This window comes from Numenius arquata, chromosome 2 (genome assembly GCF_964106895.1).
Source record: "Numenius arquata chromosome 2, bNumArq3.hap1.1, whole genome shotgun sequence".
Taxonomy (NCBI): Eukaryota; Metazoa; Chordata; class Aves; order Charadriiformes; family Scolopacidae; genus Numenius; species Numenius arquata.
The window spans coordinates 66,183,620-66,313,798 of NC_133577.1; the positions used below are offsets into that span (position 1 = coordinate 66,183,620).

Below are 130,179 nucleotides of genomic sequence, written 5' to 3' on the forward strand. Positions count from 1 at the left end.
TGATTTAGGGCTCAGATTTGTTTTGGAGACCTCACAAACACGTGCAGATAGTTGTAGGTGGAGCCTTCTGAAAAACAGGTAACAAAACTCAAAACTATTACAGCTCAGGGGCCCTCAAATACTTCCAAATCTGGTGGTACCTTTTTTGTGAAGAAGTTTGAGTATTGATGAAATTCTGGTTGTGGACCATACCCACACCTTTCTTCTACAGGGAGGAGAGAAAACGTGATCAGTGGGATGCTTTGAAGGTCTTGTAGAAAGCACTAGGTGTTGCTAGCACAGTGGCCCAGACTATGGCATTAAAAGTACTGCAGCAGCAAATGCTGCAATAAACCCAAATTGTTTGCACTAAGCTTGATTCTCCTGTTGCATTTTTCCATTCCTTTGCTACTGCTGTCAACAGATTAATTTCGCTGGACCGGCACTAGCATGAGCAAGAGAGAATCGGGACAGAGCCTGTCGGTGTGTGTAATGCAGCTCTGTAGACCTCAGTAACACCTTCCTCTCTCTCACAGTCCAGCAGAGCCACTTTCTTGTTTGGCCACTGAGTACCCGGCACTCACTGCAGAATACTTTTTACTGGGTTTCTCTTTTCCCTCTCCTTCCCCTCCTTTTTTAATATAGAAGAGTATGAATTCGGCAGCAAAAAGCCACTGGTACATTTGGGTTGATCTAATCTCTGCAGCAGCTTCCTGCCAGATCCCTCCACCTGAAAGATTGTGCTAGGTTCATGATCAGAATCACTGCTGTCAAGAGCCGGTGATTTTCCTTTGGGCTGATCCCTCTGGGCAAGCTGTGGTATACTTTTTGTCCTTCATTAGGTTGTCACTGACATGCTCCTTCTAGCCTGCACCCTGTCAAGGATCAGTCTGTGTGCGAGGGTGTCTATTCACGGTACTACAGCTACACCGAGTCTGTATGTCTTGCTTGTGTGTGGGAGGGCTGTGGGAGCAGACAATACAGTAGATCAGATGAGGTGTAGACATGCTTTAAAGTGCTTGTCATCCTTCAAGACCAACCTTCAAAGGAAAAAAAAAAAAGCTCAATATTTTGAAGTGAAGTCCGAAGGGCTCAGCTACACAGTAGAAATTAGAGCAACCTGTTCCATGACAACCTGGAATACAGTGGTTTGGTGTCTCTCCAGCTAAACCTGACAGAAGATGTTGTAGCCAGCAGGCTAGCAGACAGTGAGGCTTAGCTACGTTTGCTTCTCTGTCCAAAGCTCAAGGCCAGCAGTATCCTTTGCTGGGAAATCAGGGAAAGGCAGACAACTTGCCCTGAGAGACTGCTGTGCCTCAGGTACCTTGGCACTTCAGTTAACTCACTTCCATCCTTCATCCAGCAGGAAGAAGGGAGTCTCATGGAAGCTTCCTTATTTCTTCTTTACATTCTTGTAGCTCTCCCAATCAATTATTAAAGCAGCAAACCTCTCTTGGAGGAACTTCATAGACATTGTTATAAATATTTTATCTAAAAAAATTATTTCATCAAGTACCTTAAGGTTTTTGTTGTTGTCACTTCATGTTAAATGTCAAGTAAAATCTAATTTATTTATTTTAACACACAGAGAGACTTTCAGTGGCTCACTGCACTCTGGGAAAAAACAAACAAATAAATACTGCCATTCCTCTCAGACAGCGAAGTCACCGCTGAGAAGGGAAGGCAGTGTTAGTGCCTCATGGATACCACCCCTTTGAGTGAAAATAAAATGGCATAAATGCTATGTTGACTGGACAATGGCAGATGCCACACGTATACTTTCCCAGGAAGCTACGGGCAGGTTGGATGAGAACCTGGCTTCTGTGAGGTGGCAGGGTGTCACCTTGCAGGGAGCCAGCTGTGCCTCAGAGTTGTCTGGAGGGTGAGGGGCTGAGTCCTGGCTGGGAGCGAGGACCTTTCCCTGGGTCCAGCTTTGAGATGTGGACCATCCCCACTGCCCTAGGGGGCTGGCTAGAAGAAAGCTTCTCTGGCCCAGAGGAAGACTGGCCTTCTACTCAGGATTTTCTGACAATTTTTCTGTCTTCTACTTCCACAGTCCTCCCTGAGGCTGTGCCTGTTGGCCCCTGGTCAGTACATCTGCTATTGCATATAGTGGCAGCCTAGTGCCCCGCTCCAGACAGCAAAGCAAACAACTTAGACAGACCTGTTGGAGCACCTGGGTGCATGGGTCAGACTCAGAAATAAGGGGACTGGGGAAGCGAGCAGGCTTCTGCCCTGGAGGGCTGCACCCCAGCCCCTCTCTGCTTCCCTAACTCCAGTTGGGCTTATGCCCACATCAAATATGTGAACCCTCTCATCTGAACAGTTCAGCAGAGCCAACAGACATCCGAAGAATACTGAGGGGAACCAGTCCCTGATGCACCGTGGTTTTTGCCACTGGAAATAGCCCCAGAGATGAGCATACTGGCGCCATCCTGCCTCTGTCTTCACTGTCCCCCTTTCCCCGACATTTTGCACATCCCCACCACCACCACCACCAACTCCTGCCACTCCTCACCCAATGGCTGCATCATCAGCACCCAGTGCTCAAGCCTCAGCCTTGCATGGGAAGGAAGAGCATTTCTTTCTTTTCCTCTTAAAATAAAATAAAAATAAAGGCCCTAAAAGGCATTCTGTCCTGTTTTAAAATCCTAAAGTTGATCTTCTTAAGCCTTGAAGGGAGACAGAGTGAGTGAGACCAAAGCCTTTAAGCTAATTAATACCTTCCCCTCCCTACTGCTCAAAGAGATTTTTTTTTTTCTAAAAATACATCCATAGCCCATTTTAATGCCATCTTTCTTCACATCAATGTCCCAAATAAAGCAGAGGGCTGAGCTGTCATCTCTATCTCAGGATCTTCCCCTCCCCTCACTTTGAAGCTGGAATAGGGAGGGAGAGAGGAGAAGAGGCTTGGAGTCTGATATCTGGGCAGCTTTCCTATAGGAAGGGCTGATGGAGGCAAGAGTATAGCCAGGCAAGAGATACAGATGGGATCTCACACGGGTGGTCTCCAAAAGGCCCCTTCCCTCTAGCCCCTGGGAGGAAGAGCCCAACTGAAGAGAACATCTACCCCAGAAAGCGAACGTAACACCTGGCTTTGCTTTCAGAATATAAAAAAGCAGGTGGGCAGGAAACACAAAACCAGCTAGAAGGAGGAAAGCAGAGGTGGGTCCGTTTTATGCTAGAGAAGACAATCTTTATGTGTGTGTGTGTTGAGGTTGGAGGGCACCTCTTGGTGCCATCTCTTTGGAAAAGTACTCATCCATTCCAGAAAGATCCTTGAGCTTAATCCCTCCCTTCTGCTCCCTCAGAACTGCTTGGTGTTTCCTTTAGTAAGCATGCGCCATACATACGCTACCATACAGGTGTATTTACATGTGATGAGATCTGCTAGGTCTCAGCAGAGGTCTCTGGTACAATGCTCCAAAATAATAACAACAGAAAGAGTTTTGGTGTTCAGAGTGAGGCCATCTTTGCGTTGTACTGCAGCTCAGGACAGTCTCTCCTCCTCTCGAGCTCTCTTTCACTCGTGCGCTCCCTCGCTTGGAACCGGCTGCTGCAAGGAGATAATATTTGAAGAGCAATGAGGAGAAAGCATGGCAAGTGGTACAAGTTCTCAGCTCCAGCTTAGCAGGCAGCAGCAGTGGTGGCAGGAGGAACTCCACCCCCAGGAGTGCCCCAAGGTCGGTTCTTGGCATGGGTGAGTCCATTTCTCTCCGAGGCTGGAGAAGTTTTGGGGTGGGTACAAACCTATGGCCAGGTAAATGCAAGGTGAGGAAGGAGGTCGAGGAGTAGCAAACGGAAGACACAGTGCCTAGAAAGCAGCAGGTCATCAAGCCTCTCAGGAACAGGGCAGCAAAGTGCTACATGGGGACGGCACGAGCATGGGAGGCCAGCTGGGCTGGCAGGGTGTGAAGATGTGTGAGCATGTAGGTTGGCAGTTTCTACAGATGGCTCCTCACAATTAGCATCATCTTGAGGGGAGACAGGGTAAGAGTTAGGTTGGTCGGCTTTTTTTTTTTTTTCTTCTTCTTTTACTAAAAAATAAATCACAAACTAGATCTCTGTAGGCAGAAAGGGTCCCTGGGAGGTGGTGGAGAAGGGAAGCAGGGAAGTCTGTGCTGTTTTGGTGCTGGTGGTGTGGCTACACGAGGCTGCGTGAGCCACTGGAGTACCTGCGCCTCTGAAGCAGGGAGCTAGGGGGGCAATACTGGTGGGGATGATTGTAGGGAGGTGGTGGAGGTGGAAGGGGAGGCTGATGGACCAGCTTCATGGGGGTCCCAGGGAGCCCAGTGCCCACACCACGCCAGGGGGTGGAGGTGCAGGAATCGGAGGTGACGTAGCGTGTCAGAGTCTGGTTGAGGGCCGGCTCCATTCGAGCGAGGCACGGCTTGTCCAAGACAATGACTTTGACAATCTGCTGGCACTGTACAAGTGTCCCCGCCGAGGCGGGGTGCGAGGGCACCAGTGCTGTCTCCAGCCGCTCCCGTGGCATGTTAAGACGCATGCTGGGCTGCATTCCACTCTCGGGCCCCAGGGCGGAGTTGTGCTGGTACGTTTGAAGCCTGTTGTGAATTGACACCTAGTTTAGAAACAGCCAAAGAAGCATTAAATGTTACAAGACTTTTCCCATCCGCTGCTACTGGCTGCCCTGAAGCCCCACCACCAGTCAGCCTCACATGCATTAAACCCCCCACCCTCCCACCTCAAAAAAACAGAACAGGCAAAACCCCGGCTGACTGCCCCCCGCAAGTAGCCCCATCGTCCCCATCTAGGCCTAAGTGCCCCTGTCCTTTCCATCACATCAAAGGCGGCAGGGCCGGCGTTCCCAAATGCAGTGCAACTTTGATTATCCAAACAGCACAGGGAACGTAAATCAACTCTAGGAGTGGAGGCGTCCATGAATTCTCATGGTAATGAACAGACCTTGGAGGTCATGCCCTTGTCCCCACCAGCAAAAAGGAGAAGGGAACCAGACAGAAAAGTTTCAGATAATCGAGGTTGTACATTTCAGCAAAACGACAGCAGCTGAATCTGAGATAGAGAGAGACAGAGAGACTCAAGCCTTTCCCAGCTCCCTGCCTTTCTGAGTAGGAAGGTACACCACATGACTGGATAATCTGTTTACAAAGGAAAAAGCAGAAATCTGACATACTCTAGCAAAAGGCAGCTCCCTCTGATCCATTTGATGGTTTGTCAGTGAAAGGAAATGATTTTCATAAAAAAGAAAAAAGAAAGAAAAAATGCCCGTCTAGCTCATACAATGATAAAAGAAATTCATGATGAAATGGCAGCAGATTAGATAATCTCAAAGAAATGGAAATGCTCCTCTGCTGGCAGAGTATTACTTGGGCAGCTGAAAGGGGGGAGGGAAGCAGGAGGTCATCAGGGTCCCCACAGAGAGATGCTGATAACGGAGTCAAATAAGGGAGCTCACTTAAGGGAGCCAGTTTAAAAGGAGGAGCTGGCCTGGACTGGAGGTCCCTAGGTGGGTACACGCAGCAGGAAAATGATGCTTCCTGAATGGTGGATGAAGCTATAGTTCCTCCTGGCAAGGATATGGTCTGATGGAGACCCCAAACCAGAGCAAAGTTGCCGGTTCAAAACTGAATGTCAGTCAAGTGACAAACCCTGGGTAGGAAACAAGTGCTTGCAGGTTGGCATGGCACTTCCAGCTAGGCAGGGATATAAATAGGCAGATGGGACAGTGGGGGTGACCTGATGGTCTGGCATGTTGGGCGGCAGTGCCAGCAACTGGGAAGGAGAAGCTGTGGAGTGGCCAAGCTTCCCACCATGCTGGAACGAGGATGAGCTGTCCGTCCCTACTCAAGCATGGAGGTTGCTCAGACTCACTGCACAGCAGGACATAATAATGTGTCAATATTTATTCAGGCAGTGGAACATTCCATAGGAAAAAATGGTTTCCGGGACATGAAGTGCTAATGACATTAGGATACACGGAAGCCATTCTCCACAAGGAAACATTCCTCCCAACAGGAATAGGAAATTGGCTGGGAGGGGCACCTTCCCAAGGAAGGGGTTGTCTGCAGGGAAATGGGGTGCTCTTCAGGGAAAAGAAGCAGCACTCACTCCCCACAGAGAAGCTGAACTCTTCAAGTAAATATACTATGACAAGAGGGGAAAGAACTACCCTGGAAAAGGGCAAATTCAGGGCAATGGAGATATTCCAGACAGGGAGAGAGTAGGAAGCAGTAGATAAGAATTTCAGTGTGAAGATCGCATTTTCCTGTTTCCTCACAGGCAGTGTGAGTATGGGTGTCTGTGAAGAAACAGGCAACCCACTGGATGCTAGACATCCCTGCAAAGATAGATGTACACAGGACAGCCAAGCTCCCTACCTAGGAAGGTGAAGCTCTAAGGAAAGTCTCTGGATTCGATGGCCATGCTTAATCCCCTTCAAGAGGGGATGGAGAGACAGAGTTGCAGAGATTGTGCAGGAAAGCTGGGCTGCGGGGAATTTGCATGTGATGCTGCATGGAGTTAGCATGTCAGAGAAGTCTTTAGTGGGGTTCTCAGTCTCCCCATAAGCAGTGGGGTGGGTTAGTCTACAGCGTTTGGGAGCTTGGTCCATGAGGGATGTTACAGTTATAAAAACGGATTGAAAATGCTTTGAAGTTTAGTTTGGATTTGAAAGTTGTATTACCCGTCCTAGCAGTAACTTTTAATTGTATCTCTGGAAATTGGTAAAATTGTCAGTCTGGCTGGGGAGGCATTGATTAAAACCTGAGAAAAGAAACAACAGAGAATGTGAGAAGAGCTGAAGTGAGAGAGAATTACTTACCTCAGCTGCTCTGCACTCTACTTACCTCCACTGTGCTGTCCGAGACCTTCTCCCCCAAATCCTTCTTGCCTTTGAAATAAAACAAAAGATCTCACTCGTGAGGTCTGTACCTCTAGTCAAGAGCTGGCTCTTATACTGTGGACTGGAAAGCTAAAGGGAGAGGTGCAGGACCAGACAAGACTCTTGACTGCAAGAACAAATCCAGACCTTCTTGCAACATGATAGCTGCTTAGTGGGCCCCTTTGGGGCCTATCCTTAGGTCCCGATATCAGAACCATTCTAGTGAGTTGGTAGCCACTCACCTTTGCACTTGATTTTTGCTGGCATAGAAGCCAAGGTATGAATGGACACAAAGCCTTTGATACAAAGAGGCTGGTCCAAAGTGTTGATGAAGAGGCTGGAGGAAGTTGGTAGCGCAGTTACTGTGTTGCATCAGTTCAGGGAAGAAAAAGTGGAGCGGTTTCTCCAGCAGTTACCTGTGCTCCATCAGTAACGTCTCTTTGCTAGATGTTACGGCTACAGACTGGGTAATGAGATTTTAATGGCTTTTCTAGGGTATTTGAAGAATGCATATGTTCTCATATTTCCACTATTTGCCCAAGGCTAAAGGATACAAACCTGAACATCTCATTTTGCAGTTATCCTCACAGGAATCAATGAGAACACATTTGCAAAGACACCACTGCTTGACCAAGAGAAGTTGGGTGCTCTCTTACCTGTTGGAGAGCCTTGCTTAGACTGCAGTTCCATCTGGGCTCCATTGGTCCTTAATGAAAGAGTCTTTGCCCCTTGCTGTTTCTCCAGCTCCCCTGTAAGAAGGAAGTGAATAAAGAGAGGGATGAAGAGGACACCAGCATATTGAAGGAACAATATGGGAAGTCAGCAAGGAGAATTAATGCAAGAAAATGACAAGAGAATGTCAAAGAGGGAGGAAGAGAGGAACAGCCAAGAAAAAAAAAAAGAAAGTGGAGACAGTGGAGGAGAACTTGACATGTGGAGGAACTTATGTATCTCCACATGACCTTCTATGCATGACCTGCATTTATACAGAATAGGTTATTGCTGCACAGGAGGGGATGCTGAGATACTTTGGCTATTCAGTTTATATATGGAAAGACCATCAAAGGCTACATGGACATCTAATCTGTGTAAGACAGGCCACAGAGGAACACAGTGCAGACTGCTTGTCCCCCCGGACATTCCTGGAATGAAGGGTAACTCTCCTAAAGGTTACCAGACCTGTCTTGTACTTCCCAGCTATCTACAGCTCACATTTGCATAGTCAAAGGAGTATGGGATGGAGAAGAGTCTTCCGGGTCTGACAGTCTAAGCTTCACTATTCCAGGCCACTGTATCATACATTCTGTCTCATAAGCATCGTAAGTACAGAAGTTCTTCCATTTCTCCTGCTGGCGGGTAGTCACAGAGCCTGACTCTGTTTTTTACCCTATTGGTGAGGACAAGAACAATCCTGTGCAGACTTCCTCTTCCCCCCTGTTCCTGAAGAACTCATTTCCTTTACCCCTTCTCCCTTTTAGACACATGCAGTGTGATGGCATTCGAGTGTGAATTGCTTTAGAGGCCCTTACATTCAATTCGTATCTGCTCCAGCTCTGTCACTTCTGCTATTGACTCTTTCAGATCTTCCACAAACTTCTGCATTTCCTCAGCACCCAGAGCACAGAAGTGTAGTACCTGTTTCTTCTCTGAGCCTGAAACTGGGGTCACCAGTGTGATGCCATGGGGGTAATCTGTAAAGAAGATGTGTTGACAAAACAAAGAGGCTTTAGGCATTCTTGCTGAAGTAGCTGGCTGCTTCGGTACTTCTGCAGGACAGAGGGTTTCCAATGTCAGCCCGAAGGAATGGCACACCTAGAGTTTGTCACACTGCAAACTGTGGGAACCTGCAGCATTCCAGCCCTCCAAAGGAACAGAATGGCCAAGCTGCAGCAGCAAGTCAAGTGCCACCAGCACCACAGTGCTGCCAAAACCAGAAAACACTAGCTCTTAGTTACACTTAGTACAACATTGGCTCTAGGAACCTGAGCACAGAGGTAGGACTCTAAAGCCCTTCTGAATCTGCAGAGGAGTAACCAGTACATATGAGGCCAACAACACTTTTTCTCCTGTGGGAGATGCAGCAGGAGAGGTTGGCTCCCGGAGTCAAAGCCAGAACATCCATAGTGGCAGGACTTCTCCCCAGTCTCTACTTGCATCAGCAGAGAACATAGCAGAGGTGTTAGCACAGCATGGGTGGGGAGCTCATTGTGTTGTGCAGGGAATGGTACAGAGAAAGATGTTGGTTTGTAGATCTCCGCTTAATATTCCCCAACAGGCAAAACACACGGGAATGTAAATGAAAGGACATGCCCAGAGGGTGAAAATATAAAAAAAGGCCTTGCGTTTTAAAGATCAAGTTGGGTGTAGGGAGGTGGTGACTGGAGATTCATCCAAAAGAAGCAGCAGAATGAGAGTGTGCAGAGAACTTGCTACGCTTGTGACTTGACTTTCTCTACCTTTTGCTCAATGGTCTGTGGTTTCACTTCCTTATCTCCTTCCCTCTCACCTTTGTCTACATTTAATTTCCCTCTTCCCCATTCCTGCTTTCTTCTCCGCCACTGCTCCTGCATCTGCAGTCAAAGTCAAAGGACCAACCTGCTATTTGCTGCCAGCCATCAGCTCCCACTGTTTGTGTCCCAGGCCCCTTTTCCCACCCTGTGTCTATCTCATTTGTTCAGATCACAAGCTCTTTAGGACATCTGCTTTTCTGTCTCTGCAGGGGATACACAACAGGATGCCTTTGCCAGAAGATCCTTGGGCACTCAAAGGATTGTCACGATACCCCTGAAAGCTGATTCCAGCTCTGATGGTGTCCCCTGGAGATGCTCCGTTATGAATGACTCTTTTGTACATACAGGGATGTGAAAGCCTCTGCATGCTGCAGAGGGTTGGGTGCTGAGAGAGTGACTCTTGCTGCCAGTAGGGTAGAGGGAGGATGTAAAAAACTTACTATAGTCATAGTGCTGCTACAGTCTTCCTTCCTTGCAGCACGTTCTGCAGGTGCTCACAAAAACCCCAGTGGGCATCAGCCATGCTTGCCTGGGACTGCTGTGCAGCCCCTCTGCCTGTGCCAGCAGGAAGCCTGCCTGGTTTTGGAACTCCTCCACCACACAACCAGCCTCAATCATGACACATCATGGCTCTATTCCCAGACCATCAAGGTCAGGCTGACTAGGGCTGGCCTCTCGCCATCCTTTGGTGGGTGCTGTTCCAAGGGCTCTGCTTCTGTCTTGGGAAGCTTTCAGCACAGCACAGCACAGCATGGCACAGTGCGGGAGGTGGCAGCAGCACCTGAGCCTTTATCAATGTCAAAGGTAGAGGTGGGAGTTGTGACTTTGGGCATGAGGGGAGAGGGGCTAAAGCTGGCAGCAGCAGTTTTATCAATGAGGTTCTTCACCTACAGTTGGTTCCTGAGAGCTCAGTGAGATATATTTGGGGATTGATTCCCTCATTCTTCCCCACTAGTGCTCTCCCTGCTGCCATGACAAGCCAGATCCTTCAATGACCTTCTGCAGGTGCTCAGACCTAGTGAGAGGAGCTTCTTCTCATCACATTGTACCTGCACAGTGATCTCCTCAGCACCAAGCCTCAGTTTTCTCTCCTCCACTTTTCACCCTGAGGGAATCTCTCTTCTGATGCAAACTCACATTGGGTGACACAGCCTTCTCCCTCCTTCTCTTTTTCCCTGCCAAATACCTCCAGGCAACCAAGGAGCAATGGACTTACATTCATTCTCAAAGAGATGGAACTGCATCCCTAGCAGGCCAACCGACTTGCAAAATGTGTACGTTGAGGAGCTTTTCTTCTTGGGGCAAAGCTTGAGGATCTGTTGGAGGAAGAGACGCATCATTGGGCAGGGTAGTTGGGAACAGTGAGGCAAGAACAATGTGAACTGCTCAAAACAAAAAAGCTTTTTGCAAGCTCTGTTAATTGTACATGGGAGTAACACTTGGTGACTGACAGGCATTTTGCCCAGAAAGCTGCCTGGCATGCTGCACTTGTAACAACACTTCTGAAATTCTGTATGCATAGCCCTGGGGCCCACTCAGCTCTCTGTCTCCCAGGGGTGCTGGCTTTTTGATGCCCACATTTCTGACTTTGCAAGGGTAATTCTCTTCACCGAGGGCCAGATCAAAAGGCAAAGGGAAGCCTGTCAGAAATACCTTAGAGCTGGAAACAAGCTGGAAACATATGTGAATTCTGCGCTACCCTCACTCCTTCAGCGTTAGTTCTTATGGATCTGATTTATCCCATGGAGTAGAGGGATAGCAAGGAGCAGAACTTCTCCCCATGTTCACAATTGTACAAATGGGTGCAGAGGAACAGGTGGGGAAAGCTCTCTTGTCCTGTGCTCTAACAAAAGGGTTTAGTTTTAGCCTTACATTTGCAACATCCACAGTTTCATTTTGCCATTAAATTCAGCAGAACTTCCATCTTGTTTGGCCTCCTCCTAGTCTCAGTGTATCTCTGCACTCCCTTGTACCGTCTGAACTCAGTTGCGAGGTTGCTGGGGCAGAACACTTTTAAAAGTACTATACCCATTTGGGGCTCCAGTAAGTAATAGCTACTCTCCTGCAGCCTTTGCAGTGTTAAAGGCAATGGTTGTAAAGTGTCTGGCAGGAAAGATTTAAAGTGCATGGGAGGGCTCTGTCTACTATAGTACAAACAGACAAAGAAATGAACTTCCCTTTCATGAAATGAACCTCCCTGCCGGCAAAGGCATGAGAGAGAGCAATGACATTGCTTGGATGGCTGTGGAATGTGACAGTTTGCTTTTTCAAGGGTTAGAGGAGTTTTAGATTTGGTAGGTTTTTCAACAGTGAAGGATCCACAAATGTGTCCTACAATAATGATGGACCAGGAGATGGTCTGTCCTTAGGACAGGGGAAATGGATGTTGTGGACTGGTTTTAGATTTCTTCATCAAAATCAGGGTGAGTTTTATCACTGCAGTGCTTAATTGTCAGAGTGCACTCACCACCAGCAGGTCATTGAAGAGAAAAACTTCCCTCTGGTGAGCTGCCTGCTTCTGCACTTTGTTCACATCAGTCACCTCGTACAAGCGGCTGCAGCAGACCAGCCGGCGATGGGGCACGGACAGAACCTGCAGAAGACCCACAAGAGCATGCAGAGGCTGAGGGAGGTGCAACTGTGGGTCTCCCCCACCCTCAGCCTGCACAACCCTGCCCAGTGACAGTAGCACAAGCCAATTCTACCCACTCTGCCCACTCAAATCGTCTCACCACTACTCCTCACCATCATTTTTCCTTCTGGTGCAACAGCAGAGAGAGCTATGCCTTTGTGATCTGAATAAATCAGAGGAGTGGAACAGGCTACAGGCAACCCTCTTGCTCACATGAGCTGTCTTCATGTACCTCTGGCTTCCAGTCACTGAATGACTGCTCATCCTCTCACTCCACTGGACACCTTGCAGGTTTCTTGGGTTTTGAGAAATTATTCTGCTCATTTTGGGTAAACAGTTTGCATGATTTTGCATTACAGATTGGTTACTGCTAAAGAAGCTGTCTCTGCATGTCGGGGTCTCAACCCCAGCCATCCTTAAGGAACTCATTAGAGACAGATGGGTGAAATTGTTTTCTATCACTTTGCCTTCCAATTTGTACACCCTCATAAGGCCTGAGAGTTTGAAACACTGCAGAGCTATCACTGGAGTATTGGCAGGCAAGACCTGCATTGGCAGGCAGGACCTGCAATGAGATTCTTGGGCAAACAATTACCGCACCAGATACTGTAAATTCTGGCCAAGGAGATCCTCCAAAATTAGGAAAGAATGAGATAGCAAGGAAGAAAGTGTTTGGAAAAAAAAAGAGTGAATTCATCAATACAAGCAAATAAAGTATTACAGAAGAGGAGTAGGGGCAGGAAAAAGGCAGAAAAGAGGGCAGTGAGGGAGGTAGGGGTGAGGGGGGTGAGTGGATGTCAGCAGGGTTATGGGTGCTTACCGTTTTCATTCCAACTATGGACTTCTCCACTTTGGTGACATAAGTTACATGGTCCTCATTGGATTTCAGCTCTTTCTGCTGGATTCTCTCATAGATCCCCACCACCAGCTCCCGTGGGATGTCAGCACCGTCATCTACCCCTGCCAAACACAGAAGATGTTGGGCAGGCTAGGCAGGGAGAAAAGGAAAGGGAACAACCAGTGGCCCTTGACAGGTAACTACTGTCTCTGCACTGTGCAATGCTGGGAAGACTGAAAGGAAAGAGCAATACTTTGCTTTAGGCTGTCTTCTTTCTTGCTCTAACACATCTAATGCACCAGCAGAAATGACTGACATCTCTAAGGCCAATGCAGAAGATTTCATTATTCCATTGCTCTGCATGGTGGCTCCTTTCCATGTGTTCCCTAAGGTTTTATAGCCACAATTTCACATTCATATATCTTGGGCCACTCAGCAGCAACCCCTGCATTGATTTCATATCATCAGAAGTACTAGATGTGGAGGAGATCTATGATGGGATTCAGCTGCTCCCCCTGCCAATGCAAGCGTCAGCTCTCTTGTTTGCTTGGTGGCCTGCACCATTTTCCTTCTGTGAGGGAGGAAGGAGTCTCCTAGGAGTAATAATTCCCTGTTATTCTATCTGTGATATCTTTGTCTTGGCCCTGTCCCTTTCCTCTTTTACGTCTCCTTAGATAACTCTTCAAATTTTGCTGTCTGATCCTTGCAGAGCCTTGCAGAAAAGTTTTCTTTCCCCCTTTCTTGATCCAAACACCAAAAATTAAACTGCCAGTCTTTCCTCTGAACTAAATTCCTTCAGTCATTTTATATTGATTTTCTCTGCTTTCCCTCCAGCTCCCTGGTCTGACATGTACTACCCTGAGTCATGCAGGTGAGGAACTGCTGAGGAACGGAGAGGCATTTTCATCTCCTGGCTCCCTCATCCACATCCTTGCAGATATAGCCTGAATAATCTGTCTTTTTTCAAACACAGGCTGGTGAAGCGACTGACCTGGGCACTGGCTGGCAGGTGAGTCTGGAATGAACTGTCTCCCCTTACCTGTAATGGGATGACATTCACTTGCTCTAGTGAGTTGTGGTGTGTTACATGCTAGAGGTGAGTGATCCTTGCGGTGGCTGAATTCATTGTGAAGTGGCAGATTTTCAAGTAACTCTAAGTGTAAGTTAACATAAAAAACCCCTTTGAGTTAGTGCTACCAGCTGTAATACCAAAGGGAATGATGGCAGATATCAGCCCCATTCAGTATCTCAGGAAATAACTTGAAAGAGGGCCTCAGTGTCACATTATACCAGTCTGAAGTGGATGACAAATTGGGGAAGGTGTGGGAGGCTGAGACGACACTTTCTAAACAGCAGCCACGACAAAGAAACAAGTCAAAGGAACCCACAGAAGTTAAAAATCTAGACAGGGATTTACAATGGAAAAACTTTGAGGGAGCTTCATCGGAATTGCATATGTGCAGCAAGAGACACTTGGAGGTTGTTGGACCTAGGATGACCTAGGAGTAAACATGCCTGGAAAATTAGACAAGAATTTGTCTAGACACGATGTCAAAAAGGCCAAACAATACTAAGCTGCATTAGCAGATCTGAAAATAAGCAGCAGGCAGTGGCTCTATATATGAGTATGTTGTGACCACATCTGAAAAAGTGCTTTTAGCAACCTATTACCAAGATGGGAAGGACTGACCTTGAAAAACAGAAGAAAATTGATTTGGGGAACTAATGTATCAGAAATTGTGAAGAAGTAATGTATGCATGAACTCTGTCAGGCCTACAGTTACTATAAGTAATTGCAAGCAATTAAGAAGGGGAAGATTTAGCCTGAATAGAAGGAAAATGTGTTCATACATTCAAAGCAGCAAGGAGGGGAAGGGCTTGTTTAGCACAATCCAGCAGGGTCTAAGAAGGATGGAACTGAACAATAGGAAAATGTAATACAATGGACTGCTTCCAAGCAGTGAGATCTATTAAAAGATTAAACCATTTCTCAGGGAAAATGGCTGGTTACTGAGAAGGTTGGACAGCTTTCTGCAGAAGACAGAGCCTAGATTTTCCCCTTCCCCAGTATTCTAGAAGACACCTCAAAGGGCCCTCCATGTGTAGCTCACAGGGAGCAGCAGTAGGCCTGGAGAAAGGCAGCTCCACTAGGTTTTTGTTGCCTTCACCTAGGCAGAATTTAGAGCAGCAAGAGGGGAAAAAAATGAAAGCAAGACCCTCACCTCTCAGATTGCGAATGAAGTCCTCCAGCATCATCTTCCTGTCAGGCTTGATGTTGGGGCTGTACATGTCCGTATTGAGGAGGATGATTGCAAAGGCCAAGATGAAGATGGTGTCCGGGTTGTGAAACTGCTGGACCACATCTGGGTTACACATGCAGTACCTCTGGCTGCAGCAGGAGGGATGCACACACTTAACATGGAAGTCCTCTGCTCCAGGGTGGCAATGGCTTAATCACAAGTGGATCAAATTCCTCCTTTCACTCCACCTCTCACACAAATGAGAAGGACCCGACTGCTCTCTGAAGGCAAATTTACCCACCAATGGCTGAAGTAGATGACTGAAACTTCAGCCTTCTTGTCTTAAGGAACCAAAAGAGCAAGTGAGACTAGAGAGGACTACTCAGGTTGGTGTCACTATGAAAGGGTAATATAGGAGGTGTCTACTCCAGCCTGCCTTGCTAAGGGCAAAGCACTCCTCTGGATACATCAGGGGAGAAACCCAGCACCCCTGCAAGCCCCAGTGCTGCTCTTCCTCTGAGTCACCAATGAACAGGGAGTCCCTTGCTGGCAGACATGTCAGATCTGGCCTCACTCTGGGCCTTTGTGCCCTTCATGCCACTGAATATCTGACAAGGACATGGCTCTGCTGCAGCAGTGGCACAGAGGATTCTGTGCTTCAGAAGCCCCTCCATGATCACTTTCTTTGGAAGGGAGGTCCCCGGCCACTCACTCCATGGCTGCTTCATGTTTTCTGCCTTGGGTGTGCTCTATGCTTCCACCTGGTTTCAGCAGTGGGGCTGCAGGGCTCATTCTCTTACCTGAAAGCCTCAATTAGCCGCTCGACCTTCTGCGCCTCCCCCTGCACGCGGATGTGGGCCTGGAATTTCCGCAGGGCTTCGTCCAGCTCCATGCCTGAGAAGTCCATCTCATCCACCACACAGCTGTGGGAGGGGAACACAGCCTTCATCAGCATCTCCTCCCACCGAGGACTCCAGGCAGGCACCTGAGGTGCCAAGGCTCGGTACCCAAGGAAAATACCATGGGAGAGGCCCTGAGACGTCACTACAGCTGCCCAGATGGTACTTAAAATGGGCAGTAATTTCAGATAAGTGACTCCTGCATTCTACAGCAGATGGGAAATTCTTGTGCCTAACCATATGTATATATGCATGTGTGTGTATATACACCATGATATATATATCTCATGCCATACCATATACAGCATATATACAGCATTTACGTATACATATACAAAGAAAGTGTACATATATGTATTGACATTTATCTGAATCTAAATAGATACAGATATCTAGACATCTATATTGACATAGATAGTTAGACACCTATATCAATATCAATATAGATATAGATCCATCTATTTCTGCCTTTCCTATCATCTGGCAATCATTTACACATTGTCCATTCCTCTCTCTCTCTCAGCACATACACTTGTTCACTACCCACTTATCCATCCTTCTCTTAATCTCTATTCACTGTGCTGTTCCTGCATTTGTCCTCTCCTCATCTTTCATTCTGTCCAGTACACACCCCCATTTGCAACATATACCTTCTTCACCACTCTTCACTCCCACCCAACTGCTGCAGCAACAATGTTCATTAGGTCTTTAAAGACCAGAGCCAGCTCAGAGAAAATACGAAATGGTAGCTGTTGTACAGAAATAACATTGCAACATCAGCTGGCTTGTAACATCAAGGTTGGGTAAAACTCTGCCCATGCAGTCAAACACCTCGACTCCCCAACAATCAATTCTGTCCAAACCAATATTCATTTTATACATTTCTACCAATTCCACACAATCTTTTCCATTTCCACCATATCCCAGTACCATCCTTCCCTGTTATCTGCTGGAAATCCTTCACCTCATACGTCTGGTACTGCTTTTGCTTTTACAGTGATGCATCACATACTGGTAATTCATAGACAATTTAGATACCAAAAGAAGGGGATGAAACATCTCTTGTTTCCCACTAAAATATTCTCAGCTTATAAAGGTCCTACTGTCAGTGTCTAAAACATTCTACTACAGTTCTTGCTGTTTGGATTAGTCAAATAATCTAGTCGTTCTTATTCTTACTGCATGATATTATGGTAATTTTTAATGACAACACCTTTCCCATGTGTCTTCAGCACATTTTGTTAAGAGTATTCCTACCTTTTGTGTACAGGTCATTAGTGCAAGTATTAATCAAAAGACTAGACTCGGAAAACTCTGCTCATAACCTCCCTTAGGCTCAGCTTCCCATTCCAGCAGAGTATGTAGGCACTAATGTCTGCATCAACCAGTTCTCTCCTCATTTACAATTCCTCTCCTAATTTCTCTCTCTTCTACTCTCAACTAACAATTTCTCATGTCAAATGCTTTGCTGAAATCTAAAATTACCTTCTGCATGTCCCTTGTCTAGAAAACCAGTTATTTTAACAAAGAAAGACATTGAATTAATCTACTCTCCCCTGGCTTTGGTATGTACCATTTACCATCCTGTCTGCCATTCTTTTCCATAAATAAATTCTCAGAGCTGACATTCTGACAGACCAAGAAATCTGCAGGTACCAAAATCCCATTTTCCTTAAGCCTTCCTTAAATACAAAGTTACTAATTTGCTAATCTTTGCTCATATGGCACCACCTGAACACTGTAAGTGTATTAAAAATTCAAGGACTTCATATTTTCTGCTTTTATATATACCTTGGATGCTAATTCTATCTCCCTCCACCCCCTGCCCTTTATCTTATCCTCTGTGTTGTGTTTGGTTTGCTTTCTCATGTTGTAAAGGATAAAGTGACCCCAAATTTAGGGTTAGGAGGAAATTTTCCCCAATACAGGTTGTCTGGGACTATGTGAGGAGTAGTACAGGGAAAACAGGGTGGGGAAGATTAGTTCTCATCTGGATCCTTCCATTTCCTAGGATTATCTGGAAATTTTACCAAACAAACCTCTGCTAGTAAAGGGATGTGCTGTCATCAGTTTCTTCTTCTTCCTTTCTGTGATAAACTGAAGATGTGTCTGTTGGTCTTTTCTATAGTGCTGCAGCTTGCTGTAGGCTGTTGGGAAGTGGTTTGTGAGCTAGGTTGTTGAATGACACGTGCAGCCTTGCTAGAACAAAAATCTATTGCATGATGTCTCAAATGGGTGAGGGACAGGGGTCAAAACACTCAGAGATGTCTCTCCATCACCCTATTGATTCAAGAGTTGAGGTATCATGGCTTAACTGGAGGGACACCCACAGAATAACTTACCAAGAGCTCTGGCTGAACATGGAGTGTTCAATATCTTCTAAGGTTGGAGTCCTTACAAACTCAGCTAGGAAACATGCACTCTTTCCCTGGACAAACTCCATATAATCAAAATGTAGGAACAACTGGTGAGGAGCAAGGACAGAGAATCAATGGGGTGGTGCTCATAGGAAATTTTACATGAAATCTTTCTTTTTCCTCTCCAACAGGTAGACAGCAGAAACACTCACAAATGGTTTCTGGCAACAGCAAAAGCTTCCTCCACTGCCTCTTTCCTTTGTTATTTTTATTTTTCTCATACTCAGATGTCCCTCGGGTTGACATCAAGGCATTCTGCTTCTTGGAACTTATCTTTGATAGTAAGAAAAGTTTTTATCTGGTTAGTCGTTATTGTGTTCACAGCTGCAACCACCTCTGCAGTTGGACTTTTGTTATTATTTTTTAATCCTTTCCAACGTGTGATGTTTCTCAGCATTGACCCCAATGATTTTGCTGTTATTGTCTGTTTCCAGACGTGTGAAAGCAGAGTCCTTGCATACACCAGTGAGACCCGCTGAGGTCACCCTAGCAACCCCAATCCACCAGCACTAAATCATGTATCTTTCGCTCCCTCCCTCATTGACCAATCCTTCCCTCGCCACACAGGCTGCTCTAACACGTCCTCCCTTTTCTGTACAAATCTCAAATAATAAAGTCAATGCCCTTGATACAGAAAGCATCAAGCCTTTATTAAGAGAAGTAGGACAAGGCAGCTGTTTATAGCTCTTTTCAAACTCAAACAGGCATTGCTACATGAGTTATGCTCAGTTTCTCCTTTGAGAGTTTCTTTCACGGAGTGACAGATGCAGGTTTGCTTTGTAAATTCTAAGATAAACTCCTGGGAGTCCCTTCCATTTTGCTCTCAGCCCAAAGAAGGGTGCCCCCCATCCTGCTTCCTGAGAAAAGTTGACCAGGCAGAAAGGACAGGTTAGGAAGAAAGTTTGACTCAAGCAAAGTCAGCCTGAGCTTGTGTTTGATTTATCTGACAAAGCTTGTGCCAAAGGTCTGAAGAATAGCTCCTAGAGGAGCCATGAGGTATGCTCCTGCTGCTAGATGGACAGTAGAAAGAATGGTGGATGATAGTTGTCTGGTATCTTTTGTAAGCACATTTGACACAGCAAAATCCATTCAAAGAGTCAAATAGCATTGTGCCATGGGGCTGCCATGTTTCCGCTCCTCTTCTGGGTGGCTACAAGTTTTGCTGCCTTGCCTGACCTCAGATTCCTGTGCAGACTCCTATTAACTTTCTGAATGCACTGTGGTGCCTATGTCAGAGTACCTCCAAAATGCAATGAAACTATTCTTTGTGAAACCAGAGCACAGAAGTCTTTCCTTTCCAAGGCAGAGACCCTGGAAGCTGACACAGGATATCTTGGCAAGTCTACTGCAAAAAGTGCATTGATCTTGTCAGCCTACGGAGCAGCAATATAAAAGGCAGTGTAACCACATGCATGAGGGAGGTGTCTATTCCCAGAACTGGATTTGCCAATGTAGGAGATAACGCTTGAGCTGAGAGCGGATGTCTCTCTGCATTGAAGGAATAAACCAGCAGCTTACGTGCATGTGGCAACACCAGTGCTGAGTTCATTTTTCCACAAACAACAGGATGCCTGTGAGATGCCAATTCCAGGACCACCAGGAGGCACAAAGGGTAACGAAGCAGGGTCAAAGTAATCACCTTACAAAATCTCCTCCGGTTTCAACTCCTTCCTCCCCACAGACTTGCAACAAGCCATGTGAAGTAAGCTCACAGGGCATCCAGAGATGCATTTAGCCCAGTATACCCAAAAGGATAGGGCTTTGGATGTTTGGATCATGTTGCTGAAGTGAGCAGGAAAAGTGCTGACACCCTGCCTCATAAGGTGGTGGAGTTTGGGGGCTCTTGTGTCACCTGTATACATGGGGAGTTTGATCTGTCCTGAGACCCTCAGTGGACAGGCACCTCACAATGAATTGCACAGAGAATTGCATGCCAGGTGCCAGGTGATGGGACCAAAGGGTGGGCTCCTAGATAGATCATTTTGTTCAGCTGTTACCTCAGTGGTGGCCATGCCACCTCCTAGGCTGTCGGGCATAGATCCCCCCAAAAGGGAGTGGACATAGTGGCATCAGAGCTGCAAGGATTTAGCACAGGGCTAAGCATGGCAAAAAAGCCTTGTGGTGAAAGGGTTCAGTGAAGGCAGGAAGCAGCTGTATCGTGTGGGGCTGGAATCTGCTCACCCAAGCGTAATGACCTATTTTCCAGCTTTTCCGCTCAGGTGACAATGCAACAAGAGCTGGGCTGCAACTAAAAGTGTCTGTAATGAACCTGCAGCCCACGCTCAGGGAGGGAGCAAGGGGGGAGGCAGCCAGGTGGAAAGTTTAAAACCATGAGGCACAAAGATATTAATAAAAAACATCCCTCTTCTCAGCTTCCCTAACCCTACGAGCATTCTGAAGATGAACCAGACTTAAGGTGAACAGCAGAGGAAGAGCTCAGCTCCCTGTGAGGAGGTTGCCCTGCACGTGTTAATTGAGGTTCACAGAAAGAACAGTGAGCAGGACCCACTGATTCCTGGTGGGCATGGGCATGTGTCTCAATCCTGGTTTCCATGTCCACCTTGTGCAAGGGTAGTCTCTACAATGGAGACCATGGCCCACAACAGTCTTCCCTTTTTCAAAGATGCTGCACTTACATGTACTACCTGTTTTTTTCGAGGGCTGGGTCGCGCCTACTTGCCCTCTCAGGGTTGTCGGTAGCTCACATGGCTACTCACTTGGGCATCCACTCCTTGCTAAGCAAGAAATTTCCTAGTGTACTATGAGCTGCCTCCCAAGGTAGAGAGCTGTTCCCATTTCAGGCACATTGGCCATGGAGGGGAGGGTTCTGCCCAGCCTTCACTTTCCCCTCCAGGGGACATTGGAAACCCTTATCCTCCAAGGAACAAGGGAAACTGCTATTTCCCTGGGCACCTAGGCAGGTTCAAGCTGCACCTTCAGCCTTTGCAAGCCTGGTACGGGAAAGCTGCTCTTGTTCACAAGTTTGATCTCTGCCACAGCTCTGCTTGCAACAGGAGATCAGAACTGCCTAACACATTCTTCCCTCTGTCCTGTTTCCATCACTTCATTATCTATTGCTCCACAGCACAAGCTGCAGTGCTGTGCTGCTCAAACCCTCCTGTAGTGCAAGTCCCTTATTGATCCTCTGTAATGCCCTCAGTGAGAACGGGAACGAGGGCTAGTTTGGGCTAACCTGTCAAGTTCACTCTGCCAGTCTAAGAGGACTCTAACACTTCTTTGAGAGACAGTCTCTTTGCTGGGCTCCCAGCACTGCACCTGCACTCCTAAGAGCAGCTTTTCTCTCCCTGACTTCCCATGAGAGAAAGAGAAGACTATACATGCTTGTCAGACAGGAGAGCTGCTCACCCACAGGGAGAGTGTGTCTAACAGCAACTTACAGTCTAACACTGACCAGCCTCCGACTCAGCACAATGTCTCCTCTGCTTGAATCCCTGCCTCTTTCTCCTCTGACAGCAAATGCACCAGGACAGCCACTTCTGCACTTCCAAGTCCCACGACCTGAACACAAACTATCCAGTACCAGCAGCACAGCCAACTCCATTCATGGCCTCACTCACATGATCTTGTTCATGAATGAACTATAAAAGGAAGCAATTCCTGAGTCAGAAACAGGTGGAGGGGAAGAATGCACTAAAGTGTAGGGAAGTATGAATGAAGGAGAACAAAAGCAACAAATAGAGACAGAATGAAAAGTGCACAAAAAGAAGTAAACAATACGTCTGAGCATGTAATACAAAAGAAAGGAATGAAGAAAGGCTGCAAGAATGATGATATGTCTCATTTTAAAAATATGTGTTAATGCCTTGGGCCTGACTTTTCAAAGTAACAAAATGACTTTTCTGCAGTAATTGCCAAGTAGACTTGATAAAAACTGCTCAGTACCATATCAATGCTTTAATAGCCCAGGCCACCTCTCTACAGCTGTATTCCCTGGACCAGTAGACATTGAAACCCTGGGGTAGGTCCCCAGTGACTTCTCCCAGCTGGCTGCAGGGCAGGTTGCGGAAGCAGATTCTCAGGAGAAGAGCCTGGATCTTACTGCAGGATGCTGGATCACAGTGAGTGGTTGTTAATACGGGATGCTCAAAATTGGTTACAGATGGGATTTATCTGTATGATGATTTTATGTTACATCCCCTGTAACATAAAATGCCTGAAAGCTATACGTCCAGCCTAAACTAGCACATTGAGAAAAAAAACACTCTTGAGGGACCTGTGTGTCTCCATTTACTAAAAAAATTCATAAATTGATAGAAGACACTAAACTTGGTAGTAGCTAACAATAGGGGTGATAAATCCTGCTTTTAAAGACTGAAGACTTTTTTGCAAGAGAAAATGACATACTGCATCTCCCTACAGATATGCTTGAACAGTTTAGTGTTATCAAAGGATGTATGCCCAGTATAGTCAGATACTGTTGAAAATCCCCTGCTCTCTCCCTTGTTCCTCTGGCTAGCGTGTATAATTACTTGTGAGTTATCCAGACACCTTTTCTGGGTTCCAAGAAAATCAGTTAAAGTTTGAAAGATAAAGTAGGAGGATGGAAGTGAGAATATAATTTCATGGCTCTTAGGCACTGGGCATGCAGGTGTGGGAAGGCAAAGTAGCATACTAAAGTGCTCAAGCCTCATACTATGCTTACCCTCACTCACCCCCCTGCCCAGGTACATAAGAGGCTTTGCAACCAGCATGGCACTTCTCTGGAGTTTTGCATTTGCTAGGTTGGCAGTGAAGAGGGATCATCCTCACAGTGCCAAACGCCATTGTGCACTCCTGAGCTCTTTTGCCTGACGCCAGGAATAGGCAGTGGTTGGCTTGATTGTCAGCCAGGACAGCTTCAATACCTTTGTAAGACAAGAGAAGTTTGCAGAGTATAGGCTTATGGCTGAGTCTGGAGTTTATAACCTGGGCAGCTCTGCCCCCCCTCCAAATACACAAGGGAGTCTGACACTTTTGCAGATGTTTTAAAAGCTGTCGTATTATTTATTCATGCAGTTGGGTTAATTCAACCTGGCTGCAATAGAAACAATGCTTACAATACACAATTCTAACACAAGTTTTCATATCGAGCGAAAGCTAAACTAACACAGCAAGTGGCATCAATAATTGAAATTGCTTTGGGGAGGGAGAAGATGGGCTAGGAAGGCTCCAGGGCCAGGTCTGGAACATGAAAGATGAGAGACAACTCCCCCTGCAGACTTCCTCATTGCAGGTGGTCAGTGCCTGTCCAGCAACTACTGCCTGCTCATGGCCACCCTGCCTGGGCATTTGAGCTTGCCAGGACCAGCAGTGCCTGTTCCTCTGTCCACTTGGACCACAAAAATATCTGTGGCATGGGGCAAATTGTGCAGAAGCTACCGCAGGAGCTATCCTGCCTGCCACAGGCTCTCCAGGGAATACCCCATACCCTAACGTTGGCTTGCTAAGTGTGGGTATATACAGGGGCTGCGAGACAGCCCTTGCAAAGTCCATGCTCCCAACCTGTGCCAGTGTTCCTGAGCTAATTTGATTGGAGTTGGATGGGGAATGAGAACCAGACTATGTCTTAGACAGTTCTAGAATGCTAAAAGGTCTTTGAGCTACCTCTTGCTCCCACACAAACAGTTCAGAAGTTATGACTAGCCCTTGACCTACAGTGCACTGGAAATGCCAGAACACTATACTACACTGCCAGCCCTCTTCTTCCTGAAGCACGGACAGAAAAAATATCCAGGATGATAATCCTGGGTCAGAATTTCTCCTGTCAATGCCTTGTTTCCATGGATGTCACACCGCTGGGTGTGCAGCTGTTGCCCAGCCAGCTCTCACAAGCAGTTGATGAAAATTTGCTTGCAAATACCACCATCAATTGCTATCCCCAAGCTCCGAACCTTGCTTTCTACATCTGTATATAGGATGGCAGGGTCATTCTTTCATCAAACATTTGGAGCGCTACATTGAGAGGTGCAGTGGAAACTGAGAGTAATAAGCATGATGGAGTAGGGCCACCTGCTTTAATGCCCCTCCTGCAACATGCAGAGACAAGACAGACAACTGCAACATAGCAGCTCCTGGGCATTGAGTCTGGGAGGCAGACACCAAGCTTTGCAATAGGGACTGTTCCCAGGAGCTGCTGACACAGAGTTTGTAGTCACGTGAGGCAGAAGAACATGGTCATTTGCAGGGATGATGCCAAATTTAGGACTACAAGGAAGTGCCAGCTTACTGCTATTGCAATATTTCCCTGTCTGTGCAGAGGCTAGGTTTGGACTTCAGCAGAGTATCTGTCAGGGGAAGCAGCCCACACATTGCTTGCTGGAGAAAAAGAGGCAATTACTTTTAATTGTAGCTCTCAGCATGAAGAGACTAGAGAGAACATGTGTCTTGTTGCTGGCCAAATCAATACCCATACAGTATATTAAAAAAAGAGCTGGACCAAAGGTCAGGTACCTGCAGCAATAAGCAGCAATTGCAGCAGGAACGAATTTTCAAATTTTGGCCCAGATTTGGCTCTTGAACTGGCATCCTCCAGTCTTTCCCTGGGGTAGAAGTGGTGTATGTATTGGACTTAGGCGTTCCATTTGGTTTGGTTCAAGAGAAACCACTGCAAAATTAAAGGTAGATAGAAAACATTTTGGAGAATGGGAGAATACAATAAAGGATCCAGTGCAAAGGGCTTCCTGCCTAGTGGAAAGGCCGCTCTTACTAAAAGCTGTGCTTCTGCCTAATAAAAGAAAGACCCAGCTGAGTGCTGGTCATCCCTTGAAACAGGTCTCTGAACAAGCTTGCTGCCCCCTGACTACACACATCGCAGACCTCACACTCACACTCTGGTGCAAAATTGTCCTGCTTTCACTGTAGCAGTTCTCAGGGTGGGAGAGGTGGTGTCCCCTGTTCCTGATGTCCCTTTTTTATTATACAGAGCGCTGTGCTTTCTCCTTTTCCCTCACCTGAAGTAGATCAGGACCAAGCAGGAAATGAAAGCTCATCTCAGTTTCCCAGGCCTATTTTTGCAAGAAAGCCTGTCATCTTTTCTTCCCAACACTTCAGACCCTGATCCTGTGACGCCGGGAGCTCACAAGTTAGCAATGATTACAATGTGGAAGGCAGAGCAACAGGCAGGTGCCGAGGCAGTATAGGTCTCAGGTATTCACAGGATTTTGCAGCCCAAATTGGAAGAGGAGAAAGGTGTAGGCTGAGACATGCATGGCTTGAGCAACCAGGAGAAGGTCACGGTGAGAGAATTGAAGGGAACAATCCAGCAAAGGCAGCCACTGAACAGAAGCAGGGAGGAAACCTGAGATCTTGTTCAGAAAAGGGGCAGCTCAGCCCATTGGAGTTTTTGGAGTGGCGATGTTCCTCAGTGCTCTGTGACTGCAGCGGTAATGATAAACCATTAGTAGCATGCTTCCTCATGCAGGCTTCTTTATTACCACAAACAGGACCAACTCCTTTCTTATTATCCCCATAGTGCAGTTGGACAAACTGAAAAGGTCACCCATCTCAAAACTCAACAGAAACAAAACCAGGTGTGGAGCCAGCATTCACTGCTCCCCTGCGGGTCTCACAGCAAGGAGCAGATATTTTTCCTCCTCTGGCTCTCTTAGTACTTCCCAGAAAGCATCAAAGGTGCTTTATCTGGATGGGGTGAGACTCCAGTCACAGAGTTTCCCAGCCACAAAACCTCCCAGCATCACTAGTCCCACCACATGACAGTGATGAGCTCCTGCTAGATGCTTGCAGGCCCTCTGAGGAGAGACTGAAATGAAAGGGCTGCTGATATTAAGGGGGAAAAACATTGCTGGGAAATGGATTGAGAGGTGTCAGATAGAGAGTGGGAATGGTGAAGCTCCTGCAGAGTGGGGATGGAAAGGCATGGAGGATGGGTTGCTGGTGCAGCAAAGGGCAGAGTTGGCTGGCAACCCCTTTACAGTGCAGGGAGGAAGGGAAGAGGTTTCCACACTTACTCCAGGACGTCCCTGTTGAACTGCTTCTTGCTGTTGCCCAGGAACTCCCCAATCATCTGGCGGCTGAGGCCCTTCCGCTGGAGCAGGAAGTGTGCCACACCAATGGGGGTGTCTGGGATGAAGCCTCGGGAGATCAGGAACTGGATCCCTTTGTCTGGGTTTCTGAAAGGGAAGGACAGAGACATGGTGAGTTTGCATGATCTCTTTGAGGCATTATTGCCTCTGCCTGACCTCATGGCTTGCAGTAATGCAGCCCTCATTATGTGCATGGGCTCCTGTGAGTGGCAGGGATGAGACTGGTGGGGGGCAGGGAAAAGTGACTTGGGAGAGTCCCCCCCAGTTGCCTCTGAGGACAAACAGATGTCATGGGACCTGCTGTATCACTTGTAGCACCTGCTGTCACCTGGTGATCACAAGTGCCATCCAACTGCTACAAAGGATCCTGTTACACAATACCAGCCTCATCAGTGACTCTCTTCTGCCATCCCTCTGCACCAGAGTCAAAGGTTCTTCTATCCCCCCTGCCGCGGCTTGGTTTGTTTAGCGTCTCTGTGAGGACATGATTAGGCTATGTGTCCCACACAGACGGCAGAGGAAATATCAGCACGTTCAGCTGCTCCAAATGCAACCCACAGAGAGCTGTTCCCAAGGACCAGGGGTGAGAGCTGGGCATGTGACCTTTTGCTTTAGGGGAGCTGGGGTTGCACCTTCTGTAGGGCAGATAAAGGCAAAAATGTGGAGAGACTTAGGAGACATTGCTGACATGGACCATAGGCAAATGAGGCTCAAGACAAAGTGGGATAACCAAAGGTGGGAACCTTTTCTGTAAAAAAAACCCAAACCATTCTCTTTTTCATACATTGTTTACTACTCAGTGCTGAGTGACACTTTCTACCTTCCTCACCTGAGCCTGATGCTGGCTGCCTGAACAGAAATCCCATACTCGGGTTTGCTCAGCTCTTCCTCCACTTCCCCCACCCTTAGCTGTGTTGTTCTTCCCTTCCCTATTGATTTGCCCCCTCAGGAAGAAATCTCTTGTGTGTGGGTGGATGAGAGCATGCACCTGGAGAATGCCTCGTCAGAGCCGGGAGAGAGCTCCGTGCAGCTCCCAGACAGAGGGCTTTTCTCCCTCGGTGGCTGTGAGTGCCTCTCTGAGAGCAGTACTGATGCTGAGTGGGCCTGGTTGTGGGAGTGATTTTCTGCTTGTTAGTGTGTCAGTGTCTGTGCCCCCATATGCAGCTCTTGGGGGGGTTGGGAGGAGGGTAGTGTGTGTCTCAACAAGCACACGTTTGTGCGTGTCTATGTCCTGTACACGCAGATTTCTCTTGCACCATACGTGTTCATCACTGCCTGCACATTTTGGCTTTCTCCTCACGTCTCCTATGAGCACACATGCTTCTATGTATCCTGGGAGTGGCTGTGAGGCTCTGTGTGGTGCCTGTCCCGCAGTACAGGCAGGAATGAGTGTGTGTGTATTGTGCAGGAGGTTTTCTTCCTGTATTTCAGCCTGCCCCACTGAAAGGTGTCTGTCATGATGCACTCTTGCTGAGGGGAATTAATGCGATGCCAGGAAGATTTCCACATTCCTTTGGTTCTCCGAGCTGCTGAGTGGGGAGAGGTAAGAGGGTAGTTTCTTCATGAAAGGATTCTGTACTCCCATCATTAACCCAAATTCAGGGACTCATTCTTCAAGGAATGAGTTTGCTCAGGCAGTTTGGTGGGGTGAGGAAAGGATAGCATGAGATCTCAGAGCACGTGAATGCATGATATGCACAGGCACAGACTGTGACACTGTCAGGTGGTGAAGGATGTGGGTGAGCAACATATGTCTAGCTTTAGGGGGATCAGCATTCAGGAGAATGGTCTGCTCCTTACAGGCGCCTCATGGGTATACAAAAAGTAGATGGGCTTGAAATAGTTCTGCTTACTCTGCAATGGAACAAAGATAATATCCTGGGCAGTGTGACCATCCCCAGGGAGAGCAGCTAGGAGAGCAAGTCAGCCCATTACATTTATGAACAGGAGAGCTGCAAGGTCTGATATTAGAAAACCCAGGCCTTCTTCAGGGAAAAACAACAGTGCATCTTCTGTATTATCACACAGATCTCCTGGTTCACCTTTGAAGAACACAGGTAAAGTTCTCTGCTGAGTGCAAAGGTCATATGGGTAGGGCTAAAGTCAAGTTAAGCAACAGAGATTCATAAAATGCATCTCCACCTGCACCCTTTGGTATTTGGCAAGGGACTGGATGGTGTTCACAGCACAAGGATGATCTCAGCTACAGTGGTGTGACTCCAAAGCCACTGGACTAAATTCAGATTCACTCCAGAGGATCTGGGAGCTGAATGTGGCCAGAAGAATGCAGCTCACACACTCGCAAGGATGTGCAGATTTCAGTAGGGATGGCGATGCAAGAGGATGTAGGATAACACAATCCAGCTGTGACAGCCCTCCTGTGCTGCCTAGACTATAACTCAAATATACATGCATACACTATTCTTTTGCTAACAGCAGCCTTTCATCAGTTTTTCCCTGAATTGGATTTGCTCCACACAAAATCCTGATAGCAATATAGCATCTCTGCCACTGAACGCCTGCAGATGTATCCCATGTACTGCAGCATGCGGCTTTTACCCAGACAACTCCAATTCCATCTCTCCTGAGCCTGGTACCTGATATTTTCTTTAGTGTTGCAGGGGTGTTAAGCATGGCCAGCAAATGCTGCGGGATTCCTCACGTCCTGCTGGCTTTCCCTCTGCCCACGCAGCCAGCTGCCCACACACACTGAGTTATTACAGCAGCACTGCATAATGAAGCACTCTCGGTTCCAGGGATTCCACCCCCTCACTGTGGAACGGGGATAGGGAAAGTGCCACAGCAGCATGGCATCAATGTGCTCCCAGGGGACTGCTCTGAGCCAGAGTGCTGCCTGCTGAAAAGGCAATGCAAGGCCGGACAGACTATGGCAGATGGTGCTAGCAACTGGAGACTTTAGACTTTTGGTCCAGGGGAACGGTTAGCAAAAAGGATGCGCACACACACATGCATGCCCTCAGCTCCACGTCCTGTGGGATGGTGCCCACATCGCAAATCATACAATAGTAAACTGGTTTCTTGCTGGAATTTGACAGGGAAACTAACAACCAAATAAGATCAGAAAGCTGAATGGCCTTCCCAGCCCCTTGGATGGGGGTGCGCTACAGAGTCACAAGGGGAGCCATGTGTCCTTTAGATCCTGCTCAGAGAATAAAACAAGGGCTTCCCTCCCCAAAGCTAACAGGTGATGGAATCATAGAATGGTTTGGGTTGGAAGGGACCTTAAAGATCATCTAGTTACAACTCCCCTGCCATGGGTAGGACACCTTCCACTAGACCAGGTTGCTCAAGGCCCATCCAACCTGACCTTGAACACCTCCAGGGATGGGGCACCCACAACTTCTCTGGGCAACCTTGTTCCAGTGCCTTACCACTGTCCTAGTGAAGAATTTTTTTTAATACCTAATCTAAATCTACCCTCTTTCAATTTAAAACAATTACCCCTTGTCCTACCACTACATGCGCTTGTAAAAAGTCCCTCTCCAGCTTTCCTGTAGGCCCCCTTTAGGTACTGAAAGGCCACAACACTGTTTCCCCAGAACCTTCCCTTCTCCAGGCTGAACAACCCCAACTCTCTCAGCCTGTCTTCATAGGAGAGGTGCTCCAGCCCTCTGATCATCATCATGGCCCTCTTCTGGACTTGCTCCAATAAGTCCATGTCCTTCTTATGTTAGGGGCCCCAGAGCTGGATGCAGGACTCCAGGTGGGGTCTCATGAGAGTGGAGCAGAGGGGCAGAATCACTTCCCTCAACCTGCTGTTAATGTTTCTTTTGGTGCAGCCCAGGGTACAGTTGGCTTTCTGGGTTGCAAGTGCAGAGTGCCTGTGCATGTTGAGCTTCTCATCAACCAACTCTCCCAAGTCCTTCTCCCCAGGGCTGCTCTCAATCTGTTCTCTGCCCAGCCTGTATTTGTGCTTGGGGTTGACTCGACCCACGTGCAGGACCTTGCACTTAGCCTTGTTGAACTTCATGAGGCTCACACAGGTCCACTTCTCAAGTTGTCAAGGTCTCTCTGGATGGCATCCCTTTCCTCCAGTGTGTCGACTGCACCACACAGCTTGATGTCATCAGCAAACTTGCTGAGGGTGCACTCTATCCCACTGTCCATGTCTCCAATAAAGATGTTTAACAGCACCAGTCCCAATACCAATCCCTGAGGAATGCCACTTGTCACTGATCCCCACTTGGATATTGAGCCGTTGACTGCAACTCTTTCAGTGTGACCATCCAGCCAATTCCTTATCCACTGAGTGATTCATCCATCAAATCCTTGTCTCTCCAATTTAGAGACAAGGATGTCATGCAGAACAGTGTGAAATGCTTTGCACAAGTCCACCTAGATGACAACTGTTGGTCTTCCCTTATCAACAAACACTGTAATGTGGTAGACACCGCATCGGTAGACAAATTTGTCAGATGCGATTTACCCTTAGTGAAGCCGTGTTGGCTGTCACCAGTCACCTCCTTTTTTCCCATGTGCGTTAGCATGGTTTCCAGGAGGATCTGCTCCATGATCTTGCCAGGCACACAAGTGAGACTGACTGGCCTGTAGATTCCTGGGTCTTCCTTTTTTCCATTTCAAAAAATGGGGGTTACGTTTCCCCTCTTCCAGTCAGCGGGAACTTCACCAGACTGCCACATCTTCTCAAACACGATGGATAATAGCTTAGCAACTTCATCTGCCAGTTCCTTCACGACCCATGGATGTCCCATCAGGTCCCATGGACTTGTGTACCTTCAGGTCCCTTAGATGATTTTGAACTTGATCTTTTTCTACAGTGAGGGGTTCTTCATTCTTCCAATCCCTATCTTTGCCTTCTGTGACTTGGGCGGTGTGGCTAGAGTACTTGCCAGTGAAAACCAAGGCAAAAAAGTCATTGAGTACCTCAGCATTCTCCATATCCTGGGTAACCAGGTCTCCCATTTCCTTCTGGGGAGGGCCCACATTTTCCCAAGTTTTCCTTTTATCACTGATGTACCTGTAAAAGCTTTTCTTGTTACCCTTGATATCCCTAGCCAGATTATTTCTCTCTGGGCTTTAGCTTTCCTAACCCGATCCCTGGCTACTCAAACAATTTCTCCGTATTCCTCTCAGGCCACCTGTCCTTGCTTCCACCCTCTGTAGGTTTCCTTTCTGTGTTTGAGTTTGCCCAGGAGCTCCTTGTTCACCCATGCAGGCCTCCTGGCATTTTAGCCTGACTTCCTCTTTGTTGGGATACAGGGATGTTGGAAGCTTGGAGGAGGTGATCCTTGAATATTAACCAGCTTTCTTGGGCCCCTCTTCCCTCCAGAGCTTTATCCCACGGTACTCTAGCAAGCTTTGGCCTCAAGAGGCCAAAATCTGTTCTCCTGAAGTCCAGGGTAGTGAGCTTGCTGTGCATCGTCGTCACTGCCTATGGATCTTGAACTCCACCATTTCATGGTCACTGCTTCCAAGGCTGCCCTTAAGCTTCACATTTCCCACCAGCCCCTCCTTGTTGGTGAGAACAAGGTCCAGCATGACACCTCGGTTCATTGGCTCCTCTGTCACCTGGAGAAGGAAGTTATCATCAATGCATTCCAGGAATCTCCTGGATTGCTTATGCCCTGCTGTGTTGTCTCTCCAACAGATATCGGGGTGGTTGAAGGTCCCATGGGTTCCAGGGCTTGTGAACGTGAGGCTGCTCCTATCTGTCTATAGAGGGCCTCATCTGCTCGATCTTCCTGGCTGGGTGGCCTGTAGCAGACCCTCACTGTAACATCACCTGTCCCTGCCCTCCCTTTAATCCTGACCCAGAAGCTCTTGGTCTGCTCCTCATCCATCGCCAGGCAGAGCTCCATGTACTCCAGATGGTCATTGACACAGAGGGTGACACCCTCTCCTCATCTCCCCTGCCTGTCCTTCCATTCTAACACTCACTGGAACACAAGGGAGTAGGGGAGGTCTGGCTAGGAAGTTGTGTTTTGGAGCTCCACATTAAGTCTTCTATCCCACAGGGACCTGCCAGATGCAGTGAACCCAGATCACTGAAGGGAGGATGGCAGAGCTGCTTCCCCAAAACAGACTTGGTACTGCTAATATGTAACATGAATGTGTGCTAGGCAGACTGGAGGGAGGAGCAGAGGGTGAGAAAATCGTTTTCACTCCTGCTTTATCTTCACATCCGTGCTCATGTCAACTGTGCAGGAACGAAAGGAAAACACATTGGGTAGAGGGACTCCTACCAAGCACGGCTGAGAATACTGAAACACTTAGTAGCAGAGATATACGAGCCCTACATCCCCCTCCAGAAGTACATCTATCCCAACACTAACATCAGAACATATATGCAGACCTGGAACTATCTCTATCGTAATCAACCCCACCTGTGTGTGGTGCCTACCTTCTCTTGTTCCAGCCTGCTTGTGTTCATCAGGCAAATCTGTGTGTGCCCAGAGCCTGACTTTGATATATACACATGGACCCACCTGTTCACAACCTGATCTTGGAGGCAGTAAAATGTTCTTTTCAGTTCTGTAAGAGTCCCAAATCTGTTTGCTCTAACATAATTTCAGTTCTAGACGTGCTCTGAGCCCAGCCCTAAAAATCTCTATTCCAGGTTCCTGCCTCTGGAGTTCACAGCCTCCATGCTGCAAATATATAAATCCTGTGCATTGCCCCTTTGTCTGTGCAAAACTTCTGCCTAGGACAATCTTTAGTCCTCACTCTCACCAATGTGTGGCAAAACATTCTTCTAGTATGGGTGCATTACATCCCCAGCATCTTTGTATGGGGACTCAAATGGAAACCAAGACAGCATAAGATGAGAGTGTGACGATGGAGCAAAACCCAGTATTTCTTATGGCTTACCTTGATGAGAAAAGTCTCACTGAAAGGCAACGAGCGAATCTAAAGCTTCTTATAGCAGCTGAGCTGCTTTCCGCCAATCCAGAATAGACTATATGTGACCCCTTCAGTTAACCTCTTCTGACAGTAATCTCTGGGCTGCTCTGCTTCTGCTTTCACACCTACAGCCTTTTCATAGGAAATCAGACTCAGATGTATGAGAGACTGAGACGACTAAACCTATTCAGGTGAAAATCTACCTGAATACCAAAAGGAAAACGACAGCCAGAGCACTCATACCGGGTTAGCCAAGCTCAGCTCTACCTCTCTTTACTTGGGAACGCCCCATGTTAAGTAACCAGGGTTGGGTTTACATCCCCAGCTATGCTTGTTCCTTTGCAACAGAGTGGAGCAGGAACACAGATCCCAGGCTCAGCTGGTGGATGCCAAATGGACAGCAACTGGGACTGAAGGTTCAGAATTCAGGAGAGCATGGGCACTACTACTGGGGCACTGGGCTTGTTCCTCTGTTGGGCAGAATATCGGGACAGCATTTGGGTGACTTTAGGGAAAAAGCTTCTGGACAGCCAATCTGTGGTCTGCATTGCATACCCATATGGTCATGCCCTTGAATATGAAAGAACTTCCCCAGAGATGGGTCTAGACCAAGACCCTGCCATCACCTATTCCTGTGAGGCATGAAATAGGCTGGGAAACAGGAAAGAGGAAGAGTCACTTACATATTAAAGAGGTTCAGCCCAATGCGGTAGAGGCGCTTCCTCATGGTGTCTGTGGAAAGCGTAGGAGACTTGCAGCTAGCTGGATTCTCGCAGTGGTACCTTGGGAGGCTGAGGATCATGGCCTGCAGTGCTTCTTTTGAGGACACCTCAGAGGCTGACTTGGCTGAAGTGGAGGTACTGCTGCTGCTCAGCTGCTCTGAGTTGTCTGCATTCTCAGACTCGGAGCCTTTGCTTTGCCCCATCTCGTTGCTAGCATCAAACTGGAGCTTCTGCACTGTCATCTGCCCAGACTCAGCACTGCTGTCTCCTGTGCCATTAGTACTGACATTCACCTCGGTGAGAGTGTGGCTGTTCTGGAGAGCTCCAGACTCAGGTGAGCTCTCTGGGGCAGCCGGTGGTTCACTGGCTTCTCCCTCCCCTTCTCCTGGGCTTTCTTCAGCCTTGGTAGCTTGAGAGAGCCCAGCCTGGCCATTGCTGCTGAGGCAGTTTGCCATGGACACCGAGGTAGACGATGAGACAGAGATGTTCTTGTTGTCAATCTGGACTGTGACATCTCGAAAAGCCATCATAAGAGTGCTGCTGCTCTTGGGTAGGGTGTCTGGCAGGAGCCCTTCCTCCTTCTCCTTGTCCTGCAGCTCAGCTTCTAAGTCTTGGTTTGGCTGCATTGAGCTGGCACTGAAGGTCTCCCTTATCTGGTATGAGCCCCCATCTTGCAGTGAGCACATGGTCTTCAGGCTCCAGGTGCTGAGGGCGTCATCAATAGACTTGGCCAGTGACTGAACTTGTTCCGTGAAGGAGTCCTCCAGCTCGGTCAGTGCTCCACTGATGGTGGCTGGCAAAGATGGGGACCTCACCAATGGGATGCCCACAAAGTTGTACCCCTCCACCAGGGCTTTCTCAGCAGAGAAGCTCTCTGAGTTCTGGACCCGGACTTTCCTCAAAGAGATGCGACGTGGCATGCGACTCTCCAGCAGTGAGTTGCGGATCTTCTCAAAGTTCTTGCTGAGCTGGTACTGCCGGAAGGCAGTCTGGATGGTGCAGGCTGCCCTGCGAGATACCAGGTGACCTCCGTATTTGTGCTCTAACATTTCGATCTGAAAGACATACAAACACAAGAGGTTATTTTTTGCTAATTGACTTCTGATGGCTTTCTGTTACATGAGTTCCTACACTGATTAGCCTGTAATGACTGTCAGAAGAACTTCTAACACTGAATTAGCTTTTTCCTGCACTGCCAGTGCCCTTGATTTCAACAGAAGGCCCACCCTTAGGGCATGGCTGGCTAAAGCATCAGTACTGTGAGCTTCCTCACAGCTGTAACATGATCATGCCTCTTCCTAGAGTGTAAGCCATACAAGCTGGAACCTGGAGGTGCCCTTCCCTTGCAGACCCACTTCTGATGGCCTTTAGGGCACACTCATCACTGCAAATACAGTGTTTCAGCAATGTGTCTTCCCGGTCAGCATCATCCCTTGTCTCAGAGTGTTACTAATGCTCCTCCCCTCCTTAGTTACCTTAGGAAATACTCTCAGGGAAAGGAGAAACCATTCAGAAAAAGGAAAGAAAAGTTAATTTTTAAATGTAGAAAATGCTGACTTGGTCATGGGTGCTAGTGAGAAATATCAGCTTCCACAGAAGTTAGTGAAGGCTAGGTTTGTTCAGTTCTTTTAAAAAACACTCTGAATCCCAAAGTGTCTTCCTTTCTGATACCGGAGTTTTTCAGGTGTCAGCCAGCAGTGAACTGAAAACTACCCAAGAGAAGAAAAACTCTCAGTTCTGAAAGGTAAAAAATTCTGATTTAAAATGTTGAGTCAAGATATTAAGAGCAAGTAGAAGGAGGACTTACTCCTTCCTGAGCTGGTAACAACAAACATACATGTAAATACACACACATACAGCTAAGTGGCATCTCAACATGCTTCAACAAAGCAAGTGTGTATGGTAATTTCTCTTCCATAGTCTAGTATTTATACTTCCCTCACTCTTCCTCTGCAGCTGGACCTTCACTAACATGTATGGGAGAATGTCAGATAACTTGATTCCAGTGAGTGACTGACAGAGGACAAGAGGGACAGCGTGAAGACAATGGTGGATGATGGGATTGAAGAAAAAAGAAGGATGAACTCAAATTGCCTTCACTGGGGTTTTGCCGGAACTATGAGCTAAACTCTGCATTGTCGGCACTTCACAGTACAGAGCGCAGGTGCAGACTGTAGCGTTTATATTTGTGTGTGCACATGTGGAAAAGCCAAAAAAAAGGCGAAGTGCAGGACTGGGGGTGCTGGTAAAATCAGTCCTGAATTAACAGCACTACATCATTCATGTGGTGAGCATGAGCTCATTAGCAGATCCAAAGGATGAGTTTAACTGACTGGATCCTTATCCCCAGACAGATACCACTTTCCCCTCACCATACCTTTCTGGCCCAGTACTCACAGGATGAAGGACTGAGCTCACAAAAGATCTGAGTTTAAGTACAAACTGTTTTTGTAGCCAAAGCGAGACTGAGGCGTGAGCCTCAGCTCGCAGTCATGTCATGCCATCTGCTTCCGTCTTCTTTTCCTTTTTTTGTAACACCATGTAAGTTGCAGATAAAACCATCAGTGAGTGATCTAGGTACAAGTGAAGCCCTGGAAAGATAGCTGTGAGATGTGTAAATCACCTCTAGCATCTTTCCAGTACTAATTCCTCTGAAAGTAGGTGAAGACGATATGACCTTGGGAGATGACAGGAAGAAAGGAACAACATGACCCCAGCCATTCTGTACCCAGCAGTGGTATCTTGGATGCTGGGTAAGTACTGAAGGATTTGCCCACTGGCACCCCATCACCCCAGGGAGCAACAGATTTAGGGATCCTGCTGCACACTGGATGAGAGGCTGCTATTTCCCGAAGGGAGCAGGAGGGAGCACATCCTTTCATATGAGCCAGCAGTGCGCGCTGGCAGCGCAGAAAGCCAACCGCATCCTGGGCTGCATCAAAAGAAGCGTGGCCAGCAGGTCACGGGAGGTGATTCTACCCCTCTACTCTGCTCTCGTGAGACCCCACCTGGAGTACTGCGTCCAGCTTTGGAGTCCTCAACACAGGAAGGACATGGACCTGTTGGAATGGGTTCAGCAGAGGGCCACTAAAATGATCAGAGGGCTGGAGCACCTTCAGGCTGAGAAAGCTGGGGTTATTCAGCCTGAAGAAGAGAACACTCTGGGGACACCTTATAACGGCCTTCCAGTACCTGAAGGGGGCCTACAGGAAGGCTGGGGAGGGACTCTTTATCAGGGAATGTAGTGACAGGACGAGGGGTAATGGTTTTAAACTGAGAGAGGGTAGATTTAGATATGATATTAGGAAAAAATTCTTCACTAGGATGGTGGTAAGGCACTGGAACAGGCTGCCCAGAGAAGTTGCGGATGCCCCATCCCTGGAGGTGTTCAAGGTCAGGTTGGATGGGGCTTTGAGCAACCTGGTCTAGTGGAAGGTGTCCCTGCCCATGGCAGGGGGGTTGGAACTCAGTGATCTTTAAGGTCGCTTCCAACTCTAACCATTCCATGATTCTATGATTCCATATTTCCCTCACTGGAAATGAAGCAGGGACTCTTTGCCTTGTGCTCAAACATAGGGTAGGCTTCAGTTTTCTGTCTGCCTTGTCCTGTCCTTGAATTCACATCTGTCCAAAGCAAACATCAAAGACCAGCATGGAGAAATAATAGCAATTTGTTTAGCAATGGAGTTGGCCACTGCAGTTACAGAGGCAGCTGGCTCAGAGTTCTGCCTACCCCTAATTTAAAAAACATTGGCCTAATACTTGCCCTGCTGCCCTCCCAGAAAAGGTCTGCAGAATTGGTGCTAAAAATCACCCACACAATGACCAGGGATCCAGGTTCATTTACCACAAGACCTCTCAGTAGGCATTTTGGATAAACAAAGTCCCTGCTTATCGCCAGAGTTTGATGTGGCAGGAAAGAGGAATACAAGCACAAGAAGAGATTCTGGGTAGCAAGCAGAAGGGTTTTGCTGGGTGTCTTTGTCCTTCTTTCCAAAATGACCATCTTAAATCCCACCATAAAACCAGCACTCCTGTCACATCTCTTCAAAGTTGGACTCACTGGAAATGGACTGAGTTATCCCTTGGCCCTTCCCCTCAGGAGGAAGGCTCAGGCAGATAAATGCAAATTAAACCAATAACCTGCACAGGCCCAACCCAGACAGTTATTACTGACAACTGACCATGAGCACTTAATATAACGGTCTGGTTAATCAAAATGTAGAGCTAATTGTGCTGGGAGGAAAAGAGGAACAAATGGGAGGGACAGACACAGCTATCTGAGGGACAGAATAATAGTAAGATGCAAAATAAGGCAGAAGCAAGAGCCTTATAATTACCCGAGGTTTCCAAGGAGGTAACAGCCGTTCTGAAAACATGACATTCATATGCTCTGATCTTATTACAGGCCAAGACAAGATGTCATTGCTGATCTGAAGTAAAAGGCCAGTTTATCTCGTGCAAGGACAGTTCCCAAAAAGGCAAACTTTAATAACTACTACGAGGAGAGATCCTTCTAAAAGTCTAAAAGAACAGTGCAGGCTGTCAGTACCTTGATAAAACATCACCAGCTTTTCTCAGCCCATTATCTCAGTCCTCCCAAAGGGCTAAGGCACTAAGAAGCAGAAGAAGATGTAAAGTGAGAGGACTCCCAACGTAGTCTGTTATCCAGTTCATACCAGGTGTGCAAGGGCGAGTTCTGCATGTGATCCACTGCCACCCATCCCTGTCCAATGCCAGGGGAGTCCTACAGTGTCTTGTGGCTGGGATAACAAGGACCAAGGACTGGTCCAAACAATGCTTGAGAAGACTGGTGAAGTCAGAAGCAGCACCCCCATGGAGAAGTGCCCTCCCCACCCTTGCTTGGTAGGAGTCGGTCTCTGTCTCTCTCCTTGATGAACCCCAGCCATTTACTGTTTACTGATGTCTCAGACATTCACATTTGCTATCAGGTCAAGCTAACTGACACTCCAGAGGAATTAAGGATTTCACACAGCTGTTGGCCTGTTTTCTTGCTCTCAAGAGGAGGAAAGGGCATCCATTAGCACCACAGCAGTCACAGGTAATGGAGATGTATGTCTGGCTTGCTGGAGGAACCTTGTCTTCCTATTTGAGAGGCGAGAAAGGCCAGACATGATTGGCCTTCTCTCACTCCTAATAAACCCTATGAATCACAAGTAATTGCCTACTTAAAGCTACTCTTCTCTGGGGAATGATCCAACAGCCGGCGCTAAAGGAAGGGAAAAGTGGTAGGGGGGTCGGGGGGATTTCAAAGAATAATTAGCTTAATACATCTCTGGACCTCAATATGAACACTCAGTCTGAGCAATTCAGGCCTTGTGGCTGAATTAGAAATGGCTGGGAAATATCCATTGCCATGAGGGATTGCACATGAAGGCAGCTTTAACAAGGTCAGCCTAAGGCAAACCATAGTGCCAGGCCTGAAAATGGCCAAACATTTGAGGTGCACACCTCATGGCTTTGCTGCCCATAGGCATAAATTCCTAAATATGCCAAGAGAGAATGGGCCTGATCTCATTCTCAGCACTGGTTTCCACCCAGGTTGCAACTGAGAATGGTGACATGCCACCACGTTAGCAAGAAAAGAATCAGGCTCAGTGACAGAATCCGAGTCACTCCAGTCAATGCATGCATTGTAAAAAATAAAAAAAAAAAAAGACACACAGAGCATACACCTTCCATATCACTCATTCTTAATGCCTCTCCCTCCCACCAACCTTTCACAATGGAAGGATATTGCATTAAGGGCCATGGGACTTTTATGGGACTTTTTCCTTCATACATGGGACATCTGCCACCCTTCAGCACAGTAGAAGAATACATACAACTGAAAGCACACTCCTCTCTTCTGTGATCCCCTCCATTTTCCCAATATACAGTACAGCCTCAGCGTAGGGGAACTTCAGCACTTGAGGTTCCTTTCCAGCCTTCCAGCATAGTGTACATGTGCTTTGCACACTGTCAGCATGCTCTGTTTCATGGGATAGAGAGCAAAGAGAGCCATGACAGCACTCACCAACCCTCCAGTATGATGCTGAGGGCAATGACTGGTAGACAACCTGCAACTCTAAGCCCTGCAGAGGAGGCTGTGTGCTACCCTCCTTCCTTACTCAGTCCTCTCCTGAAAGCTAAATGTGACTTCAACTGCACTGTGAGGCTAAAGATGTCCTCTTCCACCTGTTTTTCTTACTGTAAGTTCTATTAATGTATTACAATTTGTGCTATGACTAGGGAACTACCGGGCCAGTGCTGTGAGGGTCCTATCACCCTTATTCCTATTCAAGAAAACTACCTGACCGTAAGCTGACAGGAATATCAACGAAAACACATATTAGAGTGCAAGACTGGAAGAATTAATAATCTCCACTCACTGAAAATCACCCTTCCAGAGCTGGAGCCAATCCACTGAGGGCATCCATCAGGCTGGAGGAGCACACATACCGTAAAGCCCCCTTTTCTGTGAGAAAAGTGGTTTCCCCTTTGAGATAGTCTAGGTCCCTGCAAGGTCAATACTGCAAGGCACCAGAATTTAATGAACGAGAAGCTAACATGTGTCTCTGTCTCACATGCAGCCGGGGCAGGTCTGGCCTCTGCTGCAAGAACAGTGATAGGACAACATGACCTTAAAGCTAAAATAACACAGGACAGACACTCCCCAGGACAGATCGGAGCTGCTCTAGGACATTGAGGAGGCTAAGCCCATATATAGCAGCCCAGATCTGGCCCACCCTGAGGATATGTCACATTAGTTTGTGAAGCCAGTTAATTAGTCTCTCTTATTTCTTTTCCTGGTGTGAAGCAGGAATTCTGTCTGAGTTGAGTATGCAGTATTTTGAGAAAGACAGAGCTAAAGAACCAAGGTCTCTTTTCTGCTCAGGAATTTATTGGGCCATTGATCTGATATTTATGTTTAAGGACATCAGCTATGCCTTGAGGGAAGTGGCAGAGAGATGTCCCAGGAGCAGCAGCTTCTTCTATATAAACCTCATTAGCTGAGACCCTTCATCTGCAATAGTACGGCTCCCACTGAATTCTCCCACTGAACGTAATCTGGGCACTGTCACTAGCGCTTGCTTCTCCTCCTCATCTCACATACTGCAGGGCCTGGATATCAAACAGCCTCTGGATGAGATGCCATCCCTGGGAAAAGTCAGAAACGATTCTTTAGGTTTTGTTTGGCACAACAGCTTTCCTGGGCTGTAATCTGCAGAGACGCGGCGGGGAGGGGAATGGAAGAAGGGACACGTTTCATTGCTTTTGAGTAAGGAGGCCAGCTGCTATTAGCCCTGGTCCCACTGTCCCCTGCTGTGATCCCATCAGGAGATATAGCTAGAGATGGGTAGACTTGTGCTCTGGAGCTAGGCTGTAGCCTCAGGCACAGGAGGCAAGGCTTGCAACTTCAAGAACTGAATCATTTTCTCTCAGCCTGTTAAACCTGCCTGTGTCTTCAGCATCCATCGTTAGATTGAAGGCAGGGGTGGTAGCAATACAAAAATATCATGCTAGACACTGTGCAGGACACTCATTGAATAAACCCCACTTCTCATGAAAACACATACTTTGAAGATGCTAATGTGGTAGCACACTGGGGACTTGCCCAGTGTGATCCAAGAGGACAAGATGGCTCTTGGAGACCATCCCATGATGGAGGTCTTTTGGGACAGTCAGTTGCTGGGAGCCTTACAAGCACTGTACGCTTGTGAGCAAGGCAGTATCTCTGGATGCTGTAGCTCTTGGCTGCCTGCAACCTGTTTCTAAGCCTACAGTCACAACTGGGTACCTGGGTCCGTTTTGGACCACAGAACCCAGGCAATGAGGAGCAGAGCCCAGCAGGTTTGGGTGAAAGGGTGTCACAGTCAGAGGCGGGGGAAGCTGCTTCCTCCATCAGCCCCATGTAGCCAAAGGGCCAGGCCTGTTCAGGCAGGGCAAAAGCTCAAGGTGAACAAAAGGCTAAAGTATTTGCTGAAAGACATCCCACCACAGTGCGAGTGCGGTCCCACCCACCCCGTCCCCTTCTCCCACAGCCTGAGGAGGAAGTCTCTGTACCTGTTTATTCTTTAGGTCAAGGGAGAGCTCATAATCGGAGGCAGCTGCATGGGAACACGAGGCCGTCCCTTTGCTGCGCTGCACTCTCACTGGGGAGCCCGTGTGGTGGAGGCTCGCCTTCTGCACCAGAGGGGAACACCCCGCTGCCTGCTCTTCTTGGAGCTCCGCATGCTGGGCTTTTAGCGTCAGGGTGTCGGACCTGCCTTCCTGGCCACTCTGTCTGCCGGCCTCCTTCGGATCCTCCGTTTCACACCCGGCTTTCTTGCTTGTGGAACCGCTGGGATCGTCACTGTGAACAAAATGCAATGTTTTGCTTTTTTTATTTGTTTTTATTATATTTTATTTATGATTATGTTTCTTGTTGTTTGCTATACTCATTCACTGAGCTGCATTTTAAATGTTTAGAGAGCCTGGGCTGTGAGGAGTCTCTCACAGTGATGGATCAGGACTTCAGGTTGGTGCAGCCAACGCTCTGATACCTCCTGAGAGCAGGCACCTCTGCCGCACACACTGTATAAACCAGTCCTGTGACTCCTAGAGCTGCCTGGCTGTCTCTGCTCAAGGTGCTGTAGTTGGAGGTGAGGGGCCAAGGAGGGTGTCATGGCTTACAGACAACTCTCCTGCTCCTTGGAGTAGCTGGCAGCTGGCAGTCACCCCTGTGCCCTTGCTGCCTATTGCTCAGCATCCCCCTGTGCATCCCAGAGTCCCATCTGGCATGGAGCCTGGATCCCAGGGTTCAGTTTTCCCCTGCCTAAAGGCATGTGGGAAATGATGCAGGGGCAGCTGAATGTTGCAGAGTTTCCAGAGAAACTCTTGGAGACCCGAGAGTATAAAGATGCAACAGAGCCAGCCAGCCCTGAGACCCTGACTCTTTAAAGCATGTCTGCAATACAGCTGTAGCAGACTGCAGAACTTCCATGAAAGAAGCCGTTTCTTTCTGACCCACAGATTGCTGTGCCACTGAGATCTTGCGGAGAAAGGAAAACACCCCTTTCTCTCACCAGCCACAGCAGTAAGTGTGTGAAACCAGGGCCTGGCAACAGTGCACTCTAAGAGAGCTGACACCTAGCTAGACCGGATGGGATTAGCGCGTGTCTGATGCCTTGAAGTGCTGAGGAAGTCTGTCATTAACCTCTCTTGCTGAATATTTTCAAGAATCATCCAATTTCAAACAAGATTTTGGTATTCTGGGGGACTGTTTGAACCATGAGAGTATCTGTTTGTTGTTACATTAGCCTCCTTCCAGTGCCTACAGAGGAATAATTTATGATTTCCAAGAGTGTGCAGGCCAGTCCACATGGACTTTGGCTTCTACTGTACCATGTATATCAGATACAGCTCCACTGATTTCCAGAGGATGAGTATTTAGCTGAGAGCAACATCTAGTTTGAAAATAATTACCACAGAACCAATGCGTTTAATTCCATTGAAACCAAGGATGTGTACCGCCTCCCATATTTAAACACTATTAAATTATTTAATTCACTTCTGAATCATATTTCTTTCTCTTGGATTTGCTCCACATACGACCAGTTCTGCTGTCATCTAGATAACAAATCATTTTATGATTGGTGTTGATGTCAGAGCAAAATCAGGGAAATTAGATATGATTTTCTGTAGTGCCCAAATTACTCAGAGGCATTTAAGTCTCATTTTCAAAAGTGCTTTAAGCACTTAAGAGCCCAAATCTTCTAACTGTAAATAGACTTTGCCTCCTAAGCCTCGGAACACTTTCGCATACTTACTAGTACTTTAAAATGAAGTTTATTCTCTCCAATGGCAGCTCTTCTGTTCAGTAGATTTAACAATCAAATTTAGAAATATTCCCACAGTTTCTACAAAAGGTCCAAATCTGATGAGCCAGAGATGGTACCACAACTTCAGAATTAAGAAAAACAAAGGATTTAAAGGTAGAAAGTTTCTCCTTTTATACACATGCATGTAGTCACCAGTTAGACTGAAAAAATAGATTCACAGAAGAAACTAGACTCTTACATAAAGGCTATATAATCAACTTTTCCAAAGCACATTAAAATGACATATCTGCATACTCATCAATCAGCTAACACCACCACTAAAATGAGGCATAAAACTGTCCTTTTAGGTTGTGCACCTTACAAAACCTTTCCTTGTTCTATTCTTGATACTATGCAATGGAACACTTTTTTTTTCTACACCTAAATACGTACATGTAAAGTATGTACTCATTTTTAACTCTTTCTATTCTACGTCCATCCACATTGCAAGAAACATTAACAAAAGTCTTTTCTCTTACAGCTCTCACTGAAACGTTTTTATTGGCAGCCTCTGTTTTATCCATTCTCATTTTAAGCAGCAGAGCAGTGATTTTTATCCTCAGCTCAAGGGATAATCAAGTGAACATAAAGTTGATCATGTTTTCATTGAAGTGTGTGCCAAAAGCCTAACAAGTATTTCAGTGGGAACCGGACTGTACCCTACAAAGCAATTTCAGCTAGACTCATAAGCTCTGATTCAGCAAGCCACATATCCCAAATTGCTCTGCTGAGTCAAGGCCACAGTGCACAGTGTGTTACGCAGACTTTCTTTAGGGCAGTTCAGGGCCTGAGGCAGCAGACTAGAGAGATAGTTGACTTCCCCTGGAGCATGAACGGACTCTAAATGCCAGCAAATATTCCCTGACGTGATGGTCCTCTAAACACTTGCACATATGCTTAACTCTATTTTTCTGAGGGCCTCCGCTGAATGCTCATGGTAGAACGTGAAGTGTGTGCATAAGAGTTTGCAGCATTCGGGCCCATTGCTCTGCAAGGCTGTACATCACCTCTAGTATATGCTACCTATTTGGTTTTCTGTCGCATACAGTTTAGACTCTGAGTGAGTAACATTCATAGTGACAGGATACCCTGCATGCACTGCTAATACAGGACTAAAAACCAGCAGGCTTTGTAGAATCACAGAATAACCTAGGCTGGGAGGGAAGGCTGGAGGTCTGTATTCCAACTCCCTGCTCAAAGCAGGACCATTTTCAAAGACAGATAGGTTGACCTGGGCTTTCTCCAGTCAACTCTTGGATGCCTCCAGACATGAAGACTCCCCAGGCTCTCTGGAAAGCCTTGTCAGGGCCCTTAGTGCACTAATAGACCTTAATGGTCTGACCCGCCTCACCGGGGGCCCCCACAAATATCCCCTGCACAGTTGTCCCTTTTCAGCCCATCCCAGGGCCATCAGTGCCTCCCCCAGCAACGCTGTAAGAGTGCTGGTCTCCAGCTTCGCCGCAGCCTTCCCCTTTCCACGGTCAGGGACCCACTTGATCTGGACTCTGACCTGCAGACTGACTCCCCAGCTTGACCTTGGACCTGCCTCATCACCATGGACATACCCATTGATCACCAGGCTCTGTCTGACTCTCGCTGGACCTGATTCTTACCCTGGACAATGAGGCAGAGGGCTTTGGACCAACCCAAAATGCTCAGAGCTGAGCATTTTGGTTAAATGCCTTTCACCTCATTAGGCATTTAGGACATTCCTCAAGACACAGGAAGGCCCTAAGACTGCAAGCACTAAGTGCACACATTCAGTCACAGTTGTGTGAGAAGCACCACCAAGCTCAGTGCTCCCGCTCACAGTGCATAACTGAAGCCCCTAAAGACACTGTGCTAGGCTAAGGATGTAAGCTAACCTCACGTACACATATAACTTTGCCTTCCTCCTCCATGCATGCTCTCAGCCTAGTGAATACACCCATACAGAATGTATTGTGCTTATGCGTGGAATTTTCTGAGGGTCAAAACTCGGTCAAATCAAAATCAGATTCCACTGAAGCACTCAAAGGCATTTTTCAGCGAGACGTTTTTATGCTAAATATAAACTTTTTAACCCCCTGCTGTTTTGGCTGCTGTGCTGTTCAGAAAGCAATAGCAAATAGTCTTGCTGAAGTGGGAATAGTTTCTACATGTTCCTTTTGTGAAAAAATAAAATAAAATAAAAATGGCTGAACTACTTTTACTTAGTGGGGAAAAAAAATCTCCCCCTCAAAAAAAGACAAACCTACTTCACCTTTGAGGAAGAGACCAAACCTGGCAAATTTCAGTTTCAGCTGGTAAACTTCAGTGACTTATAAGCAATGGAAAAAAGGGGTAAAGACAGAGCTTGCTTAGCAGCCTGAATGTTAGCATTACAGCCCAATGGTTCCACTTACCATCCTGTACTTCTCCTGGGTTTACTCCCACCTTGAACCTGTTTTGAGGAAGTGTTGTGAAGAGGCCTATTCTCTGTTGTCCAGTAGCAGCAATGGATGAAGCCCTCATATGAGTGACAAAACACGCTGCTAAAGATTGATACTGATGCTGCAGTGAAATATAAGCTAAAATCTTAACAATCCTGATGGGTTTTTTTCCCTCTGTCCTGAGTGACACAGTTGATTTGCATTGGTGGAGCACAATTTTTGTTAGTAAGTCAAGGCTCAGTAACTATTGTAATCATAGTAACAAAAAACCCCAACAGTAAGAAAAGTAAGTAGGGCAAGGATAGACATCACGGCATGGAAGATATCTGGGAAAAATTGTTATTAAGTATATTATGGGGATCCACCTACTTTCCATTGGCCAGTGAGCAATCAACCTCCCTGGCTCCAACCAACCTGGAGCGGGTCCAGAGAAGGGCAACGAAGCTGGTGAGGGGTCTGGAGCACAAGTCTTACGAGGAGAGGCTGAGGGAGCTGGGGTTGTTCAGTCTGGGGAAGAGGAGACTGAGGGGAGACCTTATTGTTCTGTACAAGTACCTGAAAGGAGGCTGTAGAGAGACGGGGGTCGGTCTCTTCTCCCAAGTCACAGATGATAGGACAAGGGGTAATGGCTTCAAGTTGCGCCAGGGGAAGTTCAGGTTGGATATTAGGAAACATTTCTTTACTGAAAGGGTTATCAGGCATTGGAATGGGCTGCCCAGGGAGGTGGTGGAGTCACCATCCCTGGGAGGTATTTAAGAAACGTGTAGACATGGTTCTTCAGGGCATGCTCTAGTGTCCAAGATTACTGGTTTGTGGTGGGGTGCTGTGTGGGTGGGTGATGGTTTTTGGTTTGGTTGTTGTTGTTGTGTGTTCAGGTGGTGGGTGGTGGTTTTGTTTGTGGTGGTTTTTTTTTTTGGTTTTTTTTTTTTTTACTGTTGGTTGGACTCGATGATCTCTGAGGTCCCTTCCAACCACTACGATTCTGATTCTGATTCTGATTCTGATTCTGGCTGTGGGATGAAGGAAGGGAATGGAGCTACTGCACATTCTGTTTCTTGGATGAGCGAATTTTTCCAACCACTTGTAATAATTAAAAGTCCCATGCAGAGTCTGAGGTGAGAATCCCAATGTCCTGGCCAAAATCCAACTAGGTTAATTTAGTATCCCAGCACCACCCCTGCAGTTTCAGCTGTAATCAGTGTTTTTTACTTGCTGTCCTAAAGTATCATATACCACCATCTTTCACAGTTTTTACAGCTACTTTTGCACGATAAATGAAGCAATTTTCTGCTAGTCATGCAATCAGGTAGGGAAGGTTTGTAATGTCTTTGAATTCTGTTTGATTGAAAGTTGTAATATTAATGTAAATCACTTGCAATCAAATAAAAAAAAAAGAAAGCTACAAATTCAGCTCTTCTGTTCTTCCTAGATGTTCCTACATGACTTTTATGACCCATAGCAACTAGCTTAGTCATTATTACAAAGAGATTTCATCTGCTGTAGAAAACATCTCACGTTTCAGGTATCTCCTGCTACTTTTGCACTGCTGACTTGTATATGGCTGCTGCAGACAGAAACCAGTTTTGTTAACAAAGATGGTGACTACAGACAATCTGACTTGGGGCTTATGTGAAATACTATAGCTAGTCTTGCATTTCAAAACAGGGTTATCGGGGTTCTGGGCTGAATCCTAGTGTTTGTTTCAAGAAAACAGGATGGTGAAAAAGCTCTCACTGAGACAGTTCAGCTGGACACCCAGAAACATTTTTATCTAGCACGGGTAAGCAAGACTTCTGAAATTTAGCTTCCATGTGCAGATTTCTCAGGAAGATTTTCTATAAGGAGTACACTGAGGGAAGGATGTAGGGACATGATAAAGGAAAAATGGTATTATGTAGAGGGTTTTTTATTACTTCTTTTTTTTTTCCCTTCCTGGTATTTTGGAAACCTAAAGCCCAAGTCAGCAATACTAAATTATCAAACCAGAGAAGCCCATCCCCACCCATTCCTAGTAGTATCAGCTCCCCTTGTCTGTAGAGAGCTGTTGTATCATACTCTATCCTAGGAGAGATTTGACTGCTTTTCAGTTCCTACAGCATCAGGACGGCACACTTTCTTGCATACTCCTCACCACCTCCTTGCTGCTGGAAACACACATTTCCAGCTTAGTAAGCATTTGTGCTTCTAAATGTCAGCTGAGGAGTTGAACCATGGTTATCTGATGGATCTTAACTGTCAGGCTTAAATATTCCCATACCTGATGACTTGAGAAAGACCATGTAGCCCCTTCCCCTCAAATATTTCAAGACAATTTCAAGCTAGACCTGTAGGCAGGAACACAGAAGTTGGATGCTCCACACATTAGATTCCATTGTCTCGCTGTCAAATACCAGAATCAGTTCATGGTCTGAGAGTGACTTTCGTAGCTCTCAGGAAGGTGTTTACAGGCTACCTGAGTGACTAAACAGGGCTCTAGGGCCAGGAGAGCTACTCTTCTCAAGGACAGTAATGTTAGTCCTGTAAGAAATTAAAACTGAGCTTTCTTACTGATCGCTCCAAGACACAAAGCTCATCTCTTTGCTCCTTCTCTCCTGCAAGAAGAGAAATTATTGCAGATAAATAAGAATAATAACAGAGTAACAAAAATAGCAATGGTTCTTCTGGACAAAGATACTAAGGAGGCCTATTTCACCTCCTCTTTGTGTACCTATGTTACTTCAGGAGAAGAACACATTGCTGTTTCTTTTGTATAACTTACTAAACACCTTCTTCACGGTATTCAAGGTCAGTGTGCAGGATTGTGACCTGTAACTGAGGGAAAGACTACATGGACTAGTTGTGAAGGACCACAAAAATTTATGAATCCATTTCACAGAGCTCCTTATAAGGTTCAGTTGGTTATTGTATATAAGCTGCTCTAAAGTGCTGTAAGCAATTAGTATTATCACGGCCTGAGAACCATAAGAGACTTCAAAGCTTCAGAGATGTCAGAATAAAAAACCCTTAGAAAGTACCATATGGAGAATTAGACAAAGAGGTCAGTAGCTAACGCCAAGAGAAGAGAGTCCAGACCCCAAGTCTGCAAGAACCTGTCCTCCCTCTGTCTAGAGATTTCAGCATTTCTGCTGTCCTCTCTCTGCTCACAAAAAAAAAAAAAATATATCAATTGCTGAGCTAGCAGGGTCCAAAGTGCCTTTTCAGTTTATTTCATTTCAGTGTTCCCTGAGGACACTCATAACATATGGTGAATGGGTTGATCAGAATTCAATGAAAAAAAGTGGCTGAGACAGGCTTGGTAATTTATGGGATCTTTTCAAGGTTCAGAGATTTCTGACATGCTGGGGGTCTGAGTGCAAAAGAATTGCTTCTAATTTGCTTTTACGTTCAGGTTTTAGGGTGACTTGGAGGCAATGCTCTCTGGAAGCATGCTGAAAATGACGGAAGGCAAAGTCTCTCCTGCCAGAGAGACAGGGAACTTGGAGCTTGATCTTGGCAAATCATCCTCTGCCAGGCGAGCTACAGCTTTCTCAGACAGTCTCCCCCAACACAGACAAATATAGGAACAAGACTCTGATTTTGTCTACATTCACGTAACACCTTGCAAAGCAGTGGCACCAAGCCATCTTCTCACACTAGTTTTACCCAAGAGGAATTAATGATAATTAGCCAAGCTCATTACCCATCCCAGAATATATTACTTGTTTCATAAAAAGGCTGGCACACACACACCTGTAAAATAGATTTGACAGTACAGTACAGTGAATATATTGGAAATCAATTAAATTTAACATCCTTTAGCGCAGACTGAACCAGGCAACATCTTTTCAACATTGCTTAAAGTGTTTTCGGTGAGATGTATACTAAGCAGACAGAAAATGTAATAATACTAGCAAATGCCTCATGTCCCGCAGGGTCCAACACACCAAAGTCAGGGCCTCCATTTCAGATTTGGTACTTAAATATCGTCCCCATGTGCTGTGTAATCCCCACACTGTTGTGTTGTTGTACCTTTTGCTACAGAACAACACTACAGGAGCTAAACTTTTCTGATGCACCCCATGTCCTTGTGGTGCAAAGATGATTGTCCAGGTGTCAGTCTGGGCTGGCTGCTTGTCTGAGGGCAAGGCTCCCCATGACTAACTTCAGCCAACTGAGGACAACAATCTCTGCTTTTTAATGGAGACAGACAGGGTCCTCCAGAGAGTGACTTGGAACAACTAAAAAAGCTCTCACTGTATGAGAAGTAGTGTTTACGGTGCAAGGCTGGCTGTGCTGGGTGGTGTGTTTGTCACACAGTTTTTTCCTTAGAGTTCCTACGTGTGTCTGGGTGACACCTCAGAATAAGACTTGGGCCATCTCTGGGGCATACCCCTCTTTCCTCCTCTCTCCCCAGCCATGCATCCTATTTCACCAGCTGCAGGAGCACAGCTTAGGAAGTAGAGCCCCTTTCTCAGCTGCCCACCGCCCTCGGTGCTTGACACCCCAGGCTGGTTGCTGTGCTGCCCCTACAGGTTAGACTAGGAGAAGGTCCCACAGCCTGTCACAGCAGAGGGGGTTACTTATGGCTGTGTCAAATGGGGCACCTGTGCTTATCACTGAGGTGTGAAAAGCATCAAGTGGACAGTGAAGGCATAGGGGGGGCCCGCTCTGCAGGGTTTAATTACTTTTACTTTAACCCCAGACTTCTCTTGCCTCTGCAATGTTTGGTAAACACGACCTTTTAGAGAAGGAAAAAACAGATGGCATCCTGCATTAGTGTAACTGCCCGCTCAGCACCCCGGGAAAGAGAAACTTGGCTTCTCAGCAGCAGTCTTTCTGCCACTTCAACTCAGATCTCTTGGCTCCTCATCCCTGAGGCAGGTTTGAACAGCACCGAATTCGCTGACAAAAGCCTGCCGGTGCAATCATGCAGAAGATAGAATTTCACTGCTAAAATGAGATGAATTCAGGGCTGGGAGGCAGCAGGACCTCTACAAGGCAAGGAAATTTTGCATATATCCTCAGCCCGTTGCTCTCCTATTCCAGCTACCTGTGAGCTGTGTTGGGGACACAAATCGTGGCATTTATAGACCTAAACAAAGGCTTCTGTGGTCTTCTTTTTCCACTTGTTGTGACAGACCCTGGGTTGGACTGCATCTCTGAGTTCCTTCCTAAGGGATCAGGGTAACTGATTACTGAGTGCCAACCCACTGTCCATGATATTTGAAAAGCCATGGCAGTCAGGTGAAGTCTCTGGTGACTGGAAAAAGGGAAACATTGCACCCATTTTGAAAAAGGGTAGAAAGGAGGACCCTGGGAATTACTGACCTGCCAGCCTCACTTCTGCGCCTGGGAAGATGATGGAACAGATCCTCCTAGAAGCTCTGCTAAGACACACAGAGGACAGAGAGGTGATTCGAGAGAGCCAGCATGGCAAGTCCTGTCTGATCAACATAGTGGCCTTCTATGATGGAGCGTTTACATGAGCAGACAAGGGAAGAGCTACGGATGTCATCTATCTGGACTTCTGTGAGACCTTTGACACAGTCCCCCACAACATCCTTCTGTCTAAATTGGAAAGGTATGGATTTGATGGGTGGACTGTTCAGGGGATGAAGACTTGGTTGGATGGTCACATCCAGAGGGTACTGGTCAATGGTTCAATGTCCAAAGGAAGATCGGTGACAAGTGGTGTCCCTCAGGGGTCCACATTTGGACCAGTGCTGTTTAATATCTTCATTAATGACATAGACAGTGGAATTGATTGCACACTCAGCAAGTTTGCAGACGACCCCAAGCTGAGAGGTGGGGTTGACACACCTGAGGGACCTGGACCAGCTTGAGAAGTGGGCCTATGTGAACTTCATGAGGTCTAGCAAAGTCAAGTGCAAAGTTCTGCACCTGGGTCAGGGCAACCCCCAGTATCGATACAGGCTGGGGGATGAAGGGATTGAGAGAAACCCTGAGGAGAAAGACTTGGGTGTGTTGGATGAAAAGCTGGACATGAGACGACAATGTGAGCTCACAGCCCAGAAAGCCAACCATATCCTGGGCTGCATCAAAAGAAGTGTGGCCAGCAGGTTGAGGGAGGTGGTTCTGCCCCTCTACTCCACTCCAGTGAAACTCAACCTGGAGTACTGCATTCAACTCTGGAGCTCTCAGCATAGGAAAAGCATGGACCTGTTGGAGCATGTCCAGAGGAGGGCCACAAAAATGATCAAAGGGCTGAAGCACATCTCCTATGAAAAAAGGCTGAAAGAATTGTCTAACCTGGAGAAAAGAAGGCTCTGAGGAGACCTTATTGTGACCTTTCAGTACGTAAAGGGAGCTTGTAAGAAAGATGGGGACAAACTTTTTAGCAGGGCCTGTTGCGACAGAACAAGGGGTAATGGTTTTAAACTAAAAGAGGATAGATTTAGACTAGATATAAGAAAACAATTCTTTACCCTGAGGGTGATAAAACACTGGAACAGGTTGCCTAGAGAGGTGGTAGATGCCCCATCCCTGGAAACATTCAAGGTCAGGTTGGATGCGGCTCTGAGAAACATGATCTAGTTGAAGATGTCCTTGCTTGTTGCAGGGGGGTTGGACTAGATGACCTTTAAGGTCCTTTCCAACCCAAACTATTCTATGACTTTATGAAGGCAGTGAGTGAGCTGCTTCTTTGTGTAACCCAGATAAATGTTGTTTCTGTTCTCAAGTATCTCAGCTATTTTGTCTCTTGTGATCACCGCAACCCAGTAGAAGGCCATTGCTTGTGTCAAACCAAGGAGAAGGAAGCTCAGTCCTTATCACCATAAGGAGTAACACAGCTTCAAATCACCATCCTCAATACAGTTCAAACACCATTCACCAGCTTTAGGAAATCAGATATGATCCAGATTTTAACTTTGCCAGTGTGTTCAGATCTAGGGTTTTTGGGTTGTCCTATGGCTGAAGATGAAGACAGAAACAGCATGGTTAGTGTTCCTTCCTCCTTTCCCCCATCCAGTGACCACCTCCCCAGCCTTGTGCAGCAGGCACAAAGCTCTACATTTCCAAGTTCTAACCTATTTTGTCACTGCTGCTTCACTCGCACTCTGATCCACTTCATGTCACTTCTCTTCCCTGAGACGTTATTCCCTTTTCTATCTTTCTTCCTTCCCATTTGGAAAACAGGATGACTTAGCAGCTTCGACATTTGGTCATAAAAGCTCAGATTCCCCTAGGGTCACTTAAACTTTTCTTCCCTATGAGTAATGAAGATGATTCCCATCCCTATACTTTGTACTCAGACAAGGACTTCTTGGGGCAAGATCATTACGAAAAACAGGAGTTTTGGCATGACAGAACCGATCCTACTGTGCTGTTTAACAGAAATATGGTTGGTGCTAAATGGCATTATGCCAGTGGACTGCACCAAAGTCAATGGAGGATCTAGCCGAATATGCTATATTTTAAGACAATTTGTAACATCCTTATCAGATCCAATTATGGTGTAAAAGCCCAGCATAATTCATTTCACAATGCAATTCTGCACCATCCATTTTTGTGCATCTTGACCTACCACTCTCACATTAGTGTATTCTGGGAAATTACAGGCATCTGTTATATTTCGCCAGTCACCTCAGAAGACTTGTGCAAAAGAGAACCAGCAATGTGGACATAAGGTAGTCTATCCCCATCTTCCCTCTTTCCCCAGAAGATGGATTGAGAGAGATTGCAGTCAATCCCCATACACAGGCAATAATAACAGCATCATAACCTGTTTACAGGAAAGCAGCAACATACCAGTGTGGGACATGACAAAGGTTACATATGGCTTTAGTCACTAGGCAAATACAGTTCCTGGTGGGATGATAGTAAAATCTGTGTGTGGAAAGAACCAAGGTGCCAACCAGAGATGGTTAAACGTTACTAGAACACACTTTCTGGTGTGGCCAGAGTTAGGTTATGCAGTCTCAAAAGAAAAATCTCACTGAACTCAGCTTCTGTTTATGTCTTGATGCTTTTCCTCAGGATGATGTTTTCTGACAGAAGATGGAGCATTCTCCAGCTCTTCTGCAGTTTTTGAAAAAGCCAGGTGACAGTCCCAAAAATCTCACAACTTTTTTACACCCTCTTCCTCTGCTATCTAGCTTTTTCCAGAGCCCATATAGAGTGGCCTGAGCAGCTGTACAACATGCTCCTCTTCAGCATCTCAGACTCTTCAGTTCTTCCTGAAGCATATGAAAGCCTGCCAGGGCCAAATGCAGAAGAAGGATCTCTGGAGCACAGACATGTTTTTCCAAAGGGAGAGCTTATTGTATTTGAGCACAGAGCTTGCCCCATGGGGATGGTCAGAGGTGAGTTAATGTTCCAGAGCACAGAAAAGATAAAAGGCCTTTGGATTGACATCACACTGCAAGAAAGTGTGTAATAAAAGGCCACAGGCTCATTGCTGTCACTGCCAAATAATACTGTAATGAACAGGAATATTCCAGCCAAGGGACATGCTCGTTTATCTCATGTTCATATGTTCTTGTTCCCTTCAGTTTCTTCTTTCATTTACACTATTTTTTAACTTCCTGTTTTTCCTGCTCCTTCTCTGCTGTCATTCTCCTTCTCTACAGAGCATATTTGCCATCCATTTTCCTTACAGTAGCACTGTTATCTTTGTTGGGGTGAGTCTGTCTCCCTTTCTTTCTCAATGGCTCATTTTCCCGTGCTAGATACAGGACTATTTCCAAAGCTGTCATAGCCTCTTCTCATGCATCTCTGTGGCATTATCATACAGAAAACACAGGATACAGCAGGTGTTTATGTTGCATTCCACTGGTACCAAAATGTTGTCATGTTATGGACAGGGAATTCTTTGAAATACAGGGGAGAGAACATGAGAATCATCTGCAAGCCATAAGTGAATCACCTAGTATTAAAGTAACTAACTGATCTCAGTAGCCATTGAAAGTGGCTCCCACAACTGTAAGGTTGGCTGTGATTGATTCTCTTTACTGCTGCTGTAGCCCAAGAAATGACAAGCACTGTCACATGTGGGAGAAAAGTACCAGAATCTAAGTCCAAATTCGTCCAGGGCTGGACCCATGTAAGCAACCGAAGTACCACGGGAAAAGGAAGAACTGGAAGAACATGTGGCCAGTCAAGGCTGGATACAGCTTCAGGCTCTCAGAAAACATATGTCTGATGGATATCTCTGCAGTTTCAAAAAAGGATATTTCAGATGGGTTTTCTTTGGCCTCTCTCTCCTGCCATCTTGCTCCTTCCTGAAAAAAGGTGTTGATAGAGGCAAAGCAAGCAACCAATATGACAGGGAGACTCCAGTTTCTGCCAGAGATTTTTTTTTTTCTTGCTGAATACCCCATCTATTCCTTACTTTACTTCCCCACCCTCATGTTCTCCAAACTTGCCTGGAAGTGGCTGCACCAGCTGTTGGAGGGAAGGAGCAGGAGCCTGTGCGGGACATAGTGCCAAAATGTCCTGGTAGATCTCCTTTACAGGACTGAGATGCTGCATCTGAAACTCACCTCCTGTTTCTTTGGATGCTTCCAGAAAGAGACATTCCGCCCAGGTCATAGTACCAGAAGAATTGCCAACTATACCTCCCTGTAAGAGATTCCCAAGGTTGTTGGTAACTATGATGTTAAGGATGTTCTCTAAAACATTTTTTTGCTTACAGCTGTGTTTCTCTATTTCCCCCAAATCTACATGCACCAAGTACCTTTGTGGTTCTGGACTTAGGCTCCTGCAAAGCAATTAAAGCTGCTAGTCCTGACTGTACAAAACACCCATAAAAAGTGAGGAATCTACTCACTCCCAAGTTGAGGAAGAGTTCAAATTTGGGTCTAGACATTACTCCTCACCCACGTCTCTGTGCCAGACTAAAATCAAAATGCTGACAACTGTGAGCCTGGGGAATATTTATGTGAACTTTGCTGACCCATCCCTGCCTGTTTGCAGCATCTTCACAACCTCCAATCGTAATATCTTGAACAGGATTATTAAGTCTACAGGGAGGAAAGAATAAGAAGTAGATGACCTGTTAAGAAGCAGCAAAAATCCTCTCTTCATGCCTGTGACCTCAATAAGGAAAAGAAATGAGAAAAGAAGCACAAACAAGATGTGCTAACAAAGCAAAAATGCTGCTCAAACTTCTGTGTGTTTTCAGAAAAAAGTGCTGTGGAGAACTTTACCACAAATGAAAGAAGTCAGACTGAAGAGCTGTGTATATGAAGTCATTTTTCCTCAGAGCACACAAGGCACAGACCATGAGTGCAGAGGCTTGCGTTGCACTGGCATGTCCAGGTGCTCTATGCCAGACCTGGAGCGTTCTCAATTAAGAATCCGAGGAGAATTCAGCATCCATGGTACACTAATTGTAGGAGCTTGCACTTGACACCACCAGCTGGGGGGCCAATTAGTCAGAGTTCTTAGGATGTTTTGTGTCGTAGGTTATAGATCTGATTTGATATAGACTAGAATCATTATCATGTTTCACACCTGGGCCAAAGTCACCGAGTATACCTCCGAGCCGAGAGGAAGCACTAACCTCCAGATTGTATATTCAATATCCTGCCAGCAATCCTAAACCAGAAAGGCTAATTTCCCATTTCACGAACTGGATATGTGTTCTTTCTGTCAGGCAACGTCAATTTTTTACAAGTTCAGACAAAATGTTGGGTAGCTCAATTGTTTTTCTGTAATGCTTAAATAGTGATTGGATACTGCTGGAAAATCATCATTCCCCACCCGTTTTTTATCAAGATGCTTCAGTGGTATCTAAAAGGAGAATCGACTTGGAGAGTGGCTCAGTTCTTATCAGCTTCATGGGCCTCAGTCTTAAGGGGTATTGCATTCACAATCCAAACAAAGTCTCGTGGATTTCTCAGGAGGATCTAACTGTTAGAGGACCTAGAGTGACCCAAGGGCAAAGTGAGAGCTGTACTGGGAGGAAAGATACTCCTGGGCTACAGCAGTGGGAAGCCAAAGAGAGACATGATGCTGTGACTGTGCAGTGGATAATACTCATGGGTCTTTCGTGCCAATGCCTTCCATGATGACTTCATAGGACAAAGGACAAACACATGTTCAATGAACACCAAGAGTTCAGGTAAAGAGACATGAAGAGTCAGAGACAGCAGATCTCCAGAAGTAAATGAAGTCAGATTTTGTTTTTTAACTATGTGTTTCTTAGGGTCTAGCATACTCTGATGCAGCTCAGAGAGCTGGGAAGAAAGATGTTTGAAGGCCTGATTTCAAAGAACCATCCAAAATCTGTCCATCCACTTTTCACCCTCCCACATGTGAAAACAGAGCGACGAGCAAAAAGGACTCATTCCAGACATATTTCCGTTTGATTACTTTGGTAAATCAGAAGTGGGGCAAGAGGGAATTTCACCAGAACTGCAAGGAAGGCTGGCTTGGAGATGTAGCCAATGACTTACATGTCTCCTTACCATTAATTGGTGCTGTGATGCCAAGCAGTAACCAATCTGTGACAGTGACTATTCCAGCAGGCACTTTAGAAATGAGTACACAGCTGTTTGAAGTCTAAACTATATTGAGTTACAATTTAATTGGTCTGTAATCACGAAGTAAACACTTGCCAGTTGTACTAATCATGTTTCAGCCCTGATCTAGGCAGCAGTCTCCCTACTGGAAAGGGAGGAAATATTATAGGAAAATATGAGCAGATCTTTCCCAACTTTTCCATGGATGTTTCAGACCCTAGCCCTTCTGCTCAGTACACATCCAAGTCCTTCCAGAAGACTCTGTTTAGATCCCCAACCTCTCCTCTTCCTGGGAGGACTCTTGGTCTCCTTGGCCTTAAAAGCAGGCCAGGTCTCATCTGCCCTTCTTCCAGATAGGAAGGACCTTCTCTCTCCCACAAATGTAGGCGGAACACCTCCCCTTCCCAAAGAGCTATCTGGCATCTGATCCTGCCCTTCACACAAATGTACCCAGATCCCATCCGGTCTCCTTTGTGACATGATCCTTCAGCCCTCCAGTGATATCCCCATGTCCATTGCCAAAGTGGACCTGCCCCAGGTGCTTAAAGTTTTATGTAGAACTTTTCCCATCACTGGGGCAGAGGTGATTTTCTGCTGATTTCCTATTCAGCACCTCAGGCAAGCCAGAGGCAGGCTCCGAAAAGCCTATGAAAGGCAACTGAATGAATATACTGTTCCCTCCGATTGTGACTCCATCATTTCCTCTCATTACTCTAATAGAAACAAATCTTTCTCATCTCAGCCCTATTACCTCGCACAAAGGAAAATGGTATGTAATCCTGTTAGAGCTGGGCTGCTGCTGGACACATTTTAAGGTCATTGTTCTGGGATGCCAGTCTCCACTGTGAGAGACTGGGAGAAGTGGGAAATGCAATTACTAGGCTATTCAAATCCCTAGAATGAAATGCTGCTGTTAACAGGCAGAAGCCAGCAAGAAAAAGAGCAGTTGCTTTATGAAATTATAGGGTTTGGCTAAATCAGAGGCTAATCAGCACCTCAATAAAGGAGCGAGGTTAGCTCCTACTGCCATCCATAGAGTCTCCTCATTCCCCTCAACCTGATCTTTGGCATCCCCAGTGAAAGCTCAACCTGCAAGATGGGTTATGGTCATGAAACCATTGGTGTACAAGTCCAGTGGTGGTCCATGTCCAGGATTTACACTGTACTTTGAAATGGGGAAGCCCTAAGAGTTCAGCAACAGGAATCTGTCTGCTGCTGCCATCACCTCATACTGTACTTTGGCTCTGAGCTTCTTGGGGGCAGATTCAGCAATCAAATCTGTCTTCTAATACTCATGGCCTATGGCACCAGTCTTGCTGATTGCTGGTGCAACCCAGCTAAGCAGCCAGGTGGGAAATTTGCATTGCTAAACTCATGGAGCTGTAACCCCCCACAAGGAATTCATATGCTGGAGGAGAGAAGGGAGCTAGCGCTGCTTGTGGCAGTCAGTGAAGCAAAGCAGAACAATACGAGTGGGAATGATCACAACCGCCTCATCGAGCTGGCTTCTGTTGAGTGGTTAGACACTGACATTTTCCTAATCATTCCCACCCGAGTGAAGCCAAGGCATTTTTAGCTGGACGGGTAGTAAAGAAAGAGTCAGAAGTCTTGCAGGACGAACATTAGGGAAGACCACGCAAGAACAACAATGACCATCACAAACCACAAGCAGAGACAAACTTTTGTCCCAGACTGTTCCTGCCAGCCAACCTCCTACTGTTATGCCCTCTGTTTCCTTCTCCTTCTGCCCCACACTTGAGGTGTATGGCCGCTCTTGTTGGTCTCTTATGCAGTCATACTTCCTACTGCTTTCAGCCCCTCTTTATCTTCACTTTCCCTGCTGTGTTACCCTCCTGCTGCCAATGTTCCCTCAGTCTCCCAAAGGATTTCTGTCCCACAAGATAAGGTTGGGTTCCTGCTGAAAGCAGGACTAGGACTATTCTTGCAGGTCCCAGAAGGAAGTTATGTGGGCTGAGGCAAGGTTCCTGGTAGAGAAGGAGAAAGCAGCCGATCACCACTGGAGTCTCCAAGTCCCTTGAAGAGACGAGAGTCACTTCCCTGTTTATGCTCTTTATTAGTCCCTATTCTCTTTAATCGGCTTAGACTGATGAGCCGAGGCAGCAGTAGGGATCAGCCGGGCTGTTTAATTAAAGGATTGCAGCTCAGCCCTGCAGTTTGGGGGTTTGTGTAAATGAGCTGCAAGTACATTATTTAATCTGCTGCACAGAGAGGAGTTGGGGCATTAATGAAGCAAACTCTAATTAAAACTAGACGGCTGATGGTTATTAGTGGCATCAGTTCTGACAGGATTTATCTCATTTAGGGAAATGCCTGATCATGGAGGGGGAAAAGAAAGAATAAACCCAAGTTGGTTTATCAAATTCACCACAGCATCACTTGTGTCTGGCTGTCCATTCAGCAGGGCTCAGAAAGCTGCACAGGGAGCCCCTGTGTCCCAGGCTCTCCCACCAGGAGCCCTGATGAGATTATGCAGGGATATGCCTTGCTCACCCGGGAATTGATTGCCTATTCAGGCTGACCCACATATTTTAGTCTTGATTGACTTTTGTTCTGCCTTGGTTCAATGGGGAGCCTGTTCATGATTTGAGCAGGGTGATAGGCTCTGTAAATGATCTGATGAGCTTCTCCCAGCAGTGTATTGTGCCATTCCAGAGCAGCATAGCTATCAGCTATGGACACCAGTTCCACAGTGACCCTGTGTTTTTCCCTCTGCCATTTTTTTGCCCTCCTCACTGCATTGTGTATGTAACTTCAGATATGAAGGAAGCCCATGGCTGACTGCAGGACCTGGAATAGGCTAGGAAATGTTTTCCAGCCAGCATGAATTTGACCAGTGAGTTTAATAGTCCTGCCTGTGCTCTGCCTTTCTTCTGGCACAGTGTGTGAAGTAGGGATGCTATTCTTGCCTGAGACAGCCACATAGAGAGATCACATATAAAAGTTTCTCTGTTTCAAAAATCAAAAAATCTGCATGCCTGTTTCTCACCTTCAAAAAGCCATGGTGGTTTCAACCATCTCTATCTCTACATAGAATATTTTCTCACACAGAGACAGATTCAGGACTGCTATTGGGGTCTGGGGGACAATAGAAACGGAGAGGACGAGTGAAAGCCTTGGGGAAAAAAGCAAGGAAAGCAAGAGTCCTGCAGAGTGGGACAAGCTACGAAAAACATAAAATGGACAGGCATAGATCAGTGTGAGAAGCTCCTTAACTGGAAGCCCAGATGCAACATGCTGTAGGGGGGGTCACTGTCATTCATCCCCACTTCTGACTTTCCTGGCTCAGACTCCTCTTTAGATGCAACTTGTCAAAGTTGTTAAATTACTGGAACAAATGATTGCTTCCACTTCAATTTATCTGCCAAACCCCAGGTGAGAAATTTGGTGTTTCCCAGCACAAGGACGGCAGGCAAACTCAGGCTCAAAGGATGGGTAGGGCCTTTGGGAGTCACTGGGACAAAAGGAAGGCCTGAAGCATGAGCATGACAAAAATGACACTAGAGTGTCTTCACGGTAGGAGTCACAGCCTTGTAGGACACAGAAATGTTAGAAACTAAGGGAACTGATCAGAAATGAGATGGAGGCTTGGACAAAAAGGGGACAAGGTCAAGGATAAGGGTATGAAGACAGAACACTATGGCAAAATTGAGCCTTGGTTCAGACAATACAGAGCACATAACCGAAACTCTCTCTCTCTCTCCAAAAATGCAAGGGAGACATTGCTGTCCCTCCCACAGAAACTTCTGCTGTCTCCTCCTCTTCCTTGCCAGCATCTCCCCATCTGCCACAGAGGTGCAACTGCAGACGTCCCACAGAGCTGTCATGCAAATTTTACCAATGATTGAAAGCCCTTAGCACAGACATCATGGGGGTTAACCCTTCCATCTTTATACACAAGTGGGCAGGGGGGGTCCTGCTTCTTTACCCTGTCTCCAAGTGTGGCTGAACCCTACTTTTTGACATACACACACACACACCCCTGTTCTCTGCACAGTTGTCCAGCACTCACATTTTTCCTTGGAAGGAAATCAGAAACCACAGCTTGCTCCAGTGAGCAGAACAAATAAGAGAAATATCATTCAAAAAATGCTGTAGTCTCACTACTGCAATTCAGCTGCCTAATTCTGTCCAGAGCCCTCCCTAGTAACTCAGGCTTCTTATACAGATGCCAAAGGTTAGATGTAAAAGTCTAGCAGTGTGATGAGTGAAACCTTCAAAGAGAAACCTGTTTGCTGCTGACCGAAGGGTGATGAGGCATGAGGAAAAGGAGTAGGTTTGTGAGACGGAGGTGTAAGAAGTTGAGGGAGGAGAAGGACATGGCAAGAACAGAGGGATAAGGCCGAGCATGGAAGCTATATGCAATATGTACATCTCAAGTATTTTTGAAGCTCCTTGGACCCCTTGGTCTTGGCACTGATATCATTCACCGATGAAGGAGAGCTATGACAATTGCTGGCGTACCCACACCTGGCTGCTCTGGATACAAGTTGGTAATAGTCAATAGTACCTGTCTATAATTGTCCTTCATTGGTAAGCTCAGAGCATTTCAACACATGTAAAACTGCACACCCTCCCACCCTGTCTCAGGGTGAGAGACAGAACCCTGAGTTTGTTTGGTGACTTTTGCTGTAGCTTAAAGATTATGGGTCTACACTGGTGTGTGTCCAGGAACCTAATAATGTGGGATAACTAATTTGAAGGACAAGAGTGAAGCATGTGTATGTTGGTGTCAAAGTGATGCAGAAGGGTAAGAAAGGGTATAAGTGTGAATATGGGTTGATGGAAGTAGATGTTTGAAGAGAGGTTAAAAGTATGGTTTTGGAGGTGCACAGGTGTGTGTGAGTGGAGGCCAGAACAGGTTTGTGAGCAGTGGTACAACAGTATGAACAGTAATCTCTGGGAGGGAAAAGAGAGAGACAGCAGTGCTGGGGACATGGGACATAAGGGAGGATGTAGGAGGATGGGCGTGTATAATACGTGAGTTTTGTCTGGGGCAGGAAGATTAATGATGGATGAAAAGGAAGTAGGGGATGGAAAAGAAAAGGTCTTGCTGGCAGCAATTTCCCACCTTGGTGAGGAGTCCGGAGATGAAGGCTTCTGCTCTGCATCAGCTGCTGGGCAACAGAACTGGTGTAAAACAGTTTCATTCCTGTAAGAAAAACAAACAAAAAAACCATAGCCGGTCAGTGTTCAGCTCACTCAGCATAATATTCAAGGGAAAATGCCTTTCCCAGGGATGTTCCAAGGGGACAGTGACTCCCAGTGATGCTGAAACAGAAATCTCATTACTACATGAATGTTTTGCACTCCAAGGTGGCGGGGAGCAGGAGAGAAGGGAGCTGACAGTTCTGTTCCCCTACCTCACCTGTCCTGCTGTTCATGTCAAGCTGAAGAGAATGGGGAAAAGGCACCCAAATAAAAAGCTTTCCTTCTATCAGTATCTGTCTCATGAACCCATACAACTCATGAAAAACAGTTTTGCCTGTCTCTAACTTTTATTTCTTTTAGGACAGAAACATCTCCTTATATGTGTTTCCTTAGGTATGTTTCCTATACGTTGTAATGCAAAGAAGTTGATTTTTGTTGACAGTGCCAAATTAACTCTGCAGAATTTCTTCTGAAACCTCTCTAGAGCACAGAGATGGCCTCAGCACATCAGCATTGGGCATTACCAGATATAGTAGCAGAAACTTACAGGACAAGCACAAGTAGGGGAGCTGAGATCATGATGAGAGGAAGAGATCACAGCAAAGAAAAGTAAAACCATAAGAAGTAACAAACCTGAGCAAAACATGAGAACAAAAAGCTAAAAATGCATTTATTAGAGAAAAAAGGCAAAAGAATTCATCGGAAGGAAGAAATTCTAGACTAAACTTCCAAAACTGCTCACTAGTCTTGAGTGACTTGTTCTTGGGTCCCTTGCCTGGAAACATTTGTAAGGAGCCTGTTTTTCAGGGGCTTTGGGCACTTATCACGGCGTTGGAACCCAGTAAGAGCTGCTCAGCATCTCTAAAAATGAGATCCTTTTATGATACCTGCAGGGAGGCCCTTGAGGTGTCACAGGCAGCACAAATCAACAGCCAATTTTAAACACAATGACCTTCATCAATGAAAAGGAGTCACTAAAAAGAGACACAGTGTCGAGGGGGGAAGGTAATAGGGGAATGGAAAAGAAAATTAAAAGAGGAGAAGAAAAGCAGGGCAGATAAAGCAAGCTGAATCCTCAGATGGTATAAAATCACTCTGTCTCCAAGTCAATGGAGCAGCACTTAGAGCTCTGTTCTCAGTGCTACTGCAGAGACCCAGGGCTCAAATGGGGTCATCTCCTTTTAAAAATATTTTTGCAGCTTCTAACCCAGACATAAGCTGTAAAGTTAAGTCTCCTGGCTTGTCATGGAGTTTCAGATTCTTCCAAAGGCCCTGCCACAGTTTCCTTCACTCTGAAATGTGAAGCTTATCACCTTTGTCTTTCTCAAAATCTGTCAGACATGGCCACAAAGATAACTAAATTACAGACAATGATAATACTGTTCTCAGCCACCTCCTTCAGGCCTCCCAGCTAGCTTAATATAACAGACTGCTTAGTTCTTCTGCTTCCTTGGCTTCCAATGCATTCTCAAAAGGAATCTTTCCTTAGAAACAACAGGATTGACAGGAGCAACACAGCAGGGGAAAGTTGAAAGCGTTAGCTTTTACCTCACTGACCTCTGCCGATGCCCTCCGTCCCTGCCTATGACATGCAACCTGCTGGAAAAGAGAGGACATGTTTGTGTGACATATCAAATTCATCTCCTGGTCTTCCATTTCTGTAACTACCCAGCTCACATACCTTCTCTCCTGCCAGCCTGGTTAATGCTGGTTCTCACTATGCTGTTTCTTATTTAAACTTGTCATGTGGCAAATACCTATCTGACTGGTGTGTCCATAAATTACTTGTGTTGTCTTTTTACTAAAGCAAGTGGTGGGAACACATTTGAGTCTATGTTCAAGCAGGCTCACACAAATACTCCAGCTCCTACATCTTGTCACTCTGGTTCCAGCTAGAATCTGTCAGGAATTTTCTGTTAAAATTTTGATTTTGCATAAAAACACTGATTCATCAAATTCGTCTGGTGAAATCATCTTGGGTTTGACAAGATTCTTCAAATTACCTGGATTTCCTGGCAGGCTGTTGGAGGGCCATGCCTCCATATCCCACATCTCTAGTGCAGTCACACCATACAGGTAGCCCCTTGGAGAAGAGCCATCAGGTTTTCCACCCAGCTTTTTGTTCTTCCCAACTCCCAAAGCATCAATACTGGGAGCTGGCTAGCTCAAGAGGTGTGGAGCACCTGCACCAAGGCAGTCAGCTCTGCAGAGCAGCCCTGGAGTCACAGACATTGTCAGCTGCAGTGTGGAAATGCACAAGGCACTCAGCTGATTCAGCAACAGCTGGCATTCATTCGGAAGAGCCTGATTGGTTTCAGAAGTATTATATATTGGCATTTCTTACTGAATTTCATCTCTACAGGTACCATTGGGGAAAAAAGGGGCCTACTTCCAGATAAAAGTAATAACATATTTTGAAATAATAGAATCATAGAATCATTTAGGTTCGAAGGGACCCTTAAGATAATTGAGTCCCACCGTTAACCTAACGCTGCCAAGTCCACCACTAAACCATGTCCCTAAGCACCACATCTGCACATCTTTTAAATACCTCCAATGATGGTGACTCAACCATTTCCCTGGGCAGCCTGTTCCAATGCTTGATAACCCTTTCAGTGAAGAAATTTTTCCTGATATCCAATCTAAACTTCCCCTGGCACAACTTGAGGCCATTTCCTCTTGTCCTATCACCTGTTACTTGGGAGAAGAGACCAACCCCCACCTCGCTATAACCTCCTTTCAGGTAGTTGGAGAGAGTGATAAGGTCTCCCCTCAGCCTCATTTTCTCTGGACTAAACAACCCCAGCTGCCTCAGCCGCTTCTCTAGAAGCCGCTTCTTCTTGTTCTCTAGACCCTTCACCAACTTCTAAATGGAATCTTCCAAAAAATGGACACCCCAAATTTCAGCCATTTACAATCTCAACACTTCCCTAAATGAACTACACTGTCCTCTGCTTTTATTCGAACAGCAGATGCACCACTCCAATTCCTAATTACTCTTGAAGAAAGCAAACGGAGAGGAAAAACACAGGGAAAGAGAGGAAGGAACAAGGAACAAAAAAAATGAGAAACAGAAGCTTGTATATAAATTAAATGTCTTGCTAGTTAATTATGAGGATAGAAACACAGAGAAAAGTAAAGGGGAAACAGGGAAAGTAAGAATGGTGCGAAGTTACAGGACTTTAAGCTCAGTCTCCTGTGGGTGTTTTAAGAAAAAACATCTCACAGATACTCTTCAGAGAATCAGTATGCTCTGAGCACTGCAGCTGCACAGTCAGCTGTTGAGTCTAATATTCATGATTTCTCATGTGTGTTTCACACTAACCTTTGTAATGTTCTGCTCAAACCAGAGTCTTGTTGAACCTGAGAGATCCCAAGATCTCTGAAGTAGTTGTGCACCTTATATACTGCTACCAGGTGTTGATCATGCCCACAGGCAGAAATCTGCCTGTAGGCCATTTGGGATCCTTGAATTCCCCTCTCGGGGCCATGACTCCCATGGAGAAGCCACCAGGGAGGTGATGAAGAGTAGGCACTCCCTGATAGAACTAAATATATGAGGTGTAAATGGGTATTCCACTCAGGAAGGGAAGGATATCTTGTTACTCCTATTATATCTGTGTTCCCCAAATGCCTACAAGCAGTTGGAGCTCTGGGTCTATTTATATTCTTCTTTCAAAGCTTGCTTCTCTTTCTCCTTCATGCTACCCAGGTATACACCACAGGGACAGCGTTTTACCTCAGAGTCCATCCCTGCTCATTTTCCTCTTTCTTTCCATCTCTTGATCCTGCATATATCTGATATTTTGCAAATCCATGTCCTCGCCTTTGTAGCATGGCATGCAAAGCCCAGACAGGAGCTGGGAGAGGAAGGGTTAACTTGGTATGGAAGAAGTGGACCTCTTCCCACTCTGAAGAGGCTGTATTAATTGCTATTTAGACAAAGCAACTGTCATCTGGGTGCAAAAACAAGTGTCCTAGGGCTTTACTATCACTTCTAAGCGTGAAGTAAGTGCTCTAGAAAAACAGCTGTCTTCTTAACGTGTGAAATCTTCAGGTAAGATGTTATTTTTGTTGCTGTGATTCAAGAGGGCCTGGCAGGCTTGTAATGGCTGGTGGCTACCTGGATTTCATTCCCTTTTGGTGTTGTCAACCTTTGTAGCTTTAAAGTGAGTCTTGAGATATTTAGTTTCTGTCTGAAGTCATTGTAAGACTTTTGATGGTGGGTTTATTTCCTTTCTGCGTTTTCTTTTTATTTTCCTTTTTTAAACAAATCTTACTTCCTAAGTCAGAAAGGCTACATAAAACTTGAATGTGCAGCCTCTGAGGAGTTAAACACCAGGAAGCATAAGGTCTTCTTTGCCTTTGAAAAACAGAGAGGAAGGCAAGGTGTCTTCAATCCACTGACAATTGATTCAGACTCATTACTTTGGGGTACTGATCTGTGGTTTTTTTGTTTGTTTTTAAATACTTCAATTAGGTGGTAATGGTCTATCAATTAAAAGGGTAGGTCCAGGGCTTGCTTTTTTGCCTTCTCTTCCTCTATGTCCTGTACCTTGCCTTCCTCAGACTCACAAACCATCACAGAGACTGCAGCTAAACAAACACTGCTGTGGGCAGATCAGGGAGGTGATTGGGAAGAGAGAGAATTTCTCCTGTCTGTCAGGATACTGTTGAAGTGTTCTGCTTCCAGTTTGTTGCTTTAAAACCAAACAAATTATTATCTCTTGGGCTGCATCCCAATGAAAGCTTGGAAGGGAAGAGCCAGCAAGAAGAAAAGGTGTTCTGGGTGAGTGGAGTTGCGTGGTACAGAAGAGGAAGAGGCTAACAGAGAGGGGGAGGCATGCTGAAGAGCCTTTTGAGGTGTTGCCAGCAGTATGTGAGTTGTGTGTGGAGGAACAGCAGAGGACAAGGGTAAGCATAGATGTAAAAACTGGACTGGGAACAGCCTAAGCCTGTCACTGCCTTGATCTGTCTAGCTGGGACGCATGCTCCAGAGGCAAGGATTGACAGTCCAGACCTATCTCAAATGCAGAGAAAGCTGTGCTTGGCCCAGTAGTAACCCATGCTGTCAATTGAAACATTAGCCCCCTCTCCTCTGAGAGAAAACAACTGACTGAATTTTATTCAGTTTTCTTTAACGTTGCTCCTGACAAGAGGTACCCTCCAGCCAGCTGCCTGCAGCCTCCATGTGGGTATCTGTGAATGAACTGTCCGGCCACAGCAATTCCTGCTCTGTGATGAACTTTAGAGAGGCCTGTGCCACACTTCCTGGCTAGCACAAGCTGTCTAATCAGCTCAGGAGTTAGCTCTACCCTTCCAGCTTCTTAGAAAGTTAGACTGTGCTGCAAAGGGGCAGCCTGACTTGTGCTGCCTTTGTCTTTATAGTTATGGATCCCAAAGAGCCATACCTCTCTTCTCTTAAAAACTGGTGTTATAGAGGGTACAAGAGTTGAGCTCCAAAAACTGAAAGTCTCTGTAGCTACCAATTTTGCACATCACAGATCCAAAGGAGTGAAAACTTTCCTAAAATTGCCTTAATGCTGTATCTTCCCTTAGGACAAGTGCCTGGGCCTTTATCTTCATTCAGTGTTGTTGCCCATCCTAAGCATAGTGCCCACCAGTTTAGCAGTGATGACAGCTGTCCTGAAATAGAGATGCCTGTCTGCTGAGAGCTGTGTTACAGTAAACAAGTCTAACCCCTTTTTATTCTTCTCTTGCCCCCCACAGAAGCAACCCCCCAACCCAGACAGCATATGGAAAACAGTGGTGCTCCCTGCTCTCAGCAGTCAGCTTTAATTAAACAAATATCCAGTGTGGCCTGTTCCCATAGATAAAGAGCAGCTCTGTGTTTTTCTGCATGAATGATTTTAGACTACAAGAAATGCCAAAACAAGACAGAATGAAAATTGCTCTCACTGTGGGTACACAGAGCGTACTTCTCTCTAACATGCTGCATCACCCCTGCATCCCACCATGGCTGCTGCCCTGGTCAGTTATGTAGGATAGCTGGCATGGGCCCTTCTGCAAGAAAAATTAAGATCACTGGGTCCTCCAACTCCCTGTACTTGCTTAACCTCTGTAGCCTGGTAACTTGGGTCCTACTGACCTGCATATTCAGTATCCTTGCTCTTGGCCCAAGAGCACATCAGTTCTTAGAAATCTGACCATGCTAAAAGGCAAATGGTGATCCCTCAAGCAATGTTCTATCAGTAAATAACTAGTCCAACTCACATAGTCTTTCTGGTTTCTCTTTAAAACTCCGCCTTTTGAAGAAATGCTAGAGGCTTTGACCAAAAGTCATTGTTTGTAGTGCTGGATGTCTCAGCTTCCCTGGATTCTTTATTTTTGACTCTATCTTGCATTTTTTTGGATAGCTGCCAACAGAACAGATGGAGCCACAGAAAATCATGGCCTAGAAGGGGAAGATTAAAGGCAGAAAGAGTCGAAGGAGAACTCAATTAATCCCAGATGAAGTTTTACTGGCTGTTATCTTTTCTAAGATGAGGACTGGAGAACCACAAACAGGTTCTATTTAGTAATGCTAAGTTTACAAAAGGACAGTTGCACAGTCTTCTGACTCACCCAAAATGAGGTAGTTCAATGCTACCTCTACCTACCAACTGAGCTGTGACACAACCTAGCTAAGGTTAGCTGCAGGTCTTACTCCTATCATCGCCCTCCTGAGCTAGATCTATTTCTGACTCCAGTCAACCTGGAACTGACAGTTGAAGTGAGATCTGAAAGAGGCAGTGTTTCCAAAAGAGTACTTCCTAGCAACTAGCTGTTTCTCCCTCAGTTCTTCACTCTTCATTCCAAAATACCTTGCTGAAACTTTCTAGCTGTCTTAATTACTCATCTCGATTGTAGGTCGTTAGACCGGTGTTTTGGAGGGAGCTAAGTATGGGCAGAGTTTATGTTGTAGGGAAACTATACATGATTAAAAAATAAATTCAAGGTAACTTCTGGAATTTAAGTTCTTTAACTCCTTGTAATTCTGATGGCCTCCTCACTGTTACGGGATACTGTTGATGACAAGAATTTGACAAAATTCAGAGAGGAAGTGGACATTTTAAAGACCATCCTATGAGAATACTTAATGCAGATCCTTCGCAAAGCCAATGTATAGGACTCAAATTTTTCAGTATTAGAAGAAGAATTTTAGGGTTGTCCCATGGCTATCTACTGTGCCTCTTCTTGCTCTTCCCTCTGAACATCTGATGTTGGCCATCTCTGAAAAACAGCTTCACAAACCAGATTCACACCTCTGACTGTCTCAGAAATGCTGTGTTAAAGGGTAAGGGACTTAGTAGCCAAATACTGAAGTGTAGGAGTGCAGCAAAACTGAAATTCATTTTATTACACGTTCCAAGTAACTACAACAATGCCAACCTGAGTGTCCTTGGGATGCATCTTAGGGATGGACTGATTTGGTAAACTTCTCTAAATTGTCAAAAACTTCTGTATTCAGTCAAAAAATGTTCCAGTATTAATATCCAAAAAGGATAACAAGAATGAAGCAGTCTGGAGTCAGATTTGCATGGTAGATTACTGAGGATGAAACTACAAGAAGTGAAGCAGAAGGAAGAATTGAGCAAAAGATGATAGGAAGATGATTTGGAATTTCTGTGTGTTGACCCAGCAAGCTCTTACCAACACTTTTAAGCTACTTTGATTTTATTTTCCCTTTCCTAACTTCTTAGTGTCTGCCTCTTCCTATACTCCACATCTGTTAATTTTATGGCTATAGATTTACTTTGCTTTCCAAGTCATCGCTGCCTCGACTTCCTCATCAGAAACATCCTCTCAAGTGGCAGTGACCATCCTTAGTCCTTTAGCTATCTGAAAGGACAGTGCCATATTTGTAAAGGATTTGCACTATAGTCTATGCAGAACCACTTTATATCTGTTCCACTTACTTGTCATTGACCCTCTGGTCTGTTGCCTACAGAGGAAGATATTCATTATGTATCTATGTGCAGAATGCCTGTTACATCATCCAGATCTAGGATTTTCTTAACTTGTTTCAGACCAGGGACTGTTACACCTGTCTACCTGTAACCCTTCACAAGCTTAGATATCTAATTAATTGTATGAAAAAAAAGATGATGTGTCTACATGATGTGTAGATACCAGTACATAACTACTGTGTACTAACAAATTACTGAAGAAACCCACTGGCAGTGTCAGCATGATGGATGAATGTATAGCACATATATACATGCCCAGCCTTGACAGGATTCATGGTAGCTCTTTCAGTCCACCTGAGTGCTTATCATTCCATAGCTCTTTCTTTAGCATTTTGAAAGTGGTTCTTCCTTCTTCCCTCCTCCGCCCCGTGAAGTCATGCTGGGAGGGGTGAAGAGGGGAGAACTTAACAGAAGCACCAATCTTCTCTGCTTGCCTGACAAAAATGAAAAATCAAATATGTTTTGTAGTCTGGAACTTGGCCTGCTTGAACACTTCATGAGTGTTGGAGAGAGTGTCTTCTTCCGTGATGTTTCCCTAGCTATTTGATGATCAAAAGATCAGAGCTCATCCTCTAAAACCTACTTAGTACCTGCTTAATCATTATATTGTTTCTTGGTACAAGTTAATTTTAAGTCATGCACCCTTTGTATAGTATTACTACAAATTTGTTTTTCTAGTAGTAGGGGATGGGATGAATATGGGATTCCCATTGACAGAGTATTTCCAGTTTCTCATCAGAATATGTTCATTTTAGAGGCCCTATAAAATATCTTAAAACAAATTCACCTCAGTAGTATAAAACACCATATGCATACACTACTGTTTGGAAAGTGGAAATTCAATGTGACACGCTGACGCAAGTGTGTGTCTTTGAGCTATTGTGGGTTCTTCAGAACAGCACAGCTTGCAAGGATAAGCACAAGGCACCGTGCTGAGGAAATGGAATTTCCTGTGTTGGAGGAAGAAGATCTGAGCCAATGCTGCTGTGATCTGATCTTTTTTTGGTTAACTAGTTGGGTGACTACAACAGATATGTCAAATATGCCATTCATTTATCACCATCTGCTTCTAGGGATGGAGATATTAATGTCGTTTCTTCCTGAACCGTTCGTTTCGCAGCTTACTTTAATCTATGTATGTGGCAGGCATTTCTCCTGTACATCCTCACTCTTACCTTGAAGAAATTCTTGGGGAAAAGTGTAGGAATGACTGGCAGATGAGTGCATGGATTTCAGAAAGAATTTGGGGTGCTTTGCACCAACTTCAGTGCGAAGAACATGACCAGTGGACAAATGTGTGCGGATGTGTACTAAAGAGGGTTTGAAGCATGAATGCCAGTATGAGCTGGCATTTATGGGCTTAAGGTCAGAGTAAGCAATGTGTCTGGGAGATAGTGAAAATGAGCTGTGGCTTCTTGTGTTTTGGCTCAGTGGGTTCTGCACCTCTGCCATAGACCTAGACACTCTGTTTTCTCTTGTTGGTGACAGATCATTTGACAGAAATTTCCCTACCTGAGGATCTAGGCTCCAGACATCACTAGCAAGAGTGAGGAAGACTGGAAAGATGTCACCTGTGGATTCACTGTATTCAGTGAAAATTGCTGCTAACTCCCATTTTGTTGCCCAGAAACACTTGAAGGAAATCTAATCCATTTGTTAAGCCTACACAGAGTGGTTGGACAAACTGTCAGATTTCCCCTATGTGCTAGAAATGGGCAAGAGCAAAAAAAAGGAATGGCAGGAGCAGCTGGTATCCATATATGCCCCAGGAATCAACTGGAGGGGGAAAGTCCATACTGGCTTCTGGGTCCAGTCTGACAGATAATCTCCTTGTGACAGCCAGAAGCAAAGTCTGGGGACAGATTTTGGACCCACTTCCAGCACTTTTCATGCTAGGCGGCGCATTACTCTTTGTGCAGTTTTGTGGCTCTTGGTGCTTCAACTACAGTGGGATGAAATAACTTATTTGAGGTGAACTAAGTATGATACACTCACTCTCAATTATCTGTGGACTAACTTCATTATAACCAGAGTCAGTCTAGGTGACAGAAACTGTCCACAAGAGGAAACTTAAGATCAAGTATCTACTGTACAAAGAAAGTCTGATCCTTAAAGCAGTAAACATAATGAATTGCATACACATACAGTAACTTAATAAAAGGCAGCAGCTTGAAGAGATTTGGAAATAGTACTCAACTTGGTTGGAAAAAAACATTCAGATTTGCGGTATGTGAATGGCCTGGGAGAAGTTAGCGTTGCTGAAAGCTCTCTGTAGATGGGTACTTGTCTCTGATCTAGCTACATTGGTGTCTCTTATTGAATTACTAGTTGAGGAAATACTCTTTAGGTTTATGAAGGATGCTTCTCATGCTCTCATATTTGCCCAGAGGAAGTGATTCACTCAGAAGCTTCTCTTCTTGCTATTAATTCCTTTCCTAAGGCACAGTAGGAATAAGGATGAGAGAAATGATCGTACCTGCCATGCAATTCCCAGGAAGAAACTTCCTGGGTGGAAGAGAGTTTGTCATCAGCTGCTAGAAAGGTTGTGGGGGGCTGCCTCTCCTGAAATATCTTTGAATCACATGTGAATGGGGAGTCCATTGGATTCATTGGATTGGAGTTCATTGGATTTCTCTCTTCCAGAAGAACATCAGCCACATAGATCATGGCTGTCTGCTAATTGGGTTAGGACTTTGTAAGCACTAAGAGGAAGAAGGCAGGGCGGGCATGATGGGAGGAAGCACTGTACGTTGGACTATGGAATACCTCAATGTGCACCACCAGTCTTGTTTAGATCCTCTGTCAATGGTGAAAAAAGTTGATGACTTAATGTGATAGACAAGTCACAGCATCATTTGCTCTGACTTGCAAACAGGTACTCAGAAAAAACAGCTACTGTATAAAAGAGCAATCTCATATTCTAGGTGTATGTGCACAGCTAATCGTGTGGAGGGGATCCTCTAGTGATACATGCAACGCTCACTGGGAGTGAGCAGAGGTCTAGTAAGTTGTAACATGCTTCAGCTATCACAACTAGGAAGCTGCTATGTAAATCTGGAGCATGTGTGAGGGGGAGTTTGTGTAAGTTCCTGAAATAGTTTCAATTAAATAGTTACCATAAACAGAAGTTGTATTGATTAATTTCTTAATAGAAAGATGGTATATTCATACAAAACAACTTTTCCAAGACAGCATCCCTCACTTCCAACTATCCTCAATATCATAATTTCTTTTAAAGGTTATATACGTAATGGAATAATTACATGTCTGCAAATGCATGCTGATAGCGAACTTTCTGTAGCTTTAAAACATCTTTTCATACCTTTTTTGTTTTGTACTATACAAAGGCCCTTTCTTCTTTGTTCAAATAATAGATTTATAACTACATAAAATGGAAATAGCTAGCAAAAGCTCACTTTTAATTACACTGATGAGCATTCTCCAAATTCCCTCCAGTTCTTCATATAATAATTATAGTTTGTCAGCCTAATACCAATGAGTACATGGTCCTCCTAAAGAGATCAAGAACTAGAACTCAACCTGAATGCTCTGCTAGCAGAGTAAACACCTTTTTTCTCCTCTCCTATTTTGGGCTAATATGCATGAACACTATAAAAAAGCTACGGCTTGTGTTGGTGGAATTGGCAACCCTTTTCACAATTACTGGGACTGTGAGATATAAATGGAATTTAGGTCTCTTCCTCAGTAAGAATAAATTATTTTTACTTCTTGAATAAGTATCAGAATTGGACTCAGTAAAAGGATTTTTGTTATGACTGAGTATTAGATCTGTTTTTAATCAGGCTTAGACTTCTTACTGGCTTCTCACTCATATTTAACTCCTTGGTACAGGAAGAAAGCCCTGGAATTTTCCAGAGGCTAAAATCAAACTGTCCCCTCAGCACTGGAGAATGACACAAAGCTATATGAAGGAGTGCTGTTTAATAATTTAGAATCCCATAAACATGCAAATTAGCTGCATACACAGAAATGGCTCATCACTGAGCTCTTCATGAACCTTAGCAACACTGTCTTCTGTAGACTTGCCCCTGCATAGAAATGCGTGGCCAGATTTGCTGCTTCTATCACAGCAGTTCTGTGCCCTTGCAGGCAGCTCGGTATTCAATGCTGGATACCAGGGTAGTATGACAGTGAATTGTACCACCTATTAAAGACAAGCTTAAAAGCTTGTTACTACCACATTGGGCTGGGGCACTAAATTTAAGTAAGGGTTTTATTCCTGTACTTTGGGTGTACTCACCAAAGATTAACAAGATTGTTCTGTGGGGTAAGTCCTGCTGCCTAGTACTGAGCTGCTCAGGCTCTACTGTATGTTGGAGCTTGACACAAAACAGTACAACAAGAGGAGTACCGTTGAATGCAGTGAGAAAGATCATGACTTGGCTTGGCTTGCAGAAGGCTGCTTCAGGCCCTTGGTTTGGGGCTTTGGCTATGGAAACCCAGTTACTACCAAACCTGCAATTATCTGGGTCTGTGGCATCAATGACACCTACAATTAAAAGTAGAGTCGTTTCCTAACTGGGCAGTACAACAAGGAGAATTAGGAACGCAGAACGAGACATAGGCTGCTTTGTGTCATACACAAGACTAAATTTTGCTGTTCCCTGATGCTTCAGAGCTGAGCTGCTTCCGCTGTGAAAAGGGGAAGAGCAGAGGAAAAGGGCAGGACCAGTTGCAGATCTTACTCTAATGCCTCAGGTGACAGATAGGAATAGTCACCATGGATTCAGGAGAAATTTAATTTACCCATTTCCCTTCCACACATACCCACGTGCTTCCACCAGGGCATGGAAAGTGGGCAGTGTTCAAGACTGCTTGTGGATAAAGCAGGCCGATTGACATGAAGAGCAGATGAATTTGCATATGTAATTGCCCTGGAAGGAAAGTCCCATTTGGCACTAATGCAAGTGGGGAGAGGATGCAACTTGTACGGTCAGCACTTGACCACCATGGACACTTGGGTTTGTGTTAAGAGGAGATTTCACAGTTTCTTAAGGCTTCATAAACTCCTGACGTTGCTAAGGTAGCAGAAGAGCATGCAGATTTAGTGAGGTAACCTAAGGTTTGGAAAAGCTATGCAAGTTGTTCCTTTTCCCCATCTTGACTGCTCAATAATTCCCATGATTTAAAACCAGTAAGACATACAATGTACTGTCAAGTCAATTTATCAAGACGGTGACAGTTTAAGTTAGCCTTAGACCCACAAGTTGGATTATTTTATACTGCCTGTCAGGTGCAGCAGCAGTGGGAAAAAAATCACCACAAAAATGGAGAAGGCATCACTTCTTAACCTGATGTCTTGCATACACTAGTTGTTCATCCATACCCTATCTCTGAATTGAGATACAAATGTCAGCTTACACTCATATACCTGGCCGAAAGAACAGTTCTTCAGTCACTGGTGGCTATAGGAGCCTATATAGCCTGCATGTGCAACCACATGTACAGCTCATCTTGAATTAAATGAGCAGCTTGTATCTGTCTGTGCTACTGAGTCTCTCTGTAGTGCCTTATAGCAGTTAGTTTGTGCCTTGTGGGGAGTCTTAACTTGCTGAAGCGTCTGACTTAGAAATCCATTACTATTCTCTACTTAATAAAGCGTTGAGCTTCCCACCATGCACTGGAGTCCTTTGTTTCCTCCCCTTTATTTGGAAAAACAAAATAACTATATAAGCTGTGGTTCTGGAAACATAAACATAAGAGATTTTCCTGTACTACAGGAGCCTGATTTCTGCAGAGATATATCAGGAAAGTTGCAAAAGCAATTACTCGAAATCAGAGGGAGGAACTGTGGGACTGATTGTGTTTCTGCTCCTTAAAGAAGATGGCTGCTGTAGACCTTCTGAACCTTGTGGTACTTACAGCTGGGCAATCTCCTCTAACAACTGAGATTTAGCAAGTTTGCTTCAGTACCCTGGTGCCAACAGGGCTGTAGCATAAGCTGATAGAATGTGGCTCAGCATAAGCTGGCAGTGCTATTTGTGCTTTCACACTTCAGCTGTGAAGCTACATCGGTGATGGTTCCAGACCCTAGATGCTGGGATGTGACAATACTTCCCATCTTGGGAAGAGACAACAGCAGTGGCAGTATCTGCATTTGTGGTTACTTTAGCACTAGGAGCTGTTGAAATCTTGATTCTTGTGATGAACGGATTATTCCTGGACTCTAGTTTAGCCTTGGAAGCTGTGTGGTGGGGGAAATTCCACTTTTGGCAGCTGCTGTTCTGTATAAAAAGTGTATAGTGCGTTAAGAGATCCCAGAGCTGTAGAAAAGGTGTTGGGAAGAGACAATGAAGCCTCTCACAGGGAAAACAACCTAGTAAAAATAAGATTTTAATCAAACAAGTGCCAAACAATGAGAAACACAGAGGCAGAACTCTCGATTAGAAAGGAGAGCCATCTTCCTTCCTATTCTCTAAGGTATAAATTGGCGAGAGCAATTAACACACCCCTAGGCTAGGAGGGTCAGCCTTGCTTGTAGCTGAAGCACAGTCCCCTGCATCCAGGGAGTAGCTGCAAATAGCAGTTATTCTCAGGGTGACTCCAGAGCAAACAAATTGTGACAGAGATTCATTAGTCACTGGATTTCTTTCATGGCAATGAAATAGAGCTCACTCAATGTGCCATGGAGACTAAATATTCTCCCTCCTGTGCTAGGATGGGTACTCTGTCTCCAGAGTTGTCTAGTTCTATGCTGTTTGTATGTGGTTCTGCTGGTCCACCCAGTCATATGCTACAGGGAGATAAGATTCTTAATGCCTTGTGTCTTGATTCCGGATTGCCAGAATTCCTGTCTTCCCATGGCTGCTACTTTGTCTTCTAAAGAATTAGTACCCGATTCCTTACACAGTTAGCAGAGATAAGCATGGTCACACTGCAGAAATACTCTTGAAATGTATGAAGAAGCAGGAATGCTGTCCTGGGCTCCTGCCTGTGTGCCCTTGAGAAAGGCAGAAATTGAGTTGCAGCTGCAGGTCACTATTTAGTCTGTATAGGCTGAGGCCTCCATGGTCATTTTGGACAGAGATCTGGGGACCATATGTAAAATGAAATTCTTGCTAGACAGTCAGCAGTCACCTGATTTAAAAAAAATCAAAAGTGATTCATAGTGGGAGGCAAGTAATACTAAAAAACATCCATCCTTGCAGCAAACTGACAAAAAAACACCTAAATGGGGTGAGAAAGGGGCATCCTCCTTATGTTTGAGAGAAAAGTTGTTCTGCATTTCTTGCAAAACCAACAAGTAAATAATATTCAGCATTTGAAACTGTCGCACATGACATCCTTGTCTCTAAATTGGAGAGACAAGGATTTGACGATAGACCACTCAGCGGATAAGGAATTGGCTGGATGGCCACAATCAAAGGGTTGTGGTGAACGGCTTGATTTCCAAGTGGAGACCAGTGATGAGTGGCATTCCTCAGGGGTCAGTATTCAGACCGGTACTGTTAAATATCTTTGTTGGCAACATGGACAGTGGGACTGAGTGCACCCTCAGCAAGTTTTCCAATGACATCAAGCTGTGTGGTGCGGTAGACATGCTGGAGGGAAGGGATGCCATACAGAGGGACTTTGAGAGGCTTGAGAGGGGGGCCCATGTGAATTGCATGAAGTTCAACAAGGCCAAGTGCAAGGTCCTGCACGTGGGTCAGCGAAATCCCAAGCACAAATACAGGTTGGGCAGAGAATGGACTGAGAGCAGCCCTGAGGAGAAGGACTTGGGAGAGTTGGTTGATGAGAGGCTCAACATGCACAGGCACTTTGCACTTGCAATCCAGAAAGCCAACAGCACCCTGGGCTGCATCAAAAGAAGCGTGGCCAGCATGTCAAGGAAGTGGGGATTCTACCCCTCTGCTCTTGTGAGACCCTACCTGGAGTACTGCGTCCAGCTCTGGGGCCCCCAACTGAAGAAGGACATGGATCTGTTGGAACGAGTCCAGAAGAGGGCCACAAAGATGATCAGAGGGCTGGAGCACCTCTCCTATGAAGACAGGCTGAGAGAGTTGGGGTTGTTCAGCCTGGAGAAGAGAAAGCTCTGGGGAGACCTTATAGCAGCCTTCCAGTACCTAAAGGGGGCCTACCGGAGAGATGGGGAGGGACTCTTTGTCAGGGAGTGCAGCAATACGACAAGAGGTAATGGTTTTAAACTGAGAGAGGGGAGATTTACATTAGATATTAGGAAAAAATTCTTTACTGTGAGGGTGGTGAGGCCAGGTTGCCCAGAGAAGTTGTGGATGCCCCATCCCTGGAGGTGTTCAAGGTCAGGTTGGATGGGGCTTTGAGCAACCTGGCCTAGTGGAAGGTGTCCCTACCCATGGCAGGGGAGTTGGAACTAGATGATCTTTAAGGTCCCTTCCAAGCCAAACCATTTTATAATTCTATGATTCTATGCTTCTCCTAGCTCAGTCTAAACTTAACTCTCATTGCATCTTATTCCCCTTCTCATTGTACCTCTCCTAAGAGCTGTTTCTCAGCTGAATTGCTTTCACCACCACTCTAGTCAGTGCTTACTCAAGCCGTATAAACTCATACCTCATTGACATTTGCATCTCCTTCTATCCACACTATTTTCAAATTTAGCTTGATGCCAACAGATTAATCTGTCTGGTCTGTGTGGCAACCGTTATGCCCACAATACAACTGGGAAGGGGCTCAGCACGGTGGTCCTTGCTGGGATCTGAATCATCATAATCAAGAGATACTTTGGCAAGATAACAATAACAGTGGCCACTACAGTTTATGTGGTGGGCTGCTCTGAGAGGCAGTTTCTATCTGGAGGAATTTTGCTTTTGCAAGCAAGGATGTATTACATGACATTTACACAATGACCAAAGAGATGTTATTAAAAGTACTGGTGTTTGTCTGTATGTGGTAGAAAGAAGCAGTATATTTCAGTCCTGAGATACAGGCATTTTGTATAAAGCTGCATACTGAAAAAAAAGTTAAGTTGATTCTTGCAAGTCAGAAGTTTCTCTCATTGATGGCTGTGGAATTCCCTCTGCTGATGCAAGGCTCCCACCTTTAAGGAAGCACAGCAGGGTGTGGAGGCTGGGGAAGGAAGTACATAAAAAGCTTTAGGTTTGCATCTTTAAGGAAAGGGCAGATTCTAAAGTCTTTTTAGTTCCCCTTGCAAAAATTATCCTCTGATTAACTGTGGTCTCAACTGCTTTGCTGCTTCACTTCATGCCTCTCTGTGTGTTAAGGGCAATGTCATACTTGGCTGTGTTTTATTTATTCCATTTCTGCTTTACTGCATTATTTGAAGCATATCTTACAAATTCTCAAGCTCAGGGTAATTGATGCCATTGTGAATTTCAGCACATTTGTTTGGATTTTGCACTTTTGCGCAGAACAATTGAATTCTTCCACCCTTTTAGTAATGTTGAAGACCACCATCTCTTTTTTCCAAATAAATTGATGGAATGACACATAAGACATTTCAGACCTTGTTTCTATGTACTCAGTTACTAGATGCTTTAATTTCTGTATCTCTAGGAACAATCACTGCCTTAATAATTTTCCTCTTGTGTACCACTTGTGTCTACACAGTAGACAGTATTAAGACAGTATTAAAACCGTGAAGATCATATTGCCAGAGTTTTGACCCAGCACAGATGAGGCTCACTGGAAAAGTATATTGGGATGTGTCTAGAGGAATGTTATTTTGGAACCTGCAATCTCTCAGAATAGCAATATTTTTTCTTTTCTTGCCAAAGTAATGCTCTTCAAATAACTTAAGTGGAAGAGACTGTCGTTCTCTTCCAGTCTTATGATAGCAGGACTTGGATTCTATTCTTACATTCACTTCCAAACAGTGATCCACTCTTAGTTGGATGGAGACAGAATTTCCCATCTTGAAAAACAGGGTGCATTACAGATTGGAGTCTCATGGTTAGGTTGCACTTGGAACAGACCATGCTTTTCTAGCATAAATTGAGACTTTGCAAAACAGTGCTGAATTGTATAAAAGTCATCAATAGGGAGAAAATAGGGGAGTTTTCCTGCTTCAGCCACAGGGTGTAACTGTATACCATGATTCAACTGCATCCATGTTTCAGGTACTATTGTTAAGATGCTATCTGGAGTAGCCAGCTCTCACTGCTTACATAGCTGAAAATGCCTAGCTTTTTTGTGTGTTTTCAAGATACGAGGCTATTTTAAAAATAATCAGTAGTCAAGCCAGGGTGAACTTGTGCTACACGGAAATTAAAGTACTAATGAGACACTGGATTTTGTGGAGAAGAATCATCTACAGGACACCTAAGGCAAAATACAACCCTCCTGTAAATTTATTGGCATCAATGGCATTTACACAGCCTATGCACAGATGAATCTGGTTTGGAGACTTGTAGCTCCTTTCTAATCAACAAGTTTAATGGCAATGTCAGCCCTTGATATCAGGAGAAGCAGGATTCTGTTCTTATGCAGTAGCTAGGCAAATGACATTAACTGTTTTTATTCACTATGTAGCTGTGTGATTAAAGTGAAAATCAGTGAATAATATATTCAGTGAACTTTGTGATATTTCTTACTCTAGAATCAGTTTGTCCAGCTCTATGGGAGATCTTCAAAGGTACCATGGTATTGTTCCCATGCAATCCACTTATCAACAGTTCTGAGACAGGATCAGAGATTCTGGCAAAGGTTAACCCTATTAGAAGATGCTCCATAAATAAAACATAAGCAAAACATAAAGGTACTAGGAGATTCCCCATAAGCAAAAATACTGGAAGGATTCCAGAAGACCAAAAGGTTTCCAATGATGCACCCGGAGATCTCTGTACAAAGTCTGAGGTAAAGAACATACGGGAGAAGTTTGGAGGCCTCTGTGCAATTCTTACTCTTTTCAGAAGAAACATATAATAACAGCTATCAATACGCTAGTCAGAAAATGGTAAATAAAGCTTGTAATGTCTTTGACCACCTACTTACTTGTGTAGGCATCAATTCTACATCTAATCATCCTTTGTCCTTGAAGTTTTCTCAAGGCAGAATGGGTTCTATTGAAGCAGAATGTACCCTGGCTGGCTATGTGCAACCCTTTAATATCACACTCTTAAACCCCAAAGTCTGGTCTTATTAAACTGTTTGCACTTCTGGTACAGTGAGAGAGACAGAGAATGCCCCAGAACTGCGATAAGGCACGAATACTGTTTCCAAACTTTTTAATCTTTCCCAGCACATACAAAAGAAGTAGCTGGCCAAGAGTAAGGGTTGAAATGGAATCTGATTGTTATTCATCTGGGATCTCCTCCAACTACCACTAAAACAGTATTTCCACTCAGTCTGTATATGATCTGATTTCAAGTCCCATGCAGTGAATCCTAGCCAATTCAGCTCTTAAGGATTGTCCTGACTCAAATGCTAACTATCTGCATTCAAATGAAGGCTCTTCCTACTTTTGAACAGAACTTATTCTTGTGTCTGGTGCATGAGAAATGTCATTCATTGCCAGTTCAAGCTGGAGAATCAGTAAACAATATGGCTTCTCACACAGCAGCCTCCCCTAGGCTATGTTGTCCTCTCCGTCTTCAATCTTTTTGCATTTGTAACTAAACAATTTCAATTGGGAATATTTTTCTATGTGTAGCAGAATCAACAGTGTGATCTTAAGAGCCCCTAATGATTCCATGCTGAATACTTCTTGAATATGGGTTTAAAGAGATATTACGTGTGCAGGCATGCAGTTCTGAAAAATCTGTGGCTCACATATAATCCACAACACGTGAACCAGCACGAGCCACAAAAAGACTGAAGCAACAGCAAGAGAGGTGTGAACTGTCCCACTTATCTGTACAGAGCCTGCGTGCCAGTATTACAAAGTTCTACATGACTTACTGTGTCCCACTAAGTTGATGCCGTGAGCAGGCACAGCTTGCAGAAGGTGGTGCGTGCTTCACTTATAGGGAAAAAAAACACAGTAGTCCTTAGCTGTCCCATCTCCTCACTGAGATCACTGAAGCTCTTGTGGGTGCTAGGCACATCATTTAGGAACGTCTGGAAAGACCTTTGATCTGTGGGCTGAAGACACTTTGAAAGAGCAAAGTGGTGGTAGCTCTACGATACTACCCCTGCGCTTCTGTGGCGTGTTCCTTTGGGCAAGGGGTGATGATGATTTGTTGAGGCACTCCGTGGAAGCCTGAGCTACCACGGCCTGTGCTGTGCTTGTTTTCTGAGGTAAACAGGAAATCTCAGACCTTAGTAACGTCAATTCTGAACTTCTCACCAGGGCTAAATTCCGTTTGAAGGGAAAAGAGCAGTAGGAGTGATCTCTACATTTAGTTATCTCATATCTTGTCTTACATTGTCCTCTCATGAGTGTGCCAGAAGGCCAAAAGGAGACCTCTAACTGTCCTGTACAACATGCATAACGGGCTTTTCCAGTTGTTGATATGGCATGTGGAAGACCGAGTGAGCTGTGTTCCTCTTCTACCTAATTCAGGGTGACTGGAGAGAAAAACCTTTGCTCTGAATTTTCAGAGACTTGAACTTATGCCTACCTCTCCCTTTGCAAATGAGCTCTGAATCCAAAAAACTTACCTGCAAAAATGCTAAGCTGGATGTGAATTTCAGCCTCCAAATTTTTTGGTTAGTATTCTCACTAGCAAATTGTACCATTGCATTCAGAATGCCATGGCCATCTACAGATTTAATCATGAAAACATATTTAAATACCAAAAATTTTATTAATCTTTGTCAGAGACTAGCAGAACACTCTCATTGCTTTTGTTTTCCTTGAGCTTTCTCAGGCAATTCTTGCCTCTTTTCAGGGTCCATCTTCCACCTGTTGGGATAGGAAGATGTGTTGTTACCCTCATGTCTTAATCACTGTGCTTGCTTTGAGGTGCTGGAAAAATAGGAATGTGGGTAAGCAATTTAAAACTGCCATCCTCAGAGCTCTCTCACCAAACAGTGTTTGTACCTCAAACTGCTCCACCTAACCTGGACTCAAAGAGAAAATGGGAGTTGTTAAGCATAGTATGTGACTGTTTCCATCAGAGGCTATCAAGACCCAAAGCTCAGTGCTGGCTCTGGGGCACTGAGGAATGTTCTAGTATGGCTAGATTCAGGCTCTACTCTAATTTTTGAAGTTGTGGTGCCTTGTCTTGCATCTAAATTAAAATATATTCTTGCATTAAAATGATCTATAGAATTCAACTTCAAAAGCTGTCTCAGAAACTGTCTCCCCTTTGTGACAATAATACACAGTCCCACTCATTTCTTTGCTCCACAAAGTGCTGTCAAACATGTCCAGTCATCCAGTGCTCACTGCAGCAAAACTGTTCATCTTTCAAAGGCAGCATTCTCAAAGCTCTTTACAAACCTCACTGGCAGACACCTTGTGCTACCCCCTGCAAGGGAAATGAGTAACACTCCTCTAGTCACACAGAGGGATGCTAAAGTAAAAAGTGAGGCAGTACAATTTGCCCACTGTCACACAGCAAGCTTGTCTGTAGCACAAAGCTCCTACCTTTCTAACACCTCAGTCCTGGTTTCTAAGCAATAGCCCAAGCTTCCACTCTATTCAGCAGCTCAGACTACTGCAAAGGATTAAGTAGGTACTTAACACCATATTGAACAGCAGCCAAAAGAATTAATGTCACAGGAGAGGAAGAAACTAGCACAAAGAATTCAACAAGTTGGGGGTGAAGAACATGTGTACTGATTAAGAGACAGAAACAATCTATGCTTAGCTGCTAAAGGTTGTAGTTGTCAAATCTAGCCCTCCCATACTGCTTCCCCTTGCCCTGATTTGTGATAAGTTGCAGAGCAAAATGTCTCTTTAAATGAGGGAAAAACTTTCAAGAGAAGAGAGTGCAAGTCACTTCTGCCCAGTAGTTCACCTGGCCAGGTGCTGCCCTAAAGGTCACTGTAAGTTCCTTTACTAGATAGCAGCCCCAAGGAACAGAATGTTCCTTGAAAAGAATGGCATCTGAATCCTGGTGCTTTTCTACATTGCCTAAACTGTGGTTCTGAAAGAGTATGTCTGTCTCAGAAGCACTATGCTGTGCCTACCTAAATTAAGTATTACGCTTGTTCTGACAGGGTTACAGATGCTATGTAACCTGTCATTGGAATAGCAAATGAGGTCACATAACCAGAAAAAGTCCTTGAGCTTAAGTAGTATAAACCTGAAAAAACCAAACCATTCATTACAAGTAGCAAAGGCAACACAAAATGAATTAGAATGAAATGGTTCACATCACCAATAAACCACAGGAGCAGAAATGAAGCTGACCTTTACTGCTCAGTTGTTACTAACAGGCTAGCTCTACAGGTATTTTAACCAGTCTCCTCCTCTCCAGAAGAGAACATATAGCCTCAATAACCCAGTAAGAACCTCCAGTTACTTGTAAGCACACCAAATAAGCAACACCTTTCTGTTGAAATCACCACTAAAGCTCATAAAAGTCTTGCAGCAGCATACAAATGAGCACAGCAGCACCTGGCTAAATACCTGCTTCTATATTGTGAGTAGAGAAATGGAGCCCCTGATGTCTTTTTATGAAGAAAGAAGCCTCTCCTGGTCGAGCTAAAAGAGGATCTCTGTGAGAATGCGTAGGTGTCATTGGGATTATTTCCTCCAGTCTCCAGGCTTACTCAAACCAAACATTCTCCATCTCTTCTATTATACTGCAAAAAGCAGATGGCACATATGCACAAAAAAACCCTAGAGAGAAAGGATATGTCTAGAACTTGGGTCTATTTCACAGGATTATTAAAAATGTTAACTTTTCCCAAGGCACACATTAACAATCTACTTGAGTCCTCACACCTTGCCCAGTGCCACTCATGCAAAAGGTGTTTCAGGAGCTAGGAAGTACAGCATAAGCAAGATACTTAATTTGGATTGATATAATGAAATAATCTGACTGAAAAGTTACAACATGCCCTTACAGGCAATAATAAATCTCTTTTACTAACCGATTGTTACTAATAGCTACTGCAAGCAAAGGAAAAAATAAAATGGAGAGCCAGCAAAATGGAAGCCTCAGCCAGCCAACAGGAACAAACACCAACAAACTTTCATATAAGCATTTGAGCCATTCTGTCTTTATCAAACAACATAGACAAACAAAATGCAGCTCCCACATGAGTTTTATCCCCTTCTGTGATTGATCCCAACACATATTCCTTTATGTGGAATTTCTAGTGTGAAGAAAGAACTTGAAAGCAATGGGCCACATGATGCACACAGAATGGAAAGCAGGTCTTTTCCCTCTTCCATATTGTTCTAGCATTGTGCCTTGTCTTTAGTTTTAGGTTTAAGAAGGTTGTTAGCCTTTGCAGATTCCCACAGGCATAAGTTCTGCTGAGCCTGCCAGTAGGAAGGCCATCTTGCTATAACTGTGCTTACTCATATGGAACAGCTAGGAGTTTTCATCACGTTGCAACTTATGTCATCGATTCTGAACACCACATCACTGCTGTGCAGGCTCCCTTCCTCCTGCAGACTAATCTTGCTGCTTGGCATCAATGGAAGAGCTTTCTGAGTTGAGGAGTACTGGCACACTTGAAATTTCAGCTAATCCCCTTTCAAAAGGCATTGTTGCTATTCTTGTAATAATGAGTAGGAAGTTTCCTTGCTCTGTTAATGGGAACAATCACAGGCAAAATTGTTGATTCGTTTTCTGACAGCTTGCTCCAAAGATGCCATGACCCATATCACTTCTGGTTGAAGTAAAAGAAGTCAAAGGATCCAAGTTTTTGTCTGAACAACAATTCATTAAAAAACAACTGATCAAAAATTGCCAGAGTCCAAACATCCTCCTGACAAAAAGTGCTTTTTGGTCCAGAAGGAACACTTAAAATTTTTTAAATGTTGGTTAACTTTTTTTAACGGCCTTCCTATTGAAAAGCTAGGAACAAAAAAACAGTTTTCTGATTCTTAAGCGTCACATTTTATTGAAAGATACAGGTTCTCATGAGACCTTATCATACACTGAAAATGTGTGGGTGGTTTCTTAGCCAGTTTTAGTGTTCATAAATATTCTCAAATGGTGCCAGAGAGAGATTACAAGAACTCCTTATGCTTGTGCTCAACAGAAAGGGCTTCTGAATTCTAACTAATCTGAGTTACTTCTTAACATGGAGAACCTATCCTCTTGGAGACTAGCCACTAGATGCTGTTATTCTGGTAGCACAATTCCATCATCATGAACCAAGTGCAGTGTTTTCTCCCTCATTTCTCCTTCGTCTCAGTTTAAGGTGGCTGAATTTCACCTGAGAAGTGAAGTTCACCTTCCTGTAAAATAGGGTTAGTACAGTTCAAAACTGCCTGTGAAGACATGCCTGCCTCCTCTCCCCCACCCACCCCATCTACTGGCATTATGATGTCTGCTTTCACACCGTGGCTGTGAGAAAGACATTGCAATGCTATTCATTGATCTGGAACGTGTCATATGTTCTTTCTCATGCAGTAGTGGTGACCATGGATACATATGTGATTGCATTTGTATTGCGGGGGAGAAGGGGCGGATATTAGAAACCTGATTGCTGGAGAAGGTGTGAAAGAGATAAAAAATAATGTCCTGATACTAAACTTAAGTGTCTTGAGTCCCCAACCTGTGTGAGGGGCATAGCTGGTCAAAGGAACCAGTGAAGATACCTTGCCATCTGTGGCGCCACTAATGTCTTTTGTAAAATTAAGGTAGAACAGCTGTTGGGAATAAGAACAATAAGCAACCTTTTTAATACTTCCATTAATCCCCTAAGTGCTTTATAAGGGGCATAGGAGGGAGAGAGAAACAGAGAGAGTGCCATTGATGTCTAGCCATCTCTTAGGTGGGATTTGGCAGTCAGTATTCTGCACAGATGTGTAAGGAGGAGCTTTGAGACAGGGACATCTAAACAAACCCTTTCTCTTGCAAAAAACACTGGAAAATCGTTTAGGGATTCAAGTCTGCCTAGAAACATCTAACTGCTCCTTTTCGGTGAGTGGTAATGGAAACTAAGCACTTGAAATCCCTTGGTGACTTTGGAAGACTCAGCCTTTTTAACTCATTCAGAGCAGATGGGAATGCTGCCATTCAGATTTCAAATCTGAGATTTGCTTCTCCATTGTGAGCATCTCAGAAGGCAGTTTCTCTCCCTTTGAACTGCACCCCTTTTGAAAATAAATGCTCAGATCGCTTAGCCAATTTGGATAGGAACTAAGAGCTATCCTGCTTGACTATAGATTGTAGGTAACCTGAAGATCCCATATATGACTGCAGCATATCCTTGGAAACCAAAGTTCCTTGAAAGATGACTGGGTTCTTTAAGCTTATTCTGCTGTCCTAGAGCAAGTGTACAGGCTGGATTATGTGAGTTTCCACAAGAGTATTTCATTCTACTGCTTTTAGACTCTCCGTAAGTTTGTATGTAATTATCACTTTGCACTAATCTTTCTGCACTTCTGACGAAATTGTTGCAGTTGATTGGATTACAAAAAGGAAAATTACCCTTTCACTTGTATTTGATAGCTTAGTTTCCTCTCACCGGTAGAAAATGCAGCATGAGGAGCCTTTATATAAGAAAAAATGTGAAAATACTGAGAACAGGCACAAATTTAGGCTCATCTAGTTCAAGACTGGCAGTTAGAAATGTTTTAGGAGTAAGACAGGGCATTGCTCATGTTGTTTTCTCACCTCCTGCAAGGATAAATTTCTCTCCTTTAAAAAGAATTGGAGCGAGATCCTTGTGTTTAGGATGACAAAATTCATAGCAAAGTCAAATCCAGGGTGACTCCAAAGCAGACAGACTGTGACAAGTTTTCACTGCAGTTGCTAGACCTCCTTCACCGAGTTGAAAAAGTCTGTTTAGGAACCTTCAGTGGCCTACAGCTACGCTTCCTTAGGCTGCACTTGTGTCAGCTATTATAAGCTAAGTGAGTCAGTCTAGGCGTGCAGTTCGATTGAAGACTTCCAATAAAAGGGGGTGCTGCAGTAAGTGGCAGTCTTCCTTCAGAGCCGTCACTGCACCAGTGCCATGGCATGCTGCCATAAGGTTCAGTGTTCCTAGCAAGATGTAATGCTGAAGTCACTGGAACTCCAAGTAAGACTAAATGGATTTTTTTCTTGCTGTTTTTCCATGCTTGCATGTCTAAACTTGGACTCTTCTATCAAACTCCATCTGGTTAACAGAAATTACTGGGGTTATGGTCATATGCACCAGCTAATGGCCTGGTCTCAGATGGTTAGCCTAACACCTGCACAACAGATTTTGTGGAAGAAATGGCAATTCTGATCACAGGGGACTGCTGCCTTCTGTCCCAGAGGCAGCTGTGTCTCACTGGCAGGTAATGGTCAGTTTGAGTGCTCAGAAAGAAGAAGGGTTATGTCAATGCAAATTAATATTCTTCTGGCTTAGAAACAAAGTACAATGTCCCTCAGGGCAAGAAGGGAATTCCAGTCTACAGCCATTATTTGATTTTGTTTCCAATTACACATCCTCTGAACTCCTTAATTCACAAACTCTTTTTTTCTAAGGGGAATAATGCTTCTGAAAAGCCTTGTTAAGGCTGTGTATGGAGGGAGAGAATTTCTTAACTGCTTCATCTAGTGCTTCAGTGCAGGATATGAATGCCAAGAACCCCTCTAAAGTTCATGCACCTATCGAAAACTAATAGAAATTTAATTGCACTGCTGTGAAGTGCACACCAAAGCCTCTAGCAGACCAAAGATATACAAAAAGGGGGGGAGGAGGGGGACGGGGATGGGCCCATAGAGCAGGAGAACTGGAATCCACTGGAATGGTCATGGGCACCTTGAAAGCATGCTCGGAATAGAAGGTATAGCATGGTTGTGTCAAGGGGTTGCTCTGAGGATGACCTGTGGGGCTGGGCACTGCTGAGGGCATGCACGGAAGGGAAGTGCATGCCAGACTTTCCTTAGGAAAACTAAATAGCGAAGAGACTAAGGGATGAGCTGAACTTTCACACGGGTGTACAGTTCGTATTGCACTGATCCTGGAAATCTTACTGGAAATCTAACAGTACCTAGCTGGAATGAGTAAGACGTTAGAGGTTGGTAGGATATTCTTCAATACTCTTTACTCAACAGTTCAGTGTCATAGCCTTACATTTCCCTTCCTTTAAAATGGGAAATAAAATTACACGGGTCCTTCTCTATCACCCACTTTTCCATAATCCAGAGCTGAACTCTTAAGCCTCTGAAAGTATGTCTGTAACTGGACTGACTCTTCAACTTTTAGAAGCTAAAACACACCTTGGTGCAGGAAGTGCTAATGAGACATTATCAAGCAGAGAAGGAGTGACGGTGTTTTGAATCACTACAGCATTGCTTTTTCTCATTTATATAGTACCCAAAGTTTCACAGTCTCTATGTAGATATAAAAGATGCAGGCCATCTTAGTACAATGCAACAGGTTGGTCTTTTCATGTGCTCAGTGCTCTGAACAAAATTCTGTGAATGCTTAGAAACAGACCTACGTTCCTTAATCATGGACTCCTGAGGTGTTATGGTTGTGAGGGAGGAGTTTGACTATGTGTATGTAAGTCCATACCACTCTTTCATTTTTTCTGGGAGATTCTAAACCCAAAGCATTTGTCATATTCTCTCATGCTGTTCCTTACCCTATCATTATTTTCTAATCGGCTCCCTCTCCAGTGGACAGCAGGACTTGCTTTCTAGGGTCATTGAGTTTGACTTACCACACCCAACTTCTACAGTAATTAAGACTTGAATACTATTCTTGATTTCCTTTGCTCTCTTTCTGGGACTTTTTGTAATTTTGGCTTGTGCTCTTCTCCTCTTTTGACGGAGGCTGCAAGTTTGTTGGAAAGTTTTTTGCTGTCTGTAGTGGAATGGAAATGCTGTGGATTTTTGTTACTAGATACCCACTCCATGGCTTTTTTTCTCTGCAAGGACTAGAATCAGTGACTTTGTAACAGCCGGTACTGATAGCTCCAAGTGTCAGGATGAAATTAGGAGGTGCTTGCACTTCATTCCCCTTCTTCAGCCTTTCTCTTGCTTATAGTGGCTCAGAAAGACTGTGGCAGCCTCAGCATCTCAAAAAAATCAAGGAGATGGCACTTACATTTATTGTTTGACCTCAGACAAAATAAAAATCCTCTGTATTTCCAGTTATGTGATGTTTTTGACCAATGGGAGATTCATAGGAAGAAAAACCTACAAGGAGCAAGATGAAAAAAGGAAAGGCACAGAGCCTGATGGAAGTACAAGAGGAGTGTTACCACGGCGTTTGGGCATCCTAATTCTGCCTTGCCAACCAACTAAGTTATGGCCTTTACATCAAGCCAGCAAGTGCTCCAATGAAAGATAAGATGAGGAATTGTTAATGGAAGGACATGGAGGATACAGTCAGGAAGAAAGAAAAAAGGGATTGTGCAACCTTATAGAATTGAAATTGAGGCAACTGAAAGTTGGTCCTCAAAGGCAAATCTGCAGGCTCCTTCACTGATGGGCTCCATATGAAATACAACATGCAACAGCAATAAGGCCATCTGGCTCAGGAGCAGAAACTTTTGATGACCAAACGCCATCTTGCTGAGTTGTGCTGAGGCTTTGTGACTCCTGGATGGCATGTATCTCTGAAATGTAGCAGGTCTTATCAGTTGATAGCATCAGCTACTCCTTCCAGCTGTTTGTTGTTTTGCTTTGCTTTGGTTAATTAACCCAGCCTTCTGAAGGAGAGGGCTATGCAGCAGTCACTCCTGTGTTTAACTTCCTTCATAAAAACAGCTGCTGTCAGACAGTGTTGGGGTTGGAGTAATTACAAGATCCTTTACATAAATCACTCTCCTGAAACTCATTTGTCTTAACAAGTTCTTGTATCAATGTTTTCTTTATTATCTCTCTTTGTGAAGGCTTCAATCTGTCTTAAGACCCTCAGTCTGTTAAAGAAGGAGGCAAAATGAAGGCAACTGAGTAAGTATACTAAAAACTATACATGTATTACAATAGATTGACTGTTGCATTTGTGTGCCCCTGTAAATGCTTTCCAGGGAAATGCAAGGCAAAATAGTGTTTTGCTTTTTGCTTCTTTAGCATTTATAAAGGCTACTTCATGTGACACTGTATTTTTAATTTCATACCTCCTTTCCTCTCACAATTTTTATTCAAGCTTATCTTCTTTTTCTTTTGTGTCAGATCCTTACTGAAAGGAATGTGGGGTTTTTGGTCTTGACAGTGTGCGTCATGGAAGAAGTAGGGGATGAAGGATAAATTTAGGGTAACTATTATTCCATTTTGGGAGGGTTTTGATGATTATGATCATTACTGTTTTCTTTGAGGTTTTTTGTACTTAAATAGTGGAGTGTGGAAGAAGAGCAGTACTGTCAGTGTTGGCTTCATGCGACACTCCTATACATGATTCTTCAATATCCTTGACTGAATCCAACAAAAAGGAGGAAACAGGGGGACAAAGACTTCATGCTTTGAGTGTCTGGAAAATAAAAATCTGTTGCTAAAAGATTGCTAAAAAATGCAAGTTAAAAGAAAAAAAAGTGTTTCTCAATGCATCTTTGTCTCGCTCGTGATAGAGCCAGGATGGGCATGAACTTTGAGATATGCAGCAGTACACAGAACAGCTGCTGTGGCATTGGGACCAATGCCATGTCCATTGTTCTCTTACAGACAGCAGCCACTTTTGACTACAGTGTTACCCTTCTTCTTGTTTGCTTATTCAACATATTTTTTTAGTTAGCAATGCAGACTGTATTTCTACCAAGGCTGAAATAGCCTTCCCTATTAACTGTTCAATCCAGCTACTAAAAGTTTAATAAAATCTGCATCTGTTGCCTGTGGGCCCATTGGAACTCTAAGGGCCTCTGCTCTCCCCTCATTTATGTCTGTTCATGGCTGTGGGCTTCCACTGGATTGGTTTCATTGCCTTCAAAGGTTACTCTCCATTTGTGCTAAGGTGAACAAAATAGGAATTTTATGATAAGCACCTAGAAGACTTTGGGAACAGACAAAATGTGAGTAATTTTCTGGTTTAGATCTATAGTTCATTCTGAAGAAAATCAGTTTTGGAAACTGGTTTGAATGCTGTTTGAGAGATGGTTTGATCTATCTTTTCTTGAAAACCTATTCTTATGTCATTAATAATTAAAACAACATCAAAAGCCTGATTGAGAAAATTGGTTTGGATTCCTCATAGTCAAATCCCCAAACAGCCAATGAACGCAAACCCAGAAATCCTGTGCCCTGGAAATTCAGCAAGTCTTTCTACCCAGGAGATTTTCAGCTATCTATGGAATTGTTACGCTCTCTCCACCAACATAATTATGGTTTGGTGAGCAATTTGGGGCATCACAAGTTCTCAGGGGTGCAACTGTGTGCAACATGCGGCTACACAAATGGGTGCAAGCATTCCCACTCCTGTGTTAGTACTGTGCCATTAAAACAGCATTCCTGTCTTGCAAAGCAGGCCAGAAATATCCTCAGTGGATGGATTTGCTATTATTAACTAGAATACCTATTAGCAAATGAGGCGATTCCTGGCTTGGTGCTAGTGGAAATCACAAGGCTGTAAGGACAAAGAACAGCCTGAGCTGTTCAGTGAAAAGGAGTTCCCTGAGAAACCAAACTTTACAAAGGATGAGGTCAGTAGCAAGAAATCAACCCACACTTGCACATATCATGATGATGGGCAGGATAAACTTGAGTTGTCACTTTTCCAGCTTCATATCGAGTTCTCTTTTATCTAGGTACATAAATACGAAGCTAAAGAGCATTTCCTGCTGCATTTGAAGAACTTTTTTTTTCTTTATAATTTGTATGATTATCAGTGCTTGGGGAAGTGAAAGATTAATAGCAACTGTTTAGTGCCAAGCAGAGTGTAGGCAGGCTTCCTTTGTGCAGCTCTGCAGTTTCTCCTCATCTGCAGCACCTCCAGTAGCTTAGTCCTGAGCACCCGTGTAGCTGCCAGTACACCCAAACCCTGCTAGCCCAGACCTTTTCATCCTCTGCTGCTGCAGCAGAAAGCTGCCTATGTTATCACTTATTGTTCCAGTGTGGATTGTCCATGCAGCTCTGCTGATGCGTTAGAATCCTGTCTTACTCTTTCCCATGTTATTCCAGCCTTGCTCCTTCACCTGTCACCACATGCAGCATTTGCTAGTCCTTTGCACAACACCCAGTCTTTGTCTGAGTCCTGCAGCACCACTTCCTACAGTTCTCCATGTCTCTTCCTTAAAACGCAGAGCTCTTGCATTCATCACAATACTGCCCAGCAAATCCTCCTACCTCACAAATGCAGTTCTGGACTTGCACAGCGGCTCTTCTGAGCCAAGTTGGGTTTGCCACCCGGGGAAATACCCACCTAAAGGGTAGACAAACATCACTAAGCTCACTCTACTTTATCTTAAGGTAGACCCATGGCAGCCTACTAGCATGGGAGCTACTGTATGGACTTCTTGCCATCAGAGCTTTCCCCAACTAGCAGAGGGTAGACAAAATGTACTGTTTCAGTTTAAATAGGAGCATCCCCTGTTATGGTGTTAGTATCAATAAATACATCTCTAAAGTTCATGTCAAAACAAACCTGTGGCTGCTGCTGATCTTACAGCTACACTGTCTGCTACAACAGCTCAGAAATGGAGCGGCAAAAAAGGTTGATATATCTTTTAGCTCCATGGACTGTGGTTTGACAGTTGATACTGACAAAGGCTATGCTTGATTTTAGTAGTATGTGTAACTATGGCTCTTTGTTTCAGTGTATAGCAGGATAATTTCTGGTGCCTGGGTAACAGGTAGGCAGGCAGCATTTTGCTTGCCTCAATCAGCATTTTACTTGCCTCCTGAGCACTTCCATCTCTGTTTTTTGTGCACCATCAGAATTTGTCCAAGCTCAACTTCCTCTTGCTTAGAAGCCTCTACTTAGTTCTTTCCTTCTTATAGCATGACTTCTTTTTCGCTTACTCAGAGCTGCTTTTAGGCGCTTTAAAAACCATTGGGCAAATCTTCCCTTTCGTCTTTCCTTACCGATGATTTTGTTAATTCAGTGGGTTCCTGAAACCCATATAAGTCACCAGATGTAAAAACTGGATGTATGTGACATAAAGCACATCTCACTTAGACTGTTGTGTTTTAACTCCAGCTGGCAACTAGGACCACACAGCTGCTAACTCACTCCCCTTGTTCCCCCACCCCAGTAGGGTAGGGAGAAGAGGAAGGAAAAAAAACCTAAACAAAACAACAAAAACCCCACCTCATGGTTTGAGATAAAGACGGTTTAACAGAATAGTAATGGAGAAGAAAATAATAATAATAATAATGGCAAAAGAATATACAAAATAAGCGATGTAATACAATTGTTCACCGCCCAATGATCTATTTCCCAGCCCAACCTGAGCAGCGATCATGGATTCCTGCCCCCCAGCCAACCCCCACTTACATACCGAGCATGCTGTCTGTGGTACGGAATATTCCTTTGGCCAGCTTGTCCTGTCTATGCTCCCCCCCAGCTTCTATGAGAAGCTGAAAAAGTCCTTGACTTAATAGAAACATTACTTAGCAACAACTAAAACAATATGTGTTACCAACATTATTCTCATACTAAATCCAAAACACAACAGCTACTAGGAAGAAAATTAACTCTATCGCAGCTGAAACCAGAAAAATGACTTTAATAAAAGGAGTAATAATAGAGAAATGTCATTAAATCAGTCATATTTTAGCATTTTTTGTGACATATCTCCAACTAGTGTCATCCTGAATCCCAAGGGAACAGTTACTAATTGTGCCTCTGGTTAGTGTTCACCTCAGGGAATTCAAAACAGCAGCAAATAAAACCGGAATGGAAAAATAAAAAATAGAGCTGGAAGATAAAGGAGAGTGAGGTCCTGATCCTCTGAGGTGCTGAGTCCTTTCAAACTGAGGAAATCAGTATACTCCTACAGTACAAGCTAAGTGGAAAAAGTAACCAACATAAATATCTCCTTGCTGGTAAGAGAAAGGAATTCTATAAACATCCAAGGCGCATTCACATCCTGAAGGGATTCTTGCCTTTGTTCCAGATCTTCCTTGCCATCTCTGTCATTACTTAATGCAGCCTGGGTCTATACTGCATGCAACTGAAATGTCTGTGGGAAATGTATTCAAGTTGTATAAGAATTCCCAGAGCATGCCCCCCATCTCATACATGCATGAGAGTGTGCCAAAGACCACCCTTCGAGTTCATGAAACACTGGGGCCTGTCCCAATACTGAATGAAGAACCAGGCAGGATGGAGGATCCCTATCAAAGTGATTAACAGCTAATCAGACTGAGCTAAAGCCCTGTACCACAAACAAGAGGGAGGAGGGAACACAAATGTTCTTCTTATTACCCAAAATTAAAACCTTAGTCCAGAATCCATTAAGCCCCACACACCAGTCATGCAAGAGATCTCCTTGGGTGAGGCAGGAAAAATCTGACAGAGCAAGACTTTGAGACTGTCTGCATGACTTGGTGATTGCGTGTGCTTCTGTGACTGTGTCAGGGGAGGAGAGGACGGAGGCAGCAGACCCCAGTATAGCTCTGTATTTAATAGGAGAAAAGGGGGAGGAAAAATATAGCTGTGGGAAGAAGAAACTGTGCCTTGCTAGGCAGTGGTTTTTGGAGAAGGTATTCTGTCAACTTATTCACATGCACAGATGTGATAATTGCTTTCCGCTTCCCTAGCTCACATGCAGCGCCTATCTCTGTGGGAGGCTTTTCCTTTCGCTCCCACAAAAGGAATATTTTTGGTGTCTTCCATGTGCTTGGTGAGCTTCTCCCATCAAACCAGACTGAAACATCAGAGACTATAGACTCTTAACCTACCTTCTCTCGCTGCCCCCCTCCCTTCATCATTCTGTGCAACTCCTAACTTGTTCATTGCTGCAAGAAACAAAACAAGCTCCAGCATGCATGTGTAGTTTCTTGGACTTTTTTACTTCGATACATTTACACCCCTTTTTTACTCCAACATATTTTCTTACTGGACTAGCTGCTTTTGTAAACCTTACTGGACTTGAATGCAATATACATTCACAGCCCACCAAGCTGAAACTATGTGTCTCAATTCCTCCCCAAATTCAATATTCAATTTTACCTCCAGCCTCCACTGCTCATTCTTTCTAGTGTACATAACTGACACCAATCATGAATGGCTGTTAAGGACTTTTGGCCAAGTTATATATCTTTAATTGCCCAAACCTCTTCCTGGTATCAAGCTGTCCAGGGAGTGAATCAGATTTCAGGATTTAGAGCAGTGTTATTTATGCCATAAAAGTGACCTCGTAGCATTTAACACTTCTTGTCCTGTTTGTCTGCTTCTTTCAAGGCATTGTAGCCTACTTGACAGATCAGAGCCCTGGGACACAGGTTTTACTCTCAGCTTTGACTAGCTGGGTGAACTCAAGCAAAACATTTTCCATGTCTTCATCCCCTCCTGTAAAATGAGGACTACCTCTGTAAGCACTAAGGGTCTACAAATAAAGGGTGATGCAGAAGAGATGTTATTATTATTACTACTACTACTACCTACTTTTGCATGGTATTTCTATCATTCATCTTGCAGCAAGATCTTGCCATAGTTAGAGGTGTGCTAAAGGAAAAGCTTACGTTCTTGCTACTTGCTGCACTTTTAGATATTGGTAGGGACATATACTAACAATATTCCACCCGTGAATAAGTGCATTACTTCCCAAAGCACTTTAGAAAACATAACATTACTGTGTATATGTGCTCATCTCTGAAGTGCAGCTGTTTCTGGTGTTAGATATGAGAGTTGGCCAAAGCAGCCTGCAATGATGCCTTGTAAAAAAAAAACTGCAGCAGAGGAATGGCCCTCACTACTTATACTTTATAAGTCATATTATCATTTGTACTTGAGGTAGTGGCATGTGAATTGCTCAGCAAGGGTTTGCTAGCATCTCAAACCCACATCACACAAAGGAAAACAACAAAGAATGGGGCTTGTTAATTAGGCAAAACAGTGAGAGAAACGTGATGACAAATTTACACCAGCATGAGAACAGGGATAACACCTTTGCTCTGCGTGCATGTAAATCCTGCGAAGGGACACAGGTGGTCAACGTCCCCAACATCTAATCTCAAAAAGGAGTGCTAATGCCAAGCAGAGGCATCCTGAAAAGAATGCTATCTGCAGACAGACCCCACTGTCCTCTCCTAGCACTCTGGGTATTTCTTGGAGATCTCCCAGACGCTACCTGGCCAGGTTAAACTGCATTGCTTTATGAGATCTGATAAACCTTCAATCCCAGAGCACTGAGAACTAGCCTCTGGGCATATACACTCTGGGCATGCAGTAGTGGGCTCCTTCTTTAAGCCCAGGAGTTGCCTACTGGGGAGGTAGCTTCAACCAGTCAGTATCTTTTAAGGATAATGTTCAGCATGTGCTGTTTATTATTAATTTCTCCTGAGAAAGAAGCTTCATAAAAATAGAACATAAACCCCTGTCATTCCTTCCCTCCCTGCAGTTACACTGAAGCATCATTACAGTCGCACATGTAAATGAACCAGGCACTCAAAAACTTCACAGCCTCTGCAGGATAAGGTTATGGGGTTCCTGGCTCTCCTGCATTCTGTCGTTTCCACTGGGGCCTTTCCCCTTCTCCTTGTAACTCCTCCCCTTAGAACTGTTGTCCACTCTTCCACCAGCTTGTATCTCCCTCCACAGACAGCCTCTGCAGGACCCAAAAGTATGGTATACCCTATGTTATGACTGCTGCAGAGGCTTTGGAGACCATGCATACATGCACACCACTAGGATGTAGTCCTGAGGCAATGCTCTAGCCATGCTTTCAAGCTTGGGATTTGAAGAGTAGGTTAATATAGACTGAAAATCAGCCTGAAGGTTGCCCTTAGCAGAGACTAGAGACACTGTAGATACCTCTCAACCTCTTCTTCCCCTGTCACCAATATTTCCTTTTTGCTGCCTACCTGTAAAATAACTTGCTGAAAGCAAATTAAATTTGGCAGAAGTCTGATCCCTCCCTTAAAAACGAGTAGATTCTTTCGTCCACCTCTGGGAGGCTAAATGCCTTTAAATGTCTGAGACTGAAACTCTCTGCCAAGGCTTTTCATCCATCAAGGATACAATCTGGTATTCCCTATCTGCTTGACTGTGTAAGAGCCATGGTAAATGAGGTGATAAAGGTGGTATAATAGTTCCAGTCAGAGCATATCTAGTGAAGTCAATATTTATGTATTCAGCTTGACAAAGATGAGAAACTCACTCCTTTCTTGGCAGAAACAAGGGACCAGCAGTGGATGTTGCTGCAGCTAACATGGAGATCAGTATTTTCCCAAATGAGTAATAAAGAATTCTTGGGGGAAACATTATAGCAGTTGGCTGTGCCATCCCAGATGATTGCCATGGCAAGTATGCACAGAATCTAATAGGCTCAGAGCTAACTCAAACTGACGAGCTCCAATGGTGGGACAGAAGTCAGTTCAAGAAGATCCATAATATCAGAAGTTATATATGAGTGTTATCTCAGGTCCCTTCAAATTTGAAGCCACTTAGTTAAGTGAGTTCAGCCACTCAAATTTACAGTAAGTAGTAATAGAATCTGGCTCTTAGACATACCTAGATTGTAAAATAGTGCAAATTACTGATCAGAGCCCTGCAGTCTATCTACATCAGGAGTTTGACTGGATATAGATTTATTGGCACAAAACATTATAGAAGAAAACTGCTTGAAGAAAGCTCTTTGGCATAAGAACCAGGGAATGCTCAGAGAAAATGGAGGAGATTCCTCAGATTTTTTGCTAGTTCAGATGAAGGTTAGTGGTCCAGTGTACACGGATATCAGCATGGGCCCTTAGGACAAATCCAGATACTCAGTTACTATGGTGAAGGGGGCCATGCAAGTACCTAGGCAGACACAGGCAATTTACTGGTGTCCTACTGGGGATGGATTTGCAAATTAAAAACCAGCAAATGAAAGACAAGGACAATTGGGAGAATTCTGAACTGACTGCAGAGTTGAAACTTTTCCTGTAACAGCCCAACAGAGGCAGAAAGAGTATTCCTCACAGAGGGGCAAAACCAAGGAAAGACGGGTCTGATCTTGGTTCCATAACTGAAGTAGAAAAGTAACAATCTATAAATCCGGAGAGGTACCCTCTCTTTTGGAAAATGCCATCATTTATAAAGTCCATTAAGAACCTCAGGGCCAAAACCACACTTCTCTGGGAGGCAGATCCGAAGATGTTCCATGTAGGCAGTGCCTGCCCAGGCACAGCAACACTAAGATGCTGGACGCTGAAGCTGAAGAAGGTGCTGTCAGAGCAACTCTCCCACTGGAGCAAGATTGTGTGAACCACTTTGGAGGACTGCCTGGAAATCCACATCACAGAGACAAACAGATTGACAGCAAGGTCCTGAATTTTAATAGAAAGGTCAGAATTTGAACAAACATTCAAAGTACAGCAAAACCTGAAGAAAATCCCAAGCCTCCTGGAGATCTACAATAATTTCAGTGTCAATTTTCTACCAATCTTGAGAATGACATGGACGGTTTAGTGTGCTTCAGCAAATATAAATTAACCTCTGTAGTAGTAACTGTCTCAGCAGCAGCCCATGCCCACACAAATGTTGGCAGGTGGATTAAGATGATGCACCAACTTCAGATACAAAGACAGGAGGAGCAAGAGACACCATTTGCCAATGGTAAACCTCCACCCAGGTGCCCCCTTAATTCCTACAGTAATTTCCCGATTCTTTATAACTTTATTATTCCAAGACTTTTAAGAGGCTACTACATGCAGAACATCATCTCCAAGAAAGGGTCATAGATTTGGAGTGGACTGTTCAGCCATTTTGATGTACCGGTGACCTAAATTAAAAAGTTATCTAGGAGTTGGTCTTTATTGCCTGGGTTCCTAAGCAAAATATGTTTTCTGTGACCATATAATCTTTTGCTTTTTCATTCTATGCATGTGTGTGTGTCTCTTTCTCTGTGTGAGTGTGTGTCTATGGTGGTTCCTACTTTGTAACTGCAGATCCCACTGTGAGTTTCAACCAAGTTTGAGTGAGTAACAGTGATCTCAGAGATACGAACCTCTTATGAGTTCCATGAAAATCACTGGTGGGGTGTAACAGAGAGAACTTTGTAGGTTCTCCACCGAGGGAGAGACTGACGAGTGAACTGAAGCCATTACTCCACACAGAAGTCTCCATGTTGGAGAGAGATGTTATAAAAGCCTCAACACCAGGAGAAGCTTACATCAGAACTCACTTCTTGTTAGGCATCAAAAAATGTAACCGTGACACAAATCTTCTGGAAGCCAAGCTTCATTAGCTCTGCAGCTCTCAGACCCCCTTGTTTTCAGCTAGAAGAGTGCAGGAAGGATAAGGTTTGCCATTTTTAATTTAGTATTCAAAATCACTTCAATTTCATCTAAATGTCCCCTCTTAGATGTGACTAGTCATGGAAAATATTGATTGCCTTCTATGCCTCTCAGAAAGTGCAACTTCAGAGCACGTGAAGATAACAGCTGATCAATGAGCACAATCTTAGCAAAAGCAATAAAAATAATACCTGTATGAGAAGCAGACTGAGGGTGCATGCACAGGGTAGAGAAAAGAAAAAACATTATCAAACAGAGCAAATATATCTTTATAACCCTGCAGCAACAAAACTCTTACCACCTTATATTAAAATACCATAAGAAAACATTACAAACCTATTATACGAAGAATCAGAATGTTGCTTAATGGTTTTCTCATTGTTCATTGTTATTTCTGTGATGAGTTGCTATCCATTGCTATTGTCAACATTCATTTACACTAGTGGATGCATGAGTATTTGTGCGTGAGGACAGGTACGCAAAATCTGGTACAGATCCTCAGGTGATGTAAATTGTCATGGCTGTGTTGACGTCAGTAAATATACACTGATTTCCTCCGGCAGACGATTTGCTTTTCTATATGTAAAAAGCACAGAAACTAGGTACTGTTTCAACTTTGCTCTTTGACACTTGCTGTAGACAAATGCTCATGCAAATGCATTCTCTCTTCTATGTGCAAATATACATATTGCCTTACAGTACACTTTGCAAGTAATGATAGGAGCTTTATGCTGCTTCCTATGCTGAAATTTATAAAAAGGATCATTCCTGATCTATCTGCCCACTCTTATCTGTAACAATAGATCTCCAACTGCTTTGCTGCAGATCTTAAAATACACAGGGATGAAAGGGACTGTCCAACATCACAAGTCTGTTAAAAATAGAATTAAACTTTGATCTTAAGACTGTTAGTCCGATGCTTTAACTAAGAGATCTTAAACAGAGCCATTGGGCAGAATAAATCCAATAGTCAAGACTCTCATTTTCTCACCGAGGGCTTAGCTAAAAGAAATTACAAACTCCAGAACAGATGAATACAGGAATATTACTAGTTTGTTTCAAGATACACCTCTTTGAGGGAAAAAATGTATATATAATTTTTTTTTAAAAGTATGAAAAAGAAAGGGAAAATGGTCACATTTCAGGCTCCGTCTTCATAAATGACTCTTTCTTTCCTTATTTCCTCTCATGTGGTTCCATGGATTGTGGACCAAGCAACGCTCACAGGCTACACGTAATTTCATAATAAATGAAATATTTTCCATCTTTTAAACAGAGGAATATTTCTGGCTTTCTATAATGTTTTCCTAAGGGAGAAACAACAAAAGGTTTCATTATCGAGAATGGAAAAAGAGAAACAAACCACTGCTGAACTAGGAAAGGAGAAAACAAGCAACCTAACAAGGCATCTATAGGGAAAATAACAGGAAAGCAGAAGATGAGTAAACACTGCGTACAGAAAAATTAAGGTAGAGAGACAGTAGCTCTTTTATACTGTTTCTGCTTGGATTCCAAGGCAGAAGGAAAAAAACTAAAACTGGGAAATTTCTGCAATCTAATACATCTGTTTGTCTAGAGGTATTTTTGCTTGCAGAAGTGTACCGCATTTTATCATGTGAAGACTTTTTTTGAATGAGTAGGTAGAAGCCATAATTAATAGAAAACCAGACTTCTAGCTGACAGGTTCTGGTCTGGCACCAGCTAAGTACTAGAAGAGCATCCCAAGGCTAGATTTCTCTGGCTTACGCTGACTAAAAGCGCAAATAATTTCAAGTACGGTGTAGGTGGGAATGTGTACAGTCTATGCCTCATATGAGTAGCCACTTTCTGCCTGCATAAACTGTATGAACCATGCCTAAATTGTGTATTCCTGTGTGTGCACCATTTTATGAAGGACGGGGAGGTATCAGTCGCTTGTTGCAATCTCAGAACAACGGGTGTCCTTCCATGCTGTGCATGCTGCAAAGAATGGGACAGCCAGCCCAAGAGCCACCTGGCACTGAGTCCCTGGCAGGAATTCTCAAGGGCGTTGTTAATACCTATTCATTTGGGACATTTTTCCATTTATACCTCTTCCAAACCGCCATGCATGAATTCTTTTGAATGCTAGCAGCGTTCCTATGTGAGTCCATTGCTCCTAAAGTCTTCTCATAGAGCCTTACCTTGGATTTGCCTGGGAAGTGACACCAAATAGGTCAATACAAAGCATATGGAAGAAAGGTACTCTTGTCACAAGAGAAGAGCAGCCTGACTGCAACAGAACATATAGCTGAGTGATATAAAAATATCACCATCTTATCAGAAAAACAAAATAATTCATTTGCATCCCTCCTCATTTAAGCATTTAAAAATTCACCTTTTTTTGCTGTTGCTTTCAGCCCTTGTCTTCTCTTGTGAAAAGATTAGTATGAGTCTTTGTTACTCCAGGTACTGCTCTAACTGGGCTCAGGAGACAGATACACAGGTAGTATCTATCCAAAGCACCACTAGGCGGTATTTCACACAGATTCCTTCCTTGTTATTACTTCCTGAGGGCTCCATCCAGCCAGTGAGATTTCCCATAATAGTATTTTCAGCCTTGACACTGTGCTGCTCCAGCTGGGACCTTAAACAGCATTATACTGAGGTGCTGTCCCTGTAGGAGGAATTCCTCATGCCATCTTTACTCAGCAATATTATACCTAGAAATTCATCCCTTCCTAAGCTGAGACCTTTTTCTTCTCTCACTTATCTGCTATTTCTTAAATATTGCTGTGAATCATTAATTCCATATTCCTCTGCCTGGGATTATACAGGCCCCGATGCAGATACAACACAGGTGTGTTCGTGTCATAAAGTGTGTCTTATATTACAATGTGAATGGAACCAGTATGGATATATCTTTAAATGGGACACAGTCACAGAGAATCTACTTACTTTTTTCCTCTCATTATACTCTTTATTTCAAAATCATCTAAGCAGGGCTTTAGCATCTGTGTAACTACGCCAATGCAGACCTCTGTCACTTGAAACCAGCTTACAGCACTCAACTTCAAATAACTTTTGATGCTGAAAAGGTACATTACTAGCAGGGATTTGCACAACCCAGGGCAGCACCAATGCAACTATTTCTGGTGTGTGAAAGCTCACGGAAGTTAAACCCTGAAACAGGCTGGGGGAAATCTGAATCTGAAAGAATGGAAGCAGAGGGCAAATGTAGCATTCTTTGTGCACCCTAAGTGAAAGGAGTAGGTACCTGGGGTGCACAAGCCATTCAGAGTTGTTCTGGTTGTCTTCTTTTTTTTTTTTTTTTTTTTTTTTGTGCTGGTGCAATGCGCCAATATAGCAAAATATGTTAATAGTAAGCCATAATATTTACAATTATTGTTAGTATCCATTGAAATCAGTGGAATTTTGTCTAATGCCTTTACCCTGGAGATAATCCATAGAATAGAACATTAATGCGTAGTTAAAAAGAAAAATTATGGAAAACAGCACCTCTGCATATGCAATATCTTCATTTTAAAGTTACATAATTGAGCTTTTGAAATTAAATGAAAATATAGCAAACAGCCTCAGACCACAACAGCAACTAAGTGAATCTAATATTGTCTTTTAAAACTTGCTTCTTTACTAAGAAAAAAAATACTATCCTAAACCAATACAAAATAAAATAAAATAAAATAGTTTTCAGCCCAATGCAAATCCAAATGAGCTTTAAGACCTGTGCGAAAATGTGATTTCAGAAAATTTCTTCCAAGAGTTTTAAGAGTTTGTTTTGCATGATGAGGTATCTTGTAGAGCAAACACAGGCTAACAATTTAAAGGCAGTACTTAAATTTTTTATGTCATGCTAAACAAATACTGTTTCTACACCTTGTTTTCACTGTTGGTGCCATGGTTAAAAGAAGACTTTAATGCCACTTTAATGCAGAACGTTTGTAAACTGCGCCCCTGTCTTCTGATGAAATGAACTAACACGGATTATTAGCTATTATTCTAATTGTATTTATCAAAGTGAGTTTTCCAGCTAATGCATGGGCTCAAAATCTGAAGCCCTTCCATAGGCAGTGCTCCTACTGAGAGTTTCACTGATAAAAACCAGCAGGATTTGGGCCATTTAGACTTAATCTGCTAAATTCAACCCCGTGGCATTTTCCTGATACTCAATGAAGGGTACTGGGGATTGTCAAAAAAGGTAGTATTCTGATAAAGAAGGAAAGGAAAATTTATACTCACAGGATTTGACGATACTTTGGGATGGTCCCTTAAGACAAGAGGTTGCCTTGTAAGGGTGATCTAAGCTATGCTAATTTGGTAACCTGTATTTTTGAAGCAAAACATTCCATGACGAATGACCTTATTTTTTTGTTTTTAAAGCTGTGAGGCGCTTATGCAATAGACTCCTAAGGTAGAAAGAGACAGATGCCACGGAATAATAATCAGCCTAATTCTTGCTGAGAATCTCTGCAAAAATCTTTCTCCTTGCCTCTCCTTTCATAGGTAAACTCAGTGCTACCTTTCTCACACAACGACATGCAGCAGCATTTAGTGGGCCTCTGCATAACTCAGGAATTCTTCCCTTTCTAGAGATGAGCTTGGTTTTTGTTCTCTTTTAATATGTGCGCTATTTTTTTTATTTAAAAAAGGGGGCTTTAAAAAAAGAAAACTTATCAGTTTTCTGGTGATAGTCAACGACAAAAACAAGACTGAACTTTTCTTTAAAATAATAGAGATGTTTCAGTTGTTTATTCTTCTCCTGGTCCCTTACAAAAGACTGCCCCAGTTGACATGAGTAGTCACACATGTCCAAAAGCTCAGGTCTTCACTTCTATCCAGGGCTTGAGGTGAGGTGGGCTACAAAAAATCTCAAACCTCAATCCTGACTCAAAATGAGCAAAATCCCTGGGCTGTGCCTGAGGTAAGAAGGGCCAGCAGAAGTACACTCAAACATGCTGCCAGAATCTCCTGTCTTGTAAGAGGCAGAGGAAATTCCATTACCGGGCAGTGACAGCCAGGCACTGCCTGGGTGCTGCTTTAACCCTTGCTTTCAGCCACTGCATTCTGACATGCTAAAATATCATTTCTGTTTTGTTTAGAGTGGCCATTTTCTGTAGTGAACAGTCAGTTCCTATGCTCTCAGCTAAGAGAAAAAAAAATTAGATAACATTGAATTTCAGGCTTTATAATGTAGGGAAAAATATGTTCAGATGTGGGGAGGAAGGAAGAGAGTGCAGATACCTACTCTGTGCAGATATTAAAGTATATGTCCTCTGCTGTCACACAAAAGAAAAATACAACTCTCAGGTTGGCCAGCTGGATTATAAGGGATATCGGGCATGCTGTCAATAGGCGGTGAAAGATTCCCCCTCCCCTCCATCCAAGTTGTCTTTAAGTTAGGTTTTGCAGTCTCTTTTATTTCCATCTAACAGTCAGAGATGAGAGAGGATGAAACCTAGCATATACAATCAATGGGGGAAAAAAAAGAACCTGCAGGAGTGAGAAATGCAGACTGTTTTGCATCTCTCATATTTCCTTTTCTATACAAAGATTTTGGTTTGCCTAAGCTATAGAAGGAAACAGAAGCAGTCTATTTTAATCTTCCTGAGTGAAGAGCGCTGCAGGGATTGCTCTGTTATCCCTAGCAGCAGCTCTGTCTTTCCACAAAAAGGCTACATACATCCATACATCCATCTATCTATCTGAAATATAAAGATTATCATATGATATACCAGCGATCAGCTGTGTTCTTAATCCACTTCTTTTGTGCATTTTGGTATGAAGAGAAAATCTACAATTCTTCCCCCAATCAAACCCCATTGCCAAAAAAGCTCAGATAAGAAGCAGGTATTTAGACTTATGCATAGAAACTGATTCTTCAATCTGTGTAATGACGTATGTTAGAAACTCTTCAGAAGAAAGGAAAGCCCTTGCCGATACGATGCTTCTAACAGAGCCTTCACTGCAGGGATTCACTATTGAAAAAAACAATGAGGTTGATTATGCATTTTTATATGGGTTTCTTACTGGTTTGACTCCAGTGACTTCAAGTATGCTATTCTGGATTTACACCAATCAGCATGAGTTCAGGCTCTGGCCCTACGTCTTTTTAAAACTCCATCTATTGCATGATGAATAAGGGCTAGATCCTGCAACTGCTTACTACCTGTAATAATACTCTGAGTAGCCTGCTCACTTCCTGTAAGTTGTGATTGCTAAATTGAGTCTTACAGTGCAGTATTTTAGAAGTATGGATCTGCCTTTTGGGATTCGAGCATGCCTTGACTGTACATATTCCTTTAATAGTATTTCCTTCAATAGTAATTTCTCTACTGATTTTTATAGAATCACATGATAGATGCTTAGCTGTTATGAATGTAACTCTACTTACACCAGCTGAAAATCCAGCTCCATGTTGTAGCTATGCTTGTGTATTCAAAACAAACACGAGAGAGACAGGTCACTTTTATTTAAAGTGTCAAAAGAGACAAAGAAGACATTTTGGGCTATACTGTGTGCTGTGTACTTCATTTGTTTTGACATTACTATTACCAAAACAATAGAGTATGTTCTAGGAAGGAAATTCCGATCTAATTTTACTACTTATATGAGCTTCTTTCTTACATAAAGGAAGCCACATCAGAAACTGTGTTCCTTCTCATCCTAACTTCACTAACTCTGGCTTTCAACCAGAAAACATTCCCCTGCTTTCGAAGTGCCTAAACAAAGGAAATTACAATACTGAGTGCAGTTGTAATTACCAGCTGGTGAACTGATGGCATATACTGGATGTGTAATCCATGAAAATGTGACTCTTCAATAGTAGCCTCTTCCACCACCTATAGTGCTGGAATGCTCATCCTTGTTTACTATACATGCATGCATATAGACCATTATCAGTATTCAGTACTAGTAATCATGCTTTCTTCACTCAAGAGGAAAGACCAGCAAAAAATACTTTGTCCTTTTGAAGAGCTGGATCAGTGTCAGGTGCCACTCACCAAAAAGAAAAAAAAAAAAAAAAAAAGACAACAAGACAACCCACACACAAGTGCAATAAGCATCCAAAATGTCAAACATATGTACAGAATCTGTATCTCTATGAACACATCACATGTGTTCACAGATATGATGTGTGGTATAATGTTGCAACACATATCATGTGCGATATAACGCATACCCTAGACCCCTTACATCAGTAAGGGCAGGAAAATCCCAGCTCATTCCAGGGATGATGGGGGGTTTTTTGACAGATACCAGAGACTTAAGGCAAACAGAGCTGCTACAATGCTGCTGCTATCCTTTGCAAATCTTCTCCCTGCCTGGGCTGAACCGCACTCATCTTTGATCAAAGACTTTACTTATTTATGACAGACAATGAGAGCACGATGCTGTGGGTGAGCACCGCAGGCGAGCAGCCCGAGTGGGTTCAAACGGGCCACGGACACTTGTGCACGAAAATCAAAGCGGTGAACTGGGAGACAAATGCTTCTCTGGGAAGCAGCATCCAGGCTCCTCTTTCGCACTCTGCCTGCTCTCCCCGAGAACGCATCGAGGGAGGGATTCCCCACCCACCCACACACTGCCTCTCTCCGTGCAAGGCTGCAGGGGGTATAACCCAGTTCCCTCTTGGATCTGGGCCCGGAAAGAGCCCGTGACGCTCCCGCTCCCCCACCGCCACCCCTGCCCGCCCCCCTTCCACTTACTCCGGTCTCCGGCTCAGGACGCCTTTGCCGATGGCCTGGGGGGTCTTGTGCTGGAGCAGAGCGGCGCAGCAGCCCTTCTCCCTGCCGTCCTTCTCCGCGGGGTGCTGGTGGGGCTGGAGAGGGGGGTGCTGGTGGCCGGCAGCCCGGCCGCTGCCGCCGGGGCCCGCCGGTGCCTGCTTGCCCGCCGGCGGCGGCGGCGGCTGCGGCGGCGGCTGCTGTGCCGGGAGCTGTTGGTGGTGCTGGAGCGGGTCAGGCTGGCCCGGCGGCGGCGGCGGCGGGGTCTGCTCGGTCGGGGAGCCCTGTGGCGGCGCGGGGGCGGCCGGCGGCTCGGCGGGGGCCGGCTGCTGCCCGCGGAGGTTGCGGTTCTCGGTGCTCAGCTCGTCCAGCCGCCGCTCCAGCTCGTCGATGCGCTGCCGCTGGGTGTGGATGAGGCTCTGCTGGTTCTGCACGATGGCGGTGAGCTCCTTCAGGTAGAGGACGGCGCGCACCGGGTTCTCCAGCAGGCTCTCCATGCCCCGGCTGCCGGCCGGGGCCCCCCTGCCCGGCGCTCCGGCGAGAGAGGCGCCGGGCTGCGGGGAGGCGCCTCAAACGCCCCACGCGCGCGCGCGCGACCAACGGCCGCTCGCGCGCCCGCCCGCCCGCCCGCGCGCGCTCGCTCGCGCTCGCGCCAGGCACGACGAGGGCCGGGGGAGAAGCACGGAGTCGGGGGAGGGGGGCGGGGTCTCTGCAGCGGATCCCGCCCTCCTCCCCCCTCTCCCGGCCGGTCCGCGCAGGCGCGGGAGGGCGCCCGAGCAGAGGGTCGGGGGTTCCGCCGCGCCGCTGGGGCCGGGCCGGTGGTCCTGAGAGGAAAGGTGGCGTGGCGGTGCCCCGCCGCCGGTCCCCGGCCTTCAGCCAGGCGGCGGGAGCCGCTCCGGCCACCTCCATGTGGTGCCGACCTCGCTGGGGTGCTGAGGGGAGCCCGCGGCGGGAGGCGGGAGCGGGCAGCGGCAGCGCGGCCCAGCCCTGCCGCTCTGCGGAGCCCTTCGCCGCCCCTCCGGCACCCCGTTCTTCCTTCCTCCCTGACTGGCACTTCTAGGTGTGTGGCCGCCGGCAGCCCAGAAACTCTCCCGCAGCCTGGGCTGCATCAAAAGGAACGTTACCAGCAGGTTGCGGGGAGTGATTCTGCCCCTCTGCTCCACTCTAATGAGACCCCATCTGGAGTGCTGCATCCAGCTCTGGGACCCCCAACATAAGAAAGACATGGACCTGTTGGAACGGGTCCAGCAGAGGGCCACAAAGATGATCAGAGGGCTGGAGCACCTCTCCTGTGAAGACAGGCTGAGAGAGTTGGGGTTGTTCAGCCTGGAGAAGAGAAGCCTCTGGGGAGACCTTATTTCCTGAAGGGCACCTACAGGAAAGCCGGAGAGGCATTTTTTACAAGGGCATATAGTGATAGGACAAGGGGTAATTGTTTTAAACTGAAAGAAGGTAGATTTAGAATAGATACCAGGAAGAAATTTTTCACTACAAGGGTGGTGAGGCACTGAACAGGTTGCCCAGAGAAGCTGTGGGTGTCCCATCCCTGGAGGTCTTCAGAGCCAGGTTGGATGGGGCTTTGAGCAACCTGGTCTAGTGGAAGGTTCCCCCCCCCGCCAATGGCAGGGGGTTGGAACTAGATGATCTTTAAGGTCCCTTCCAACCTAAACCATTCTGTGATTCTGCAATTCTATTCTTTTTTTTTTTTTTTTTTTTTTTTCCAGGGTGACTTAGTGATTTCTCCTTTATTTGTCCAAAGTGACTTGAATAATTGTGACTGGTTTTGGCTGACTTGATGAAGATGGTCCTATTTTTCAGTCTACCTTCTTAAGATGCAGAAGGTAGGACTAAACTGGAACCTTGTGGAAGGAGTTACAGAGGAAAATGGACGTTAGAGGAATCTGCTGCTTCCCTGCAAGTTTGTCACTCCTTTGAATCTTTGGTAATCTTTAGGTTCTTAGGAAGAAAACTGGGACTTATTGTGGAATTTTGCTGGGGGATGTGGAGCCTGTGGATGTAATACCAGAGAAGTGACAGGCAGGGCCTTTGCTGTTAGACTTTGTGCAGGTTTTCCTCATTTCTCAAGAAATACCTTCCCTTGCCCTTCCTTATCCACAGCCTTAAGAGTTCGCAAACTTACAGTCTTGGGTCTGAGGAACTATCTGTGTGCTTTCTATTGTATTCATATGTAAGTAACCTGACTAAGGTTAACAAATGTTCTTTCAGGAACTGCTGTGTAGATCCACAAATAATTTTGATGATTTCTGTAAAGGGTAAAAAAGCGGCATCCTTTCCAAGCACTGTGGGCACTGAAGATCCAGGAGGTGTAATGAGCAGTCAGACCTGGTTTTAGGCAAGCACGTCAGCAGATTTGACTGAGTGTAAAAAAGGTGCAAGGCCACAGAACAAAAAACAACTCTTTTTAAGTTTAAGGTGATTTTGAGTGTAGAACTGCTCTTGTGTTGCCTTTTCAGATCAGCGAAACCTGCACCATAGCAAGGATTTCCTGAAGTGAGGAACTGAGCAACGTAAAGAATCTGCTTCAGATGAGCTGAAAGGTGTATTTCCAGTCTTTTCTGTTCACAGGCAGCCCTGGGAATGTAAACTGATGCAAACAGGATCACCAGGATTAGAAGCAGTTCACAGACTCCTCCTAAAAAAGAACTGCTATTCACAGTTCGCTTGCAAGCACGTAGAGGTGGCTTGGGAGATCATGAAACATTGCCGTATGTCCCCTGTGTGTTGGGGGAAGACCCCAGAGTGAACTCTAAGGAGTACAAGTATTCAAATTCCCGACACTTGTGATTTTATTGGAAAGTTTTAGGGGAGACCTTCCTCCATCTCATTGTCTAGTGTGTTGTTAATGTTTTGTGACAGGGGTCTGACTGAGCAGGAGCTGGCATTATTTAGCAAGAGGAGAGATGGTTATAGGGGAATGAGAAAAAAGGCACACGCAGAAAGACAGGGGAGGTGAGAACACCTAAGCTATATTTGGGAAAGAGTGGAAGTAATCGTTTGGGAAACTGCGCTGGTATGCTGTCTCCTTTCAGAGACACCGCTGAGCAGCGTCATTTCAGTCTTGCCTCACAGGAACAGAGTCCAGGGACACCAACAGAAATAATGTGCTTTTGGCATTAATACATTCCAGAAAACAACCAGGGATGGCTATGGGTATGCTTACATACGTACATACACACACAATGTTACCTTGTCCTTGTAATGAGAGACTTCAGGCAGAGATTGTTTATCTTGCAGAACAGAGGAAGCTGTTTTAACTCTTCAGGCAAGCTCTGTGCAGAGTTCTGTCTTTGCAGTGGACATCATGTTCCTTTGCAGCTCAACTGGATAAAAGCAATGAAGAAATAAGGGTCGTAGACATCATACTGGCCTATCCAGGTGTAGTCAGCCAGATTGTGGCATGTACTCTTAAGGGGATACTAACTAAAAAGAAAAAATCATCCTGGTTTGGATAATTGGGGGTGGAAAAAACAGCTTGGAAGTCTTGTGTCATGGTGCTTGAATGCCTAGCAGAAGATGTAACCTTTGCTGCATGGAGTGGACCCGATGGATTCATTCACTCTTCCTGCACCTTTAATTTGCTTGACCAACCTCATTAGCCTAGTTTCTACTAATAAATCTTTGTCATAAATTAAACAGAGACCTGCAGCCATGGACTGGTAAGCTAAAAACAAGCAGGCTAGGAGAATCAGAAAGAAACCTGTTTTCTGTGCAGGTGTGATACTGATGGACAAAAATGATAAGATCAGCCCTGACCTTCCAGGCTTCTACAGAGAGCATGTGCCAAAGGAAAATGCAGCAGAATGCTTTTGTGCCTAACGTGAGAGAGTATGCAGGGCTGTCCTTACAAAACTTCAAGAGGTAATAGGGTTGCATAATCCTCCATAATAAGAAGATTCAATGAAGGCAGGATATTCATTCAGGAGGAATCTGCAAGGATATCAGAAGAAACTGAATGTCTTCTTTTGCTCGGTAAGCAAGAATCCTGCATAGCTAGGCAACACCTCCTCTTTTATCCAGCCATCACTGTGTCCCTTTGATTATGCTGCCACGATACCTAGCATACATCATTTGCAAAGCTCTGCACATCAGTGAAGTAAGCTTTACTGTTCCAAAGAAGGTGAATGTTAGGGTTGTAACCATCAAAAACAGGGAATTAAGGACACAGAGTGGTTAAATGACTTGCCCAAGACCATACAGGAAGCCGGGGGGAACAGACCTCTGACTTCAAACATCTTTAGCATTTAGCCCAATCTTCCGGTCATTAAAAGCTGCTGCTTCTCTCTTTAGGAGAGATGTTATCTCGAGGGAAACAATGGCGAAGATAAGGAAAGTATGAATTCTGTTAAAATTATTTTTGCCGTAGATAATTTGTTGGTATTGTATTTTTCAAAGTCCTGAGTCTTTTCAGTCCATTCCAGAAAAAAATAATAATGAATAATAATGGATTAATTATGTTATTATGGAATAAAGTGCTTCCCTTATCCACTTAGCAAGGTGCTTGGGCATTGCACAGACAATTACAAATAAAGTGCAGCAGTAGTAATTAAAATAAGCATGCATTATAAAAACAAAACAAAATGCAAATTGTTCAAGCGCTGGGATTTAATGGAAAGGTCTAATACTACGTGATTTAATTTTATATCTATTTAGGTATTTAATTCAGTCAGAGTAGAGTGAATCCATAAGTAAGGGTATACTAATACACATACACGATAGGGAAGGTAGTAACGTCTTCAGGTGTTTCATCTGCAGAAAAAAATTCACTGCAGAATGTTCTTGCAACATTCTCTGAGAGGTCCTAATCCCACTTTAATTTGCAGCAGCTCACTGGAACTTGATGCAAACAAATCAGTCCAGTCTTTTGACAGGTAGAGACTTCCCGTGTTTTTCCATTTTAAATTCTGTTCAAGGCATTCCCTCCTCTCAGTTACGCTCCATCTCCTTCTCCTGGACAGGAGCTGCTCACAGCAGATCCAGGCAGTCTTCTCCCTATTTCTTGCATTTGACCCCATTCTCCTCCAACTTCCATGCCCAGGCTTTGCAAGGTAACAACTTTCTCCTGGTATTCAGTATCCAAAGTGCTACCAGTTTGAAATGCAGGGCATCTAGCTCAGGTTCCCAGCTATGATTTCATGGTCTTTTTGTCATAATCTTATAAGCTAATGATACGGTTTTTTATACTTCTATAAGACGTGTATTTCTATTGTCTTTCTTTTAGGAGGAGAATTGTGTACAAACACACCTGAATGCAACAAAGATTATTGGTGTTCAAGGTCAAGTCCTTAGTACTCAAGGAAAGGTAGATTTACATACTGGCCAACCAACCTTAATTAACCAAACATTTTCTCCCCTTCTTCCTGTCTCTCAAAACCGTGGCAGAATCTCGAGTGGAATCCCCACAGCCAGCGTTTCCCACCAATACATACTCATCCAGTTCTTAAGAAGTATGCGCAAGGAAGCATAACACAAACCACGTAAAAGAGACAGAATTAGAGCAAAAGATAGGGAAAAACCACAAGAATCATGGTCTTGTGTTGCCACTTTCCATCCTGATTTCTTGGGGAAGACGGGGCGTTTTGAGCCCCACCTGGAAGTTAGCAGCTGCTTGCGTAGAGATTCTCAGAAACGCTTGCAAACAGCCTACAGACCAAAAAAAAATGCTGCAGGAATTAGATGAATAATTTCAAAATAGAGGATAGAATCAAGACAATCGCAATGTACTCATGCATAATTCATGGATGGGGAAAAAAATCTGCATCTCCTGAATGCTTCTTTCACTCAGGCTTCTTTCACTTGAGGCCTCATCCAAAACTATTCAGATCAATGAGAGATGTTTCACCAGCTTGAGCCTAAGCCAAGTCGCTATCTGCTTACACCTGTTAAACAGATGGATAAAATGAAGCTAAGACCAAGTAAAGTCTGTTGCCTGCAATCACATAGGACATCACTGAGGGTCTGTAGTTAGAAAGCGTTGGAGTCAACAGCAGTGCTCCCTCTGCTTCACATGAGCTTTGAGTAAAGGCAGGAGGAGTCTTCTGGCGTCCCCTGCCTCAGTCCAGCGCCTAAAAGCCAGGTGGCATGGTCTGCAGCCCTACCTATGTTCTTTAATTTGAAATCTGCAACAAGGTGAACTCTCTCTTCCCTGTTGGGGCTGTTGAATTGTTAATTCCTACTGATACCACAAAATCAGAAGCAAAGGGAAAATATCTTGTTCTATAAATCAAACATGAAGAGCTGAGATGTGGTAAGGACAAATACTTCCGATTCTTTCAATGTTTTTTTTATTTTTTTTTTTATTCTCTTCAGTGGAACACAGCTGAGCTGACATATAAATATTTTAAAACAACTGCTCATCAGGAAAAAGGTACAAATTCTGTGTTGTAGCCTTAGCTGAGATGTGCATTTTTGACACATTTTAAAATCTTGACTGTATTTGAACTGTGCTATTGCAGCTTTGCATTATTTACTGCAAATTAAAAGGAATCAAGGTCCCTCTCTACCATCTACTTTCCCTTTTAATGTTGCTAAATGTTACATTACCTCCTGTCTCTTTCATGAAATTAAGCTTTGACCACTTAATTGATTAATTCTAGAGAGCAAAAGCTACACAGAGACATTTTCTTCAGTCAGTCAGGTTTTTGTTTGAACTGACAGTTGTTCAGCCTTTTGTAAATACTGCAGTAAAATGAAAAAATGGAAATTAGCTTGATTCTCCAAATCTTATCTGACTAGTCCCACTTAATTACACGGAGATTTTCAGATGGGACAAGTTTGTGTGATCTGACCTTGCATAAGATACACAGAAAAAAAAAGGAGAGACAAAAAAGAAACGGAATAATGTTAAGTCTAAACTCATACTGCAACTAGAAGCTTTTTCTGCAGTGGCAGAGATAAAATGCTGTCAAGAAAACAAAAAACATGCATGAACAGTATACATTTCAGCTAAGGCTACAATATACCATTTTTCTGATAAGCAGCTGTTTAAAATATTTATATGTCAGCTTAGCTGTGTTCCACTGAAGAGGAAAAAAAAAACCACATTGACAGAAACTGAAGTATTTGTCCTTACCACATCTCAGCTCTTTATGTTTGATTTATAGAGCAAGATATTTTCCTTTTGCTTCTGATTTTGTGGTATCAGTAGGAATTAACAATTCAACATCCCCAATAGGAGAGAGAGATTTCACCTTGTTGCAGGTTTCAGTTTAAAGAAGGTACGACTGCAGACCATGTCACCTGGCTTTTAGGCGTAGGACTAAGGAATGAAGATGCCAGAGGGCTCCTCCTGCCTTTGCTCACTGCAGTGGAAGGACCGCTGTCGACTTACAGTGCTTTCTGGTGAGAGACCCTCCGTGGTGCCCTGTTCCACCTTGACAGCGTGGCTTGTGTGGTCTGTGCTCCTGCTACGTAAGAGAGGTAAGCAGATGCTGGCTTCTCAGGGAAATTAAGGCCAGGACAAATCAATAATGCAGCCGGCCTGATATGCCACCTACTATATAATCTCATGCAGCTACTGAACCTGGAACATGAGCTTAAGAAAAATGTATCTCCAGAAACGCCTCTGGTACCACTGTGAAGACAGTAAAAGGTAGAGCATTTGTCTCATTCCTTGATATTTTGTCACTATGGTTTATCTCTGTCATTGCTGACAAGTTGGAATATTTTTCTCATTTGAATGTATCCTTTTTACTTTCCAGCCACGAGTATTTATGCCGTTCTCCATTAGGGTGAAGAGCTCTTTAGTCCTAAAGCTTTTCTCTCCTTGAAGGTGACTGATCAGATCACCTGATGATATTATTTTTAGCAAGCTAAACGGACTGAACTCTTTAAATGATGCATTTTTTTAGAAAAAACTTGAGTCTTTTTTTTTGGCTTTTGAGGTAATCCTTCAGACTTGCTGATGCACAGTGTGGTCCAACTAGAGGCAGGCCAAATATTTGCTGAAGAGGTCGCTGCTCGGATGTGTTCCTGTCTCTTGTTGCTTGTTATTTATGGGGCCAGGCTTCTGCTCAGGTTAACCTTTGCCTTCAAATCTGCTTACGGACAGGATCCTTTGTGCTCAGACATGCTGACTTGTGGTAAATATTTGTGTTCTCTTGGTGTCTGAAAGCATTTCAAGGAGCAAATGAAGAGACCAAAAGAATCTTGTGTCTCAAAACCAACAGAACCTGCTCTAGACTCTTCTTTGAAGAACACGGCAGAATTGCTTCAGACAGCTACCACCATCCACATTCCTGCAACTGGCTCCATACGGTAGGACCTCTGTCTACACAGCCTCTTGCAAAGGTCACAAATGACCACTCTGTTTTGGGAGGCCCAGATGTAAAGAATAGGAGATAGGTCAAATGGTGGGACATCACAGGTCTAGATTTTGCGTTGCATGCATTAGCTTAACATAAGGCTAAGCTCTGGGTGCAAGCCCACTCTGTCTTGAGAATTTCTTCACAACTAATAGGATTTTGGCAATGGTTGAAGCCAACCTGGTAGCAAGGGAAGCAGCTGAAACTTTACAATATTTAACTTGGCCAGAGAGAAATTCCCCACTGATTTGCTGGCTACTATATTTGCCCATCTCCCAAGTAAAAGTAGCCTAGTGGACCTTTTCATATAGTGAGTAGAAGTATCTTCTCAAACACCACTACACTCATTTTTGAAGAGGGAAAAAAGAAAAAAAAATTCCCAAAAGCTCACAGCAGCGCTGCTGCTTCTTTCCATTCCATGCAGAGATGACAGTTCAGTTACTCCTTCCCTCTGCAGCGCTCTCTGCAGTGCTCACCTTGGGAAGGAGGAGAGAGAAATGGCAAAGGATAAGGGGTCTTGCCCCTGGAGGCAGGGAGGGCTTAAGAGTCAGAATCAGTAATAGTGGCTGGATGGTGGGTAGAGAAAACTGATGTGAAATGGGAAGCGTGATACATAGGGAGACCAGTGAGAACTGACAGGGGTCCAGGGACTGAGGATGCATAGGCTGCTAGTCACTGGGGTGGGCAGAAATGAGGCGGGGGGAAGGCTGATGTTTGGTCTGCAGGCAAGACTGATGTGGAAGTTGTGGAAGAGAAGTGAATGTGCGGAAGGAGGGCAGGAGGTATCTGAAGTGCTTCTCAGCAAACTGAAGAGAATGGCTGAGTATTTGTTACAAAGGCATGCTGAATATGGTCAAAAGAAAGACTCAGATCTTGAAAGTTAAGTTGAAGTCTACTGTGAAAGACTTTAAGAGCATATAAATGACAAAAATCAGATGCCTAGGAAAGAGAATTACAGTGGGAGCAGCACAAAGTGATACTTTCCCAAAATATGCCTCCAGCCAGACTTCCTGAGCCAGGGGTGATACCCCTGCATTGAAAAAAAACCCCTCAGTAGTTTTCTCTTCTATCAGTTTGTCTGGCCTCACCTTGAACCTGTCTGAATTTTTAGCATTCACATCATCCTGTAGCAGGGAATATCAGATCTTTGTTCCAGCTCTAGTTACCTAACACTCTCTCCATGCATTACTGAGGAACAAGGACAGCATCACATACCTGAAGGGGGAATCAAGGCCACATGAGCAAACAGAATCCTCTCTCCAAAGACGTCACCGCGCAGGAGAAGGTAGGTACCTGGGACTTGGTCAAAAGACACCACCAGTCTTTCCATTGACTCTGTCTTAGTTTCAGGTCTGGATCTTAAAGCAGCCAGAGTTATTTGCTGATGTCTTAAGTTATGATTTGTTTAAAAGCTTCCCATCTGTTAAGGTTTGTATTCTGTTTCATACACATTTAAATTACTGCTGGATGGATGTGGTAGTGATGATTTTGGAAACATTCTCATTGTTTTTTAATTTCTTATGTGCTGTGTTTTTTACAGAGATCAGCACAAAAAGGCAAAACACAACCAACTGTGACAGAATATATAAAACAGCATGAGCTGCCTACAGATAAATGAAAACAGTCCAAAATAATAGACCAATGTGAATCATGACCAATAAGCATATTTGTAATAATAAACATGTCATCTGTGTCAGATAAACAAATCACAAATATTTATTAAGATAACAAACAGATTATTAATAGAGAGACATCTCAAATTCAGAACACGTCTCTCAGTCTTAGTAGATATGAATTAGCAGCCAAATCTGCCAAAATAAATCTGGCAGTCTCACAGAGGTCATCATACCTAACAATTTTTTTAAAAAAATAAAAAAAAAAAAAGGAGAGTACAAAGAAGGAGAGAGCAGAGCAGACAGGCTTTTTTTTTTTTTTTTTCCCTTCTACTAGTATGACATAGTTTAGAGAGATCAGGCTGCATTAGTGCTACTAAAGATGATATAAGCCTGACAATGATAAGAAAAAACTGGAGGCAGGGTTGAGGGAGAGGCTTCCCCTGGTAGCTGCAGCTCTGACCCGAATCCTATAAGCTGCTCCAGGCAAGCAGGTGCATGAGGCCTCATTTTGAAATCAGTGGGTTCAAGCCAAGCACAAAAATCTGTCTCGCCAGAGCATCAGCCTGCAGTTACCATTTACCTCCTTTTGCTAGTCTTTCTGATGCAGATAACACTTTATTGATATGGCATGAGTTCTGATGTCATGAAAAAATGTGAGAGTATTTATTCTTTGACCCTTGTTGTTGCAGAAGGAAGCCAGTCAGTTTAAAAAGTGAACCAAAGGTAATTTGGAGGAGGAGCTAAATAAAAACAGTTGTTTCTTAATGCAAACCTGGCACTAGTGCATCATGCAGGTGATGGATGTACAGTCCTCAGCTTTTGGAAATGGAGAGGCTGAGGTTGTAGCAGCAGTGGGAATTCTTCCATAACATAGATTCTGTATGTTTCACAGCATAGATTTTGGAAAATAAACAGTACTATACCAAACTGAACAACACAGACCTATAAAATACCGAATGTGTATTTCCTTCCCTTCTATGAAGGTAATGGTGCATACCCAAGCTCCTGCTTCCTCCGCATAGATATATTCAAAAAGGGAAATGAGGAACTCCTAATGTGACAGTCTGACTGTCCTGGCTGGGTCTCCAAAGAAGAGTAGAAGCAAAAAGTACCTCGTCACTGTTAGTGCTGGTTCAGATAAACCCAGGGAGTTACTGTGATGGGAGCCCAAGTGGAGATGATGTTCTGGCAACTGCTGGCATTTTTACCACCCACCATGCTAATTAACCCTTGCTGGCACTTCCAGTGTTGTCACTGATGCTTCAGCTGAACTGGGAGGTAGCCCTGATTGGAACCTGTCCTGCTTAAACAGCTATGCTGTAGTCAGCAGACTGTTTGTTTAGTGGGCTCCTGAAAAATTAAAACCTTCTCTTACGGCCAAGAGTTGAGCTACGTAGAGCTAAAGGCGAGGGTTCACTACATGCTTTCAAAGTTAGAGAGTAAAATTCCCATTGACTTTAGTGGCAGCTGAGACTTCACCCTGCTTGACATCTACGTTGCCTTTCTAGTGGCTCTGGGGTAGTGGTGAATATTAAATACTTTGCAGCGGTAGAGAGAAGGTGGAGTATTGTGTGACAGTTTGTATGACTATAGGGAATAAAGCCCAAAATAAAATCCGGAGCTCTCAACTGTAAATACCAGTCAGCACAATAAGAGGTAGGTGCTGCCCCTGCTCCCCACTGGAGCTAGTGCCACAGCCAGGCCAGTCTGAATTTTAAGCAATATTCTTGTAGCTGGTTTATATTTTCATTTGCCTTCTGCTAAGTCCTACTTACTCATTTTGAGGTACCCCAAAAAATTCTTCCTCTTCCTTTATGTTTATATATTTGGATCCTTTCAGATATTCTTTCCCACCCGCAGCGGATGTTTTGTGAAGGTCCTGAGTCCTTTGACTCTTTTCCTTACAAGCCAGCTCCTAATGCTGTTTGACTTACCTGTCCTGCCCGTCTCCATGCTTAGCCTACTTCCCTGCATGCCGGAAAGGTCAAGTCTGTAAGTCCTCCACCACCGTACGTGGACACATCCACAACCACCCACTTTAAAGGCAGGAGTGCCCCAAGGCTTTGCAGGCAGAGGAGGGGTGGGATGTCTCACCATTCAGGGCAGGATGCAGCCTGGCAGCAAAATACTTGGCCAAAAATAGATAGAAAAAATAGAGAGGCCCCTTTGAAAAAACTTACTTTCTGGGCTCAACCCTGATTCTCTGCATCCAACGGGAAATTCAAGGACATATTCATGATTCATACAGATTTGAGAACACGTCTTTTGTTGTTGATTGAAGCTCAGCATGAACCAAGAGGTTAGGAGCTTGGCTGTGGGCCTGCCTTCCTTCCGGCTGAAAGTTCTTGGTTCCTGGATGTGCTTACCCACTACTGAAGGCCATGTTGAAATGGATGTAGTGAATTTTTTGTTTATTTGCCAAAATAAGCATTCAATCAATGCAAAATTATTTGTGAATTTGAGAGGCACTCACTGAACATCTTGGGCATTTAAAACAATGACGACAACATTTATAGGAATGACGAAATGCTTCTTTTCAATGAATTTTTAAGCAAATTGTTTGGATGTCCTAGATGAAGTCATAAGGTGGCAGGGACAGAGGGAAGTCCTACACCACCACCCAACTACCATCCTTCTATTCAGCAGCTGCTAGTGAGGATGCTCACATGGACCACGACAGAACTGTGTCACGTGCCAGAGGTGCACAAATGTCACCCATTTCTCAAGGAAGAGGCTTTAACACTGGAGCATAAGGCGTACCCCCTTCCTGCTCTCCAGTTCGTATGAAACCCCCCAGACTTGTGAGTTTTGAGGGTGGGGTTTTTTCTAAGCCCTTTGTCTTCTCCCCAAAACAGGGACAAAAATTAAAACCTGGGCTAGTAATTTATTGATGCTTAACCTTATTTTTTTTTAAGGAATGAGCTATGCAGTTTAGCTAGCACACAGAAGTACTATTAGAAATATTTATTAAATAAATTCACTGGTTTTATTATGAAACAATGACAAAAATACTGTTAAAATGGATGTTGTGTTGCACACTTATATTTGCCTGTTCACATCTCTCTAAAATGGAAAGGGGAATTAAAGTCTGAAGTGATAGATATATATCCTACTGCATTGTAAATGAAAAGAAAGATTATAACTGTAGGTCTTAGAAATAGAATTAAGTAGGGACCTGATGTTATAATACAGATGCAAAATAAATTCGGGTTTCTAGAGAAAAATCTTGTGAAATTAACATGGCACCTTGGTATACAGTTATTACAAGGCAGTTAATATGGCATAATTTTATGGACCACCAGGAAATTTGGCCTGCAGCGCAGAGGAATTATAATAGTCTGATATGGTAAGCTTTGAAATGAAATAACTTCATGTGAATACTTAACAGCTATAGAAAGCATTTGAAAGATTGAAATGCAAGAGTAATAACATCACTGGAAATGTTTAACATGTATTTCACTGCTCATTCAGAAAGAAAATATTTCATGTAAGAATCTCAAGTTTTCACTAGATTTCCAGTTGAGTAGAAATTGGAAAAACATCTCTGAAGGTGAAGCTTAGGCTCTTCTATGAATCTAGTCCTTTGCTTTTTTTGCATATTCCTGGAAAAAAAGTAGCAGAACCAAAGTTGGTCCCAACCAACCAAATAGCAATTATTTCACCCTAGAACTATGGAGGTTTTATTATTTACCAAATACACTGAAAACATTTTGGTTTGGGGTTGACTTTGGAAAAAAGTAGAGTTTAATTTTTTGGTTCAACAATTGAATCAAATAATCAATTATTCACACAACCCAGCCATCTGAACACCCACTTAAATCCTAAAATAGGAGCTCGCCATTGACAGCAAAGACTTTGGATGAACTTCTTCTCACAGGGGTGAGTCTCATTCCCAGGGAATATTGATTTCTGTTACTTAGTTTTTATATTTGAAAAGATGAAAAATTGTTTCCAGCTTGAAACTAACTCTGCGGGAACAAGCTTTTATTAAAGAAATTTTTTCAGTGCAAATTTTTCTTTACCACATATTACTTCATTTTCTGAAATACGCTTCTAAGAGGCAATGTCAAAAGTACAATTAAATGGTGCAGGACTGAGTCCTAATTGATGGTGACAATAATTAAAATTAATTATTTCATGAAAGCTTTTTTTTTTTTTTTTTTCCCCCCTGCTCTCACCCCTCATTATTCTGTTTGGAAACAGAGTGTCCTAAAATGCATGGAGTGTCCTGCTGTCACTATTTAGACAAGTGTTTGCCAGTAGGTTCTTAATATACGCTAATATTTTCAGTAGGCTTTTAATAGAACATCTTTCTCTCTCTCCAGTTATATTTAACTCTAATCTTTAATATAGGGTCTTGCATCTCTTTTCATGCTTCTCTATTTATTAACTTTCCAGATATATTCAGAAATCCCCTAATTTGCATCCAGCAATGACTTATGTCTTGAAGCATTAAAATGTACATTTAAAAAACATTGAAGCTAATGTAGGAAACTGATAAAATACTATTAAAAGTTCCCAGTTTAAATGTACGTGATTTGAAAAATATGAATTTTTAAAAGAGCTATTTTTAAAAAAGAAAGAAATGTTCTGGAAAATTCCGTCTCTTCTTTTTTCTTCCTTTAGGAATTAAAAGTCCAGAATATTAAAAATATAATTAAAAAAAAGGCATGTCCAAAGCTGGGTAGGGAGTGCAGTGAATTTTCATCAGAATGCTGACATTTATTTCAGCCTTTCAGAATGGCAAAAAAAATGGTAACTGGGATTGCATGGCAAAGAGCTGTCTGAGAGTATTGCAAATTGTGTGAGTCTTCTATGTGTTGCCTTTAAAATTAAACAAGTAATTTATGCCTTTTATGAGCATAGTTAAGTGGACGCCTTAATACTTGTTGCTTTTCTCTTATGGTCATGGCTATTCTTAATATTTTTCCCTCTCCTTTATCTTTTTTTTTTAAAGGTCTGGTATGGAATGTTTGATCTCTTGCCAGGTAGCCTACCGGGAATACTCGGTTCGGTTATGCAAGAAGCATGGATTTGATCCCTAACTCCTGTTACCATGCTCTTAGGAATACATGGTTACAAAAATAAAAGCATTAGCCTGCAGCCATTCTGCTGTGTGCTGTGCTCTCATCAGATCTCACGTGTTCAGCAAGGTCAGCCCTGCTCAGGACTCACAGAGTTGGGGGGGCTGTGGAAAGGAGCCACGGAATAAAAGAATGTGCGTGAAACACTGTCCTCCTCTATGCTCCACTCCAGGGAAAGCTTCCACTCTCGTTGTCTATTTTTTGTTACCTTTTTTCCCCTCGTATGAACCGTTATTTCATAAACATGCATTTTTTCCTTTTTTTTTTTTTAATTTAAGTCAACACAGGCAATTGTGTGACTATGCAGAACTGTGTGGATGCAATGCTAAGAATGGCATTTTGGAATTCCTAGCTAAGAGTCTTCCCAGCGACACTTCCCAGGACAGAGACCTTTGCAATCCAGCTTTCCCTTACAGGCCAGTTCAAGGTGCATCAATATGAGACACTAGCTCGCCGCAGCTGTACACAAAGATACCATTTTAACCTATGCTAGTAATACACGGGTCATTTGATACTCATGTGTGCATTGAAGCAGTTGCGTTATTATCGTTAATCATGGTTTTGTTTTTTTTTTCCAGCACTGCCTGAGAAATAGCCACAGCCTGAGGCCCTATGCCAAACACTGCAGCACGCTGTGCCCTGGAGAACTTACAGTCTGATGGGCAGTGCAGGCACAGGATGTCAGAAGGGCTCTGGAACTCCTGAAGCATGATGTGATGCTGGCAAGTGGCGTTCAAAGGTGTGAGTCCACGGCTGAGGTGGAGGTTTGGATGGCAGGGGGGAAAGTGTAGAAGCAGAAGGGGTTGAGGAGGGGATTGCAACAAAAGCGGCAGAGGAGAAGGCAAAGGAAGACAGATAGGGTGCTTCTGTCAACTTCAGGCTCTAGTTTGTTCCGCTCCACTGCATCTTACCCCAAAGCCCCATTACTAGGGGAAGAGGAAGGCCGCATGTTTTGGAGGGAAGCATGTGGGAAAAGTGTCTCCACAAATCTGAGTCAGAAGAAAGCTTGTGCAGAAGGACAGGTGGCTGTAGTTGGCCCTTCTTTTATCCACCTGCAATAAGAACACCTCAGAGGTAATACAGATATTAATGCTATACTTAAAGCATCTATACCTCTAGGGGAAAAAAAAAACCCAAACCAGTACTTAGCCTATTACTTTTGTCTCCCAAATGACAGAACATTGTTTAGTTATGTCTCGTTTCAACATCCTGTGAGCACATACTGATCAGTACTGTGCACTGAGGGGGTGCTAATTGTCACCAGACATGGAAGAAGGGATAGATGTTCAAGGAGAGTCCTGCCTGTTCTTCTAAGGCAATGCTACAAGCAAAACATGAGAGTCAGACCTGAAGCAAAACCTGAGGTCCAGACACTTTTAAGTGCTTTTAAGCTCAACCCTACATCCAACTGCAATAGCAAAACATTCCTCAGATCTGACAAACTGCAAAACAAGAGGGATGTCTGGAGTAAGATCTGATCTGTTTTCTGGCTCTCTCCTGACCTTGTGCAAAAGCGACTCAGCCAGCTCTGCCTGCATGTTTGACAAACGCTATTCAACAGACTACAAGAAATTTCCAGCATCTTCAAAACACACAACCACAGCAGCACTCTGTATTCTCCTCACCTTCACTTTGTGCATTTTCCCTTCAGGTTTTGAGTTTTATGTTATTAAATTTTGGTGTAAAACATTATAATAAATAATAAATAGCAACATTTTCCATCCTAAAGATATCAAAGATGGAAAAATATTATTGTTTCCATTTTTCTAGTGAGGAAAATGAGGCACTAATTACTTGCCCAAGGTGACTTTGCTCAGTAAAAGATACTGCAGCAAGAGAAAGAGCAAATTAATTTAATGTTTTGAAGGTTGGGTTTGTTGGTTTGGTTTTTTTTTTGAGAAAAAGCCCTCTGATGGGAAAATGCGGTTTCAGAAAAGTGAAAATTAGTTCAAATGTAATGTGAATCTAAAAGGGTTGGCTCTTGCGCATGAATTTGTAGCTGTGACACGACAACAGATGAGTGATCAGTTTGTGTATAGATAATTGCAATGAGTCTAGCCTACAGGAAAAAAATGTCTTTATGCAAGAGTTCAGGACGCGGTGGAAGCGCTTGAATATTGTGGTGATGGAAAAGCTAACAGACAGAATAAGCACTCTAGACAGTTAGCCAGAGAGCGGCATGCAAAAGCACAGAAAGCCTGATGTGCCCTGAGCTGCTCTGGATCAGCCAGTTGTTCACAGTGAGGAAGGGGCCAGCAAACGACAGCAGAGCGTGCAAAGCCTCTGCGCAGCCCACGAGAAGACCGCTGGAAACATCTGGCTTCATTTATTCAGCAGACCAAGGGCAAACACAGGTTCTGACTGGGAGTGGGGGGGGTCCAGGTTGCTATATTGCCACTGCAGAACAAAGTGACTGAAAGTGGCAGTGCCACCATGCATAAACAGGATCTACCTGCTGCAACCCCCTGCCCCCAACTAGTGTTTCCCATTGGTATTGACTTAGGCAATGGCTCTGGGAAAGCCAGAAGGCATTTTCCAAACTAGCAGTTAGCGAGTTTCCTAACTGCAAAGCCTCTGCCACGCTGTCATGCATGACCTGGCACACCACGAGGCATTGCTTTTTGCAGCCTGTGAAAAAGCATGTCTTAGTGGCTGCATGGGAAGATGGACCTCCATCTAAATCTTCCCATACCTGGGCAACAGTGGATAGTAGTGCTTCTTTTCTGAGGGGAGAAAAATACAGTGCATGATTTTGATTTTGTTGGTGGAACTTGCCAATGCAAAGCAGCAGCAGGGTGAGCTTGGTGGCCGTAGGTGCCAGTCGGCTCCCCGACAGCAGCCCTTGCTTAACTAAGAGGATCCTGTTCTCAGGACCCCTGAAAACAAGCCAGTGAAAGATTATGAAATGTAGCCAGTAAACATTGTTCTGGAGAGAGAAGAAATTGTGTCCATTGTTCCACTGGCTGTGAATGATGTTGGCGGCCAGAGACCAGTGCCTCTGCAGTGGAATTAAACACTGCGTTAAACAGCTGCTCTCCTGATTTGCCTCCAGACTCTTTCCATGCTGTTATTAACACCTACTTGTGCCCGGTGAGATAGGTCTTGTCTGCACAGGTTGATATATGACAAGGCTACATGGGAGTTCACTATGAACTTTTTTTTTGGTTTTGTGTTGTTTGGGGTTTTTTTGTTGTTTTTTTTTTGTTGGTTGGACTCGATGATCTCAAAGGTCCCTTCCAACCAAGAAGATTCTGTGATTCTGTGAATTACAGCCTCTTCTCGGTGCTTTGTCCAGTCCCTGCCATCGCTTCTCACGTGGGGCTCACTGTATCCCTGCTGAGAGGCACCTCTCTGCCTGCCCAGCCCAAGACTCACCGTTTTCCCTTTCTCTGTCCAGTTCCTTTTAGCTCTCTTTTTGCCTTCTACTTACGGATTTTGCAAACCTGCTGGCTCCTCTGGGCAGCTAGGAGGGGGACACGGGAAGGGGCTGTGTCATTCTGCCATCACCTCTTACTTCTTCTTGAATTTTATACATGCACTGAATTGGATTTTTATCCCAGCAGCAGAAAGCATTTGGAGGGCTTTCTGTCAGCAGTATATAAATAAAAATGGATCAGAATAGACTGGATTGTTGCTTCTTACATCCGCTTCCCTATTTTGTTTTTGACAGGTCCTGACACCCCCACACATGCTCCTTGCTCAGACTCGGCTAGATCTGCTTTTTTGTCTGCTTTTGAGTTTTTTGGCAGGATTTTCCATTCCTCATAACCTTCTTCCCTTACAGAGACTTTCAGTAGCTCTTACCCTGGTCCTTAGCTCTTGGGCCTTGTGCCCTTATGCTCTCCAGACTGATGGGTCCTACCAGGCCCACCATTAAAAATCACAGGGAAAAGCACTGCACCCTCCTGCAGGCTCTGAAACAGGGACGCTGCTGCTGCTGGTGGCTCTTGATCTCCTTCTCAACTCCACCAGGTCTAACGTCGCTCCCCCCCTTTATTCCACGCTTCCCGCTACAAAGAAGTGGACCGAGCAAAGAATCTGCAACAGGTAATTTGTGTAACGGATTTTCCCTTTTTCCCCCGAGTTGAATACGCTTGAGCGGGTCCTGATGTCTTCGAGTGCACTCACTGGTTGAAGAGGCTTGCCTCATTTTTTTTTACCTTGTGCGCTGGTTTTAATGCTACGTATCAATCACTGATGTTCCCCGTGTGCCTTCAAAAACTGGTATTTGCTATTCAAATAGCGTTAAGTTGTAACTGTTTAAATAGGTCTTGAGGAATTGTTTCTGATCCTGAAGTGGATGAGCATGCAAATACCTCCGTTGTGTGTAGCACATACCCCTTTAAAATGTGATTTTAATATTTACAGATGCGCTCTTGAAATCCAGTTTTCATCAATATTTGTGCTGGAGGAACTTGTTTGCTTGAATGTGTGCATAAAGGCGAGTATAAAAGTGACACAAGAACAAACCAGTAGAATGTACTTAAAAATATATATATTCACTATTCTATAAAGTGAATTTTTAAATTGCTCAACTCTAAACATAAGCACTGGAGAGAAAACAAGCAAGTGTATGAGTCAGAGATTCCCCCTTTTGCTTGCCCTGCTCTGTACCAGATAGAAGGAAGCCGAGAAGCAGCCAGGTGCAGAAGCAGGGCTGTGCGTGGCAACAGAAAAATAAACAACCCCAACATCCGTGGGATTTTCTCTCAAACCGTGACTCTGCGACAGGCAGGCAGGGCCCAGGCCGAGAGCTGTGCCCACAGCCCCTTCCCTGCGTGGTGGGGCACTGCCCACAGAACTGCCGGGCTCTGAGAGGGTGGCTGTCTGCAGAGCTGTGCTGGAGGCCACCACCTCCCTGGAAAGGCACCCAGTAACACTCCCAGGCGGCTCGGTGGGTCCCTGGGCTGCCGGTGCCCTGTCACAGGGCAGGTATGGTGAAGGCAAAGCAGGGAAGATGCTGCTAAGGAAAAAAAGACCTTGGGCAACCGAAGAAAAGAGATGTGTTCTACCAGCCTGTAGGTAGCAAAAAGAGACAAGGAACCTAACCCTGGGAAACTAGGGCATTCCCTTAGAACTGCAAGGTTGCTGTTTGTTACAAAGTGTTGAAAATAAAAAGCACGTGTCCTTTAGGTGAACTTAGCTCCTTACAATGTGAAAAACGCACCTCCAAATCTTATACTATACACCTCTTGGATGAGACCCTGCTCACTGAGCACATGTAGTAATTTAGGAACGAAGAATCACAGAATTGTCTAGGTTGGAAGGGACCCTTAAGATCACCGAGTCCAACCGTCAACCTAACACTGCCATAACCACCACTAAAGCAGGTCTCTCAGCACCATGTCTACCCATCCTTTAAATGCCTCCAGGGATAGTGATTCAACTGCTTTCTGGGCAGCCTGTTCCAATGTTCGATAACCCTTTTTGGTGAAGAAATTTTTCCTAATATCCAACCTAGACCTCCTCTGGCAAATATACTCTCTCTATATATATATGTACATACATATACACACTATATATAGGAAAGTACTATACCTATAATTCAAAGTGAGAACACAAGTAGCCAGTAGGAGCTGGCTGTGAAACCATGCTCCACCAATGATAAGTATGGCGTGCCAATTAGTCGATTCTGGGTAAAATATGAAAGCTAACAGCGTACAAGCCAAGGTGTGCTGGCTTTGTGGGAGTTCCCACCTAGCGCTCACCCCTGCACAGACACAAAGGTCATCTTGAGTGCCATCACAAACTGTATAATGGGCAACCAGGGGATCAGGCCTAGTCAGCATGGGTTTATGAAAGGCAGGTCCTGCCAGACGAACCTGATCTCCTTCTATGACAAGATGACCCGATTATTGGATGAGGGAAAGGCTGTGGATATTATCTACCTGGACTTTCAAAAAGCATTCGACACTGTTCCCCAAAGAATTCTAGTGGAAAAACTAGCTGCACACGGCCTGGGCGAGCATACGATCTGCTGATCAAGCACTGGCTGTCTGGACGGTCCCAAAGAGTGGTGCTCAATGGAGTTAAATCCAGCTGGCGGCCGGTCACAAGTGGTGTTCCCCAGGGCTGTGTTGGGACCATTTCTGTTTAACATCTTCATTGACGATCTTGATAATAACATAGAGTGTATCATCTGTAAGTTCGCAGATGACACCAAGTTAAGCGGGAGTGTTGATCTGCATGAGGACAGGGAAGCTCTGCAGAGAGACTTAGATAGGT

The 130,179-nt window shown here is 44.5% G+C and overlaps 1 protein-coding gene across 2 annotated transcripts; it reads right to left on the reverse strand.

Moving 5' to 3' along the window:
* Window positions 1–4,123: 4,123 nt before the first annotated feature.
* Window positions 4,124–109,430, reverse strand: IQSEC3 (IQ motif and Sec7 domain ArfGEF 3). Of its 2 annotated transcripts, XM_074168148.1 has the most exons (14): window positions 108,919–109,430; window positions 62,852–62,932; window positions 42,091–42,379; window positions 33,985–35,078; window positions 26,345–26,506; window positions 15,862–15,984; window positions 15,044–15,210; window positions 12,804–12,943; window positions 11,819–11,944; window positions 10,568–10,667; window positions 8,371–8,532; window positions 7,498–7,590; window positions 6,807–6,850; window positions 4,124–4,561 (listed from the first exon to the last, which is right to left on the reverse strand). In XM_074168148.1, the coding sequence occupies exons 1-14, from the start codon at window positions 109,428–109,430 to the stop codon at window positions 4,124–4,126; spliced, it is 3,531 nt and encodes a 1,176-aa protein (XP_074024249.1). The 2 variants fall into 2 exon arrangements, with proteins under 2 accessions (XP_074024249.1, XP_074024250.1); XM_074168149.1 differs by lacking the exons at window positions 4,124–4,561; window positions 42,091–42,379; window positions 62,852–62,932; window positions 108,919–109,430 and adding an exon at window positions 6,649–6,723 and having other exon boundaries at window positions 33,985–35,072.
* Between the last annotated feature and the right edge of the window lie 20,749 nt (window positions 109,431–130,179).

Bases quoted from the DNA above. Each gene is read 5' to 3' on its own strand.
- IQSEC3 (XM_074168148.1), bottom strand. From the start codon at position 109,430: ATGGAGAGCCTGCTGGAGAACCCGGTGCGCGCCGTCCTCTACCTGAAG. The intron at 26,507-33,984 runs GTAAGTGACTCT...CTTCCCTTTCAG, and splicing joins GGGCTGAACCTCTTTAATAT to AAACCCAGACAAAGGGATCC. The intron at 10,668-11,818 runs GTGAGTGCACTC...TTCCTCCAACAG, and splicing joins TCTTCAATGACCTGCTGGTG to ATCCTCAAGCTTTGCCCCAA.